General features: G+C 38.5%; 1 protein-coding gene across 2 annotated transcripts; it reads right to left on the bottom strand.

Moving 5' to 3' along the window:
• Positions 1 to 46,192: 46,192 nt before the first annotated feature.
• col1a2 (collagen, type I, alpha 2) lies at positions 46,193 to 95,164 on the bottom strand. 2 transcript variants are annotated; one of them, XM_059972561.1, is made up of 52 exons: positions 94,963 to 95,164; positions 91,477 to 91,490; positions 91,361 to 91,381; positions 89,093 to 89,137; positions 88,768 to 88,845; positions 86,895 to 86,942; positions 84,446 to 84,490; positions 84,068 to 84,121; positions 83,922 to 83,975; positions 81,613 to 81,666; positions 81,409 to 81,462; positions 81,252 to 81,305; positions 78,985 to 79,029; positions 77,941 to 77,994; positions 77,221 to 77,265; positions 76,167 to 76,220; positions 74,266 to 74,364; positions 74,121 to 74,165; positions 73,933 to 74,031; positions 73,785 to 73,838; positions 73,555 to 73,662; positions 72,874 to 72,927; positions 72,624 to 72,722; positions 72,024 to 72,077; positions 70,686 to 70,784; positions 69,644 to 69,697; positions 68,150 to 68,203; positions 67,751 to 67,804; positions 66,720 to 66,773; positions 65,147 to 65,191; positions 64,954 to 65,052; positions 62,385 to 62,492; positions 61,733 to 61,786; positions 61,588 to 61,641; positions 60,103 to 60,156; positions 59,025 to 59,078; positions 58,817 to 58,924; positions 56,724 to 56,777; positions 56,256 to 56,309; positions 54,558 to 54,719; positions 54,361 to 54,468; positions 51,969 to 52,076; positions 51,794 to 51,847; positions 51,585 to 51,692; positions 51,424 to 51,477; positions 50,751 to 50,858; positions 50,587 to 50,640; positions 50,385 to 50,492; positions 49,871 to 50,117; positions 48,648 to 48,835; positions 48,286 to 48,525; positions 46,193 to 47,165 (listed from the first exon to the last, which is right to left on the bottom strand). In XM_059972561.1, exons 1-52 carry the CDS (start codon positions 95,042 to 95,044, stop codon positions 47,019 to 47,021), a joined length of 4,098 nt encoding a protein of 1,365 aa, XP_059828544.1. In that variant the 5' UTR covers positions 95,045 to 95,164; the 3' UTR covers positions 46,193 to 47,018. The 2 variants fall into 2 exon arrangements, with proteins under 2 accessions (XP_059828544.1, XP_059828543.1); XM_059972560.1 differs by lacking the exon at positions 72,024 to 72,077 and adding an exon at positions 71,931 to 71,984.
• Positions 95,165 to 107,516: the final 12,352 nt, after the last annotated feature.

Raw genomic sequence — 107,516 nt, 5'->3', positions numbered from 1 at the left:
AACCTACCAAATCGTACCAAATAACACATAAAACCTAAAATAATATGAATATATAGTAAAAGCAGGAATGATATGATAAATATACAACCTATATAAAGTAGAAATATTGTATGTACAGTGCAGTTTCACTTATATCAGAATTGGGAAGTCAGAGAGCCAAAATCAATTTTGAAAAAAAAAATCAGCACATACACACCTATGCATGTAGATGCATACATACGTACATGCATACGCACGTACACACATGCACACACAACTGCCCTCACAAGGCTTCATGATCATGGTAGTCTTTCTCAGGGTAAACACACATATAAAGCAGGCGTCTTCCTTTTGTAAAAGTGAAAATCCTCTTTGATTAGTAAAAACAAGTATTAATGTTGTTGTAATGCGAACATTTGAAAACGGGAGCCACCTGTACTGTACTTGGAGACAAGTAATAAAATAGGCCACAGTCAGCATGACTTCTTTAAGGGAAATCCTTGCTTGACAGGCCCATTAGAACTCTGAGGAAATAATGAGCAGGATAGTCAAAGAAGAATCAGTGGATGTTGTGTACTTAGATTTTCAGTAGGCCTTTGACAAGGTGCCCCACATGAAGCTGCTTAACAAGATAAGAACCTATTATGGTATTACAGGAAAGATATTAGCATGGAAAGAGCATTGGCTGACTGGCAGGAGGCAAAGAATAGAAATAAAAGGAGCCTTTTTCTGATTGGCTGCTGGTGACTAGTGGTGTTCCCCAAGGGTTAATGTTGGGACTGATACTTTTTACATTATATTTCAATGATTTGGATGACGGGACTGATGGCTTTGTGGCCAAGTTTGCGGACGATACGGAGATAGGTGGAGATGCGGACAGCGTTGAGGAAGCAGGGAGGCAGAAAGACTTTGATAAATTAGGAAAATTGGCAAAGAAGCAGCAAATGGAATACAATGTCAAGAAGTGTACTTCGGCAGAAGGAGAGAAAATTCTAAATGTAGAGAAAATGGAAAAATCTGAGGTGCAAAGGGAATTGGGGGGGCCTAAAGGTTAACACGAAGAAAACTGCAGATGCTGGAAATTCAAACAACACAAAATTCTGGTGGAACACAGCAGGCCAGGCAGCATCTATAAGGAGAAGCACTGTCGACGTTTCAGGCCGAGACCCTTCGTCAGGACTAACTGAAAGGAACCATAGTAAAAGATTTGAAAGTAGTGGGGGTAGGGGATAATGCGAAACGAAAGGAGAAGACCGGAGTGGGTGGGATGAAGCTAAGAGCTAGAAAGGTGATTGGTGAAAGTGATACAGAACTGGAGAAGGGAAAGGATCATGGGACGGGAGGCCTTGGGAGAAAGAAAGTGGGAGGAGGGTAAGCACCAGAGGGAGATGGAGAACAGGCAGAGTGATGGGCAGAGAGAGAGGAAAAAGAACAACTAAATATGTCAGGGATGGGGTAAGAAGGGGAGGAGAGGCATTAACGGAAGTTAGAGAAGTCAATGTTCATGCCATCAGGTTGGAGGCTACCCAGCCAGTATATAAGGTGTTGTTCCTCCAACCTGAGTTTGGATTCATCTTGACAGTAGAGGAGGCCATGGATAGACATATCAGACTGGGAATAGGACGTGTAATTAAAACATGTGGCCACTGGGAGATCCTGCTTTCTCTGGCACACCAAGCGTAGGTGTTCAGCGAAACGGTCTCCCAGTCTACGTCAGGTCTCACCAATATATAAAAGGCCACACCAGGAGCACCGGACGCAGTATACCACACCAGCCGACTCACAGGTGAAGTGTTGCCTCACCTGGAAGGACTGTCTGGGGCCCTGAATGGTGGTGAGGGAGGAAGTGTAAGGGCAGGTGTAGCACTTGTTCCTCTTACAAGGATAAATGCCAGGAGGGAGATCAGTGGGAAGGGATGGTGGGGGGAGTCAATGAGCTCAGCAAGTCTATCCCTCCCCCTCTTTTCCTTTGCTACATCGACGACTGCATTGGCGCTGCCTCCTGCACGCATGCTGAGCTCGTTGACTTCATTAACTTTGCCTCCAACTTTCACCCTGCCCTCAAATTTACCTGGTCCATTCCCGACACCTCCCCCCCCCCCCCCCTTGATCTTTCCGTCTCTATCCCTGGAGACAGCTTGTCTACTGATATCTACTATAAGCCTACAGACTCTCACAGCTACCTGGACTATTCCTCTTCCCACCCTGTCTCTTTCAAAAATGCTATCCCCTTCTCACAATTCCTCCGTCTCCTCCACATCTGCTCTCAGGATGAGGCTTTTCATTCCAAGACGAAGGAGATGTCTTCCTTGTTTAAACAAAGGGGCTTCCCTTCTTCCACCATCAACTCTGCTCTCAAACACATCTCTCCCATTTCCTGCACATCTGCCCTCACCCCATCCGCCCGCAACCCCACTCGGGATAGGGTTCCCCTTGTCCTTACCTACCACCCCACCAGCCTCCAGGTCCAACGTATAATTCTCCGTAACTTCTGCCACCTCCCAGTGGATCCCACTACCAAACACATTTTTCCCTCCCCCCCCCTTTCTGCTTTTCACAGGGATCGCTCCCTACGCGACTCCCTTGTCCACTCGTCCCCCCTATCCCTTCCCACTGATCTCCGTCCTGGCACTTATCCTTGTAAATGGAACAAGTGCTACACCTGCCCTTACACTTCCACCCTCACCACCATTCAGGGCCGCAGACAGTCCTTCCAGGTGAGGCGACACTTCACCTGTGAGTCGGCTGGTGTGGTATACTGCATCTGGTGCTCCCGGTGTGGCCTTTTATATATTGGTGAGACCCGACGCAGACTGGGAGACTGTTTCACTGAACACCTGCGCTCCATCTGCCAGAGAAAGCAAGATCTTCCAGTGGCCATACATTTTAATTCCACGTCCCATTCCCATTCTGATATGTCTATCCATGGCCTCCTCTACTGTCAAGATGAGGCCAAAATCAGGTTGGAGGAACAACACCTTATTTACCGGCTGGGTAGCCTCCAACCTGATGGCATGAACATTGACTTCTCTAACTTCCGTTAATGCCTCTCCTCCCCTTCTTACCCCATCCCTGACATACTTAGTTGTTCTTTTTCCCCCTCTCTGCCCATCACTCTGCCTGTTCTCCATCTCCCTCTGGTGCTTCCCCCTCTCCCACTTTCTTTCTCCCAAGGCCTCCCATCCCATGATCCTTTCCCTTCTCCAGCTCTGTATCACTTTTACCAATCACCTTTCCAGCTCTTAGCTTCATCCCACCCCCTCCAGTCTTCTCCTATCATTTTGCATTTCCCCCTCCCCCCATTACTTTCAAATCTCTTCTAAGTTTCCTTTCAGTTAGCCCTGTGGAAGGGTCTCGGCCCAAATTGTCGACAGTGTTTCTCCTTATAGATGCTGCCTAGCCTGCTGTGCTCCATCAGCATTTTGTGTCTGTTGTTTGAATTCCCCTAAAGGTTAATTTGCAGGGTGTGTCACTGGTGAGGAAGACAAATGCAGTGTTGGCATTTATTGACAAGACTAGAGCATAACAGCAAAAATGTAATGCTGCGGCTTTATAACGCTCCGGGGGGGGGGTCCTCAGTTGGAGTACTGCAAACCGTGTTCTGGGCTCCTAATTGAAAAAAGGATGTGCTGACATTGGAGAGGGTTCAGAGAAGGGTGACAAGAATGATTCTGAAAATGAAAAGCTTTTGGTATGAGGAGTGATTGATGGTTCTGCGCCTTTACGCTGGAATTTTGAAGAATGAGGGGGTGATCTCATTGAAATCTATCAAAAGATGGAAGGCTTAAATACAGTGGGTGTGCAGAGAGTCATTCCTATGGTGGGAGAGTCTAGGACCAGAGGGGACAGCCTCAGAATAGAGGGTCATTCATTTAGAACAGAGATGAGGAGATATTTCTTTAGCCAGAGGGTGGTGAATCTGTGGAATTTGTTGCCACAGGTGGCTGTGGATAGCAGGTGACTGGAAGTACTTAATAGAAGGCTGATAGGTTAATGATTAGTCAGGATGTGAAAGGTTATAGGGAAAAGGCAGCAGAACGGTGTTGAGAGAAAAATGGATCAACCATGATGAAATGGTGGGACAGATTTGATGGGCTGAATGTTCCAATTCTGCCCCTACGTCTTACAGATTAGTAATTTGTGGGCATGCTATGTGGGCACCAAAAGCATGGAAACACCGGTGGGCTGCCCACAGCACATCCTCAAACTGTATTGGTTGTTGAAACAAATGACACATTTCACTGTATGTTTTGATTGATATACTTGTGACAAATTAACTTTAACATAATTTTCCCAAGATAAAAACAAAAGGAAGTTCCTTCAAGCAAATCAATGACTTGCCTTTCAGCCCTTGGGACAGTGATCTCTGAAATGTACAATGTTGGCTTATGCTGAGAACTTGAACTACAGATGAAAGTTCAGAGCCAGGGATGGCATAGAGTACACTGAAATTTCTAGGCAACAGGAGAATGCAGTGTCCATGTAAGCTTAATCAAGGTTTTAGTTTTTTTTAAATTTTATCAGATAAAATTGATGGTAACTACAATCTATATTTTGTTTCAGAAAGAACCTCAGATTTCTAGCTGGGGATCCCTGACTAGTTCCTAAATCATAAGTGTTTTATTGGAGAAGAGCACAGTGAAATAATCAGATGTATTGATATCCAAAATACTTCTAAAATATCCCAAGATGAGAATGGTTTCCGTTTTTGTGCAGATGTTTGCTATTTCCTAAACATTTCAAAGCAGCTTGGCATTTTATACTATGGGGAATGCCATTATCATAGACTAGGAGAAAAGCTCTTTAGCCCACAATGCCCATACCAACCATATAGCAATAGCCTCATTTTCTAGCACTTGGCACATGTGGTCAGCTAGTTACTTAAATGTTATGAAAATCTGTGCCTCCACCAGTCCCTCAGGCTGTGTTCCAGATTCTAACCACCTCTATGTGATGATGATCTTCCTCAGAAGCCTCTGAACCTCTTACCGGTTATCTATACATCTCTGCTATGGGAAAGGTTCATACTATTCAAGACTCTTGTAATTTAATATACTTCAATCATCTTCATTTGTGCTAATGTTACAATCCACACAGAACTTTAAAGAGAAGTAAATCAAAGTCACTTGCCTAATTTTGTATTTGTGCATCATACAGCCATTAGGTTGCCACACATTTTCACCAAGGAATCGGCCACTAGAAAGAAGCCATTCACAACTATCACCACCTAGAGAAAGGAAATCATAAATTCAAAATGATTACATAGCTCGTTCAATAATCCAAAACAAGCTATCACAGGCAAATGCCAATAACAAAATTGGGTAATGATTAAAACAAGCAAAATTGTGAGAAAGCTGGTGATCAATTACTGTGCAAACTTATGCTGCGGAATGGAGAAGATATATTTATTTATTTTGATAGACAAAAATCATTATACAAACACAAAGGATGCAACCACCAGCACAGAAAAACATTCACTCATGACTACAATGTCAAGACAGAAGCCCAACCTTCTCCAACCACAAGCGATAAGATTGACCCTAAAGACTATTCCTACTGTAAGTTTAATATGAAGGGAGTTTGAACTTTCATCTTTATGCCCATGTAACACCAAATGCACTTAATGTTTATTGTTTTTTGATGATAGCATATAAATGCCTTTATAAAACTTTTGGGATTGCCCAATGATCTACATGCTTCTGCATACAGTCGGCCCTCCTTATCCGTGGGGGATTGGTTCTGAGACCCCCCCCCCCCCCCCGAGGATACCAAAAATCACGGATGCTGAAGTCCCTTATTTAACCTGTCTCAGTGCGGTGGTCTTTAGGTCCCAGCGGAACCCCGAACTTTATTTAACATGTTCAGTGCGGTGGACATTCGGACCCGATGCAGCTAAGAATCTGCGGTGTTTCTACTCACGAAAATAATCACGATCGAAAATAAGGTGGAAGTAATAAAGTGATCAGAAAGAGGTGAAACGCCATCAGTCACTGGAAAAGCATTAGGCTACAGTCGGTCAACGATCGGAACAATTTTAATGGAGCAAGTGAAAGGCACCGCCCTGATGAAAGCTACCATTATTACGAAGCAACGCAGTGGTTTATTTATGGAAATACATACGTTTCTTATGTGTTGTATATGCATATAAAGGTAAAATATGTACTACATACCAAGAAAAATATTTGAATAACTGACGCTAATACCGGATGTACCTGTTCCGACCTCTAATCCGACTTAATGACAGACTCAGGAATGGAACTCAGTCATAACCCAGGGCCTATCTGTACTTTTAAGTCATTTCTAGATTACTTATAATAGCTAATACAATGTAAATGCTATGTAAATAATTGTAATACTGTATTGTTTAGGGAATAATGAGAAAAAAATAGTCTGTACATGCTCAAACAATGAGTGCTGGAGAGAGAACTTCCGGGTTTTCTCGATCCGCGGTTGGTTGAATCCACACATGAGGGCCAACTGTACTATCAAGGGTGGTGTTGGTAGATACAGAGGAATTTGAGGCTCCTAGACAGACACATGAATATAAAAAGAATGGAAGATTACGGACCTAGTGCCAGGCATATGGGATAGTATAAGGGATATAAAGGATAGTAACTTCTATAGATGTGCAGTGGAGAGCATACTAACTGGTTGCATCAAAGGAAAAGTTTACAAAAAGTGGTGGATATAGCCCAGTCCATTATGGGTTAAGCCCTCCCCACCACTGAGCACATCTACAAGGAGGAAAGCAGCATCCGACATCAAAGAACCCCCAACATCCAGACCATGCTCTTTTCTCACTGCTGCCATCAGGAAGTAAGTACAACAGCCTCAGGTCCCACACTACTAGGTTCACAAACAGTTATTTCTTCTCAAGCATCAGGCCACTTGAATCAGAGGGGATAACTTCACTCACCTCAAAACTGAACAGATTCGACAACCTACGGACTCACTTTCATGTTCTTGTTTTATTTATTTATTGAGATACACCACCGAGTAGGCCCTTCCGGCCCCTTCAAGCCACGCTGCCCATCAATCCCCCCAGAATTAACCCCCGCCCAATCACAGGACAATTTACAATGACCAATTAACCTAACCACCAGTATGTCTTTGGACTGTGGGAGGAAACCCACATGGTCACATGAAGAACGTTCAAACTCATTACAGGCAGCGGTGGAAATTGAACCCAGGTTGCTGGTACTGCAAAGTGTTGTGCTAGCCACTGCACAAATGTGCCACCTCTTATTTATTATTACTATTTTGTCTTTGTTCCCTCTTTTTGTATTTATATCATTTGTTGTTTTTTGCATACTTGTAAGGATTTTCATTGATTCTATTGTGTTTCCTTGCTTTTATTGTGAATGCCCACAAGAAAGTCAATCTCAGGGTAGTATATGGTGACATATGTGGACTTTGATAATACATTTACTTTGAACTTTAATTAGGCATCGTTAGCTCAACACATCGTGGACTAAAGCGTTGCCTGTTCTTGTACTGTTGTATGTTCTATGAGGAGTTAAAAGCAATGTGGAAAGCAACTGAAGATTTTTTCTTTAACTAACATATTTATGCCATTCACTTGTCAGTGAGATCATCTGAGCAAACTTTACTTTTGGCTAAGATTTGATTATGCATCATATACTACCAAGGTTATCAGTTCTGAAGAAAGTCATAAAACTAAAACATTAATTCTTTAACAGAAGAAATTCTGCAGATGCTGGAATTCCAGTGTAACATAAAATGCTGGAGGAACTCAGGCAGCATCTACGGAGAGAAGTAGAGAGTCAAAGTTTCAGGCTGAGCCCCCTTCATAAGAACATTATTTTTCTCCACAGACTTTGCCTTTTCATTCTTTTGCAGTAAATTCTATAAGAACACAAAATAACTATGCAGAATTAGCACCATATCATCCTTCAAATTTCATCTGTCCTGCAATGTCACCTTAAGACCGTTACTGCGTTCAAGCTCAATTTCCTGAAGATCCATATTGTCACAGGGGTTCAAATTTCTGGTGATTTAAAGTGAACAAACTTAACGACCAACCATCTACAGTTCCCATTAAAGAATTTCAAGGATATACAATATGAAATCTTCCCCACAGCATCTTGGCATGTCTCTTGTCAATCTCCTACAGAACCTCGTGCATCCTTACAAGATCCTTCATCAATTCAGCAAGCTGCAACGGGATCCTAACATTAGCCACAGCTTTCTTACCACCCTCCGCCCTTTCCTGCCTTCTGAGGCTACCAGGTTCGCTCATCTCTCTCCACTCATGCTTACCTGATCCCTAGCACTTCCACTGCACAGGAAGTACAACATTTTTTCTTGCACTGCCAGCCAGAGACCTCATTAACCCTCAGGGTGAGGCAAAGATTCACGTGCACCATTCTCATCTACTGTGTCTATACTCATCCTGTGCTGTGATTTGGCCTCCTCCTTCACATCAGTGAGAGCACGCACAAACTAGGCGACTGATCTTCAGAGCGCCTCACTCTGTCCACAACGGCCAACCCCTGCTCCCGTATACCATCCATTTTAACTCCTCTTCCCATACCAGCTGGCCCATCCTCTCACTTCTCCAGTGCCAGTTTGAGTGAGGCTCAACACTTCATAGTCTGCTCAGCTAGTCTACAATCCAAAGGTGTGAATAATGAATTTTCCAATTTTAGGTAAACTTTAACCGCTGTGTATCCCCCGCTCACCTCCTTCCTTCCAATAACTTACAGTCCTCCCATTTTTTGTTCCTTTTCTCATACCACCCTCAATCCAATTTTGTCTATTCCCCCTACTGGCTCTATCCATTTACTGTCCATACATTTTACCCAAAGATCCCCTTATCAGGCAGTTCCATCTGCCCATCGTCTCTCCCAATAGTTACCATTATCAATTTCCTTACCAATTTCACCAAGTTCAGGAACAGTTATTACTCCTCAACCAGGAGACTCTTGAACCAGTGGGAATAACTTCACTTGTCCCATCACTGAACTGTTCCTATAACCTATGGACTCACTATCAAGTTCTGTTCATCTCAAGTTCTTGATATTTATTGCTTAGTTATTATAATTACTTCTGTATTTGCAGTTTATTGTCTTTTGCACCTGGTTGTTTGTCTGTCCTGTTGAGTCTGATTTGCTTTTGGATTTATTGAGTATGCCCACGAGTACTTTGGTAATTAACTTACTTAGAACTTTGAACACTGGAAAATGTTAAGCCAGACAAGCTGGATAAGCATTTTCATCCAGCTTAATACCCGTCTCTTCCTTCACACTTGGCTCCAGCTACACGATGTTTTTAAACTCTTGCCTGCTTCCACCAATCATCCACCTGCCTGTCACTCAACTCCACCCTTCCACCTTCCCCACCCAGCTCTATCTCCCATCCTTCATTTCTAATTGATTCACCAATCAACTACTTCTCCTTATAATGACTACCTTCCCTCTCATTTCCAAATCCTGATGCAGTATCTATCCAATGTCGAGAATTTCTTTTGTAACAGATCTTGGCCCACTGAGTCCTCTAGCAGTACTTTTTTGGCCATGAGATCACCTCACACATTTCTAAATCCATACAAGTTCAGGCCGATCTTACTTAATCTCACCTTTTCGGAAACAACCTCATATCAAGAGTAAAGTTACATTTGATAAAATATTTGAAAATCAAAATCAGACATTGCACTCTAAATGTAGTTTACGTAAAACTGCAAATTCATAGCTTCAGTACTTGTGTACACAAAGTGTTTTTCACTAAAGGTCAACATGACATTTAGCTTAACCTCAGATTTTCCTTCTGACCTGAAGCTCATCTTGGATTTTTCTGTTTGGTCGGGCACATGTGGAAGCCTGAGACCAGAAATGCAGCATGTAGCTGAGTGTTAGTTGTCAGTCAATGTGAATTAAGTCTGCTAGAATGTGTCAAAATTTAAATGTTGCACAAGCAGGCTAACAGCATATAGATACTGTTGGTTTCAATGATAACAAAACTCTCTCTCATCTGGAAGATGCTGATAAGAGCAAGATTGTAGATGAAGACATGCGGGACAAGGTACAAATGGATCCTGTGGTGATTGCAGAGTAAATGTAGATATTGGTTAAAATAATGTAATGGCCGAACTCATCCATGCTTGAGTGCCTTCATGAGCTAGTCCATTTGTCCACGTGACCAATTTTTCTCTTTAAGACTTCCCATCCACGAATCAGTCCCGATGTCTTTTAAATATTGTAAATTTACCTGCTTCTATCTCTTCCTCTGTATCAATTAGTTCCATATCCCACTACTGTGTGTAAAAACTGCCCCTCCAGTCCTCTTTAAATCTTGCCCTTCTCAATTTAAAATTGTACCCTCTAGCCTTAGACTAGCCTGGGAAATAAAATCTGACTATCTACCTTATCTATGCCCCTCATTCAATAAAACTCTATAGAATTACCCTTCAGTCTATTTCACTCCCAGGAAAACAGTCCTAGCCTATCCAATCTCTCCCTGCAACACAAGCACTCCAGTCCTGTCAACACCTTCTGAATCTTTCTGCGCTGTTTCTAGTTTACTCACATGCTTCCTAAGTTGTACATTGTTAAGAGGATTTGAAATTTTTGACATGCTTCCTACAACAACTAGAATTGCTCAGAATATAAAAGGTAGCAAATAATTTATTTGCAAATCCATTATTTGGGGATCTGCCAAGGCCAGTATAAATTGCCCATCCTCAAATACTCTTAAACTGAGTGACTTACAATGCCTTGAAAAAGTACTCAGCCTCCACAACCATTTTCACATTTTAATGTCTCATCTTCTAAGTTTAAAATATATTGAAGTAGGATTTTTGAGGTTATCTACAAAACATTGTGCATCATGTGACATCAAAAGAAAAATTCCAAAACGTGTCAACAATCTACTAAATATAAAACAGCAAAATAGTGAGGCTGAAAATTGGTAATTCTATGCTAATTTTCCTCAGGTGCAATATACATATTACCTTACCAACTTACCCAATTTGTTGATGTACAAATTTGGAGGATCACCTGCTTTCAATGAATTCATAAGAATAAATACCCCCTTTCTCTCAGGTCCTGCAGTATGATAAATTTTCAACAGACCAAACCAAAATGAAGATTTGAATGAAACATTGAAGACAAGTCAGAAAAATGATAATAGAGAAACACAAATCTGGGGAAGAACAGAAGACCATCAGAAAGGCACCGAACATGCTTTGGAGCTCAGTGCAGCCCATTGTGAAAAAGTGGAAAAAATATGAAACCATAGCCACACTGCCCATGTCTGGCCGCCCCTCTAAACTAAGTCACCAGAGAAGAATGGTACTTGCAAGAGAGGTTACTGTGACATCAACAGTCACTCTGAGTGGGTCAATGGTTGCAACTGGAGACGAAGCTCCACAATCTCCAAGATCTTGCACAAAAAGGGTATTTATGGAAGAATGGCAAGGAAGAAGCCCTGGCTTAAAAAAACACATGCCCATAAAGAACTTGCAAACCATCACTTAGAAGACACCATAAAGATGTAGAAGAAAATCTTGTGGACGAGACTAAAGTTGAACTTTTTGTCCTCAGTGCTAAGCAGTATGTATGGCATAAATCTAATACTGTCCATCAGCTAGGTAGCCCTACCCCTACTGTAAAGTATGGTGAATGTAGCATCATGCTATGGGGATACTTTTCAGCAGCATAGGCTGGAAATCTGGTCAGAAATGATGAAAAGGTGAATGCCACTAAATACATAGAGATTCTGGATTAAAATCTGTTGGACTCCGCCAGAAAGCTTAAATTGAAGAGGAAGTTCATCGTTCAGCAGGACAACAGCCCAAAGCACACTGTCAGAGTAACCATGGAGTGGCTTCAATTGTCATTGAGTGGCCTAGTCAGAGTCCTGACCTTAACTTGATCAAACATCTCTGGCAAGACCTCAAGATTACTGTCCAAGACTGCTCCCCAACTAACCTGGCACAGCTTGAGCAATTTTGCAAAGAGGAATGGGCAAATCTTGCTCCATCACATTGTTCAAAACTAATAGAGACTTACCCAAAAAGATTACTAGCTGTAATAGCTGCAAGAGGTAGTTCAACTAAGTGCTGAGCAAAAGGGGTTGAATACTTTTCATCTGCTGACATTTGAGTTTTTGAATACTTAATTTTTCATGCTTTACAATTTTCCCTGCTTTTTGGGCTCTACTGTGAAAAAAGGAGCAAGTGATTTTCAAATAAAAATTCTCTAGAAATTGAACAAAATCCCTGGTTGTAATATTCATTTAAATGAACAAAGGGTTGGGGGCTGAATACCTTTTCAAGGCACTGTAACAGGTCATTCCAGAGAGCCTTTTAAAAACTACATTAGCAGATCTAAAAATGCACAAGGACAACAGTTTTCCTCTCCTAAAGGACATTAGTGAAGTGGATAGAGTTTCCCAACAATCTAGTGGTTTTGCAATCATCATTATTAATGCTGTGGTGGAACCTTGAACTTAGGATCACTGGTATATGTTTCTGAATTACACATCAGGTAATTTAACCACAATACTTCTCACTAAAATTATTGCTTTGTCTTCAACTAAAAAATGTTGAGGGAAAAAAAGAACAAAAGATACAACATAGCTATAAAATAACAGGTCGAAATATTAAAAGAGAGATGAGAAATAATAAACACTCACAGTTACACAGTATTGTAGGTGTGCCTGAAGAGCATCAATGCATGTGTATACAGGGAGGTGAGATTATGTTGACTATTTATCCTATACTGCATCATGTAAATTTTACGAATCATCTAAAATAAAGACATGTTGATCCAGGACAGTTCAAACCTGCCATTTCTCTTTTGATGATGACCGAAATCTGACTGCAATAGGTATTAAATAATTTGCCTTATTATATTTCTACATGGTCTTTAACTTCATGCACGTTCAATTGCTACTCTATGTTGCAGAATGATCAATCACATCACAAAGAAAATTCGACAGTAAACAACACAAGTCAAATGCCTTTAGATAAATCGTTTAAAATCTATGTATGCATTTATTATCACACCAGATGACAGAGGACCACTCTATGTTTAAGCTTTTCAAAGCAGTAACGGGAAAGAGGGGTTTATAAGGGACAGCCCGCATTTCAGAACGCTGGCTATATCCCACGTACTCCGTTGTATAGGTTGAGGAAGGCACCTCAACCCCAGGAAAACACAAAAGCAGCAGCGAGGACTGACAGACACCGCCAAACTAGGAGCGCACTGACCGCCCCGACGAGCTGCCTGCAACTGCGTGTGTGTGGCTCACAGGTAGTAAGGCTAACAATGACAGTAGCACACTAGCCGGTCCTTTTCGTAGGAACCGCTCCGGGCCCGGCAACGCTGGTCTTCGGCTGCACGAAGACGGCTAGCGCCGAGCTGAGGAGCAGGCAACGGACACTGCTCTCCTCCCCGGACCACCCACCCCTGTTCCGTCCCTTCCCGCAACCTCACCTCGGTAGCTCCGGTTGATCCCGTGGGCAGCAGTTAAGATCAGCACCAAGCCGATAGCGAGCAGCTTGGCGTTCTTGATGTTGAAGTGTTGATTAATCTCCCGCCTGCCCATCGCGTAGGCCTGCGCCGCCATCTTGGCTCCTCCATGACAACCAAGTGCTAGCCGAGCTCTTACAGAAGCTGGAACAAGAGAGCAGAAGAGGCGGGACCTGAGTATATCAGAGGGGAGGAGCAGGGGGGTTACGCTGAACTAAAGGTTTGATAGAAGGGAGGGAGCTGGGGCGGGGACACATTGAATTTAAAGCATGGAGCTGGGTTAGGGGCTTGTCCCTTTCTTATCTGCAACATAAATAACTTGGTCTCTCTCTTTCATAGTTCTGATACCCGAAACGTAAACTTTGTTTAACTTTTCTAAATCATTTTGCCTGATCCACAGAGCTTCCAGCATTTTACTTCTTAAATTTCAGATTTGCAGCACCCCCCCCCCCCAATAATGAGAGGTGGTGCGGGTTCCGAATAGCGAAGAGGCGTGACTCACTATAATAGAGGTGAGGAGAACCCTTAGAAGTGGAAGAATAATCACTACCCAGTCCTTCAAGATTAATTCTCCCCCAAAAAAAACGTCCAATTCTATTTACTAGTGATTGTGGATGCTGGAATTTAAAGTTGGAGGAACATCTGATTCTTCTTTCAAAATTATTTAGATTCCTGACCTGCCACCAATACTAACAGTTCTTGATTTTGTTTTCATCTTGTCTAAGCTTTTGATGGCTTTGAACACATAAAATTATTTCTCTCCCTTGCCTGCTCCAAGAAGGATTGTTTATGCATCTTTAATTCATCAGTTACACCAGGGGTCAGCAACCTTTACCATTGAAAGAGCCACTTGGACCCGTTTCCCACAGAAAAGAAAACACTGGGAGCCGCAAAACCCGTTTGACATTTAAAATGAAATAACACTGCATACAACGTTTTTTTTGCCTTTATGCTATGTATAAACAAACTATAATGTGTTGCATTTATGAAATTGATGAACTCCTGCAGAGAAAACGAAATTACATTTCTGCATGCAACAAAAACATTTTGAACTCCGAAAAAAAGACGTTGGGTTGAAAGTTACTTTTAAGTAAAATACTCAATGTCTATTTGAGTCCTTCTTGTATTTATGAAAAACGCCGAACTTAAATTTTCCGCCAGCAGCAAACCAAAAATAACATCAGCCAGCTGTCAGCCTGAAAAATAAAAGGACTATTTCACTGAACAATGAAAAAATATGAATATACATAAAATAATAGGCAATTAAAATATTTATCATACTTGGTTAATGGGATTTCTGCTCCTGGACCTCAGCGCACAGCGTCTGCACATCAGGGCTGTATGACGTCACCTTCATCTTTACACAGGATCGCAAGCTGTCATCTGTGAGGCGTGCGCGATGTTTGTTTTTAATAAAGTTCATGTTGGAGAACACCTGCTCACATACATATGTGGATCCAAAGATCGACAGGACTCCAAGCGCATACTTTTTCATGTTTACATAAATGTCGGGCATAGCATTCCATGTTTCGAACACAAGTTTGTCCGGTTTTGGAAGGTTTTCAATATCACTCCATTTGTGATTCTGAACAAGAATGGCCTTCTAACGGGCAACATCTTCAAGGTCTGCTGTCAAGCGTCTAAACTTGGACACCCATATGTCTTTGTCGGCTATGTCGGCCAGTTCCATCTCAAGATCAGGTTGACTCACACCTGCCAATGCAGTCGTATTCAGTAGGGAAGGATCGATGCTTAAGGGAGTGACCGGGAAGGATAATGTGTTTTTTTCCTCTCTGAACTCACAGAAGCGTTTCCCAAACGATGTTTGCATTGCGATGATTGCAGAATGTAAATACTCCGAAATTATCATGTCGTGACCTTGTTTGAACTCTCTCAAATTGGGGAAGTGAGACAAAGTGCCTTTCTGTAAATCTCTGGCAAGCACTGTCAACTTGCGCTTGAATGCCAAGACATCCTCCAACATGTGCAGGGCTGTGCGTCCTTTCCCCTGAAGAGCTCTGTTCAGCGTGTTCAGGTGCGCTGTCATGTCTACCATGAAGTGTAGCTTTTCCAGCCACTCTGGCTGTTCCAGCTCAGGAAAGGTGAGCCCTTTGCTGCCCAGGAAAGTTTTCACTTCTTCCAGACACGCGACAAAGCGTTTCAGCACCTTCCATCTGGACAGCCAGCGATAAAAACACGTTGTAGCGGTGTCAGTAAACTGCAGTCAAAGATAGCTTTATTCGAACTAAACAGCCTTGCTTTTAAGCCTCCCTCAACCCAGCCCCCATGGACGCAGATGCTGCAAAAGACGCGTATTCACAAACCCCCGTAGGCTATCTCCCTTAGCCGGAACGGTGGCTAATTGTGAGCCGTTTCGGATGTGGCAGGAAATGTGTCGCCACACTTAGATTGTACAAGATCACCATAATCTTCAAATTTAGAATTACATTTCAAAAGCTAACAAACTAACATAAAATACATTTTAATTAAATACTGACCAATTATTTCCCAAAGCCACAGGGAGCCGCAGCACAGAGGTGAAAGAGCCACAAATGGCTCGGGAGCCGCAGGTTGCCGACCCCCGAGTTACACCGAAGTTTCTCAGTCTTGTGAATTTCTTGCACTTCCTTAATTGGGAATGACAGAGTAGATGCAGGGCCAGTGTTTTCCCTCTGGCTGAGGTGTTTAGAACCATGGGTTAGAATGTCAAGATAAGAGAATGGACTGTGGAGGTTCAGTCTCTAATATATTAAAGATAAAAGTTGAAAGATTCTTGCATACCAAGGTGGTCAAGAAATGTGAGATCTGTACAAAAAATCAAATATGAAATGACAGAGGCAAAAGTTAATATGGCTTTTGCTACTTCTGCTTCTTGTTTCATTCCTATGGTGACCAGAATTAGAAGTATTAGTTTAGACAAAATGTAATCAGTGCTTTATAGATTTTCAAAATAATCACCCTGCTCTATTTCCATTTGTAACATCCAGCATTCAGCACAGTTTTCTAAACAATTACTTTCTCAATCTATCTCCTAGCTCTAAATACTTATAAGAACATAAGAAATAGGAGCAGGAGTAGGCCATCTGGCCCATTGAGCCTGCTCTGCTATTCAGTAAGATCATGGCTGATCTGGCCGTGGACTCATCTCCACCTACCTACCTTTTCCCCATAACCCTTAATTCCCCTGCTATGCATAAATCTATCCAACCTTGTCTTAGATATACTTTCAGAGGTAGCCTCCACTGCTTCATTGGGCAGAGAATTCCACAAATTCACCACTCTGTGGGAAATGCGGCGCATGTGGAAGGGCATCTTGGACATCAGCAATTACAAGACAACGTCACCTGACTGCAGATGATGCCTCCCTCCCAGAGGGGCTGAATAACTTCTACGTCCAGTTTAAGGTGGAAAATGACGTGGCGGCGAGTAAGTCCACCCCTCCTACAAATGACCAGGTGCTGTTTCTCACCTTGGCCGACGTGAGAAGAACCCTGTGTAGGGTCAAAGCACGGAAGGCTGCTGGACCAGACAACATCCTTGGTAAAGTGCCAGAGGATATGCAGACCAGCTAGCAGATGTTCTCACCGACACCTTCAACATCTCCCTAAGCAGCACCACCATCGTCCCCGTGCCAAAGAAGTCTTTAGTGTCCTGTCTAAATGCACTTACATCCATCATCATGAAGTGTTTCGAGAGGCTCGTCATGAGGCATATCAAGAAACTGCTGCCCTCCTCACTGGACCCCCTGCAGTTTGCATAGCTTCCCAACTGCTCAACAGATGACGCCATTGCCACCACCCTCCACCTGGCCCTAACCCACCTGGACAAAAAAGATATGTACGTTCAGATGCTGTTCATAGACTTCAGTTCAGCATTCAACACAATTATCCCTCAGAAACTGATTGGAAAGCTGAGCCTACTGGGCCTGAACACCTCCCTCTGCAACTGGATCCTAGATTTCCTGACTGGGAGACCTCAGTCAGTCCGGATCAGGAGCAGCATCTCCAACACCATCACACTGAGCACAGGAGCTCCCCAGGGTTGCGGCTCAGTCCACTGCTATTCACTCTGCTGACCCACGACTGTGCTGCAACACACAGCTCAAACCATATCATCAAGTTTGCTGATGACATGACCATGTTGGGTCTCATCAGCAAGAATGACGAGTCAGCTTACAGAGAGGAGGTGCAGCAGCTAGTGGACTGGTGCAGAGCCAACAACCTGTCTCTTAATGTGAACAAAACAAAAGAGATGGTTGTTGACTTCAGGAGGGCACGGAGCAACCACTCCCCGCTGAACATCGATGCTCTCATGACCAGACTATGTAACAGTTTCTTCCCCCAAGCTATCAGACTCCTCAATACCACAAGCCTGGACTGACACCTTGACCTACTGTCCTGTTTATTATTTATTGTAAATGCCTGCACTTTTTTGTGCACTTTATGCAGTCCTGTGTAGGTCTGTAGTCTAGTGTAGCTTTCTCTGTGTTGTTTTTTTATTACATAGTTCAGTCTAGTTTTTTTGTACTGTGTCGTGTAACACCATGGTCCTGAAAAACGTTGTCTCATTTTTATTATGCACTGTACCAGCAGTTATGGTCGAAATGACAATAAAAGTGACTTGACTTGAAAAGCAATTCCTCCTCATCTCTGTCCTAAATCTACTCCATCAAATCTTGAGGCTAGTTCTAGTCTCACCTACCAGTGGAAATAACTTTCCTGCCTTTATCTTATCTCCCTTTCATAATTTTTTATGTTTCTTGAATATCTCCTCTCATTTTTCTAAATGAGTACAGTCCCACATGACTCAATCTCTCTTCATAGTCTAACCCCGTTTTCTCTGGAATCAACCTGGTGAACCTCCTCTGCACCACCTCCAAAGCCAGTATATTCTTCCTCAACTAAGGAGACCAGAACTGCATGCAGTACTCCAGGTGTGACCTCACCAGTTCCCTGTACAGTTGTAGCATAACCTCCCTGCTCTTAAATTCAATCCCTCTAGCAGTGAAGAACAACCTTCCATTTGCTTTCTTCATAGCCTGCTGCACCTGCAAACTATGCACAAGCATTCCCAAGTCCCTCTGCACAGCAGTATGTTGCAATGTTTTACCATTTAAGTAATGATCTGATCTTCCTTTTTTTCTTCCAAAGTGGATGACCTCGGAATTACCAACATTATACCCCATCTGCCAGACTCTTGCCCACTCACTCAACCTATCTATATCTCTCTGCAGACTCTCCATATCTTTGGCACAATTTGCTTTTCCACTCAATTTCGTGTCATCAGCAGATTTAGATACATTATGCTCGGTCCCCTCTTCCAGATCGTTAATGTATATCATGAACAGTTGTGTGCCCAGCACTGACCCCTGTGGCACGCTGCACACTTCTGACTACCAACCAGAGTAGCGTCCATGTATCCCAACACTCTGCTTTCTATTAGTTAACCAATCCTCTATCCATGCTAATACATCACCCCAACTCTATACATCCTTATTTCATGGATAAGTCTTTTATGCAACACCTTATCGAACACCTTCTGGAAATACAAGTACATAACATCCGTCTGTTCCCCCTCTATTCACTATGTTTGTTATATTGTATCCTCAAGGAACTCCAGTAAGTTTGTCAAACAGGACCTGCCTTTGTTGAATCCATGCTGCATCTGCCTGATGGATCCATTTCTTTCCAGATACCTCGCTGTTTCTTATTTAGTGATAACTTCAAGATTCAAAAACTTTATTGTCATTCCAACCATACATACATCAGCTCTGCAGGGCAGAATGAGACAGCGTTTCCTAGGGGCAAATGCAATCATAACATAACAAACACAACAATAAATAGTAAAACACAACAGCCACATGTCGGTTAAAATCAAGTTATAAATATCCAGTATAAGTTAAAAGTGTCCACAAGCAGAGTCAGGTAAAGCAGCTACTTAGCAGTCTGACCGCCTGTGGGAGGAAGCTGTTTAGTAGCCTTGTGGTTTTTGTTTTGATGCTCCTGTAATGTTTGCCTGATGACAGAAGAACAAACAGTTTATGTAGAGGGTGTGAGGGGTCTTTAATGAGGTATCGTGTCTTCTGGAGGCATCGACTCTGAGAGAGGTCTTGGACAGAAGGTAGGGAGACCCCAATAACCTTCTCTGCTCCCCTAACCACCCTCTGCAAGGCTTTTTTTGGCAGCACTGCAGCTGGAGTACCAGGTTGTGATGCAAAAGTTCAGCACACTCTCAACCATGCCTCTGTAGAATGTAGTTAAGATGTTAGTGGAGAGTGATGCTTGCTTAAGTTTCTTCAGAAAGTGCAATCTCTGCTGGGCCTGTTTCACAATCCCTGTGGTGTTCCTGGACCAGGTGAGATTGTCCGAGATCTGCACCCCAAGGAACCTGATGTTTTCCACTCTCTCCATTGTGGAGCTGCTAATGCTGAGGGGTATGTGCTCAGGCTGAGACCGTCTGAAATCAAGCATTTTCCCAACTACAGATGTTAAACTAACTGGGCTATAGTTACTTGCCTTTTGCTACATCCCTTTTTGAACAGTAGTGTGACATTTGCCATCTTCCAATCTGCTGGGACCTACCCAGAGTATAGAGAATTTTGGTAAATTATCACCAAAGCCTTGACTATACCTTATGCCATTTCTTTCAATACCCTGGGATGCATTCCATCAGGACCAGGGGACTTGTCTATCTTCAGGCCCACAAGTTTGCTCAGCACTACCTCTCTAGTGATAGCTATTGTATCAAGGTGCTCACCTCCCATCACATCCATGACATCTCTCTTTAGCATGTGAGATGTGTCCTCCATCATGAAGACCGACACAGAATAGTCATTCAAAGCCTCGGCCATTTCCTCATTACCCAATATCAATTCCCCCTTCTCATTCTCCAAGGGACCTACATTCACTTCACCTACCCTTTTCTGCTTTATATAATTATAAAATCTTTTACTATCCATTTTTATATTTTGTGCTAGTTTACATTCAAAATCTATCTTCCCTATATTGCTCACTTAGTGGTTCTTTGTCACTTTTTAAAGTCTTCCCAGTCTTCCAGTTTCTCACTACTCTTGGCAACTTCCTACGCATGAGCTTTTAGTTTAATGCCGTCTTTCATTTCCTTAGTTATCCAAGGCTGGTTCTCCGCACCCTTACTGTCCTTACTTTTAACTGGAATATACTTTTGTTGAGCACCATGAAGAATCTCTTTGAAAGTCTTCTGCTGTTCCTCAACCATCCCACCATATACCCTGTGTTCCCAGTTACAATAACCAAATCCTCCTTCATCCCATTGTAGTCTCAATTGTTTAAGCATAATACACTGGTTTTGATCAAACTATTGCACTCTCCATTTGTATAAGGAAACTCAATCATACTGTGATCACTCTTTCAAAATGTGTGTACATATACATCTGTCTCTACAACCTTTTAGAATTATACTCCTGGTCTCTTTTTTTTTGTTGTTGCACTGTTTTAACATTGTGTTAAATTTCATCTGGCTATTCCAGTAGCCATTTTGTACTTGCATTCCCTTAATCTCCATCGCTATGAGCTACTCTTCCAAGGTTTATATCTTCTATAAAAGGTGTGAAATCCATTTAAATCAAAATCTTCAATATACACCATGAAAAGCACAATATTAATCCTTGGGAAACAATAATACACTTCCTTCTGGCAGCCCATCAACTCAACTCCGATTCCTTTCACTAGTCAGTTTTATATTTGTGTGGTCTCTGTCCTTTTTTGGCCTAAAATTTGCTTTAAGTGTTATTAGTGTAACTTTCTCAAACTTCTTTTAGAGGTGTAAAGACATACTAGCCACAATGCCCTAATCAACCTGTTGCCTCATTTTAAAAAAAAAAGTTTGTCAAGCAAAATTTAGCTCTGACAAGCAAGATTGGCTTTTGTTTAATATTCAGTACTTGTCCAAATGTCTATAGATTGAAGCTCTAGTTCAGCACCCTTAGGACCTGACTGGTGTCAGACCACAGAAATTGCCCTGATCATCCCTGTCTGAGCAAGAGAACAGTTATCGTTAACCCTGGGTCGCTTAAGGGTTCCAAGAAGATCTGGTAATCTGGAGTTTCCTTAAGTAGGAAAAGTTGTTACAAAAGGTGCAACATTGAAGTTAATTATCTACAGATTAGTGCAGAACATACTATTTTTCCATCTTAAGTTGAATTAGTTGATTTGTGCAGATCTGTTCTGCAGATTTAAGTGACCGGATTTGATGGACCACTGAATCCTGAACTGGAGAATTTAATTTGGTAAAATCTTATCTCTGAGCTTAACAGCTTTTCTGTGATCAATGTTGAAGTGACTTGCCCTCAAAGTCAACTTCTAGTTTATTGTTTTATGTCCAAGTACTGTACACATATGTACAACTGCAATGAAAACCTTACTTGGAACAATGTCAAAGCCACATTGAATCAGATAAGCAGAATTCACAAGAAAAATACAAAATAAACAATTTTACACAAGAAGGAATATAATTAGAACAAAAAATGTCCATTTTTGGCAAACTTTCACTGGGAAGTTGGGCAGAGTGGTAGCAGGTGAAATTTAATCCAGAAAACTGTTAGATAACACATTTTGAGACGTTACATTTGAAAGACTCACTACCCCATGAGAGAAGAAATGAGGCACCTCTTTGATTGAAAATAGTCACAACTGTGGCACCTGAGATCTTTTGATGTTCTCTCTTCTTTCCAAAATAGAAATGACATAGAGTTCCAGCACATTTTAGTGTTCATTTGCCCGTTCGACTGAATTGTTGGTCTACTAATATATGCTCTAAAATTGTTAATGAAAATTATTTTAATTAAATAAAGAAATAATTTTATTTTTATTTATTCAAATAGATTTGAATAATTTTATTTTTATTTATTCAAATAGATTTGAATAATTTTTGCAATTATTTGTCACTGTTTTTAATTTGCAGATCACATTTTCTTTCACTGTGCATCATAAATCAGAATTCTTTATCAGACATCCCACCTCTCCCAGAAGTTCCGGGAGTCTCCCGCAAATTGATATCGGCTCCCTGACACCCGCAAATGATATACAATGTCCCGGAAATCGATTTTTGGGAGAGCAACAGCGGGGAGTTTAACAAGCGTCATTTGTTCATTAGCAGAGCTAACATTATTTAAGCTAGCTGACTAGATGCTAAGGAGCTACTCTATTGCAGATATCCCACCTCTCCTGGGAGTCTCCTGCAAATTGATGGCGCTACCTCCCTGAAATGAGTTTTTACAGGATGGGATGTCTGCTTTACAGTTTATGTAATGGCTGGAAACGGGTAGGGGACACTGGAAATGTGATCTGGGAGCCATGGGGATGGTAACCGAAAAATATTTGGGAACCACTGAACTAGAAGATGGGCCACATCAGAGGACAACTTGAAAGTCTGGCCCGGAATAGAGGACTGGTAAACTGCTGTCAGCAGCCAATGTCCCAGTAGAGTTGATGAGCTTAAGAGGAAGAAGAAGAGTTTGGTTAATCCCAATGTTGTGCAGGTTGGTGGGCCAGTGTAAAATGCTCCTAGCATATAGATGAGTGGTAGGGAAGCTGAGAAGGTTAATGAGAGTATGGAGAAAATATTTTTAAAAACATATTAAGGCAGGATTAGAGTAAATGGATGATTGATGGTGGATACATGCTTAAAAGGCCATGACTCTGTGGTTCAGTTGTCTTATTGTGGTGTGATTACAGAGACTGCAGGTGGGATCAACCTGTACTTGGCAGATGGGACTCTAGAGTAGAAATCAAACCAAACAGTACCAGTTTGTTGGTTAACCTAGACCTAGACCAGAAGCAGGTCCACACTGCACCAGGAGGGTAGACTGCCGGAGAGTAGGAATATATTCAACCACATGGAGAATTGTTCCCTTTCAGTGAGAGAAGGATTGAATCAGTGAGATATACAGATATACCAAGAAGATCAGAAAGAGGAATGGAAAAATAGGATGTCATGTAAGTAATTACAACAGGCTAGACTAGAGAAAAGCGGCAGTTTGGAACTCATAATCCATCTCAATCATCAGGGACAAAGCGATCAAAAATCCAGCTAGAAAGAATGCACAGAACCAAACTCATTCTAAAACAAAATATGTTTAAATTTATCTTCCTTTTTAAAAATAACATTACTGGCCATTAATCGTAGAGTATCAAGCTAAACTACTTCAAAACAATCTGTACTATATTTACAATTTAAAACACTCGAAAATGCACTATAGTCAATCTAGAAAATTTTATTTACCTCCCCATGATGGTAATTTCTGTTCTGTTGCTGTACTGCTGGAGTTTGAATCCATTTATCGGAGATTCTGACAAGACTGCAAGAGGTACGAAGCAGCAGGTGTCTACGCAAGTGAATTCAAATGGAAATAAACCTGCCCTTTCACTTTCTGTTCAAGTTACATACCTTCCTGTATAGGTGTGGTCAGGATTCTTTCTACACTCTTAAAGGGACAGTGGCACAATATTGCTGTAGAGGTAACTAACCAGAAAGCTAATATAGCAATGTCACAATCAGGTTTATTATCACCGACATGTGTCGTGAAATTTGTTAACTTAGCAGCACTCTTGATTGGTTTATGCTTGGTGTTTAATTCAGAGTTTTTTTTACACCTGCGCAAGAACACTACACCTGGAGTATGATTTTATTCTGTTCCTGTCAGATCAGTGACACCCCATGTGTCTTATTTGTAATACTGTACTGTCTAAAGATGCCGTGAAGCCATCATGATTGCAGGAATGCTTTCGTAAAAGACATACTGAAAGTCTACTTTTGGTGTTACTCAGTTCCAGAAGATGAAAAAGCATTTGAAAAACTTTGCACACTCAAGTCATTTGCCAAAAAAGCTAAAATGACCTTGAAAGTGGTCTTATTGCTTCCTATAACATTTCCAAAATGATAGCAAAGTGTGGCAATTCTCATACAATTGGTGAAAGATTAATAATGCCTACTGTATCAGAAGTGCTCAGCACGGTTCTCAAAATAGATAGAAGTATCTTGAAATCAATTCTTCTGAATATTAACTCGGTAGCTCATCATATTGATGAAATGAGTGAAAACATTGAGTATCAACTATGCACAGAACTACAAAAAACAGAATTCGGGATATGACTGAAAATGGAAAAGTATACGAAGAGATTCTTTTTGTAAAAAGTTTAAAACAAATTTCAATGGAGAATCAATGTGTGACAGGTCACCAAACTGATTTGAGATCAAAATGTATATTGAAGATAAAGGTGTAGCAATTAGGAATGTAATTTCTTGTGCAACAGATGAAGCACCATATATGACAGGTCACCAAACTGGTTTAGTGATATTTGTAAAAAACAAATTCCAAATCTCTTTGCAATCGATTGTGTAATTCATCATCAACATCTCTAAGGCAAAAACATCTGCCAGTGACTTTTTTCCGGCACTTCTCTTGTAGTATCTGCTAATATTAAAATTAAGGCTCATCCATTAATATTTTGCTAGTTATGCCAAGATAATGATGAAGACTTTGAATGCTTGCTACTTCACATTGAAGTGTGCTGGCTGTCAAAAGGCTGATGCTTAAAATGCTTCTCTGATCTTTGTGCAAGGCATCAGAGCATTGGCCTGAGGTTTTCAGAGCACCTGAATTGGTTAATTGTTGCTTAACGACAGGTATTAATGGTTTCAGAGTTCCTTGTGTTTTTCTCGAGTGACTCGCTCTTTGTAATGTGGTTTCTTGGTGCTTTCTGTTAAGTTTATTTTGATTGGTTCTGGGATTCTGTGTTAGTTTTATTGTTGAAGCAGATGCCTGATTATCTCCAATTGGAGGGTCCTCATTTTGAGAATGATCCATCTCATGGTGTCACTTGGTTGAGCTACCTCTGTAAAAGCTAAAACAACAACACACACAAAATGCTGGTAGAACACAGCAGGCTAGGCAGCATTTATAAGGAGAACAGCTGTCAACGTTTCAGGCTGAGACCCTTCGTCAGGACTAACCGAAAGGAAAGATAGTAAGAGATTTGAAAGTAGTGGGGGAGGGGGAAATGCGAAATGATAGAAGAAGACCGGAGGGGGTGGGATGAAGCTAAGAGCCGGAAAGGTGATTGGTGAAAGTGATACAGAGCTGGAGAAGGGACAGGATCATGGGATGGGAGGCCTCAGGAGAAAGAAAGGGGGGGGGGGAAGCACCAGAGGGAGATGGAGAACAGGCAAACAACTATGTCAGGGATGGGGTAAGAAGGGATCGCACCTCTCCCATTTCCCACACATCTGCCCTCACCCCAACCACCCGTCTCCCCACTCGGGATAGGATTCCCCTTGTCCTTACCTACCACCCCACCAGCCTCCAGGTCCAACGTATAATTCTCCGTAACTTCTGCCACCTCCCAGTGGATCCCACTACCAAACACATTTTTCCCTCCCCCCCCTTTCTGCTTTTCACAGGAATTGCTCCCTACGCGACTCCCTTGTCCACTCGTCCCCCCTATCCCTTCCCACTGATCTCCGTCCTGGCACTTATCCTTGTAAATGGAACAAGTGCTACACCTGCCCTTACACTTCCTCCCTCACCACCATTCAGGGCCGCAGACAGTCCTTCCAGGTGAGGCGACACTTCACCTGTGAATCGGCTGGTGTGGTATACTGCGTCCGGTGCTCCCAGTGTGGCCTTTTATATATTGGTGAGACCCAATGCAGACTGGGAGACCATTTGGCTGAACACCTATGCTCGGTCCGCCAGAAAAAGCAGGATCTCCCAGTGGCCACACATTTTAATTCCATGTCCTTTTCTCATTCTGATATGTCTATCCATGGCCTCCTCTACTGTCAAAATGAATCCAAACTCAGCTTGGAGGAATGACACCTTATTTACCGGCTGGGTAGCCTCCAACCTGATGGCATGAACATTAACTTCTCTAACTTCCGTTAATGCCTCTCCTCCCCTTCTTACCCCATCCCTGACATACTTAGTTGTTTCTTTTCCTCTGTCTCTGCCCATCACTCTGCCTGTTCTCTATCTCCCTCTGGTGCTTCCCCCCCTCCTTTCTTTCTCCTGAGGCCTCCCGTCCCATGATCCTTTCCCTTCTCCAGCTCTGTATCACTTTCATCAATCACCTTTCCAGCTCTTTGCTTCATCCCACCCCCTCCGGTCTTCTCCTATCATTTCGCATTTCCCCCTCCCCCCACTACTGTCAAATCTCTTACTATCTTTCCTTTCGGTTAGTCCTGACGAAGGGTCTCGGCCCAAAACGTCGACAGCGCTTCTCCCTATAGATGCTGCCTAGCCTGCTGTGTTCTACCAGCATTTTGTGTGTGTTGTTGTTTGAATTTCCAGCATCTGCAGATTTCCTCATGTTTGCTCTGTAAAAGCTCTTGTTTCTGTCTCTACATGGAAGTCTTTGGCTCCGATATTGGCAGTGCACACCATGATGCTTGTCTACCAGCATCACTGAATGACGTCTTGGAAAATTCCCTATCGGGGACTTCCAGTGGACAAGGTCTGAGATACCTCAGGGTTTGTACCTAGAGGTTGGGGACGGGCCCTGTCACAACGATGGATTCGGCAGCACAGCAGATTCAGCAATTGCACTTGTGAATATGTGCGTGTCACTAACTATTATTTCATTGTGATAGTATTTGACTCCATTCACTCCATCATAGTATTTTTTGGGACTTGGACACAGCAACACCTTGCTGCCTGTATTCCACCTTGCCTGAGAAATTGGACTGTCAGGTCAGCTGACTCTGAAGAATAGTGGTGTTCATTTTATTCTTCATTGTTCTTTTCATTTACCATTTTACAATTTTAGTTAACAGCCCTGTTTGGCCTAGCATTTATTGTTTACTTTTCCTTTTAACACTGTTCGCATTAAAGTTGGTGAACTTTCGACCTGCTTCAGTGCCTCTCACTCTGCACTTGGGCCATATCCGAACTGGGTGACATCATCCTTCTGAATTCCAGCAAATATGGACCCAGAGCCATCAAACGTTCCTCGTATGATAACCCTTTCCTTCCAGGAATCATCCTTGTGAACCTCCTCTGGAACATCTCCAAAGCCAGCACATCTTTTCTGAGATGAGGGGCTCAAAACTCTTCACAATACTCAAGGTGAGGCCTCACCAGTGCCTTATAAAGCCTCAGCATCACATCCTTGCTCTTGTATTCTAGACCTCTTGAAATGAATGCTAACATGGCATTTGCCTTCCTCACCACAATTCAACCTGCAAGTTAGCCTTCATGGTGTTCTCCAAGTCCCTTTGCATCTCAGATTTTTGGAATTTTTCCCATTTAGAAAATGGTCAGCACATTTGTTTCTACTACAACAGTGCATGACCATGAATTTTCCAACATTGTATTTGCCACTTTTTGGCCTAATCTCCTGGTCTGCCTAAGTCCTTCTGCATTCTACCTGTTTCCTCAACATGACCTGCCCCTTCACCAATCTTTGTATCATCTGCAAACTTGGTAACAAAGCAATGTATTCCATCATCTAAGTCATTTATATACAGCATAATAAGAAGTTATCCCAACATCAACCCCTGTGGAACACCACTAGTCACTGGCAGCCAACCAGAGTAGGATCCGTTTATTCCCACTTGCTGCCTCCTAGGAGCCAGCCGATGCTCTAAACATGTTAGTAACTTTCCTGTAATACCATGGACGCTTAACTTGGTAAGCTGCCTGATGTGTGGCACCTTCTCAAAGGCCTTCTGAAAGTCCAAATATACAACATTCACTATACCCCCTTTACCTATCCTACTTGTAATCTCCTTAAAGAATTCCAACAGGTTTGTCAGACACGAACTTCCCTGCTTACTTTGTCTTATCTTGTCCTGTGTCACCAAGTACTCCAAAACCTCATCCTTAACAATTGACTCTAACTTCTTCCCAACCACAGAGGTCAGGCAAACTGGTCTATAATTTCCTTTCTGATGGAGTAACATTTACAATTTTTCAGTCCTCTGGCACCATGCCAGTTCAATGATTTTTGAAAGGCCATTTCTAATGCCACCACAATTTCTAACGCTACCTCCTTCAGAATCCTAGGGTGCAGTTTCTCCGATCTAGATAACTTGTGTACCTTTAGGTCTTTCCGATTTTTGAGCAGTTTCTCTCTTGTAACTTCCTCACTTCTCTTCCTTTACACACTACAACATCAGGCATACTGCTAGCGTCTTCCACAGAGAAGACAGATGCAAAATACTCATTTAGTTCATCAGACGTCTCCTTGTCCCGCATTATTATTTCTCCTCTCTCAATTTCTAGCTGTCCTATATCCCTTCTTATTTTTAACATGCTTGAAAAAAATTTTACTATCCACTTTGATATCATTTACTAGCTTACTTTCATATTTCATGTTTTCCCTTCTAATGAATTTTTTGTTGGTCTCTGCAGGTTTTTAAAATCTTCCCAATCCTCTATCTTCCAACTAATTTTTGTTTTGTTGTATGCCATTTCTTTTGCTTTTAGAATAGCTTTGACTTCCCTTATCAGCTACAGTTTTACTATTTTACCATTTGAGTATTTCTTCATTTTTGCAATACACATGTCCTGTATTTTCCTAATTTTTCTCAGAAGTGCACACCATTGCTGCTCTGCTGACATCCCTGCCAGCAGTTCTTCCAATTCCTCTCCCATACCACTCTAATTTCCTTACTCCACTGAAATACTGCAATATCAGACTTCACTTTCTCCCTATTAAATTACAAGTTGAACACAATCATATTGTGATAACTGGTTCCTAAGGGTTCTTTTACCTTAAGCTCCCTAATCACCTCTGGTTCATTACATAACACCCAATCCAGTACAACTGATCCCCTAGAAGGCTCGATGACAAACTACTCTAAAAAGCTATCTCTTAGGTATTCAACAAATTCACTCCCTTGAGATCCATTACCAGCCTGATTTTCCCAATCGACCTGCATGTTAAAATCTCCCATGACTACCTATATCCTGCGTTGGAGGCATTAAAAATGGCTGTGCCTGATCTTCACCAGCAGTGTGATTAGCATATTCACACTTCATTGGTGTAGGGAGGGTATCTTTTGATCTTCAGCCCTCTTCCCTGTAATAGAGTGTGAATGATTTGAATGCAGAGAAATGTGAGTTTGCTTTTGTGTGTGTGTGTGTGTGGACTTTGCCCTTAAGAGAATGGAAATATATTGTGATCCACCAAGTTGCTTTTTCCTTCTCGGTCGTCTCTGATAAGTGTGCTGTTTCTCTGTGATAAATTAACTGTCTGTTTTAAGTTTTTGCAGTTCTAAAGTTTAAAAGAAGAGGAGTACAACCTGGTCTTTGTGTTTCTGTTCCAATGTGTTACTTTGTTTCTTGTATTTGTTTAGTCAGTGAATTTGTTTCTTGTTTTTTAAATTTGTTAGTGTGTCTTAATCTGCTACTTTCTTGTTTCCCCATGCATTTGGTTTTAGGGATGACTTATTTCATAAATGCCATATGAAATTTGAGTTGATGGGGCAGCAATTTGGGCAACTTTATATAAGATGCCCACATTTCAGAGATAATGGAGCATTTGGGGAGCAATTCTAGTGGTTGTATTGTTTTGTGTTTTCTAAATATTCAGTGACTAATCAGGAGTGAGTGCATTGGTATTTGAATTTGCATGCTTGACCAATGGGTCAGATTTCTGAATTTGTATGAGGACTCCTTACTACATCACGGAAGGTATGATATTGATCCCTTTGACAAGGCAGAGACTATTGGGAGAAATTGTATGGCTAGTTGTGTTTTGGCAGTCTGGGATAGGGTGGGGATCGTTCTCTGGGACAGGGTGGAGATCGTTCTCTGGGACAGGGTTGAGATCATTCTCTGGGACAGGGTGGAGATCGTTCCCTGGGGCAGTTTCTAGGAAACTGTGATGGGGTAGCCTATTCCAACCAACTTCAACCCAGAGTATGGCAACACCCTTAAGGGACTTGAGCCTTAAAAGGAGTAAGTGCTCTGAGGGCTGATATTTCCCTACAGACCTTTGTTTAATAGAAAGTTCCTGACTCAACGTGTTTTGCCACTTGACTGTGTTGGTGTAGGTGGTAGGTTGAGTACAGGTGCAAGGTGGATGGGAAGCGTGGGCAGGAACAGTAACGTGGGATGGCTGCGTCTATGGCAAATGGTGGGCACTTGCTGGACTCTGAATGGAACTTACTGGATATGCAGTTTCTAAGCCTACCTGTGGTTTCCACAGGGTGGTGCAGTTGATATGTGGTGCCATATGCATACCATCCCAGTACCCTGGATAAGCAACTTGCCCATGCTGGTCAGTAAGAGGACTATTACAAAGGAAGGAAGGTTTTGAATGAAAGCCTTTCTCAGCATGGTACAGCCAGACTATCCTGAGGACTGATTTTGATGGCCTCAGATTATCTGCTCACGAAGAAAGGTGGCACGTGGTCAAGAATGCTGCACCTGGGAGGACGTCACGTGATGACATAGGGTCGAGACGTTGGGATTCCAGCTCCCTCGCAAAAAGTAATGAAATAAGGTTTAAATGAAGAAGAGTTAACAAATATCTACTAGAAACTACTTATAAGCAACTCAGGATTATCTTTTGATATGGCTCCTAAACTGAAACAGAAGAAAGCTACTACTTCGAGGACTGCACAAATCGGCGGGGAAAAAGGCCTAGCCGTCTTGGCGAAGCCTCAGACTCAAGTTGGATCTTCTCCCGACGAAGTGCATGGCACTTCTGATGATGCGGGAAAAGAAGTTACAGCAATGTCGGCGGTCTCTAAGAAGAAACGGCAAGAACAACGCATGTGCGAAAGTATGCATGAACAGATGTTAACAAAACTACAAGCTTCAACTACGGTTGGAAGTGAAATTGAAAGTGAGTCGGAAGTTGAAACAGACTCTTTGGGAAATCCAGAAGAAAAAGAAGAAAAGAAGGAAGAGATTAAAGGAGACATAAAAGATATCCTGATATATATATATATAATGAATGAATTAAAAGTTATAAGAACAGATATGGTGAATGAATTTAAAGCTATAAGAACAGATATAAGAAGCATACAGAATACATTTGATAATGTGGTGGAAGAACAAAAGAAGATGGATAATAAAGTTAAAGAGATGGAAGTAAAAATAGAAGAAAACACAGAAAAAATAGAAAAGATAAAATATGATAAGCTTGCCTGGACAGCAGAAAGAAAACGGATGATGGAAAAAATGGATGTGCTTGAGAACTCTAGTAGACAAAATAATATTAAAATTGTTGGTCTTATGGAAGGTACAGAGGGAGAAAATCCAATAAAATTCTTTCAAGAATGGATTCCGGAAATTTTGGAAATGAAAGAACGAAGTCAAGTAATTGAAATTGACAAAGCACACAGAGCTTTAAGACCATGACCTCAACAAGATCAAAATCCAAGATCAATTTTGATAAAATGTTTGAAGTATCAAGATAAAGAAATGATCTTGAAGGCAGCTACTCCAGGTGCTAAAAAGAGAAATGGGCCATTGATAGTAGAAGGGAAAAGAGTTTTTTTTTTATCGAGACATAAGCTACGATCTGTTGAAGAGGCGGAAGGAATTTAATCCAGTGAAAAAATCTTTATGGGAAAAGGGCTATAAATTTTTATTGAGCTATCCAGCAAAATTGATAATATTCCTGGATAATGGAGGAAGAGGATTCTTCGTTGACTACTGGAAAGCAGAGGAACTTGTACAAGAATTACCTGATGCCCATGAAGAGGACTAAAGAATTACAGAAATGAAATGGACTAATGATGAAGACTGAAACAAGGTTGGACCTGATGGACATTTATAAGGAAAAAAAATGGTTGAGGAGTATTAATTGAGAGTAGAGACATTAATTATCATTTTTTTCTTTTCTTTATTAATATATTTTTCTTTTTTTTTTGCGGGGGAGCTGGGGGAGCTCCTGATCGATAGCTGTGAGTTTCACGTGTACAATCATGGTGATTGCCATGACCCGTAAAATGGGGGGGGGTAATGTTGTGTTCTTTTTATTCGCAACATCAGTGGGGGGGGGTATTTTGTTTTTTTCTTATATATTATCTTTTTTCCTATTTTTCTTCTTCTTTGCCTGGATGATTGGGGAGAGACTCATAGCAACATGGAGAATTTTAAAGAATTCCCAAGGTACTATGAATGATTAATTTACTTAATTTTTTAAGTTTTAATGTTAATGGAATTAATGGACCTGTGAAAAGAAAAAGAGTTTTAACATATATTAAGAAAATGAAAGGAGATATAGCTTTTTTACAAGAAACACATTTAACAGAAACAGAGCATAAGAAATTAAAGAGAGATTGGGTTGGAAATGTCATTGCAGCTTCATTTAATTCAAAATTGAGAGGAGTTGCAATTCTGGTTTATAAATCTTTACCAATTAAAATACAAAATGTAATAATTGATTCTGGGAGGGGGGAGATATGTGATTATACATTGTCAAATTTTTTCAGAATTATGGACTTTTATGAACATTTATGCACCAAATGAAAATGATGCAAAATATATACAAGAAGTTTTTTTGAACTTGGCTGATGCACTTGATAAAATATTAATAGGTGGAGATTTTAATTTTTGTTTAGATCCAGTTCTGGATAGATCAACTAAAGGTGCTATAAAATCAAAAGTAACAAAACTAACTTTATCATTAATGAAAGATTTAAATTTGATTGATATATGGAGAAAAATTAATCCAAGAGAAAGAGATTACTCATTTCATTCAACCAGATATAAAACTTACTCAAGGATTGATTTTTTTTATTATCAAAAATATTCAAGATGGAGTGAAAAGTGTGGAATATGAAGCAAGAATATTGTCAGATCATTCCCCCTTGATAATGACAATGATAATGATGGATAAGGAGGAATCGATTTGTAGATGGAGATTTAATTTAAAATGTCAAGAATTTTGTGATTTTATGAAAAAACAAATTCAATTTTTTTTGGACACAAATCTACATTCAGTTGAGGATAAATTTGTATTATGGGAAGCGATTAAAGCATATTTAAGGGGTCAGATTATAAATTATACATCTAAAATTAAAAAGGAATATGCAGCAGAAATAGATCAATTGGAAAAAGATATCATAAAGTTAGAAAAAGAATCTCAAAGATATATGACAGAAGTAAAACGAAGACAACTTGTTAATAAAAAACTACAATATAATACACTCCAGACATATCGTACAGAAAAAGTAACTATGAGAACTAAACAGAAATATCATGAATTAGGTGAAAGATCACATAAAATTCTTGCTTGGCAGTTGAAAACAGAACAGGTTTCTAAAACAATAAATGCAATTAGAACAAGTGTAAATAAGGTTACTTATAAGCCTTTAGAAATTAATGAAACTTTCAAAAATTTTTATACTGAACTATATAAATCAGAATCGCAAAATAAAACTGCTGAGATAGATAAATTTTTATCACAAATAACCCTTCCAAAATTAAATTTGGAAGAACAGAAAGGATTAGATATGCCCTTTACATTAAAAGTGGTTGAAGAAGCTTTAGGATCACTTCAGAGTAATAAATCCCCAGGAGAAGATGGTTTTCCTCCCGAATTTCATAAAAAATTTAAAGATTTATTAATTCCTGCTTTTATGGAATTAATATACCAAGTGGAAAGAAGGCATAAACTTCTGCAATCTTTTTTCTTTCTTTTTCAATCTTTTTATTGAATTTCATATATAAAAAAAACATAACATAATAATGAATAGGTTATAAATACATTAGACTTGAAGTTAAATTAATAATAGGATAACAATATCCTATTAAAATATCAGCAGAAAAACATAGTACATTATCAATCAAACCTATAATGATTATATGAAAAAAATAAGAATAATCGTCAAAAGAAAAAGAAAAAATTGTGAAAATACAAACGAAAAAATGTATATTGAAAAAAAATACTAAACTAAACTAACATGGGCAATAATAACAGTTTATATGTATATGATAGTGCCAAAAACTCCGGAACTCCATACCTGAACAAGAATAAATAGAGAGAAGGTCTGGAAGAGGTCAAATTAATTCATATGAAAATGTCGAATGAACGGTCCCCAAGTTTCTTCAAATTTAACTGATGAATCAAAAATAGTGCTTCTAATTTTTTCCAAGCTCAAACAAGATGTAGTTTGAGAGAGCCACTGAAACGTGGTAGGAGGATTTACTTCTTTCCAGTTTTGTAATATAGACCTTCTGGCCATTAATGTTACAAAAGCAATCATTCGTCTAATTGAAGGGGAAAACTGAATACCATCCTCATTTGGTATACCAAAAATTGCAGTAATAAAATGAGGTTGTAAATCGATATTCCAAATTGAGGAAATGGTAGCAAATATGTCCTTCCAATAGTTATAAAAGGTGGGACATGACCAAAACATATGGGTCAATGAAGCCACATCTGAATGACGTCTGTCACATTGAGGGTTAATATGAGAGTAGAATCGAGCAAGTTTATCTTTAGACATATGAGCTCTATGTACAACTTTAAATTGTATTAAAGCATGTTTAGCACATATAGAAGAAGAATTAACCATTTGTAAAATTTTTTCCCATTTTTCTATTGATATATTATATTGAAGTTCTTTTTCCCATTCTTTTTTAATTCTACCTGATATTTCTGGCTGTATCTTCATAATCATATTATAAATAAAAGCCACTAATCCTTTCTGATAGGGATTTAAGGTAAAAATCAAACCTAAAAAGTCCATTGAAGTTGAATTGGGAAAGGATGGTAGAATTTTATGTAAAAAATTTCTGATTTGTAGATATCTAAAAAAGTTAGATTTAGGTAACTCAAATTTGTTGGAAAGTTGGTCGAAAGACATCAAACTACCTTCAAAAAAGAGATCACGAAAACATTTTATACCTTTCCTTTTCCATATGCTAAAAGCTTGATCTGTCAAAGAAGGTTTGAAAAAAAAATTAAGTAAAATAGGGCTATCAAGAGCAAAGTTTCTCAGAGTAAAAAACTTACGAAATTGAAACCAAATTCGTAATGTATGTTTGACAACAGGGTTGGATATCTGTTTATTGAATTTTACTAAATTGGCAGAAAGAGAAGAGCCCAAAACGGAGAATAGAGAATATCCCTGTGCCTCATTGCATTCTAAATTTACCCACTGTAGGCACAATGGTGAATCCAAATCTGATTTCCAATAAATTAAGTTACGAATATTATTCGCCCAATAGTAAAATCTAAAGTTAGGTAAAGCTAAACCACCATCTTTTTTAGATTTTTGTAATTGTCTTTTACTTAACCTAGGATTTTTATTTTGCCACACAAATGAGGAAATTTTTGAGTCAATATTAGCAAAAAAAGATTTAGGAATAAAAATTGGTAAAGCTTGAAATAAATATAAAAATTTCGGTAGAATCATCATTTTAATAGCATTAATCCGACCAACTAATGATAAGGATAAGGGAGACCATCTTATAGTAAGTTGTTGAATTTGATGAAGCATAGGTAAAAAATTCAATGTAAATAAATCTTTATATTTCTTGGTAATTTTTATACCTAAATAGATGAAGTTATCATTAACAACTTTAAATGGTATCCTTTCATCCAATAAAGTTTGCGCGTTTAAAGGGAATAAATCACTCTTATCCAAGTTTAGTTTATAACCAGAAAAACTACTAAATTGAGCCAACAAGGATAAAATAGCGGGAATAGACCTGTCAGGATCAGAAATATATAACAACAAGTCATCAGCATAAAGTGATAACTTATATAATTTCTCATTACGGGTAATACCAAAAATATTAGGAGATTCACGAATAGCAATGGCTAAAGGTTCTAATGCAATATTAAACAATAAAGGACTTAAGGGACAACCTTGTCTCGTACCATGAGATAATTGAAAAAAAGAGGATCTATAATTATTTGTAAGAACAGAAGCAACAGGTTTATAATATATTAGTTTGATCCATGATATAAAATTAGGACTAAAATTAAAATATCTCAAAGCATTAAATAAGTATACCCATTCAACTCTATCAAAAGCTTTTTCAGCATCTAATGAAATAACACATTCTGGAGTTGTAGGTGATGAAGTATAAATTATATTAATCAATTTTCTAATATTAAAAAAGGAATACCGATTCTTAATAAAACCAGTTTGGTCTTCTGAAATAATCTGTGATAGTACCTTTTCTAACCTAATAGCTAAAATTTTTGTAAGAATCTTAGAGTCTACATTTAATAGTGATTTAGGGCGATAAGATGCACATAAAGTGGGATCCTTATCTTTTTTAAGAATTAGAGAGATAGTAGCTTCATAAAAAGACTGAGGTAATCTCTTCTTAACAAATGCATCATTAAAGATTTCACATAACCAAGGGGAAAGCAAAGAAGAAAAGGTTTTAAAAAATTCTATAATATAACCATCAGGACCAGGAGCTTTCCCTGAATTCATTGATGAGATAGCCTCTCCTATTTCGGCCAAAGAGATAGGACCGTCAAACAAGCTACGATCTTCATCTGTCAGTTTGGGAATATTCAAATTGTTAAAAAAGTTATCCATCATGGACAGATTGATTGATATAAAGATTTATACCGCAATCTTTTTTAACAGCGATCATAACTGTATTGCCAAAAAAAGATAGAGTCCCTTTAAAACCAACATCATACTGGCCTATTTCTTTGTTGAATACAGATGATAAAATACTAGCAAAAATTTTATCTAATAGAATATCTAAATATTTACCAAAATTAATACATATGGATCAAACAGGTTTTATTAAAAATAGACAATCAATGGATAATATAACTCGGTTACTTAGTATTATTCATCTGGCACAAAAAAGAGAGGAAATGAGTGTGGCAGTTGCTTTAGACGCAGAAAAAGCATTTGATAGATTGGAATGGGATTTTTTATTTAAGGTATTGGAAAAATATGAGTTAGGAAAATCTTTTATACAATGGATTAAAATTTTAAATACTAATCCTCAAGCTAAAGTAGTTACAAATGGTCAGATTTCAACACCATTTTGCTTAACGAGGTCAACTGGACAAGGCTGCCCATTATCACCTGCTTTATTTGTATTGGCAATAGAACCATTAACAGAACAGATTCAGATATTGGGGGCTTTAAAGTTAATCAAGAAGAATATAAGATTAATTTATTTGCTGATGATGTTTTGATTTATTTAATAAACCCATTGCAATCGTTGCAAAGATTATCTTTTAGATTGGAAGAATATGGGAAAGTATCAGGCTATAAAGTAAATTGGGATAAAAGTGAAATTTTACCCCTCACCAAAGGAAATTACAATCAATGTCTATTAGCAACTCAATTTAGATGGTCAATGAATGAGATAAAATATTTAGGTATTAGAGTTGATAATGATGTAAAAAATTTATATAAACAAAATTATTTGCCACTATTAAAAAAAATAAAAGAGGATCTCGATAAATGGATGATGTCACCAATAACATTAATAGGTAAATATTGTAAAAATGAATATATTTCCTAGATTGCAATATTTATTTCAAAATTTACCAATACAATTACCTCAGAAGTTTTTTCAAGAACTGAATAAATATGTAAGGAAATTTCTTTGGAAAGGTAAGATGTCAAGAATATCATTGGAAAAATTGACATGTAAATTTGATCTAGGAGGGTTACAACTTCCAAATTTTAAGAATTATTATAAAGCAAATCAACTTAGATTTATTGCATCTTTTTTTGATGAAGAAATATTGGCATGGATTAAAATAGAATTGGATAATATAGGAGAAAATATACCAGAAGATTTTATATATAAATGGGAATCCAAATGGATACGGGGAAAAAAAGAATCTCCTATATTAAGACACTTGATTGATTTATGAAATAAGGTAAATATGGATGATGAGATAAAGAAATCTTTATTAGCAAAAAGAACTTTAATCCAAAATAGGCTTATTCCTTTTACAATGGACAATAAACTTTTACATAATTGGTTCCAAAAGGGGATTAAATATATAGGTGATTGTTTCGAAGGAGGTATATTGATGTCGTTTGATCAATTAAAAAATAAATATAAAATATCAAATAACACTCTTTTCTGTTATTTTCAATTAAGAGCCTATTTACGAGAAAAGCTGGGACAAACAAAGTTGATGCCAAAACCTAGTGAAATAGAAATATTGATTCAGAAAGGAAGAATTAAAAAATTTACATCTTGTATGTATAATTTGATTCAAAAGCACATAATTAAATTAGGAATTCATAAATCAAGACAAAAATGGGAATCTGATTTGAATGTTAAAATTGCTGGGAAAAATTGGTCAAGATTATGTTTTGATAGTATGAGAAATAAAATAAATGTTCGACTTAGATTAATACAATATAATTTTTTACATCAATTATATATAACATCACAGAAAATAAACAGATTAAATTCAAATATGTCTGACCAATGTTTTCGATGTAATCAAGAAATTGGTACCTTTTTACATTCTACTTGGTCTTGTTTTAAAATTCAACCATTTTGGATAAATTTAAGACTTTTATTGGAATAAGTTACTGCAGTACAACTTCCACATAGTCCACTATTATTTTTATTAGGAGACATTGAAGGGACAATACTGAAACTTAAATTGAACAAGTATCAGAAAAAATTTATAAAAATTGCATTGGCAGTAGCCAAAAAAGTTATCGCAGTTAGTTGGAAATCTGATTTATATTTAACTATGGATCGTTGGAATAATGAAATACATAGTTGTATTCCATTTGAAAAAATTACGTATAATTTAAGAAATGAATATGATATATTTTTGAAAATTTGGCTCCCATACTTACAAAAGATAGGATTAAATACATAGGTCCTTTGAAGATAAAATTATAGTAATTGGGGAAAGTAAAAAAAAATAACAAAATTATTTTGAACTCCATGGAGCATGTGGGGATCCTCCGATATCCAGGCAATCTTTTTCTTCTTTCTATTTTCTTTCTTTAGATAAGGGTTAAGGGGGGAGGGTTAATATTATCTTTCTTACTATTTTACTATTACATTTATTCTTTGTAATTTCTAAAGTTTAATAAATAAATATTAAAAAAAAAGAATGCTGCACCTACATTCTTGATGAGTCAGGTAACGTCACTCACCTGGTTAATTATATCTGTGAGTTAGTGTATAATGTTAAGTGTGGGGAGCAGCTCATTGGCTATTACACTCCAAGGAGTGGCTGATGGCCTTCTGGTGCACAGGGATGCTGGTGTTCCTCTGCAGAATCTTTGTGGGGGGTATTACGGGACTATTAGTTGACAGTACTGAGTATTGTACGTTTGTTTTATGTAACTTAGGGAGATCACAAGAATCATACTAGAAAGGGGTTGGATCATCATGTTTGCAACTTTTGAGAGGTGAGGTGTCCTTTTAGAGTGTGGCTTAGTCTGATTATCAACAATCACTCCCATCATGATTGCTTAGTTTAGAAATTGCATCTGCTTTCCCCAGTGCTTAGTTGCCTGGTGTCCAGTTTCAAATATCCTGTGTATATAGAGAGCATATGTGGAAGGTTTTCTCTTTTCTTTTGCTTAAGGCAAGTGGTGCACATAACCATAGGGAAGCTATGCTCAGCGGGCACTTTTACCTAATTATGTTTGTTGAATGTATGCCTGCTGAATATTCAGCTTTTTAGCTTCCTTTACTTGGGGAACATGAATGTTTGGTTGAATTTTCACTCCTTGTAAATAAATAATTAATGGAATTATTCACAGTGTTCTTTGTCTCACTTTCCAGGCCTGTGAACCTGATTCAACATTACATATTGTAAATATATTGTTTGACTAAACATTCTTGTTTACTTAAATACTTCAGTACAGGTTCTATGTAAAAGTAAGTGAATGGCATATGTCATTATGCCACCACATTAAATGTGCACACCTCACAAAGTAAGAAACGAAGTATACCTGCATTTCATGGCTCCCCGTGCCTCCCTTTCAATTAGTTTTATGTTTTGGAGTAATAAAACATAATAACATCTTTGCTATAACCTGCTAGGAAGCTGGCACTGTCCTGCTTTTGCCTGCAACTTGCAGCTCATTCCATGTTCAATACTTCAAAGTAGATATCAGTCACTATCTTGCCATCACAAAACCAGTGCTTGTATTTAAGTTAAGGATACCAGTACCATGAAAATTAAAATAAGTTCAAGTTTAGTTATCATTCAAGCATACATGGATATAGCCAAACGAACAGTGCTCCTCCAGGGTCAAGGTGCAAAACAAATTGCCAATAGACAACACATAATGCATTAGGCACATATGGTTACAACAGCAGAAAATCATAGTCACACAAGAAGTGTGCCACACAGGTGCCCGAGTGACATGGCCTCTAGATTGGTGGTGCATGGGATGTTGTCCTGTTCAAGCTTGTTCTTCCACCGAATGAACATTGGAGGGCAGCAATGGATGAGGCAAGCCTCCAATCAGTACGTATTCCAGCATGCACTCAGAGACCTCTGCTCTCTCCCACGCTCACTCTAGTGCCTTCTCCGCTAGCCATGAGGGCCTAGTCTGTGCCACAACTGATGCAATGCAGCTCTCCCGCTCAGTCTCATCAGTGAACCAATGTATCAGACTTGCAGTATTCTACGTTACCATTATCCAACAGGGTCTTGCAATTTCAAGAAAAATGTTCAAGACAATCACTCGCACTGTTTGTTGGAGTCAGCATAGAAGGGTATGCAACAAGTCCAGGTGACAACACAAGAACAGTACTGAGTAAATCAAACTCCATCACTATTGAGCAACTTGCTGATTGGGTAGTACTTGATATCTTAGTAACCAGCAGTGTCTTGTAATCGTAAAAAAGATGGAAAGGACAAACAATTTCATCTCTGCTTGGACTCAGAAAGGCCGCTGCCTCTGAGCGTACTGTCATTCTATAAGAGTAATTTTTCATCCCCATATTTCCAAAAGAAATATTTAATGACTTCACATTAATTTAAATAAGCCAGCTACAATTATACTGCAATGTTGCCTGAGAACCACCTTGCATGAATTCTTTCAGCCTCTAGGTGGCAGTAAATTGAGATCTCAGTTGATGGATCACCACGCTGGAAGAACTCAGCAGGTTAGGCAGCATCCATGAGAAAAGAGTAGCCAACGTTTCAGGCCGAGACCCTTCTCTCCCCCTCACCAGCCTATCACCCCCCCGCCTTTCTGGTGCCTCTCCTCCTTCCTTTTCTCCTATGAAATTCCTTCTTCTTCAGCCCTTCACCTTTTCCACATCACGTCCCAGCTTCTCACTTTATCCCCCTTTCTACACCTACCTTAATTCCCCCTCAGTTAGCTTCACCAATCACCTCTAACTTGTACTCCTCCCCCTCCCTATCTTCTTACTTTTCTTCTTTCCCGTCCTTTCCAGTCTTGACTGAGCCTGGCACATCAACTCTTTATTCCTTTTCAGAGATGTTTCGAGACCTGTTGTGTTCCTCCAGTATTTTGTTTGTGTTGCTCTGGATTTCCAGCATCGGCAGAATCCCTTGTGTTTATGGTTTACTGCAACTATCAGGCTTGTTTTGGCCTGAAAATTGTTCCATGTATCAGCTGCTACTTACTACTCTGTTCCTTGACAAGATGGAGCCAGTGAACCATGGTGAAGTTCTGTGGGTGACGTACAATACTTCTAAATATAGCTCTTTTGAATTACTCCCACTGCAATTACAGCATGTAATTTCCCTTTAAGTAGTGCGCTTTTGAATTGAATTAATGAACTACAGATTTCATGGTCTTCTGAGGGACTCGGCAGACTTAATTCTCAAGCAGTCAGGTATAGCACCTTTAAATAGATGGAGGTTCATCACATGGCCAGAAGTGCAGCAAGAGGAGGGAACTCCAAGCCAAGCTGAAACACAGAGGGATGAGGCCCTCTCCACCCAATATCTTGTTGGCAAATGTGCAGTCATTGGAGAACAAAATTGAGGACCTAAAGGGCAAGATTAGTGTACCAAAGGGAAATGAGAAATTGTTGTGTTCGGTGTTTTACCAAGGCATGGCTTACTCAGAGCACATCAGATACAATGAGCAGATCTAAATGCTTCTTGATACACAGGAAGGACCTGTTTCAGAAAAGGCAAAAGGTGGAGGTGGGTGCTTCATGATAAACTCTCTGTAGTGCTCTGATGTGGCAGTTTTGTACCCTTCAACCTTGAACACCTGGTGATGAAATACTGACTGTTCTATTTACCAATAGAGTTCTCCTCCATAATCCTGATTGCTGTTTTCATACCACCATTGGCCTATTGTAATCAAGCTCTCGAGATACTGCATGATGCTGTCACCAAACAGGAAGCAGCCTACCAAACACATTCCATATCATAGGGATTTCAGTCAGGCTTGTTTGAAGAAACCCCTGTCCAATTACCACCAGCATATAAGCTGTGGCACCAGAAGTCCCAACACGCTAGAGCACTACCATTCTACAATATTGAATGCCTACCATTCCATGCCCAGACCGCATTTCAGAAAATCTGATCACTTGGCTGATCACTTGAGTCCTGACGAAGGGTCTCGGCCCGCAACGTTGACTGCTCATTTCAATGGATGCTGCCCGACCTGCTGAGTTCATCCAGCCTTTTTGTGCATCTTGATATGATCACAGCATCTGCAGTGTACTTTGTGTTTAACGAGGTGCTCATGGGAGGCAGAGGAGCAGCCACAGGGTTGCTTTGAGTTGAGGGTCTGGGCCATGTTTAAGGACTCATCTGTGGATCTGAATGAATACACCATGGTTGTCATGTCCTCTACAAGAGCATTTGTAGGTGAGCGTGTCCCCACAAAATTGTTCAACGTATTCCCCAACCTGAAGTTCTGAATGAACCATGAAATCTGGAATCTGCTGAGGGCTACATCAGAAACATTCAGATTTGGGGACCAAGAAAGTTACAAGAGGTCTAGGTACAACCTCTGGAAAGTCATCCACCGGCAAAGTGGCAATTCCAAACCAAACCTGAATCAAAGAAGGATGCTCAAAAGCTGTGGCAGGTCTTGAATGCCATCATCTCTTACAAAGTGCAATCAAGTGACATGAGTGAAATCAAAGCTTCATTCCCAGATGAGCTCAATGCTTTCTATGCTCGCTTTGACAATCAAAACATGGAGGAACCTTCACGATCTCCCACAGCCTCTGATGATCTTGTGATTTTAGTCTCTGAGGCCAATTTGGGAGCATACTTCAGGAAGGTGAACCCACAAAAAGCTTCCTGCCTAGATGGGGTACCGAACAGAGTACTAAAGACCTGTGCTGATCAACAGGCTGGAGTGTTCACTGAGATCTTTAAACTCTCACCTCAGCAGTGTAAGGTTCCCATCTGCTTCAGGCAGTTTTCAATTATACTGGTACTTAAGAAGAACGTGGAAACTGGTCTCAATGACAATTGTCAGTAGCACTTACATTCATTGTGCTGAAGTATTTTGATAAGTTGGTAATGAAATGTACCAACTCCTACCTGAGAAGCAACTTGGATCCATTACAATTTGCCTACTGACACAACAGGTCCACAATGGGTGCTAATCATTTGGCTCTTCACTCAACCCTGGAACATCCGGACAGCAAAGATGTATATATCAGGATGTTCTTTATTATTTACAGCTTGGCATTAAATACTATCATCCTCTCAAAACTAGTAAATAACCTTCAAGACCTTGGCCTCAATACCTCTTTTGCAATTGTATCCTCGATTTCCTCACTTCCAGTCTCTAGTAAATTTGGATTTATGAAAACATCTTCGCCACAATCTCCATCAGCACAGGTGTAACATAAGACTGTATGCTTAGCCCCCTGCTAAGTTTGAAGTTAATAACTCAGTAGTTAATAACTGATGGGGGTGATTGATAAGTTCATGGCCTAAGGTGGAAGGAGATGTTATTAACTTCAAACTTTCTGCATAATCACTCAAGGAGTTGACCTGTATGAGCTTATAACGAGAGCTGTATAACTCATCTCCTTCTACCGTAGGCCATGAACTTATCAATCACCCCTCTCGCGCGCGCGCGTGTGTGTGTTTATATGTATAAATATATATATATATATATAATATAGCTAAGACCTTTGCACAGTACTGTATTTGTCCATGTGGAGCAAAGAGCAAGTTTGTAAATCTGGTGTGAGTAATGGATGCTGAAAATGGCGAGGGTAGAGTGCTGCAGGAGAGGTGTGGGACAGGTGGCAGAGACGGAATGCCAGGGGTCGGGAGTGGCGCAGGTGCAGAAATGTCCAGCCCTGAGACACCAGACAAGGTCATTTAATTCCAAACAATTGGTTTATTGATCATTACAGAATGCCCCTCTGGTGCTTCCCACTCCCTCCCCTCTCCCTTCCCCTTTTCCCAACCATGATTCCCCACTCCCTGCCCCCTTCCCACTCTCAGACCCTAATAGAGACCCCTATCAGAATCAGGTTTATCATTGCTCCCATATGCCATGAAATTTGTTTTCTTTTGCAGCAGCAGTACAGTGCAGTACATAAAGTTACTACAGCACTGTGCAGAAGTCTTATGCACCCTAGCTATATAAATGTACCTTAGATTTTTGCACAGTATTGAATATATTTACTGTCATTCATAGTTTTTATACTATGTATTGCATTGTATTGCTGCTGCAAAGACACCAAATTTCATGACATATGCCAGTGATACTAAACCTGATTCTGATACTTGAATAATGAACATTTGGTAATTAGCTGCGCTGAATATTACTAGAATTCTTCTGCAGCAAGGATTCAAGGCCTTTATAAAAATACAGTCCAACCATGAAAAGAGACAGCTTGTCTGATATTGTTGTTGAAATTCCCCAGATCTTAGCGACTGTGTAACTTTACCTATTTCTCTCAGAATTTCACATAATGCAGTACTTTGAGTAAAGGCCTGCAAAAGGCTGAGGATACTGAAGTTTTAATCCCACCTGAATATGAAAATGCCCGACGCTGGCCTCTCAGGCCTGAGTTGACGTCATCATCATGAATATGAAAAACATGCCCATGATTTTGCTTAGAAACATGATTTTGTTTTTACTTCTCCTCCAGTGAAGGACCATGGTGCACTTTACTATATAATGGAGATAAAAACACGAGTCATGGGAATCTGTAAAGCAGCAGGAAAATTCAAATAGATGGAGGATAAGAGGCATATTCAAATAGAAGGAATTTAAAAGAAAGATAATGAAGCAAATAGCAAAATAGCAAGTGGTGGTAAGAAAAAAAATCAAGAACACACACACTGAAGGTGATATGGAATATTAATAGTCCATTGATCTAAGATCTAAAATACACATAAGGCCACAGAGATGATAACGTTATGATTAACATTTCAAATTATGTTTATTTTCTGAGTTCCAGCAAAGAAGATTCTCATGTTGAAAATAAATATGAACTGAAGTCTTCTGTTCAAGATATACTGTCTATTTATCCAGAGTTGTGAAACATTCAGTTTAACCTTTTCTTTTGGCATTGTACACTGTCATTTTAAAATATGTTTAATGGCACTGATGACCCAATTTATCCCTTCTGTTTAAATTACATTAAACACTACAGTGAGATTATGAATTAATTTGAGTAACTTGCAAGATCACGTAAGTATTCATGATAAAGGACTGTTATTAGTGGTTATTTAATAACAAACAAATTTAGATTTCCATGTGAGAAAGGTGGCGACATCTTGAACTCCTCTCTATTTGGAAGATTGGGGGTTGGGGCTGTGGTGAGTTAATTCTCTTTTAAGAAGTTGTAACATGAACTAGAGTCATGAAATAAGTTACCTTAGAACATTTTCATGCTTTATTTCACAATTATTAAAACATCTCACTTGTCACATATACAAAATAGGAACATTTTTAGTTGTCATTGTTTTGATTTTAGAATTGTCGCCTCCTTTTTCCATTCAGCTGGAGTGAAAGTGCATGGCTGAAAGCATGATCACCTGAAGTAATGAGATGGAAATGGCAAGGAAGTTATCCACATGTTTAATTTGGGAATAGACAAGAGGATTCCAAGGCAATATTCAATGGAATTTACTGAGAAATAAAAACCACTGTACATCTTAATACAGCACTGGAAATAAGGTCTCACATAGTGACAGAGTCAGTGAAGGCACGGGACATTCAGTTAGCACCACAGTCAGTACTTCAAGTACGGCATCTGCACAGTCCAATACCACTTAGCACCTTTACAAAATGATGTGAACCCCAAGTACCACAGTTAATTTTGAGAAAGAAATTATGTGTTTAATACAAGTATATGAGGTAGTTTAAACCTTGGGAAGCTATGGTTTTAAACTTCCTCTTTGAAAAATATTCAAAGACTACAAATAACACTCTTTTTCACGTTCCTTTATTTACTTTCCATTGTTTTGATTTTAACCTTCAGGGCAAGGTTTTACCTGCAATAATTTCTTCAATTTTTTAAGTTGTCAGGGACTGCATTAGAACTGCATGAAGAAAACAATTTTCCTTTTCCTGGATTTCCTACTTCTCTTTAAGCCCAGAACTTAAGCAAGTGGATGAGCAGAAGACATGGAATGAGTCAGCAATGTAAAAAATAAAAGAAAAAATGCAGAGTATTCTAATTTAGCTCAAGTTCATTTATTTGTAACAGACTGGGCCAATGTCCAAACCAAATTCTTGTTCTGGGCCACCAATATCCATAGGTGCAATGTCCATAAATGGCAAGCGAGTTGTTTTCTGTGATCTGAATTCAAAGACTGTCTTACTCCATTCACCGGTGTGTCTCTGTTAAAGACAAAGCAAAATAATACATAAATTTGGTAAGAACCATAGCATGAAATCTAATCATGATTGGAACAAAAAGATTTTTATTCCAAAGAGGACACAAAAAATCATTTTTAATGATTCATTCAAGACTCTGGATTTGCCATTAGCTAAATGCTGCTTCCTGCACAAGTAACTGGTCAAGAACATGTTGACAACATTTGGGATCTAAAATTGGATTACAGTCTCCTGGCTCATTTCTTACCCGATTTTAATCCAGTGTTACCAATAAGCACACAAAACAACTTTTTCTTTAGATAGAATTCCACTTATAAGTTGCTTTAAATCATAGGGTCCCCAATTCAATATTTACAAGGAAATGTAAGATTTTCTACTTAAAATGCTCTTGCAGAAATTACTGAGGATTACCTATGCATTGCAGATCTAGAAAATATATGAACATGTGTGTGGAAATTCTTAAAATGTTCTTGTACTTGAAGGAAGCAGTACCTAGTTAAAAGTTTCACAAATCTGTTTGTTTTAAATTTTGCTTCACAGGCAAGATCACCAACAATATAGAATATATCGTATGTCCCTTCTCATTTAACTCTACTGGTGAAGCACTGAGAGCAGTTATTGTTTTTATAGGACAAAAAAGATAGTGATGGAAGTGAAATTTATAAGATAGATTTGACTGTAAGTAAACAATTTAATGTCAGTATGAATACTTAGGAACACAAGTAGAAGATAGATATGTTATAAAATGTTGAATATGGTTGAGATCAATTAAGGAATTATTGTGCCATTTTGGGCTAAAGGTCTTCTGGATAATTAAAACTCTAACAGAAAAATATATGAAAAGAAACATAAAAGGTACATTATGGCAGAATAAAAGAGTGGTACATTTTGAGAAAATTTTACAAGGATTAAGATTGGAGTACTGAAGAAATACCAGCTGTTAACAAAGAACAGATCAGAATTTAAAATTTTCCTCAGTGGATTTCAGAAGATTCACTATTTTGCCTACAGTCTAAATGACATGTGCTAGGAAATCATCCATTTGATAACCGCTAGGTTTTCTAATAATGCACAATTATTACACTTCGGCATGGTTAGCTTTGAACAAAATCCCATAACCTACCGTGCAGCCATCTTCCAGAACGCTGTAAGTGAACCTGCTGTTACCTTCAGCTCGGAGCTCAATATCATTGGAACCAAGAAGGATAACTGACTTTTTCAGACTTCCAGTCTCATCCATGTATGCTACACTGTTCTTACAATGGTAGGTGATATTCTGGGAAGCTTCATTCGAGAGAAGCTGCAGGAAGGTCAGTTGGGTCCCCATGACAAATGGAGTAATGTGTTCATCATTGTAAGTGAACTAGATTAAAGAAATTCAGAGTAAGATATTTGTTTTGAAGTTTTTAAGTATATTTTGTTCTGTGTGAACTTCACGGCAAAGCTGTAAAATAATCTGCAACGTGCTACGTCTGTGTTAGTTACCTGCACACCATCTTTGATAGTTTCACCAAACCAGATGTGTTTTTGTTCTTGGTTATTGCTATTCCACCAGTTCCTACGTTCAATGATGTCTGGGTTAGCATGTACACAAGTCTCTTTAGATACAAAGTCGCAGTAAACTCTGATGGCATCCATGATGCATCCTTGGTTGGGATCAATCCAGTAGTAACCTAAAGCAAACAATAAATTTATAGCATTAAGTCAAATGTTCTCATTGCTGCAGCCACTTAGATCAGAGCAATCTCTATACAAACAAAAAGTGACTATAAATCTGATCACAAATCAGAGTTATAGTTCGGACATTAAATTTGGTTAGCAATCCAAACGCATCATTTAATAACATTGCTTTTTATGAAATCTGTCTGTGTTCATGCAATGTGTGAAAATGTTCTTTGTATTAATCAGGAATAAACACATAAATCCTTGACCTAGATGCTGGGTCATGCAGCATCCATTTCTTGAATGTCATGTGATCAAGGTACAACCATACTGCACATGGTTTTAAGGTGAATTTTCCTCAGAATGATTTTAGGGGCCGTCTCCTACTGCTCTGTAGTCTCCAAGGAAGCCAGAGAATATGTTGCTACTGGGTGCCTGCAGAGGGAATGTGGTGTGCCTCTCTCTGAATGTCGCAGTGTTGGAAGCTGTACAAAAGATCCACAGGGTATGGTGCAGATCCTGATTTAGTGCTTGTTTCAGGATATAAGCCAAGCTTACACCAATTCATATTGGACTTCATCTGAATTTGCCGTTTCTGTGTACTTTTGCACTAAGCAAAGATGTGCATAGGCATACCAAACAATGGACACGATCCAACTTCTATACTGTATTATTCAAGTTCCATAAGCGACGTTAACAGTGGTGTAAATGGTAATTTTTCTGTTCTTAATTGCTTATTTCAATTTCTAGGTATTGGCAGACTCTTGATACTTTGCTTTACTGACTGACTTTTATGTGAGATCTACACAATGATTGCTATCTAAGCTAGAGGATAACAATGCACTTAATCAGGGGTCTCTATCTGTTCACTGGACAGGAGCTGCAATATTGAGCAACTTTTCTTTTTTTCCATTCTCCACAATGGTTCACTCAGAGGGATCAGTAATTGAGCTTCATGGCCTGCGTCAGACAACCTACATGGTATCTTCAGTGCTTTTGATCTTAAAGAAAACTGACAATAGTAATTTCTTTCTGCAGAGGCATACCTGAAATCCAGTCAGGATGGCTGAGGCTCAGGTCACGGCATGAGCGGGCAGGGTTTTTCTTTGAGCCTTCAGGGCTGCGGATGTTCTCTATCTGCCTGGTCAAAACTTTCAGTTTGGCATCAACTTCGAGATCCTTCTCTCTTGCAGCTGGTTGATCAGCTCTGTAATATTCATGGTCATAGCTCACTTCGTAGTGACCGCCAGCAACACCAGCAAATCCAGCAGGGCCAGGAAGACCTGGAGGACCCTGAGAAAGGGGAAGGTTCAGAAATTATTTGTCCGTTTTCTGCCAACTCATATCATGGTGCATATTATTCCATGATTTTAATTGTATAGGGAAATGCTTGTAGAAAGCTGGCCCCTCTTTTACATTGCGGTTGTGACTACACTTCATAAGTAATTTTTTTAACTGCGGACCATTTTGGTAAATCAAGAATTTGTGAAAGGCAACATTAGTATTCAAATACTTTCCTGTGTATGAAAAATATTGTCTAAGTTCTAAACATCAACTTACTTGGGCACCACGTTCACCATCTCTACCACGAGGACCAACAGGACCCATTGGACCATTATGTCCAGGGGAACCGTCTTTGCCAGGAGGACCAGAAGGACCGGATGGACCCTGGAAGCAACAAGTAGAGCAGATTATTCTTTGGATAGTGTATTTATTCAAACAACAGATTAGCAGAATTATGAAACAATAGTTCTTTACTTACTCTTGGGCCAGAAGGTCCAGCAGGGCCATGACCACCAGGTTCACCAGAAATTCCCTGTTAAGAAAAGGAAATCAATGAGGAACTTCTGTTGTCTAGAACAATGGGGAAAAGAGTTGGGGGGAAGAGGGGAAAACAAAGAATCAAAATTCATTATGGTTACTTACAGCAACACCAGGGAGCCCTTGTAGGCCACCAGGTCCTCTTAATCCTTTCAGACCTCTGGAACCAGGGTTACCGGTTTCACCTTTTTCTCCACGTGGACCTTGTGGACCCTACAAATTGACCAATAAATATTTTTAAATTGATTATATCATGTAAGAAAGGGACAAATTAAATTACAATGAGAAACTAATTGGCTGGCAAAGCTGATAGGCTTGCGGGCTTTGGTCTAGAAGTCTTCCAATTGCTATAGGAACAAAGCAGTAGGGACAGTTGGAGGCACAGCCCAATGTCCCTACAAATTAAAGAAAACTTCTCTTTTGATACTTCTTTACCAGGAGATTCTTTACCTCAGACGCTTTGGTCTAAGTGAGATTCAGGAATGAGAGCAGGTAGCAGGGTGTTTGGATATAACTATAGGTGGCTATATCTTGAAGATTATCAAAAGAGTGGAGGAGAAAGAGCTGAAACTGCTTTTACTCACATCAGCACAGGGGCTAGAAAGAACCCAGGCCTCAACCTAGATGCAAGCTTGGGGAAGGTCCAGAGATCCCCAAGTGCTATAACGGATTCCCTAACCCTTTCAGATGAAATAACTGCTCCTTGGGCATTTGAGGAGATGCTGAAGTCCAAGTCAGCCTAATAATGGCTAAATATGAATGTTAAAGATGTACTCACAGCAAGACCTCTGGGACCTGATCGACCAGTAACACCGACTGCACCAGATGGACCCTAAGGTAAAGGGAACAAAGAATTACTTTCCTGTGCATTTGATAAAATGAAAAATTAAATTAATTAACAAATGATTCCATTATTTAAGAACTGAACTGCAAACGTACAGCCTCACCACGGTTGCCAGCCTTGCCAGCTGGACCTACGTGACCGGGAGCACCAGGTGCACCAAGTGACCCAGGATTACCAGACCTGCCAGGTTCACCACGCTCACCCTGAATATTGGAGAAAGAAAAATTATCCAGTTATACTATCAAAGAAACATTGTGGTAGGAGGTAAAGGCTTTCTGAGAGTAGTCATCAGGACTGCACTTACCTTGGGCCCAGGGAATCCAGCACGACCAGGAGCACCATCACTACCAGGATTTCCCTGGTAAGCAAAACATGAAGAAAGAAAAAAAGATGACATGATGTGCAGGAAATTGTCTACTGTTTTGTGTTATAAGATACGTAATGCAGCACAAGTAATAGTGAGTTAGTCATGTACTTACATCGCGGCCAGCTTCACCTGGTTGACCAACCAGACCAACTGGACCAACAGGACCAGCTTTACCACGAAGACCTGCAGCACCTGCAGGACCAGTTGGGCCAGGACTACCCTGGAAATAAATAACAAAGAAGAAAGGTTAAATCCCAAAGGAATGTATGGGTTACAGCAAACTGATCATTTCAAAAGCATAGAAGGGTTCCACAGGAATTCAGTTGAGGTGACACCATTCCTTCACCAAGTAACTGGAACCAGCAAAATACAACATGCTGCTGTAAAGATGTGTTTATGGCAATTCTCTGAGGGCTCTGCCAATTTGCATGTCGAGTTACAGTTGGTGATCAGTCATTCCTCTCTGAAATTTCAGTACCATTATTTTTTGAAGGGGAGATTTTTAATTTTCTCATTCAGGGACTGTGTACATCACTAGCAACACTGACATTTGTTGTCCACACTAATTGGCTCTTTTAAATTTCCAGATTAATTTTAGTAGTTGAACTTAAATTTCCAGCTAGCTTTCTGGGCTCAAACAGATCTCTGGATCAATACTGTAAGCTTCTGGAATTTAGGCCAATAACAACCAATGTACCTCTATACCCCTTATAAATAGCTGCAAAATGTCATTATCTCCTGGGAAATATACTCTTGCACTAAAAGCTTCCTTCATTTGATAAATTATGGAGTATAATTACAACTTCAAACATTACCAGATAGGGAATATCCCTAAATATCAGCTGCTGACCTTATTCCTTTTACCAATAATACCTACTACCCTAAGTAATCCATACATGGCTTGAGGGTCTTGCTGTCCAACAGTCCATCTGTCTGTCTCAGTCTTCAATAATAGCCAACAAGTGAGTGTCTATTGTGATGGATATTCACTATCCTTTCTAACACAGCAGCTGACCCTTCCAGGGGTCAAATAGTTGTTTTTGAGTAAGCTAAACTTTCAACAAATGTTTGTTGCTCAGCCTCTTGTCCTAAACAAATGAACTATAGGGTCGTTGTTGGCCTATTACTTAATCAAGAGAAAACAATAGGGGCCACTTTAGCTTAACTAAACAATGCATTCACCTGGCCTGATGAATGTAACTTAAAGTTGTCAGTTATCAAGTAGTAAAAAACAGTACAAATGTTTGAGAGCTGTCAGGCTCGTTAGGAATTGTCAAAGAATGACAAGAAGAATGACAGAAAAAACTGGACGACTGGAATCCATTCCTCTGCTTTTGACTTCTGTGGCAGAGGACTTGTTTGTATGCAATTCATTGGTATGCCTTTTTAGCTTATAGGAATTGTACTTGTGCTTTAGAAATCATTTGTAATTTGGAAATCTTTTATGAGGTAGAAAACCTTTGAGTTTTAAATGAGTTTTATATAAATTTAAATATGTATCACTAAAAATAAATTAACTGTGTTTATACTATTACATTAGTTGGAAGTATCACAACCTTGGTAGGGAGGGGGCTGCTCAAGTAGTGGGGACTGCAGCTAATCTCACCGTGGAGGATAAACTGGGAAGTAATATAGCCTTTGAAGAGCGGGTGGCTACAGTATAACCTCCCTTTAGCCAACGTACCTGCAGCTATCTATATCAGATAGGGCTTAAGATCTTTGATTACAGCACTTCATGGACAACAAGCCCAATACCATCACATTACTACCCTGGCATGGGAATTTTGATGAGTTACAATCTCAGATGAAAAGAAGATTTCATCAGCTCAGTTCTAAATGTTTGGTGGCTTATCATTAGATAATGTCCAAAGTTTTAGACTCCTCTGATTAAAGGAATAAACTCTCCATTTTCCCTTAACTCCCACTAAAAATCGAATATTTCAACAGGATTTCCTTTGGACTTTTAAATGTGAATGAGCATTGATCTCCTATATAGATTTCTCATCATAGGTCTCCTTCATCCTGGAATCAATCTAATGATTCTTTGGTTTACTCTGATTGCTACAGAGACTAAATTTGCACTCAGTTGCTGTGAGATGTTGCCATATACACCTTGTAGAGTCACAACGAGATTTCATAGAACATAGAACGTAACAGCACAGTACAGATCCTTCGGCCCATGATGTTGTATGGAACTTTTAACTTTCTCTAACATCATTCTAACTCTTCTTTCCTACATATCTCTTCATTTATCTTTTATTCATGTGCCTAATAGAATCCTTCCTCTTCTAATTTAATCCTTGCAGAATAATGAACTGTGTGCTATTTGCCTTCCAAATCATTTCCTATGTCTGAATGTTAATTAAATTCTCACAATCAAAACCATATTTTGCTATTCTGACTAGTAAAGTGAATAATCTTTTACTTCTCCACATTATACACTGCCCTCTAACACAACCTGTTCCCCGTATTTGTTAACGGCTTGATAAAAGCATTACACTTACGTTTGGACCTGTGATACCTAGGGGACCTGCTTCACCTCTTATTCCCGGTAGACCAATTATACCAATGTGACCAAGTAAACCTTGAGGACCTTGACCTCCTGGAATTCCCTGCAAAGAAGGATGAGCAGAATAGATAAATCAAATGTTATAGTCCTAAAAAAAAAATAGTATTTTGAAACAATTTTAAAGATACTTACAACAGCCCCTGTGTCACCAGTTGCACCCCTTTCTCCAGGGTAACCACGTAGACCTGTAGGACCTGTTGATCCTGAGATGCCTTGTGGGCCAGCATCACCTCTTGCACCTTGTGGGCCTGTATTACCAGCTGCACCAACAGACCCCACTGGACCTTGAGGACCCTAAAAAAAGCACAAAAGAATTAACAGTATACAATGATATTCTTAAGCACAATTTTGATGCTTATTTATTTCCACATTAATAGAAAATTTATAAGAAATGTACACTTAACATATGTTTCAAAAAAAGCAATATTTCATAAACTGAGATTGATCAATATCTACAGGTATACAAAATTATGAGGAGTATATATAGCATAATGCAAGCAGCCTTTTTTCACTGAGGTTGTGTGGAACTACAACTAGATATCATAAGTTAAAGGTGAAAGCTGAAAAAGTTTTAGGGAACATGAGGGGAAACTTCATCACTCAGAGGGTCATGAGAGTGTGGAATGAGCTGTCAGCACAAGTGGTGCATCTAAGCTTGATTTCAATGTTTAAGAGAAGTTTGAATAGGTACATTGATGAAGGAGTACGGAGGGCTATGGTCCCTGTGCAGGTCGATGGGAGTAGGCAGCTTAAATGGTTGGGCACAGACTAAATGGGCCAAAAGGCCTGTTCCTATGCTGTACCTTTCAATGATTCTGATATCTATTCTAGAAAACACACAGATGCCTCCTCTGCTATTGTACATATTTTGGCAGGATGCATTTGTACTGATGTCTCCAAGGATATAATAACTTTAGAAGGTATTTATCAAAGATTTTTACTTTGATTTTGTTTGCCTTGCAAATGAAAAAAAAACAGTTCATGGGCAACAAACTTGAAATAATAACTGCAGATGCGTGAAGCATCCACCCCATCATATGCTACGTGGAAGAAGGAATGTTTTAGGTTTCTGACATTTTGATAATGTTTAGAAAAATGTCATGAAATTGAAACATTGGATTGTTTGAACTTGCCTATAAGTTCATTCTTAGTATTTTCTGCTTTAATACAGGTTTCCGTAGAGTTTTGCTTTTTGTCAAAAAGAACTGGATAGGGCATCCTTCTCTGCATCCAGTTCCTCACTTTTTATTCCCCCTTTCACTTAATAGTGAGTTTCCTACTTGATTACAATTAAGCCAGCAGTTTAAGCTATGGTTGATACATTTTTCAGGGCCAACCTGTAAAGTACATACTGTTTATTATTTGCAAATATTTTCTGGGTTGTGGTTCGAGGAACTGTGATTCTGCTTGCCCGCTGGAGCTGAATACCAGAATGATATTAATTTTCACCCATTTGTTTGGGAATTGAGAAAACAACGAATGGAGTAAACACAAAGATGAGCTTTTGCTGAAGGCAGCTGAGAATTACAGGTCAACCAGAATAAAGAAATGAAGTGAAAGAATCCATCCAATTATATTTCTAATTATCATTAATCCAATCTTTGGTAATTAAATGTAACAATAAATTATCTGTGATTTAGGAAATGTTAACATCAATACTGAAATTTGGTTTGGATTTGCTAACCATCGCACTGACTCTATGTAAAACCACATTGCTCTACGTACAGGTAAGGGAGCTATTACTTCTAACATTGACACTAAGCACCTGAATACTGAATACCAGATTTATCAAACTGTTGAAGTTAATCATTAAGCATAAATATTACTTACAGCTGGGCCTACAGCACCAACTAAGCCAGCAGGACCTGGGAAGCCAGTCATACCCTAGAAATAGTAAAACAGTTTTTGAAACTATCTATTTGTAAATAAACTAACATTATTCAAGCATAATAGAGGTAGCAGAAAAATTGGGTTATCCAAGCATTGAAATGGTTCTGCAATTCACTGAGATCATAGCTGTAGACTACTTCCTTGCCCCATCTTTAGAACTTTATATTTCCCTTGTGTACAAGCTTTAGCTTAAATACACCCACTAACTGAACATTCACAACCATGTCCGTCCTAAACATTTCGATTAAGACACGTTCTCAATAATTCAGTCATAATAGCATCCATTCTGACAAATTCTTTCAGTTATTAATAACCTTTACTGAGATAAACCACATCCTTCTTAACTGCATGCAATATAAACCTTTTAACTCAATTGAATACTTGCAGTGCAATTAATATTGAACTTACTGGTGCACCACTTGAACCCATAGCTCCTTGTAGACCAGGTTCTCCAGCAGCACCCTAAAGAGAGACAGGCAAATAATTATAAACATGGAAAAGTCTCTTGCAATCACTGTTAATGTAAATATCTGTAGTCAGTGACCTACCAGGACAACCACATTCATGTATTCAGTGCAGGGCCTTCAGCCCCCAATGTTATGCCGACTCTTTAACCTATTCCAAGTTCAATCTAACCTTTCCCTCCTACACGGCCCACCATTCTTATTTCATCGATGTGCCTGAGTCTTTTAAAAGTCCCTACTGTATGGTCTCTACCACCACCCTTGGGAGTGCGTTCAATGAGTAAAAAACAATCCTACCTCTGACATCCCCCCGATACTTTGCTCAAAACACTTTAAAGTTATCCCCTCTTATATTAGCCACTTCTGCCTTTGGAAAAAATCACTGGCTATCTATACTCTATATATGCCTTTTAGCATCTTGTACACCTCTATTAACTCACCCTTATCCACCTATCCACAGAGAAAAGCACTGGCCTGCTAAACCTACCTAATGTCCTCTGCCCACCGGCAATTTTATTCCTTTCTTGTTTCCAACCATTTCCAACAATGGTGTTGGAGTCAATACAGTGCACAATTGAACACTATACATCCTTTTTTTCCTGAATAGATCTGCAGCTGGCAAGACATCACCAATGCAGAAATTTACCAGAAAATGGTCTTTTCTCAGGCTAGTCACAAAATACATATAGGTTAAGCCAGTTCACTGTAATGCTAATGTTTGAAGAATGCTGTAGATTCCTCTTAAATCAATATTGCTCATGACACTGTTCTAACAGCCATAGCCACAGACATAAGGTGACACGAGTTGCTTTGTTATGAGAAAGAACTGCCATTTATAAGGAACACAATGTGTGGTGGGCTGCAATGTAGCTTACTCTAGAATTCAAGATACTTTGACAAAGATTTAGGTGTAACTTTCAATGGCTGGAAAACTTACAGCCCATCTGTACAGGAATATATTCTTTGTGCTGGATGCTATCCATTTGTTCACTAATTTCTTGCAACAGGGTAATTGATGAATCCAATGGAATAATTCAGAAAACTGCTGCAGTCAGATGACAGATGTAATTTTTATAGCTGTAACTGGGTACTTAGGATTTTACACAGAAGCTGGACAGAAAATGCCGCTAATTTTCCATTAGTACCTTGATGAGTGTTCTGCACTGTTTAATGCACTAAACAATGCTAAAACAGCGTACATCTAATTCTTCTTCAACGCCAAGAGTGTTACTGTCAAGATCATATCACAAAATCTTTAGTGCAGCACAGGTTGAACCTTTTGCTTTATAATATTGTGCAGAACTAATTAAACCAATTACTCCTAATTAATCTAATCCCTTGTCTCCACACATCAACAATATCCTTCCCTTCTCTGCATGTTCATGTGTCCAAGACTCTCTTAAATGCTCCTATGCTTTGTGCCTCTACCACAACTCCTCACAATTGCTTTTCAAGCCCCCAAATTCTCTGAATACAAAATCAATCCTCACTCATCTGTATAGATTCCCCCTCTCACCTCACTGTTTCGATCCTGGGGAAGAAGATACTAGTCTGTTCTATCTATGCCATGCATGGATGTCTAACAATGACCAGGTAAGATCTGTGGATAGTGTGTTGAGGCATGCATAAAACTTAAATGTTTGTTGGAATATCATCTTTCATTATTTGATAAACAGATATGAAGTCACATGGATAACTTTGCCTTTCCTCATCTCAACAATTTATCTCAATGTAAATTAATGCAGGGAAACTCAGATTCTGGTAGTCATTCAATCTCAGAACCGTAGGCATCACATCAGTGACAAGAGGATGGGAATGCTTTCCCATTTTATCATAGTTTTAGTAACTGCAACAGAAGTTGCTAGCTACAGAAAACTGGATCTGAAAGCATCAAACCACATCATTGCCCATTTTTTTTAGAACAAATGTTAATCATTTGAAATAATCATCTGCATGTAAGAAGAGGTAGTCCATAATTGGCAATTAATAAGGTTAGGATTTCCCTACAGTCAAATAACTTTGTGTTTGGAGGCTTACCGCAGGACCAGCATTACCAGCAGGACCCATAGCACCAGGAGAACCGCCATCTCCTTTGGCACCAGTAGAACCTTTCTCTCCTTTAGCTCCAGAGTGTCCATCTGCACCCTATACAGTAGAAAGAAAAAATAAAATTTAAAATGTGGGAGTCTGGTTTTAAAAGAAGCAAACATAAATAAATAAGTTAGAGAAAAGTTTTCAGACATACAGGAGGTCCAACAAATCCGGTGGGACCAGCACGTCCAGCTTCTCCACGTTCACCCTGGGCAGAGGAAGAGCAAAACAGTGTTATTATTATTGCCACCTCAAAGAGCAGCATGAATAAAACGTTGCTAATTACTAATGTTGCTAATTACAATCCAGTTACATTTTTTACACTTGCATCATTTGGATAAAAACTTATAACTGGAACTTTGTGGTCTACATGATCTATTTTAAAAAAAAGAAAATCAAGTGCATAATGTACGAACCATGAAATATATAATGTATATTCAGAGTTTTCTCTTGCTTCAAACAAGTGGTGTCTAAAGCATCTTGGGTGTCCAAAGGCAGGCAACATATGCTTAGGTACTACCTCAGGAATTTTAATTCACGTTGAAGATACCTTTGCAGAAACAGGCTTCCAACACTCTGCCAGACCTGTGCCTGCTTTCAGAAAAGTAATCCTCAATGTGAAGCTTCTATTTGTGGTTTGGAATCCAAAGTTACCAGTTCTCCTTTTGGATCTCACCAACTCTATCAATTATACCTATTCCTCAAATCCCTCCCAATTTTATGTCCTATGTGACCCAATCCACACTCATTAATGTCTACTGATCACGGATCATCTAACCCTTCACACTGATGCAGCCCAAGGACTACAAATCATCCCAATGCACAAATTACCCAACTAGGAACTGTTTGCTGCAACATCACACCCACCAATCATTCAGCTAAAATGCTTTCCCACCCATTTAGACAGTCTTCCTAAACACAGGCATCTTTCCAGCCACCATTAGTTATCATCAGTAGCCAGTTATCTCGAGTCCTCCTTGTGATCCAAGACCTCACCCAACTCTGGGCCTCTCAGCCCATGCTTATCAGCATCAGTCAAGGCATCAGACCTGCCTGACTGCCTTTGTGTGTTCTGCTCCAGCCCAGGTTGCAAAGGAAAGCACAAGCCTTGGGTGCACCTGACCCAGTCATTTAATTTGCCCCAAGGAAGCTCTAAGCCACAGCACTAAACACAGAGTAATACAAGAACTCAGTCTACATTATTTTCACCACTCATTCTGTTATTTACTTACGGGAGCACCACGTTCACCAGGTAAGCCAGCTAGGCCAGAAGCACCAGCTTCACCCTGAAGAACATAAAAACAGAAGTCAGTTGATCACTGTAGTAAATGGTTACAGAAAGAAAACTATCATGCATGGGAAATCTTGACTACAGCTCAAATGAAGAGTGATATTTATGTCAGCAGTTACGGAAGAACCATCAGTTGAATAATAATATAAATTTAAGAAATTAGAAGAAAGCCATTAAGCTCACTGTGTTCATTCTGCCTAATAAAAGAAGCCTTTAGGTCACTCTTTCTTTTATGGTTTATAAGGGCGCAAGTAAATATTGCACTATTCCAGAGGTTCATCGCTGATCTGGTCTTGCTGTCCATATTCCTATAGGTTCCACAGACTCCTTGATCTACTAAAACTTAATATTATGTCTCCATTCATTTAATAAATTAGATCTCTGGGTTAGTAAATTTTGGAGATTCATAATCCCCCTGACTTTCTCCCCACCACACTTACAAGAAGTAATTTCTAGACACCTGCTACACTAGGTGAAAGAAACTTTCTCAAAATACTGACAAATTTTTTCACTAGGGAAATTACATCTATGTTTTTGATCTTTCTGCTCATCATGTATTGGAATTCACCTGTCTAGAAATCTCCATAATTTTATATCTCTCACTTAAACCTCTTGGTTTAGGCAATTTTAGTCATAGCGAACATTCCCTAGCCATTGGTCTATACTGGCTCCCAACAGTTCCATTCCCCTTTCAATTTTCCCTTCAGCTTATTCTCTCTCTCATATCAACTTCCCATTAGTGTTTTGCCATGGTAAGCATTGTATTTACAACAGTCAATTAACCTACTAGCTCATCTTTGGGATGTAGGGAGAAACCTCAAAACCTGGCGGAAACCCCGGTTGTCAAAAGGAGAATATGCAAACAATCACACAGACAGCACCCAGGTCAATTCTGAACCCATGTCCCTGCAGCTGAGAGGTAGTGCTGTACCACGTAAGGTATTGCTATACTGCTGTACTATTCTTGATTGGCCACTATGTGTATCTTCTGTGTTATCTCTAATATATTGATCAGATCTGTATAGAGTACTCTAATTGTAGACAATTAGTATGTTGTAGAGTTCTATTATGCCCTTCCTATTTTTGTATTCTATACCCTGACATATTAAGGCAAGTATCTCTTTTGCCATCTTAATCGCCTTATTCACCTGCCTTGTTACTTGCAGGGGCCTGCAGACCAGCCCTCAATAATGTCAGTTCTCAATCCATCTTAATTTATTTTTCATTTATAATCCACCATACATATTTCTTGGACATATTAAATAAATCTCACAAAATAAAGTGCAGTTTCCCAAATTAAATTTAGGTTTGTCAGGGTATGCCTGACAAATTTTTGCAAATATTTGCAAAGTTATATGAGAGCTTGTCAAGAGAAACGGGTACAGTAAAGATTATCAGCAATGAATAACTTTTTTCAGAAACTTACCCTGTCACCAGGGGGTCCAGCGGGACCAGGAGCACCAGCAGAACCAGGAGCACCCTATAAAATAGGACAGTGAATAAGCCATAGGAGTGATATGAAAAACAAAAAGAAACAAACTTATGGCAAAGAATTGTCGACTACCACATACCCGTGGGCCATCCATGCCTGGATTTCCTTGTGCACCTCTTGGACCAAGCTCACCCTAAAAATAAATGCATGATGAGTTAGGCTGAACATAGGATAATACAGAAATAAGAAATGACAACACACATTATTGCATTTTACTATCTATGATTTTTTTAATAATTTGCTTTCAAGAATGCGAATAGTTCTGCATAGTTTTGGACAATATAAATTAGCCATAAGCTACACTTGTCTGGATTTACATGTCCATCTTAGAAAATATTTTAAAATCTTAAAGAAAAACAAAACTATATGTCAGAACTGTATCTAGACAAAATAATCCATCTCTGGTTGGTAATGCTATAGAGAAACAGCAGTGCTTGTGCCCTGCCTTTGAAACTTGCCTCTTTTAAAGCTAGTAGAATGGAATTTCAGATGTGAAGTACAACGTGTTGCCAACACAATATGGACAGCTTGGTATTATTGATTTTTTAATCTGCCTATTGAATGAGGCATAGTCACAAAACAAACAATAGCAAGCATAGAAGAGGTTGCAAGAATTATCATTCAGAATAGTGAATAACATGCTGTGTTCTATAGCCAGGAAGAAATAAAAGAAATGAAGAACATTATAAAGTTTTAGGAAAAAAAAACTTCAAATATGGAAAAAGAATTACCTTTTCACCTTTAACACCAGGAGTTCCACCAGCACCTCTCTCACCTGGCATACCCATAGAACCTTGCGGACCTGGAGCACCAGCATGACCAGCAGCACCAACTTCACCCTAATCAGAAACAAGAAACCAATTTTGCTGAGCATTAGTTGGTATCTTGTACTCCAATCACTACAGCCCACTTTCTTCTTCTCACAAAGGTATTTGAAATGCAAATTAGGTATTTGAAAAGCTATTAGTGTTCTGGCTGATTAAAAATTAGTCCAATCAGTATGATCAAGTCAGACAAAACTTAATACAATTTGCACACGGAAGACTGAAGCATGGGCCCTAGCCTTGCAGAGAATAATGAGCCTGCTACATTTTCTGCTATCCAGTGATCAAGTCCACACATACTTTTGTCGATCTTTTGCTGGAAGATGCAGTTTCCCACTTCAGTGGTGAGGCCGTACCTTCTGCACAGGTGTCAGATCACTCAGGGTGAGAGTGGAGGGCAAAGCCAGTTTCAGAATTACTGACTAAAACAGTAATAGGCAGCAAAGATATGCCCTGAACTTATCTGACTGTCAAAGTAATCAAAAGCTATGAATCTTGCTGGTGTTTAAGAACTACGTATTTGAAAACATTAATTGTTAAAAAGGATAGTGGTTAGTACAACAATTACAGTATGAGCAACCCGGGTTCAATTCCCACTGCTGCCTGCAGCAAGTTTGTATGTTCTCTCTGTGACCACGCGAGCTTCCTCCGGGTGCTCCGGTTTCCTTCCACAGTCTAAAGATATACTGGTTGGTAGGTTAATTGCTCATTGAAATTGTGGCGAGATTAGGCAAGGATTAACTTGGTGGATTGCTGAGTGGTACAGCTCGAATTGCCAGAAGGACCTGTTCCATTCTGTATCTCAATAAGTAAATAAATAAAAACAAAACCATTTCATAATTATATTAACATTAAATGAATTAAAATTAAAAATTGAAGCCATTTCAAACTCTCAGTGAAGTATTAAACAGTTAGTTGGCATGTGGCTCAGCTAGTAGAATCTGTTTCAGTCATGATCTCTGTGTTGAATCTACACGGTCTCCCTGTGACTGCATATGGATTTTCCCCAGGTGCTTATGTATATGCATAAGTTATTTGGTCTCTACAAATTGCCCCCACAATTTGGGTGAGTGGTAGAATCTGTCAGTGGGGATGAGTGATGAAAAAAATGGAATTAATTTTAAATTGGTGGTTGATGGTTAGCCCACTACATCAAAGGGCTTGTATCCATATTGTATGACGTTCCCCCCAACCCCACCCCAAAGTTGAAAAAATATAATTAAATATTTGAATAAATTAAAAATGATAAATTATAAATAATCAAATTATTTAAAACAATTAAAGAGGTCTTAAGTATATATACATTGCTTATCCCCTTGAAGACATCCTACTGCACTGATTTAATGTCCTGCACCACATATAATCACTACAACTTTGAACCTCATCAGTAAACTCAGTTCTAGACTCTCAGGAGAAGAGCAGAGAGAGGTTTGGGAATTCTGCATTTGTGATCACATATCTTGGGCTTGCCATGATTTCCCCACAAGGTCTGGACAATGAAAGCCAGAGAAACTGAAAGATGTGAACATTCTCTCCCTTTGATAAAGTGTGTATAAAATATGGGAAAAACTTTTTTTTGAGAAAATATTAAAATTAACCTGCAGGTATTTTTCATAAGCACAATGTTTATATTCTAACTTTCCCTGGCAGTAAAGGGTGTTAAGTTATGAGCTCATTGGAATGTATTTGACTTCATACAGATATGCTGGGAATGCAGCTTCAATTCCATGAGGGGTGGCATAACCCCTAAAAACAAAGGCGAGAGTGATGAGTTTGTCAGTCTTCATTTGGGAGCCAGTTTTTTTTTTGTTTGATGCATGATTTAATCAAGTTATACATGATTTATACATGTGTTTGCTGAAACTGAATTTGCAATGAATATAAATTATTTTTCTTTCAATATTTTCCATATATTTAAGGTTATGCTTCCTTGATCAAATTAGTCTGATATGATATTAATAGAAGGAATATCACTCAACTAAATTGACAAGTGCCTTAAATATCAGGGCTTTTCAAAATGCAGTAATCTCTGATTGGATGTAAGTATAATGTTCTGCTAAGTAGTTCTCTTCTGTTATGCAGATATGTATTTACTCAAGTAACTTTTTCAACTTTCTGTAAATTACTATGTTAAATATATTTATCATGATTCTTAGACTGAAGGAAAAAAGCTTCAAATTATGATGGCCTAATATTGATCCATACTACGGATTTAGATTAACTAAACATTGTATCAAATTGCAGTTGAACCTTCATCAAAATGAACTAACAATGAAACTATCAAATTGCGAAAATTCTTTAAAAATAATTTAGCAACTAAAATCACTAATTAGCTGTTTTGTGGATTTGTCTCACATCATATGAATAGTTGTGATATCCATGTTTAGATTTCATAACACAAAATGTAAAATCTCTCATGTTATTCAGAATCTTTCAGAAAACAGGCAACAGTGGAATTGTTTCACTTTCAACATACCTTTGTACCATCATTGCCAGGGGAACCTGGGGCACCACGAGGCCCAGCAACACCTGCAGCACCCTGATGGCCTCGTTCACCCGGAGCACCTCGCTCACCCTAAAAAAGGGAAATATGAAGTATGCACTTAAGTCATGATTTGTAATCTTAGCTAAACTCAAGGCTCGAAATCACAGAAGAGAGTTCAACTTACCCTTGAGCCAGAAGTGCCTTGACTCCCAGGATCACCTCGGATACCCTGTGATGAAACAAAAAGGGGAGAAAATGTATGAATTTTTTAAAGTATCACCTTACATGGTAAAATTCAATTTCATATTAAAAAATAAACAAACTCGTCCATTACAATGTTTTTCCTCTTGAATTACTACGAGCAATTTAAATTTATGAGAGGTGGTTCGAGAAGGAAACCATACCCTTAAAAGTGAAGAATATTATAGAGAGTGGTCAGTCTTTGCTGTGAACATCACAAATATAAAAGGCAAATTTTAACTTCGAGAGTTTGAATTGGAATCCAGCAGAGCATATAGAGTGTAGATTATGCAAAGCATCTGAATTTCAATCTATTGACATTAAAGCACTGAAAATTAGACAAGTTCTATTCTGTTCTATTGAATCACATGGAGAGTGATCATGAAAATCTAAACTAAATTTCTTTATCAGAATTTACTTTGTATAATTTTAAGTAGTGTTATAGTGCATTGACTGTAAATGAGTGGTAAAAGGCTAACAGGAAAGGTTAATTGATACATGATTGGTAGTTAGATGTAATAGGATAAATTCTGTCTTCAATATTTTTGCATATGAAATTAATCTTAATGAGATCAGAACCTCAGATTTATAAACTGACATTTGCTCTATTGGAACTTTGTGTACCATTACAGCCTTATTAGCACTTAGGGGCCCTACAGCATACTTGGAGCAAATGCACTCTGAATTCTACAGTTGGTGATGAAGTTGCTATGCAACCGCTCCCAGGGGAACTTTCTATAAACTGGTCAGTCCGCTAAGCTTTTATGATATTACTGTTGAGCACACTTACAAAGAGATCTTCCACAAGAAAGCAGCATCTATCTTCAAGCCATTCAGGCCATGCCATTGGGAAGGAGGTATAAAAGTCACAACCACCAGGTTCAGAAACAGTCATTACTTTAGAAATATCAGGTTCCTGAGTAACTTCACTCGCTTCATTTCCAAAATGATTTCACAACCTACAGACACACTTTCAAGCACTCTACAATTCATGTGCTCAGTATTATTTATATATGCAAATAATGTGCAAAATATATCTACAAATATGTCTTCTTTTGCACATTGGGTAATTGTCAGTTTTACATATCTATAGTCTTTGACAAATTTTATTATATTTCTTTATTTTCCTGTAAAGGCCTGTAAAAATGAATCTTGTGTAGTATATTGTGATATGAGTACTTACAATAATTTACTTTGACTTTAGAGATGCTTAAAAAATTATACTGACTACATTTGCTTAACTTAGATTGTGAGGACCAAGTGAATAAATCTGTAGGTAGTTTACCAATAATATTTTAAAGGCGGCTACCTGTGAATTTTCAAATATTTCTTCTCAGGATTTGGGTGCCTGGTCCAATAATAAGTGTGGTGAATGCTTGTTGCTTGATTTTGTGCGGTATTTGTCAAAGTTCATTACTTTAGTACTTTTGTACCCTCTTTCAAATCATTCAGCTTCAAATAATAAGTCATTTCTTATATTTGTGTTTCATAGATTAGTCAGTTAGTTGTTTCCTTACCCTATCACCGGGTTTACCAGGTTCTCCAGCTGCACCAGAAGGACCAGGGAGACCCTAAAGTGAAAGAGGAAATAAAAACTAGACATTAATATTTGCTGAGATTAACTCCAAATACTAAAGATTTTAATATTTAAAAATCATTTAGTAGTCTACATTTATAAAATATTTTAACTTACTTTTCATTTAAGAATTGAAAAATGAGAAATTGCCTCATGTCAGATCTTTCTAAAAAGCTGTACTAAATTTTGAAGGCTGTAAATTATCAGAAATATAGCTAAAGATGAAAATACATAAGTTATGGAATCAGATCCATCTCTCTAAAACTGTCAGTGGAACAAAGAGGAAACTGAGCATGATACAATGATATTATTGAGCATGCAGCCAATCATTAGTATTAATCAATGCAGATATTCTTCATCTTTGTCACCAGTCATTTGCCCTTCAGCTATATTTAACATTTTGTAAATATTTAATCTCAAATATTCCTTCTTGTCATTTCAAGAACTAATTAATTCATTAATGCTGTTTTTCAGGAATATCTGTTTCATTTAAAAACCTATTGTATTCTAATGAAATGAAGATTTAGTTAATATATTTTAGGTGGAATCCAAGTGGGTAGCAGAGGTTATACCTTTGGCTAACTACAGCCTGCAACTAGCTGAGTAGATTCAGACTTGGTAATCATTTGTTTACCTATTTGGAACTTGCAGTTTCAGAATTTACAAAATTATATTATAATTTACAGTATTAATCTAATGTCTACTACAAAGCAAAACAAAAGAACTAGGAAAATGATTCAAATAGTGTTGTTGCATTTGCTACAGAAAATCAAGCCGTGTTCAGTTAGGAACACACATCATCATCTATTGCCTTTTACTTGGGCAAAAACCTACAAGTCTTTATTTTCAGTTAAATACATCTATGATAAAATCTTTTTGCCTATTCTATGCTCATTATATGAAAGTGTTATTTATAACAAGATTCTATCTTTACCCTTGTCAGTAGGAAGAAATCCATATTCAGAAACAAACCTGGAATCCAGCACTGCCTGAGGGTCCTTGTTCACCTCTAGAACCAGTAGGACCCTAAGGGTAGCAACAATAAAACCGTTTGCATTACAAAGTTGTTAAGTATTGGCTAAATTTTTATTGTGACATCTATATATACATGTAATAAGTTAAAAATTAAATGAATCAATTTTGTAATTATGTTGTCATTAACAAAATGTCATTTTGTTGTAATTAAAAATCAACATCAAATTTGATGTTCATTAACTATCAATGTCTATTTGCTTGAATATATATATTAAATAAACATAATGTGCAACTAAAAAACAAATCTTAAAACAACATCTTTCATGCTCTATGATTTCAATGTTTACATTCCACCTAAAATCAGGACCATTTTCAGATCAGTAATGATTTACTTACTACAGCACCAGCAGCACCTTGGGCTCCAGTCTCACCATCTTTGCCAGGAGCACCCTGAAGCACAAAGTAACCAGAGGAAAATGTTATTAGTGCAATTATTATATCACTAAACATTCTTTATTGTCACTCCTTATTGTATATATGTTTAGTGCTGCTGTTTAAATGTCAGAATGAATTGGTGAAATTAATGTTGTCACTGTTGGAAATCTCCCTGCTACTATATTCTATGACTGACCTTCCTGAGGTATAACTGATTAACGTTCTTTTCTGCATTTTTGTAAATGTACTTTCAGTCTTTTTTTATTCTTTGGTTTAAGAGCTTCAGCAACTTTATTTTTAAGAACAATTTTTTATGATAATGGGAATGATTTTCCTTTCTCCTACACTTTGGAGACAATTTTCAATCATTGTCCATTGCCTTGAAGGATTGTGGCACAGTATTTCTTCCCCTAAGTAAATAGAGTTTATTTATATCTGTAAATTAGAGATTTAGGAGGATGATAGCTATGTTGAATAAAATATGAATGGAGTATGCCCCAGATATGACAAGGATTAGGCAGCTTAATCTATTTGCACAGAGAGACTTGTAATAAATACATTTTCAGTTCTGAGGTTCTTATGATGTTTGGGGGGGGGGGGGTGGGGGTGTTCATTCACCTCTTTACATTTAGGACCAAGATCCTTCATCAGTACTCATGGAAAGTCCTGAAGAAGGGTGTTGAACCAAAATTCTGACTGTTCATTTCCCTTCATAGATGCTGCCTTGTCTGCTGTGTTCCTCCAGCACTTAGTGTGTGTTGTGTTGCTCAATGGTTCCAGCGTCTGCAGAACCCCTTCTGAGCAGCAAAGATCAAATAAGGTGCAAAGCTGGAAATAATAGGTGCTTAGTGACTGAGGGAGGCAGCAGCTGCAACCTCAATGCACGAAATGGAAATTACTCCCTATGCTTCCAAGGAATTATCACTTTTTTGGGAAAATAAGAAAGTCACTTGATTTATGCCATGAAATAATGACATATAAATCCTGATTCACATGACTGAAAGTCTATCCTCTCCTACTTTGATGGTCAATTTTATTTCTGTAGAAGTCGATATGTTGCATTTCCGGGAAATGTGATTAAATTCTTTTAAAGTAAAAACATAAATTCTGGAGAAATTTGTGAAGTTGTCTAAATATTTCAAACTTTAATGGTCAAAAGTCACTTGTATCGATCTTGTCAATAACTATGCTAATAAATAAATGTCCATCTAATTAAAATTTGTTAATATTCTGCTTTATATAGAGACTGAGAAACATAAGAGAAAATAAATGCATTTAGTATCAGAAATGCTTATATCCTTATATGCTACTACACTTAAAGTAGATAAACAGGAACAATGACATTTGACTGTATTGTGTATAAGCTTTACACAGTGCATGTATTAAACAATGTGTTTTAGTTTATGCATTGTTCATGCAACTAATCATCAGAGGTATTTATGTCATTAAACATACCCTTTCACCAGGAGGACCAACAGCTCCTCTGTCACCAGGTTTACCAGGTGCTCCCTGGATAATAAGACAAATTGTTTTCATTAATCTTTGGCTCTTTCAAAAGCAAACTTCTAACAATTATTCTGACTCTCTAATTATCTGACATAACTAACAAGATTTGTTTCTGAATGAAAATTCACAATTTAATTCTGAGACATTTGATGGTCACAGAGCAGGTGACGATCAATAAGTGTTTTTAACATCCAGCACTTCTGTAATTCAGCTGAACTAAATAGGACAGGGACCACAATGCCAGAGAAAAGCCCACAGGCCATGTTAGGTTATGGTCAACACTAAGCCTGGTTGGTAAACACACATATACACACACACACACACACACACACACACACAGAAAAACACTACATACGAACACATTCCCTCACAAACAAGCATTACACACACATACGCACACACACATGCATGAACAAATATGCACACATACAACGGAAACATATACACACTCAAACACAAATGTAGACACACACATACACAACAGAAACATACACAGACGCAAATACTCAAACACACTCACATTTACATACACACACTCACATTCACACACACAGACATGTAGTACAGACACATATGGATTATATTATTACTTTTACACACACACGCACACACAGATGACATTGTTAAAAATGTCTGAAATATCAATGCATATATTTGGATCAACAAGCTGGTTTTTATGATGTAAATACAAAAGGCTATACTGAGCACTACTTAATTCTGATTATAACAGTTGATATATATATATATAAATAGAAATAATCACCAATCATTGTTTATTGATCCTAAATATCAAGCTGTCTTTCCTGCATTATAGTTATAACCAATTTTATGCAGTATATATTTGGACATTAAGGTAAGCAGTAACATTGAAAAATTCGGATTTGGAAAGGACTTATTAGTAGCACAATTGTAAAAACCACTCAGAAAACGTCATGATAAGATGTTTGACAATCAGTATACTTGCTGATAGATTAATGATTTTATTACTTACAGATGCTCCTTTTGGACCGGGGAAGCCCATCGCACCAGTCTGACCTTTTGAGCCAGCAGGTCCAATGGGACCAGTGCGACCTTCCTCACCAACGGCACCCTGAAACATACAATCTTAGACGATGAAACAATGCTCTTCACAAGTCTTTATGAATTTTTCTTGCAATGGTTTTATTAATTATAATGTTTATGGTTTTACTTCCATGCATGTTATTGCTAAATGCAAAGGTATTTGAATAAAAACTCTCTATTTGTTATTAATTTGTAATTACGTAGTAGTTGGTATTGTAGTACAAGGTAAAATGCATAAACCAAAAACATTAGTAGGCTTTAGTATTCTGAGAGCCAAATTATATGTTGTATGAAAATATAATTTAGTCAACAAAACATGAAAATCAATTTAGGAAGCTATCCACATTAATTATCTATTGATATTCCCTGCAATTATATATAAATGTCAGCAGATTTGTATTTTAATCTATAAAGTATATTGGACTGAAACAGAGGGGTCTGGTTTGGGTTACTGTGATGATAATAGTACCTTAATTATGACCAGACAGAAATGCACATAAGCATTGTGACTGAATCAAAGAAAATGAGATGGCTAATAGCAATCATTGTGACTTTAAATTCCTTGTGTTTGCAGCATAATTAGGATCTAATCGCCAAAATGGCAAAACATTCTTAAAAAGACTTTTCTAAAGCTTTGCCTTAGGTATTTCTGAAATTTGATTGTCTTGTTTACTGCCAGTCGTAGATAATTTCTTGCTGTGCTGTTGAAAACATTTTAAAAGATCATCTACAAATCTAGATATTTATGATTTGCATGTTCTTAATATTTTGTAAAATTACTGATACAATACAGTCACCTTTTTGACTTAATTAAGAATTGTAATTGTGCTGAACAATGGTTAAATTGTTTCAAGTTACAGGGGCTTAGTTTGGTTAAGTAGTGATGAGTATACAATGTTATTGTATTATAAATAAGTAATCGTTAGTAGAACTAAATGGCACAGAAGTTGCCGTTACTGCACCAAAACTAAATTATGTTATTCAAATGGAATTTTTATAAAATAATGTTACATTAAAGGTTAGCAAAACCTAATAATTGATGCCCAATTATTATTTAAATGTTTGGGAATAATTCGAGTGTAATATTCCCATGCAATTTGCCATGCTTTATTCAAATCTATTAGATTGAATAAGCTGTCAAGAATGGGGAGCATAAAACCTAAAACCAACTTACAGCAGGACCTGATTTGCCTGGAGCACCTATATTGCCAGTACTACCTACGAGACCCTGAAAAATAACACATTACTGTAAGGTGAGAAAACTTACTGGAACACCTGGATTTCCCATACTACCAGTTCTACCAGCTTGTCCCATACGACCCTATAAATAGTGAGGAAAGGCAAAGATCTTTTATATCTCATTCCATCACATATACAATTAAGATATATTATTTTAAGTTTTCATTGAATTTATCTGTTCATTTAAAAAAACTATGAAAATCCTTCAAGAGTTAAATTCAATTTAGAATGAAGATAACCCATCAGCAAAAACAGAAGTTGGATACTCCAAAGACTGTTTAAGATATAAAAATGTAAAACACAATTGAATACCTATCCAAGATAAGAAATAGATAATTATGCAGAAAAAATTATAACACGAGTTAAAACATCTAAATTATAAAACAGATTTTAATAGAAATACTTTCCTGTTCTTCTTTTCAGTAGAAATTTGAAAGTGGCTACAAACATGCTGTCATCAATTTAAGATATTATAAACTACAATCATATCAAAGGAAGACTTTTTTATATTAAGTATATAACTAAAAGGAAATATTATTCCATAATCTTTTAGTTCTATTGATTTCTACTGAGCCTCCTAATACTGTAGTTGCTTAGTAAAGTATTAACGGATCTAGTTGATTCCTACCCGTAGACCAGGCAGACCACTTTCACCAGGACGACCCTGGTCACCAGGAGGCCCTCTGACACCAGCAGGACCAGTTTCACCACGTCTGCCAGCCGCACCCTAGAAATGACAAAGAAGAATGGAATTATTCTGAATGCCTTTTGTAAATGTACCTATCTAATTATTTAATAAGAAGAAAGAAGTATCACTTTGTAGAAAATACATTTCTCATTTTTACTTGATTTGTTAGTATTAACAAAGCAAAGTTTACCATGGAACCAGCTGCTCCATCACGACCTGAAGGACCACGGCTACCAGCGGCACCCTGAAAATAAAATTCAAAGCGAGAATGAAAATCTACTTAACCAGCAAACACGAGGAAATCTGCAGATGCTGGAAATTCAAACAACAACACACACAAAATGCTGGTGGAACACAGCAGGCCAGGCAGCATTTTTTGTGTGTTGTTATCTACTTAACCATATCTCTTTTTGAACTTTACAAGTGTTAATTTACTCGGAAGTTGCCAATAAACAGCAATAATCCAGAAATATTTTCCCATTTACTTTAATTTTTTTTAGTTATAGCGCGTGAAATCATTACAAGTTGCTTAGCTTCATGTTGGGCAGGCAAAAATTACAACACATTCTGTGATCAGCATAAACAAAGCCCTTCAGTCTTTCTTAAAGAGTCCCGTGAAGAGTTAAAAATTAAAACAATCAATAGTATTAAGAAAATTAAAAATACTTCTGTGAGAATTCTGAAATTCTTAACAATGCTAGGTTCAATAGGTCAGAAACATTTTGCTCACTGAAAACAGAAAATAGAAGCTCAACTATATTGTTACATAACTAAAACTATTGAATTACAGTATCAAACTGTTGATTAGTTTATAAAATTAAAGATCTGAATATATTATAGTTTAGTCTTTAAAGTTTAAAGTGAACTGTACCCTTTCGCCGGGAATTCCTGGTAGTCCCCGAAGACCAACTTCACCACGGATACCCAGCTTGCCTTGTTCACCAGATGGACCAGGGTGACCTGCAGGTCCAGCTTCACCCTGATTTTCACAGAAAAGTGCAGACGTTACTGGCAGTCGGCAGGGAATTTCAAGGCAATGAAAATTACAGAATAAAATATCCAACTATATGAGAATGAACACATAAGACAAAAACTGCTTACAGGCTCGCCTTTATTACCAGTCACACCCTTGATACCTTGAGGACCGGGATCACCCTAAGGAGAATAAAATAAAAGGGTTATTACAAATACAGTTATTGCCTCCAATTGGGTGAAGTACTTATACAGTTACTTTGCATATTTTACTTACAGGGAGCCCTCTGAGACCTGCGGGACCAATAGCACCAGCAGGGCCGGTCAGACCACGGGCTCCTGGAAAGCCGGGAGCACCTGCGATACCTGGAGCACCCTATGTGAAAAGAAAACACAAGAACAATATTGCATACATGAGAAAGCAATTGAAGAGTCATTGAAGATGTGTGTCCAATGTAAACCTACCATTGCACCCTTTGATCCAGCGAGACCGTTGGTACCTGCATTGCCCTAGGATTAAAAAAAAATGAATATAGCAAGAGGAATGATTTCATTTGCATCAAGTCAAGTCTCAAAACGCAATAATGGTATTGCAATGACAAGTACTTACGGGAAGACCCATTGGGCCAACAGGACCTGCAATACCAGGTTCACCTCTCATCCCCTGAGCACCAGATGGACCAGTTGGACCTACCGGGCCAACCTCACCCTATATTACACAGAAATAAAAGCAAGTCAGATTGTGAATTCATTGTAGATTGTAATCACAGGTATAAAGTATTTATTAACTGCTAATTCACAAAGTACTTGGCTTGTCTGCTATACAATAAGCTCCTCTATCTGTTATATAACTTCTGAACACTACTCACCATTTCTGCTTTCCAAAGGGCATTACTATTTCCTATCGTGTTTACTCAATTTGTTTTTATTAAAACTCCAAAGCAACTAGAATGATAAATACAGTGGATCTCATGTAATAAAAATATAAATCAGTACATAACACTTATTTCACCAGCATCCAGAAAATGGCCTAAAATATAAAATGTTTTACAGCTGGAATAAATTATATTGTTACTGTTAGTCTTTTTAGCCACCAAACTGCAAGTTTCAAAACATTAGAAGAACATTTAATCCAATTCATTAAAGGTGTCCCTCTGGTTTTATTTAGCAATCCGAATTATTTGAAACCTAATTATCAGGGCAATGACATAGAATTATACATTTATGTTGCTCAAGTTCAATAATTTAATTTATTAATGTATAAAGTCTCCTTTCCTTGGTTTATATATGGACAATCATATATGAATCCTTCACATTATTGACTAATTGTGGTTCTGAGTATTGAAAAAAGTCAAATCTGTAGTAGTAGAAAATTAAATCTGTAACTTCTACAGCGACTAGCTGAGAAACACAACAATTTTATGGAGAGCTAGCCTTGATAATTCACAACATGAAATAAGCTATAGCAGTCTGGCAGTCCTGACGAAGGGTCTCAGCCCGAAACGTCGACAGCACTTCTCCCTGTAGATGCTGCCTGGCCTGCTGTGTTCTACCAGCATTTTGTGTGTATAGCAGTAGTAATTTTTTTGGTCAATTTCTACATGAACATGATAACTAATTTCATTTTGAATACCCACACCAAGAAATAATCACTTTTTGTTTTGTTGTTTCAACAAGTTTTCCCAAGAATGTTAATAAAATTGTGAGATTTGCATTATTAATATCTATTTCCTAACATATTGTAACAGTCACCAATTGGTCATGACTTAACAATTTATAAGAGTCTATCTTACACACGTTAACTTACAATTATGACACTAAAATGGCGTGTCTGCGTATATAGTGATGCACCAGTGATGCAAAGCAGCTATGTAACCTCAGAATCATCGAAAAGGGAAGCACAGAAAGAACACTTGGTGCAGCTGAGAGACCTAATCAATAAACAGAGGCCACATTACAGCTACTGAGTATTGCTCCTCGGATTGTAGTGGTTCCACGTCATATTGGTTCCCATGTGGCTAGCCGAAAATTAAACTCAAATAATTATTCTTGTTTGCACTAGCCTTTCTAGAAAGCGTTCTTGAGATAAAATGTTCATAATTACTTTACTTAAGGAATTTACAACTTAGTATTGTACTTTATGTACCTTAGCACAATATTGAATGCAACAACTTTTACATTTGTGTGGTAAAAAGTTAAACGTTTGGTCTGTGTAACATTCTATTCGAGTAATAGAATCAGTTACTGTGATTTATTAAGAACCATCTGCTTTACAACAGTACTGTGTGAACTCTAATCAAGATATGATTTAAAGAATGTTTAAAAGACATACTATTTTATAGTGGTGACTAATAGATTTGTAAATAACTTATTTAAGATATGGTTTCTAATATTTATATATAAAGATTTAACCTATCCCTCAATCATTATAATTATGTACCATTAAATTCCACTTTCAAATAACATCACTCAGAAATTCACAATTTGTGAGAATATAAAATATTGAATTACCTTGAGACCAGCAATGCCTGGGAAACCTGGAGGACCAGTTAAACCAATGGGTCCCTAGAAACCAACAACAAAACACATTTACCTTCTAATCATTTTACAAATGCAATATGCCAAGCAACTCATTATTTCTCAAATATCTTCCTGAGCAAAGTTGCTAAAGACTGTTACAATGGAGAAGATAGTTAAATCCATTTAAGGTCAGAAATTCAGATCAGATGTATGTGCCTAGAGAGATAATATTCCAGAGACAGTCCTTCTCCTATCTCAAATTATGCCATCAATCATTTAATGGATGACCATGAATAATAATTTAAATCAAAGTTATTTATCAGCTAACATCATTTGATATTATACTTTTATGTTAATAGTGTGCAACCTGTTGCAGTAATGCTTCAGTGTGAGGATAGGAGACAGTTACAACCATCTCCCTCCATTTCACTCTATAGAAAACAAAAATTGAATGTATAAGAGGTGAGTATAAACGACAGTAGGTAAGCACAAACACTATGCTTAACACTTAAGGCTATTTTTTTCCCTCCCATATACCATATCTTTAACTGAATATCAGGGTTTCCTGTTATTCTTGTGGGTACAGGGAAGTATATGAACCACAATCACATTCCAGTTGAAGAAGTTCCACTTGTTATAGTTTATGTTAGCTGAAACAATTGTAGCTTGGTCTTTCCAAACTGAACTCTCAAAGAGAATAGCTCTCCACAGGAGCCACTGAACTGCAGAATTCTTACATAATTTTCCACTTAAAGATATCGGCATAATGTTAAATACATGATAACCCAAAGATCAGTGTAAGGTACAGCTGGCTACATAGCCCCAGAGTCTCAGATTCATTCTGGATCTCGGGCACCATCGGCATGGAGTTTATATATTCTCTGGTGTCTGTGGAGGAGTTGATGGGAATATGGGGAGAATAAGAAATGCATAGAATTAAAGTAGGATTTGTGCAATTGGGTAGTTAATGGTCCACATGGGCTCAGTAGGGTGAAAGGCTGGTTTTTATGCTCTCTCTCTCTGACTGTGCAAGATGCATACTTACAGGAGGGCCTGCAGGTCCTGCCATTCCATCACTTCCTCTACTCCCCTTCAATAAAGCACAAAAACCTTTGTTAATAAATGTACCAAAACCCGAGGTTGTACAACATCAAACGAGAGATCATTATGAGGTATCAGTTATATTAAAGCACTGACATAGATTCTTCCATAAAAGTAATAAAATGGAACACTATAGCACAACACTACAGAAACGAATCACTTGTGTGCGTTACTGACTCCTCTAAAGGAAAATTAACAATCGGATTTAAAGCCTCATTTTCATTTAGTACAAATATATGATGAAGATTTGTTACAGGGCCTCAATTACTGGGAAGGAAGATTTTCAAACAGTAATTGGAAAATCTTCCAATTGGATCGGATGACTGTCCACCAGACCCAATGAATAAGGCTCTCCACCAAGAGTAATAATACAGGAGATTCTAAAGATGAACTCCTGATCTCTGTTTATCTCGTCATGGCTTTTGCACTTTATTTACAAAAAATAGTACAAGATATTTGTCTACTTGCTTTGCAAATTGTCTTGTAACTGCAACCGTAACAACATTGTTTCTGGTGTTTTCTTTTTCCCTTTGTACTGCCTTGATGTGCTTATGGAATGGATTGCATGCAAATAAAAGTATTTCACTGTATCTTGGTTCAGGTGACAAAAATAAACCGATTACCAATGATCAAACGGAAAGAGTGTCACAAAATGGAAACTCACAGTTGCACCAGGAAGTCCAGGACTACCTCTTTCACCTGTTGAACCACGAAGACCCTGTATACGAAGGAGAAAATGTGAGCTTATTTTCGCTAAGAGTGCTTTTTTTTCCCTGTAATCACAAATGCAAGAAACATACTGGTTTGTGAACAGCTCACGTTTAATTTGCTTTCGATGCTTATACATCGGAATGTGGAAAGCAGGGAGTAGTAGGATGTCAACTGCCAGGTTGTCTGATTATCCACTGTTGCTGGAATCAGCACTGGGAGCACTTCAAATCCAGCTCCTAATCTTAACACCAGTCATGGGCAACACACCCAACACATCATTTAAGCCATGATTGGACAGTTAAGCACACACAGGTAAACAGATCATTTCTCATTATTCTAAATTGTAAAATAACAGTACATATAGTACTGTGCTCAGTTCTGGTCACCTCACTACAGGAAGGATGTGGAAACAATAGAAAGGGTGCAGAGGAGATTTACAAGGATGTTGCCTGGATTGGGGAGCATGCCTTATGAGAATAGGTTGAGTAAACTCGGGCTTTTCTCCTTGGAGCAACGGAGGATGAGAGGTGACCTGATAGAGAGTATAAGATGATGAGAGGCATTGATTGTGTGGCTGAAATGGCTAACATGAGAGGGCACAGTTTTAAGGTGCTTGGAAGTAAGTACAGAGGAGATGTCAGGGGCAAGTTTATTATGCAGAAAGTGGTAAATGCGTGGAATGGGCTGCCGGTACGGTGGTGGAGATGGATACGATAGGGTCTTTGAAGAGACTCCTGGATAGGTACATGGAGCTTAGAAAAATAGAGGGCTATGGGTAAGCCTAGTAATTTCTAAGGTGGGGACATGTTTGGCACAACTTTATGGGCTGTAGGTTTGCTATGTTTATATTTCCTTTTTTTTTGATTTCTTGCAATTTGAGATATTGCAAGCGAATTTTTTAAAACTTTTTTTAATAATCTATAATTTGTAAAACTAAGCGGTCATGACATACAAAACAAAATAAAACCATTCCTCATTTAGAACAGATGATACGTACCATGAGTCCAGGGCTGCCATTTGCTCCTGGGTTGCCTGTTTCACCCTGGGATAAAAGAAAACAATGTGAAGTTTAATATATGCTTCCCATAGCATGTATAACAGTACATAATCTGCGACAATTCTACTTAACCTTATAACAAAGATCTCACAGCTTAATGAGTGCCAATGAGTTTTTGCAACCAAAGTACTACTTTCAATACCAATAGAAATAGAATCATCAGATAATTTGAGATGAACAATTAAAAGAAAAGAAAAATAATGACTTGGCTGAAATGTGCATGGATTATTTCTTGTGAACACAACAAACTGGACACATGTGGTTAAGCTTTTGTACTGATTCTTATTTAATCAGGAGCATCACAAACAAATGACAGAATTACAATAAAAAACCTTACAAAAGTTAGTTACATAATTAAAATGCTCTCCTAATTTTGCACTAAATTTCAAAATCTGAAGCTGTGAAAACATGTGCCAGCCTATTTCAAGGTGCATTTTGTGGTAGCTATGTTTTTTTTTCATATTATCAAGTGTTTTAAGTGATTAACTTATGGATTGCAGACAACAACAAACCTCAAAATGAAAGCTCAAACTCAGAGTCTAATGATATCTAACAAATACTCTTGAATTCACCCTGTATAATAAAGTAATAGAAATCAGCAATGTCTATAAGGAAGTGATTTAAATGTCAAAAGCATGCAGTTATAAAAGGCTGTTAAATTTTCTGCGATAACGTTCAGTTAATGTTTGCCAAACATTTCTGTAATGAACAATTCAAGATAATATAATAATTATTTTTGGAGTTTGGGTGTAGGATTATGGGTGACACTAGACAGTTTTGTAGAAATATTGTAGACTTAGGTTGGAGACTATTTCAAAATAACTATGTTCTAATCATTGTTAGAAGTTAATTTCTCAATTCATTCATACTGAATAGTCATTAGAGAAAGAGACTGGAAACTTGACAGAAGGTCTTGACAGCCCTCTCTTAGAGTGGAAGGACAGTAGGGAACTGTGGATGTGGTGGAAGATGGGGAAGAGAAATAGATCTGTTTTTACCAAAGAGATTTAAGTGGATGTAGAGATTTTTGTGTGGTTGATATTAGGAAATATGATCTGCCACTATCTTTGATAAAGTTGTGTTGTCTTTGGACTTTTCAATGGAGCTACATTATTTATCCTTCATATGTTTACAATAGAAAATGCAAGTTTTTTTCTTGTGAGATACAGTTGTGTCTATAAAACTGAAATGGTTAAATTAAAAAATGTAAACCGTTTCATTTGTACTCAGAACCAATATCTGACATGTCTGCTTGAGAAGTTGTTTTAGTGCAATAGTTCCCAACCTGGAATTCATGGACCCCTTACTTTATGGCATTGGTCTGTTGAATAAAAAAGTTTGGGAAGCCCTAGCTCTGTCTTAGTGGTTTATGATGAACTTCAATATTTATTTAAGATATGCTGGGGCTAATTTTGACAAGGCAACACATACAAAATGTTGGAGGAACTCAGAAGGCCTCCATCAGGACTCAGCCCAAAATGCCCAGTGTTTACTCTTTACCATCGATGCTGCCTGGCCTGCTGAGCTCCTCCAGCATTTTGTTAGTGTTGTTTTGGATTTCCAGCATCTGTTGTTTTCTCATGTTCATTAGTTTTGAGAAAGTTCTTACGTTTAACTATTCAGTGCAACTTCAAAAATCGCAAGGCAACTTACCTTTCCTAGACGGTATGATGAAGCAGCTAACAGATAATTTGTATAAATGGGTTGTATTCTGTCATAGAAACAATTATTGGACCTAAAATTATAAATCTGCTACTAATTTCAGTACTAGGTCACATATGACTATGAAGCCTAATTGAGTTTTCATTGACAGAGTGAATCATGACTCATAAAATGGTCACATTTTACATCTGGTTTGTACATACATTTCACAAATCACTGCATAATTAAGGCATGTATGCAAGCAACAGAACTTTTGGTGCTATATTTTGATTTTTCCATGAATTTTATTGATGAACAGCTTCTCCTGTATACCCATTGTGCATAAAATTTCAAAACAGGCCCAAATTTGTTAGCAGTATATATGTTATCAAGAATCCATAATTAGTTTTCATTATTTAATGTATGACTGAAGAAAATGGACCAGAGACAAATGTCAGAAATGTAATGGAAAGCTCAGGGAAGACGTGAGGTAAAAACTAATATTCCTAGTAGGAAAAGAATATTAGTTTCAACTGACTTAACTGTGATCATTGCTAAGGGCTTACCTTTAAACCCATAGCTCCTGGCTCTCCCTTAACTCCATCCAAACCATTGAAACCCTGTATGCCAATGAAAAGTATTATAAAATGAATGTCAGTTACTCAGAATGATGCTAATTACTTACTGCAATAAAGAATATGAAAAAGATAATATTCAACTTACGCGGTGTCCTTTTCTGCCAGGAAGACCAGGAGTTCCTGGGAAGCCACGAGCTCCCTGAAAGGGAATACAACAAAATTATCAATGTGAAAAGACATTGTAATGGCTTTCTATTAAGGAAAGCAAAAGGTAAATAATTGCACTCGATTGATGGCCCCGTGTCTTCATAGCCAATAGTGATAAACTTCATGCAGTAGTATGACTTACCTGAGATCCAATATTACCACGATCACCTGGTTTGCCAGGCTTGCCATTTCCACCCTGCAAAGAAAGATGATATCTCGGTATTAGTACAATGCCACTGAAAGAAGCATTTTACAATAAACTGTTATAATGTAATAGGAAACATTAGAACTATTGCCTGGCAGATGGATTCAGAACAGCTTCACAGACACCTCTGCTACCATCCATGCCTATTTGCAGAGACATGGAGAAGAACTAACGTTAGCTCCCTCATTGAGAGGATGACTCTGCTTCTCTAATAGTTTAATGGGAAACTTTGATTCTCATACATTCCCAATTTCCTTGTTTGGACTTTGGAGTACATAGTTCAGGAAGGAGGCTGAAGGTCAGAGACCGGTTCATATGAGCTTCTAATCCAACTCTGCACTCAACAACAATTCCAGGATGGAATTAGCTGTGCCCAGCTGAGGAGCCATTTACAAACTTTAATCCAGCCATGTCTAGCATGTGTGGCACAACTTCATTAATTTAACTGAGGTCACTGACCTGGATAGCAAGTGCAAATAATTTGATTATTTTTATTGCACTTACTATCAACATTTTAATTAATTTATATTACTTTAAAGGAATTCAAAATACATTTTTTTCATTTTAATAATAATAATTTTTAAAAACTTATTTAAATATACTCTGGTTCCCTGGTTATAAATAGTTTTGATTAGCCAATGTTTAAAAGTAGCAGGAAAGAATTTTGAAAGCACATTCAGGTACTCTGGGGCCGAGTCTCAGATCTATCAGCTGAGGCCTGGTCACTGCTTATGGACTACTCTGCTTCGAGGGATACCCACTGCACCAAGGCCCGACTTGACTCCCAGGGCTGGAAAGTTTTGCACTGTAAAGGAGATGCTGGATATTTAACCTTCTACTAATGAAAGTTCTCTAGTAGGAATCTAATACACAACTAGACAATAAATGGAAGATATTCTAATTGAAACAGATTCTTAATTGTGTGCATTTTAGAAGGGCATACTATTCTGGTAATGTGTTATTGTTTTTTAGTGCACAGTTGCATATTTACATTACTATTTTTTAAATGCACAGGAGTCAAATAAAGAATGCACATGGCTTGGCATATGCAATCCATGAAGAATTTTAACGTAATTAACCGTAATTTAAAAAAACACTAGCACTTTTAAAGTATGTAGACAATTGTTTCAGAAAGGATAGGACTGTGGAGCACTGAAGTGAAAAATCTGGTATGATTTTGTTGAGCAGCAGATCAAGGAAGAGGACATAAATGGCCTACAGCTGCTTCTGTTCTTTACAAAAAGCACTGGACTAACTCAGCAGATCAGATAGCATCTGTAGAGGGATACTGATAGTTGACATTTTGAGATAAGACCCTTCACGCTGAATTCTTCCAGTGGCTTTTGTGTCAATATTCTATCATATTACAAAATCAGATGCTTGCTGAAAAGGACTTTAATCTCATAGGTGCAATATTATCTTTGTGTTGACAATATTGTTACTCCATCTTAATGTCATTTTGACCCCTAAAATCCGTGAACATTTTTCTTAAGTGAAAAGCTACAACACCAAGGCAATAAAAACTAGGTAATTCTAACTTAGTTCCACACAATATCAATCTAAGACTACATACACAGTATTTAAAAATATTTTCCCCTTTCACAGTAGTGACCTCAGTTTTGGACCAGAGATTCTGAAATGTTTCAGACAAGGTAAGACTGCAGGACATTCCAAGTTTGCAGTTAAAGGTAAACATGAAAAAGGTGTTTCAGAAAGGAAAGTTGAGCAGGTTGTGTCTCATTGGCATTTAGACAAATGAGAGGTGATATAATTGGAAAATAAGGGATCTGAGAGGACTTAACTGGGTGGTTGCTAAGGATCCTTAAGGAGGAAACTAGATCAAGGGTTTGTGGTTTCGGAATTAGGAGACAACCACTTAAACGAGATGAAGCAGAACTACTTCACTAATGGGGTGTGAATCTTTAGAATTCTCCACCCAAGGGAGCTCTGGATGTTGAGTTCCTGGCTGAGACAGACAAATTGTTGGTCACAAGAGAACCAAACGTTATGAGGAATAGAGAGGAAAGTGGGAACAATACAAAGGTCAGATCAGTCATGACTATTAAAATTTTCAGCAGAATCCCTAATACAAAACTGAGATGGCTATCTATGAAGGGTCAACAGGTTACATTGTCTTCTCCTGTTTCTTTTCCTTATCATATCAGCCAAATGTTTGCAGTTGAGAAGTGATCACTTTAAGGATGATATCATGATTCACATTTTCTGCATTCATGATGAATACTTACATCTTCACCAGGCTTGCCAGCTACACCTTGAGGACCACGAGGGCCAGATGGACCCTAGAGAATAAAGACAATCAAAATTAATACTAAATAAAGGATCCATTACTTAATTTAGACTAAAGAAAAATTTGGCTTTGAAGTGCACTTACAGAAGAACCGGCTTCACCTGGAATGCCTGGAAGACCTGGAGAGCCAGGGGAACCCTGCAAGAGAAGGCACGTTTTTGATTATAACTGTTCTAGCATGAACCTGGAGAGCCAGGGGAACCCTGCAAGAGAAGGCACGTTTTTGATTATAACTCTTCTAGCATGTTCTAGCATGTTCTAGCATGAACTGTTCTAGCATGAACCTGGAGAGCCAGGGGAACCCTGCAAGAGAAGGCACGTTTTTGATTATAACTCTTCTAGCATGAACTATTCAAAAGTAACTTTAAACATGAAAAAGTCAAAAGGAGGTAGTACAAGGTGTTGCATAGTTTCAGCTATAAATTGATAAAGATTAAAATACCAACAGTATGTTACACTTACAGGAGCTCCAGGGGCTCCCTGTGGGCCTTTCATTCCCATTGGGCCCTGAAAAATATACAATATGCCTATATTAGTACACAATACATAATCATGATTAAAAGTGCATATTTAATTAAATAAACACTGTAGAGAAGGACAATTCTGCAGAGAAGGCTAGAGTGATTATTGAAATAATAGATAGTATGGTGTTACCTTTTTATCTGTCTATAGGTTTAGCACTTAAAAGCAGGTGGCCCCTATTTAAAATCTCAGCCATCAAACAGTAAATCACTAATGATTATAAGCTGACAAATAAAAGTTAATGAAAGAACCTTAACTGGTAATATTTCATTCAACATAATCAATGTTTGCACATTGTATTTTCTCACAACTAAAGATAAATATAAATGTTTTATTTAATTCAGGGACTTTATCATGTTTCACAAGTTCAAACCTTGCCAGAAATTGGAGATCAGCAAGATTTTTACATTGATAAGAATTGCACCCAATTATCTTCCCCAAGTAATGCAATAGAATGAATGACTAGTTAATCTGTAATAAAACAGAACATTCTGGAAATGCTCAGTTTGCCTGGCAGAGAAAGAAACAGAGTTTGAGAAGTTCTTGAGTTCTGATGAGAGATCCTGACCTGAAATGTTAACTCTGTCTCTTTCTTGAGAGCTGCTGTATGATCTGCTGAGTATTTTAGGATTTAAAAAAAAATTTGCTTTCCAGTGTTTGCAATATTTGCTTTTGGACCAGTTAATTGTTTTTGATATTGTAGGTTGAAGGAAAGACCAGCCAGAACATTGATAGAGCTCTCTGTTCAAGATAAACAATACCTAGAACTTTTGCCCTGAGAGAAGGAAACTGATAGCTGGGTCCCACCAGATGCACAGCATCTCTAACACACTCCTGAGAACTGCATGAAGGGTGAGGTTAGATACTTTGAGGAAGTCCTGCAAGTGCAGCTCAAATCCTCTGAGGGGAAAGCTACCTGCCAAGCTATGTTTTCCATAACAAATATATGTTGAGGAGGCTTAAAACAGAGCAAAACAATTTGCTGTGAAGTTAGAGTGACCAAAATTTCTTCCGTTGTTCCAATGAGTCTCAATGAAAATAGAATCAGATTTTCTGGTAATAGAGAGGTTACACATGAGACTTTCATTGTTAGTCATATTTTTAGTTGCGTTTGAATTATAAATTTAATTTAAATTATGCATTCTACTAGCCATACTTTTTTTTGTGTGTCGCACCAGACAGTCAGCCATTCTTGTCTGGCACGTAGTGTCAGGATTGGTCTCCTTTTCGGATTAACCAGGTCACGATATGAATGTTCCAGACTCAACCCTTGTGTTTTTTACGAGGCCGAGTGGCTAGCTCAACGCTCAACCCGGCACAGATGGAAAGCGTGCTCAGGGGGTGGCCCAACTTGGATTCGAACTCGGAAGCCTTCACTCTGGAGTCTGGTGCTGATGCCATTATGCCACCAGCCAGCCAACTAACCATACTATGAAAATTAAGCATTCTATTGGGCAACTTTTATTGGACATTATTGCTTAACGTTTATTTGGAAAGGGACTGATAGGATATGGACTAATGGGAAAGATTATTAATACTTGGACAGAGTCAGCACAAGGATGCATTTTGGATTCTACTTGCATTTGCTTGCTCAAGTACCACATTGAATCAGCATCCAGTCTGGTTCATGTTTCAGAATTCTTCTTTACATGGGTTGTTAATCTTTGAGGTGACTGTAATCTATTTCACTGAACTGGTTACATTGAGTGAGAGTTAGAATATATGGAGAACTAATCAGCAGAAATGCGTCCAAGGATAACACAGTGACAAAACAAGGATTTTATGTAAATTGAAGGACATTTCTGTAAGTCTTGAACCTACATAGCTGGGGAATACTGAATATGTTCTCAATATAGTCATTTTTAGGACGCTATTTTAAAGTGACTTGACTACGTGGAACATCTGCTACAGCAGCAATAATGTTTCTGTATAACACATGGGTTATTTATCACTTCTAAAATAATAAGGTACGGGAATAGCTTTAGAGCTTTAAAATCACATGCTCTGGTATAGTCTGGCAGTTCACCGATTCAAGTTGTATTGTAAACATTTCTTACAATAGTTAATTCTCTGGGAGCTTTGTTTCTGCTGAAAAGCTATGAATGATTTCACTTTTAGCAAGAAAGCCTTAAAACAATATTCATTTCAGGACATTAAAGTGAACACATGCAGAAACTGAGTGATGTGAAGGCTTGATCTACAAGATCACAATCTATCAGGGTAACCACACCTACAGGACCTTTGATTTGAATAATCATAACAATGAACTTGGGTCTTTTTTCTGGGCCTCACATTTTATGTCATTGTGCTTCTCTGCTGGGAGAATTGGATCTTCAAAGTTGGCATAAAGTTTTTTATACTGATTATAGAAGAGGTTGTAAGTGCGTACCATTATTCCTGGGGTTTGGTCATCACGCTTATATTGAGCAGCAAAGCTCTGAAAAGAAAACAGAAATATGTTACTACCTGAAAGCCTCAATATTATGAGTTTAAGTCTCAGGAATATGTGCCATCTTAAGAACATAGTAGCTACATTGTTGCAGAATGCTTCAAACACATGCACATATAGACATATACATTTAGAATTAACAGTTAAAATATAAATATAAAATATTCTTACATACAAAGCAAAACTAACATTCCCACTAACCAGATTCTTGAAGGTATAGAATAGGGGGCAGGGTATTAGTTAAAGAGAGAAATAATCTCTTCTTGTTTTCATGAGGGTCAATTTCAAGATAATCAATAACTATCAAACAAAATAAAAAAATGTAGTTAACTAAACATTCATCCTTAGGTTTAAATTGGTGGAGCCAAAAATTAATTGCTTGCTTGGTAAAGAACTAACGTACAATAGGATGGAATCAGTGTGATCAATTCCCATCTCTGCATTGAATATCTGGAGACATACAGTATGTAATTTCCTTTCATGGACATATAGAGTTGTTCAGCACAGAAACGGGCTCTTTAGGCCATTGCATCTATGCTGACCCTTTTGCGCATTTATAGTAAACCTATTTGGCGGCTTTAGACCTGATCCTTCTATACCTTGTCTGAATGTGTTTTTTTAAATGAAGCAATTGCATCTGATTCTACCACCTCCTCTAGTATTGAGTTCCAGATATCAACCACCCTGTGTTAAATGAATACCCTTCACATCCCTTAAACCTCTACACTCTTACCTTAAACTTATGGCCTCAGGTTTCTGATAACCCTAACGTAGGAAAAAAATTCGATAAATTACCCTATCAATGTCTTTTATAATCTTATATACTCTATCAGGTCACCCGCAGTCTCCTTCACTCCAGGGATGCAGGCCTACCCAATCTCTCCGATAACTAATGGCCTCCAACCAGGTAACATCCTGGTGAATCTCCTCTGCCCCCTTTCAAGTGCAATCGTATCTAACTGCACTGGGCTTATCAGAATGCAACACAATGTTTCAAGTCATAAACACAAGAGACTCTGCAGATGCTGGAAATCCAGAGTTACGCATACAGAGTAATGCTGGAGGAAGTCAATGGGTCGGGCGGTATCTATCGAAAGGAAAGTATCACGCTGAGACCTTTCATCAGGTCCTGATGATGGGTCTTGATCTGAAGCATCTCTTTCCATGGGTGCTGCCTGGCTTGCTGTGTTCCTCCAGCATTTTGTATATTTTGCAATACTCCAGGTGCAGCCTAACCAGTGTTTCATGAAGTTGCAATGTAATGTCTCAACTCCTGTATTCCATGCCTTCTCTATTTCAGGCAATGACAAGGTGTGGCTTGGCTGGGATAGTTCTACTTTCCACCAGTCATTGGCTAAGGGAGGAATTTGTCCTCAGTCACTAGCTCTAAATGCTCAATATAGTAGCATCAAACATTGCACTCCACTTCCAAACTTTGTCTCCATTCAGTTCAGTGAAATGGGATTTTGAAAGTACAGTACAATGCACAAATGCCCAATATTGTAAATGGTTTAGGAGACTTTTTACCCTATAATTTACCCCATAACTTGGGAGGATTGATCTCTGAATATGGCTTGGACAATAATAAACACACTTCATTTCTTTTGATAACTCTTGATTTATACCATTACAATGTACAGAGAAAACAAAAGTGAAGTATTTAGCTCACTTTGTTGACCCTTTTCAGTAATAAGGTAGTAGAAATTGCTTGGCATTACTTGATTCCATATATAACTTCAGCTTACTGAATTGCCCAACAATCGATTGTAATTCAAAATCATCACCATATTGAATTTAATCAGTAGTAACTTACTAAGCCAGGCGGTCCAGGTGGTCCAGGAAGGCCCGGCTTGCCTGGGAGTCCATCATTACCGTCTGGTCCTCGTGGACCCTATGATAGACAAAGTGTAGACTGTGATTATTCACTGGGAGGCCTAATAAATACAACATGAGTGTTGAGGATAAATAATTTCATTAACATGGTACACAACATGGTGTTGAATGGATGCCAAATGTTAACTAAATGAAGAAGAGTCAAATAATGTTCTACAGCAGAAAGGTTTACTCAAAACCAAGTTCAATTAAGTTTAATTACAAAAAAAATGAAGAAAATAAAACTGATCAGAATATAAACATACCCTGTCTCCAGATGGACCTTGGTTGCCAGGGGGTCCTTGTGGTCCCTAAAGAAGAAAACGTTTGGATCAGGTTAAGCATATAAAATTGCAGCATAATTCATACTGTTCTGGAATGTTATTCATTCACATAATTACCACTTTGATTTATTACAGTTCTGCTGTTCATATGTTTACTAAATCAACATTCTGAATGAGAAAGGTAGAATGTAAAACCAGCACTTATATAACATTTTTTTCAAATCTGCAGGATATCCTAGAACTCTTTACAGTCACATGTGGACTTTAGAAGGCTCAGTAAGTAGCTCTCTCATCTCTGAGTCAGCAAGTTCTGGTTTCAACACACCAGTCTCAACTGGAACTGTCAGAAATTCAGGCAAGATGTTAAGTCAAGGCCCATCCAGTTTCTTAGGCAGGTTTATAAGATGTCATACCACATTTTCCAAGAATCATGGGAAACCTAATCTTGTTCTTACCTGACCAAAACCTATCTATCAGTCAATATATATAAGTCAAGCATTTCAACTTCTGAAGTAAATTTGTACAGCCTGAAAAGAACACGAAAGGCACTATATAAATGGTTTCCATATCAGGAAACAAGCAGTTATTTTGTTCCGAGATGGGTTTTGTAAACAACTATGATAAAAAGATTCTCCACCTTAGTTTTGGTGCTGCTTGTTGAGAGCAGGACAATTGAGAAACTTCTCTGAACATATCTGAATAATAAAATTGGATCTTTTACATTTATATGAGGGTAGATGGGTCTCAGTTTATGATAATTCAAACTTAAACTCTTCTGACAGTTCAATACTCCCTTGAAATGCACTGAAATGTCAGTGTAAATCATACTATCAAGTCAGTGGATTGAGGTTTGGGCCATTCACTGGATCAGAGATAGCAGTGTTATTACAGTGTCTTAACGAGCATGAGAAGCTGAAGAATTTTACAAAGGCTATCCTCAGAGAAGCTCAGAGAAAGAATATTAATGTAAACTAACTGTGAAGTCAAAAGTAGATAATTATTTTACATTGAAACAGGTGCATACAGACATGTTGAAAGGCATTCACAGGCATTTTTTGCAATGTTTATTGTTTCACATAAAATAGAAATAGTGTGTTTAAAATAAAGAGATCTAAAGGAGCATAAATAGACTAACAAATTGTTTCTGATGTCCCGTATTGTTCATTGTCTCTAACTTACATTGTGAAGAAATAATGTGATTAGCAGCAAAAAATAAAACTTCCCAAATATTAGGATAAGTAATAGAACAAACTGGGTAAGTGTGATAATATACTGTAATTCATTACACCATCACTTCTTAATTGCCCAGCAAATACTTGACTGAGGAGGTTCAATACCAGAGTCTGTTCTTGTACCAGAACATAAATCCATAAGGTATGATTCAGTGTATGTCAGAAAAGGCAGAGGCCTATCCCTGTATGAGGACTTTTGTTTTACAGAAATAGGAAAACAAAATGATCTCATCCAATGGGTCTCCTGTCTCTGGAAGACACCATCCACAAGGCTATAATGCAGACAGTCTTGCAATCCAGGCCAGAGAAGATACGTGAGAGAGGAGAGTCACATGAAGGAGGCAGAAGCAAAAACAGACAACGGAAAACATGGAGATTCATGTTTTACATTGCTGTAATTACTGGAGGGAATTCCAGTGCTTTTGACACTATGAGCAAACCCTCAAATAGTGTACTAGGTATGTTCTAAGGGGAAAACAGCTTATTCTTGTTATTTAGTCTTTTTAACTTACTTTTTTCTGCTTTTTTGTTTATAACAAACTGGCAAAACACACTATATAGATGGCAGAGCATAGGAATCTGTGGCTTATTATTTATCTGACTTCAATGAAATGCATGAAATTGATACGATTCACTATTGTGACAAGACAAGCGTCAATCATTTCTCATGGATCAACATATGCTTTCCATTAAAAGGATGAGTTTTAAAATAAAACACTTAAAGGTCTCTAAAGGAGCATAGTAGTCCTTAGCAGACAAAAGTACACAGTGCACCTGATCGCAAATAATGGAGATACTCCTTTGAACTTCCAAGAAATTGACTTGACAGTAACCATAATCTTACGAAAACAAACTGGAACTGATGTGTGGAATTATGTTTAAGTGGGGGAAGGTATGGAGTTAGCTTGATTGGACCATATATAGTGAATGATATAAACAAGGTGAGAATAGTCATGTTTGCATTTGGTATGATATATAGAGCACAATATTAATAATATGATTATATCATTATACATACCATTAATTCATCTTGGTAATCCTGCAATAAGAAAGAATAAATAAATTTAATTACCTTACCTTGTCAAAACATAATTGAATTTCAGAGAATTAAAATGTAATCATTTCACCACTTACATCACTTCCATTGTCTGAAGAAAAAGAACAAAAAAAACATTAATTAGGACTTTGCTCCATTAAAAATCTGCATACTTAATAATACATTGTGTACACACAACATACCAGATTTTAAAAAATACTCATGACCTGTTGTGAACCCTTTTGATTTATTCAGTAGAATTTACACAGTGGATGTTGCTATGTGATTATATGGAAAATACACCCTTGATTTACTTGATTTAAAATTTTGAGAAATTTGTTGTGATCCTTTTCAAATACATAAAAACGTAGCTAAACTTTCAAGCTCAGTAAATAAACAAAAAAAATCATTCTTACTGTTATATTGGTGAGGAAATGTCTGAATTTAGCCAAAATTTGATAATGAATAATTGAACTATAATTTGGACAAAGGCTAAACTAACTGCTTGACAATGGAACAACTGTAGGAAGCAACTTTTGGAATCCCAAGTACTGTATGTTATTAAAAAATATATTTTTGGTGAATTTAGAGAAGAATAAAATATTTCCTCCTTTCTGGCACCTACATTGAGTTCTCAGAGATCAAGTTTGTTACAGGTGAAGACAGACTTTATTCGATATGACTGAATTCCACACATAGATCCTTCTCATAACTAATTGTGCTTTCGATATCAACGCAGTTTGTCGATAAGACTTGACGATTGTGTTATCTGCATCCAAATTGGAAGTATTTAAATTTAATTACCATAGTGTTCTTACTGACAATGGGGCCAAGAGAATATCAAAGACAATATAGTTGAAAGGAAATGAACTTTGCTAGTTCTTTTGACTATTATGAACTCATTTCATGAAAGTTGAATGCAGGGACCTAAAGTACCTCTAAAGCAGACTATGGTAAAACAGATACTCTTTTAGATTCTATTATAACTAAGATTTGGATCAACCATGAATTTGGATAAACAATATCATATATAAGATAAATTCATTTTTAACTGAAGCTGATGTCATCATTACTATCAAATTAGTGAAAGAGCAAATACATTTTCAACCTAATTATCTGAACGTTCTGAGAAATCAATTAAATATTTATTTATTTTTGATTGTATTATTTGATACAAGTTAACAGATGGTGTATATATATCTTGATTTGAAACTATATGAGTCCAAATAAAGTTAATTTTTAAATACAATATAAATTTAATTTTTACTGACCATCCTCTTTCTTGAGTTCATTTTTTGAAAAGCAAGGCCAACCATTTTCTTCAGAATTCATTTCAAAAGTTGCAATTACAGGAAACAACTTACATTAGCCAATGGACTTTAATTCTTGTATGGTTATTGTAAGACCATAAAGAGCATTTAAATGGGCACCAAATCTTCCACATTTTCATTGAATTAGATTTGTTCATATTTAGTAGTATTTAAACTAAATGCAAACAATTAAATTTGAGTAGCAAATTATTTTAACAATTAAGTACATTTAGCTTAGAGTCAGCTTAAATGTTGACATTAATTATTTAATAAATGGGAGAAGGACTATCAATGTATTGTTTGGAACATGAACCAAAACTTGAGCTGCTGGGTGGCAGTTCTGCCCCCTGATTCTGGCAGTGACCTTGCTGACTCAACAATGCTGTTGCCTGGAGGTTTGCTGACAGGCAAACACAGTCAACCAAGCTGAGGCTTACACACCTCCTTGCCTTTAATTTCCTGCACTTTGATTCACCCTACACCATTCCTAGGTCTGCCCTGCAACAGGACGACAATGGCAAAAGGCCACAAACCACCTGTATATATATATACACACACAAACAATTTCGATGGACTAATACCAAGTTAATTCTAAAAAGGCTTAACAGTAGACAAATATTTGCTGCTTAACAGGATATACCTACTTGGTTAGTGGTCGGAATGATTTTAACTGTTCAACCACATACTCGCAACTATGCCAAATAATGGTTTAAAGAGTTTCTGTGCCAAGTTCATTGAAATAGATGTCTCATGAAAGATTTACTCATACAGGAACATGAGCTGAGCTTACTCTGCTAATCTGGTTTTGAATATGTGGATCGGCTTTGCACTGATATAAGTAAATGGCACTTCAAGATGCACTAAACAGCATGGACACATTGCACACCAGAAGGTTATGACTAGTAATAATATTAAAGATTGGACTTAACAATTAGATTAATTTTAGAAATAAATAGAAATAAATTTCTTGGATTGTAAAAATGTGGCACAAAATATATTTAAAAATGGGGTAGTATCCCAATCTGGTTAAAATAGAAAAAATATGATTCCTATGAAAACGTCAAAAATTGTAATGTTATATCTTCTTAGCTAATTTGTCCAATTCACAATCGTGAAGATTCCTTTTTCCCACCACTTTTGCAAAATTCATCTTCAACAAGGGCCAACGAGGCAACTACTTCAAACCACCAGCAGGAGGCTCCAAAGTGTTGACTTTTAGATCTTTGCATCGTGCCAAGGTGCGTACAAAGGTACAAGTATACGTTGACAGTCAAAATTAGTTCCATTGTACTATACTTTGTATATTAAGGCATTATCTGCCGACTATATTCAATCGAAGAAAAAGTCACCACACGTTTTGCATCTAAACAGTTTAGGGAAATGTTGAAGTGGATCTGAGATTCTCCAGATGTTCCCTCATTCTCTCTACCAATCGCCCCAGTTGTCACTAATTCCTCCACGCAGAGGCCACGCCTTCTTAAGATTTACAAAAGTACTGCTCGAAACTAACTATTCAAAAGTCGTGACCGGACACATCGCAGGTCGCTCTGCAATAATTCCAAGGGGCAATGTAGCCACATCATATGAGCGGAATCAAAGAAATGAAAACCCACCCGCGCGAAACACTGCTTGGCCGCTTTGCGTTGCTGAAACCTCTGAAATTCGACCGCGACGGGGAACACATTACATCGAGGTGGCGCTGTCCGCAAACTACTCGCTCCCTCTGCCCAACTCAACGTTGTGATGGAAAAAACATTTCTTACATCTGTTGTCATTTAATTTCTCCCTTCCACCCAGCCCAGAACAGATCCTTTTCAAAGCCCGACTTATTTTTCTGTCTGAAGTTAACTTCATAATTTTCTAATCACTTGGGTTCAATGCAGCAGCAAAAGTACCATCCGCAAAGCTCATTCAATGGATTTCCAAAATCTATCTCACCCGCTTCTGAGTACTTCGTTACGAACTACATTTTACACATATAGTTCCGAACTTTTAAAAAGAAAAAAAAAGTATGTCCGAAGTAAGCAAGGTGCGGATGCGTTTGACGAATACATTGCAATTGTATTGGTTACTTGTCCAAGAGAGATTGTTCGTTGCAAATTACAGGATTTATAACGGGATTTAAAACTTTTTATTATTCTTGTTTCAAGGCTATACGCTTTGATTAGTTTGATCTTAGGGTTTCTGAAAGAATCTGGCATGCTTTATCTTACTGGGCTGAAGCCTCCAAACAAATATATACATTACATTGTCAGATTTAAAAGGGGCACTTACATTCGTCTCCAAATTGGCCTCTTGTTACGAACGTCGTTACTGCAAGCAGCAACAAAATCCGTGTATCCACAAAGCTGAGCATGTCTAAATGATAGACATGCAGACTCCTTGTGAAAAATAGCCCAGACTTTTACCCAGCAAGCATAAAACAGAGGCGATGATAACTCCAGACTTTACAGACCCCTCCTGTCGAATCTCAAGCGTGATGCACCCTTCTTATAGTACAGGAGGATCTCTGTCTGCGTGTCAGGACATCCCCCTAACCAATAGAAACCCAATGGCCCAGCACTTTCAACCCCAACAAATCGACTGGAGGAGAACGTTCCAATGCGTACTGCCTGCCAGAAGATTACTGGCACAGCATCATTGGATTGACGATTCCAGAAACACTTAATTGAATCCAGTCCTCAGTATTGCCATTTCGGGCTTCACTTCGCTAGGGGGCTGTGGTGGGGTATTTAATACTTGTCCCATTTTCTAAAGAGGGAGACCATGTCAACAAAGTGCCGGGACTTGCAGTATCCGAGCAAGACTAGAAATCAGGGGCATCTTCTCGTGTGAACCCGAGGAACTAAGAGTTCCATTGTTCGCTCTGTGTGCATGTTAGTTATGTTCATCGGCGTCTCGACAACAACCTGCATCGGAAAGAGCGGGTGTTTGTGGGAGCGGCTTGCCAGTCTCTAAATTCCAGCGGATTTGGTCGAAGCTTCGACTTATTAGTGGGGAGAAAGAACAACGGCTTCAGACGATGCCAAACATAGACTCACGCCCTTATCTCAAGAGTTCCGGCGGCTCCTTGAACTTTTTAATTCTTACATTGTATTAATTGCATATCTATAGATGTTGAATGGCAGGTGCCCACAGCTAACATTACAAACCAGCACGATACAGGAACGGATTCTGTACAGAACAGTTGACAAAGATTTATATGGGTGCATTGTAAAAGGACATTATCGTTCTCTCTCGCAGTCTCCAAATCGGCAACAAATGATCTGCAGCCTGGAGCGGATTCGATATTAAGTGTATCTTAAAACAAAAGGAGGCAAAACCTACATATAATCACAAGAAATATACACACGCAGTTAATTTTGAATCTCCTTTTTAATTTACACCATTATCGTTTTGATACATCCTGATTGCAATACTACACAGGACTATAACCAACAAAATCCTTTCATCAGTCTCGATGAGATGAGAAACATTTCGTCCTTCTATCAAAATGTCGACAACATTAATTAATCCAAAGTTCTGTCGATTTTCTCGGAAAACAACTAGATTCTTTCAGTGTGGTTAACGCACATAGTCTCCTGAACAGCTCACACATTTCTCTTTAAAAGTAATGTTGCTGCTAAAATTGTCCGGCTGCACTTATAATTGAAAAACCAGCGGCTCTTGGTGTTGCCCTCGTTTTGATGGTGTGGCAAGTGTTATCTTTTAAACTGCATTCGTAAAAGGTAACCCTTTCGCGCCCGTCAGACAGACTGCATCCAAACTGTACTCGTGGCTTGGCGGAAGTGCATTTAATTGTTAGGAACACGAGCAAAGTGCTGGAGCAATTTATCAGGTCAGGTGGGGTCTATGGAGAGGAATTAACAGTCGACGCTTCGGGCCGAGACCCTTCATCGGAAATCCTTCATGGACGTCTGCCGAATTTCTTGTGTTTATCATTTAATTCTCAGCATTTTAAATAAAGTTATCGAGTTGTGACTACAGACCTAAATTCAAGTTACACCACATGAACCCAATTATATTTGTGTGCGGGAGGGAGTGCCGCGTTGTGGAGGTTTGGCTGTAACTTCCAAAGGGAAATGTCCAAAATGTTTTAAAATCCAATGCAGCCTGTCCTCCGCGTAGGGATTTTACTAGCAGCAAATTCGTTTGGAGTATATATTATTATGAGAGAACCAGTAATTCTAAGCTGTGACATGTCTGGATTTGCAATATATATTTATTATGATATATATATATATATATATATATATATATAGATAGATAGATAGATAGATAGATAGATAGATAGATTACGGCGTTTTCCGCACCCGTGTCTCAGATATCAATACGGCTCCTTAACGGGACCTGAAGGCTACAGACATTTCTGTCTATCGAGGTATCAGATACAACATCAATATCACACATTGATGTATTTGTAATATTTTGTTCGTTTTGCATGTCTTAGTTGAAAATCACCCTGAAGTGAGTTTTCTAGTTAAAAACGCAGCCGTGTTTAACATCGGCAGTTTTGCGGTTCTCTGAGGCAAGTCTACAGCCTGGCTTTCTCCTGATCCTCCGTTTTATCTGCGAATTCTTCACATGGGACCTGAGCCTAGTGGAAACAACGACCAGAGATCTATTTTACTTAAACAAGAGAGAAAGCGGGCAAGAAAAATCATGTCCGGACAAGTAGATAAAGCAACAGAAACCGCCCGGCATCCGCTCCTTGTTGCAAGCTAGATTTCTTCTCGTTCCTGAAGATTAAAGTACAGATGTAGGGTTGAGTCACTTTCACTGATGGCAAGGCATGGGTTCCAGCAATAATTAGTATTGAGGTGCTGTTAATTGTAATTAGTTTTCAACCAGATGGCGGGTTTTTGATTGGCCAGGGCATCAAAGGGTAAGGGGAGAAGGCAGGGGAGTGGGGATGACTGGAAGAATTGGATCAGCCTATGATTGAATAGTGGAGCAGACTCGACGGGCCGAACGGCCTCTATATCTTATGATAGATTCCGAAGCCGGACACAATGGGAACAGTCGTCGTTTTTTTTTTCTCAGTCCCTGCTCGAGTCAGCATTTCTTTCTTTTTATACATGTGGATATGATTTCAGAATGACATCGACCTACAGGGAAAGATCATCCACCACTTATATCTTGCTGCTCTTCCAAATAAAGCTTAAAAAGGAATTCTTTAAAGGGCAACTTTTACTTTGAGAATTATTCTTTTCTCCATAAAGAGCGAGTTGTTGTAGTTGATGGCTATATTATGTGAAATCTTTTCAAACTTATAATAGACCTTGACTGGAACTATAGGAAATCTATTTTAATATAAGCTAATGCTTATAAGAATGGCACTGCATTAAGAACTGTAAATGCTAAGCTGGCATTTGAATTTTAGTGCATGTTAATGTAATGTATCTCACCAGGCAGGAAAGACCCAAGCAAAAATGTAGTTGAAGCAATGCAAAAAGAAAGAAGCATTTCTATTCAATATAACATTAGTGTGTACAGACTGTTGCTAAACCTTCTAGTAATGTCACAAATCAATAATATTACAGTGATATTTAAGGTCACAATCAAATTATTATTTCTTCCTTCATTACAACGTGAGCAATAAGACACTCTGGGAAGGAACCTTTTACAAATTCTCCCTCTGCCTTGATGCTGCAGAAGTTACTAACCCTCCAGGAAGCATTTTGCAAAAGCTTCATAGTGCTGTGAGAAGTTTAATGATCTCAAGAATGTATGTAGTCAAGATGGTCCATCTGCACTTCCCACATCGTTATTGCAAGTCCATCATGGTGACCACCCTCACTACCCCCGAGGACGAGAGGAGGTATGGGCGCCTGAAGACACACATTCAAGATTTTAGGAATAGCTTCTTTCAACCCCCCCATCAGATTCCTGAACAGACAATGAACCCACAAAGAGTGCCTCATTATTTTTGCTCTATTTTTGCATTACCTGTTTAATTTTTAATACATTTCTTATGCTCTGATTTCCTCCCACATCACAGTAACACGGGGGTTGGTAAGTAAAGCAGCCAACGTAAATTGCTTTAGTGAGTGGAAGGTGCGAGAAATTATTGAGAATATTGGGTATAAGATAGAAAACCGTAAGATGCTTGATGGTTGGAGCACATTATTGGCCCAGAGAAACTCTGTAGGATTGATTCTAGGTGTTGGGGTTCGAAAGCAGATGCAGGATACTATAGAGAGAGTGCAGAGGAGATTTACAAGGATGTTGCCTGCATTGGAAGGTGTACCTTAAGAGAATAGTTTGAGTGAACTTGACCTTTTCTCCTTGAAGTGACGGAGCATGAGAGGTGACCCGATGAGGTATATAAGGTTGTGCCAGAGGTTACATAAGGATAGACAGGTTTTTTTTTCTCAGGGCTGAAATGGCTAGCATGAGGGGGCATAGTTTTAAGGGGTAAGTTTTTCACACAGAGAGTGTTGGGTAGATGAAATGCACTGCCAGCAGCGGTGGTGGGAGCAGATACAATAGAATCTTTTAAGAGACTCTTAGATAGATACATGGAGCTTAGAAAAATAGAGGGATATGCACTAGGGAAATTCTAGGCAGTTTCTAGAATAGGTTACATGGTCGGCACCACATTGTGGGCTGAATGGCCTGTAATGTGCAGCAAATTTCTATGTTCTACGTTCTATATCTACTGGGAGAAAGGATTCAAGCTGTAGATTAAAGTGATTTGCAAATTATCAAATGGACACAAAGGAGATCTTACTAAAGTGGCTATTGGTTAAGATCTGAATTTCACTAGCTCAAAGCCTGGTGGAAGTGTATTTAATTGTAGATTTCAAAAGGGAGTTGGATACATGAAGTAAAACATTTAATGGAAATCGGCGAGTAAGAGAAAAAGGAATGTGACTTTACCAAGTTGTCCATATGACGTATTTTACTTTGGTGGAGTCTCATTGAAATATACAATTCTTACATGAATTGAAAATCAACAGCAAAAAGTACTACATATTGGACATTGAAGAATAGGAAGAACTAGAAACCTTCAGCGGATCAGGTGGCATCTATGGAAAGTGCAACAGAACTTTTCAGGTCCCTGGTCCCTCATCATTCTGTCCTCAAACTGATATGTTTACTCTATTTCCCTTCTCACAGATGCTTCCAGCATTGTCTGTTTTTAATGACAATATTAATGCAGAAACAAATCTTCACCTGGAGGAGATATCTAGAACCAAAGGTCACAACCTCAAATTAAGAGGTTGGCCATTCAGGATTGAGATGAGAAAAGGTTTCTTTACCCAGAGGGTAGTGAGCTTTTGGAATTCTCTGTCCAAGACGGTTAATGAGGCTCAGTCACTGAGCATTCATCATAGAAATAATACATTTTTGAATATTAGGAGGTGGATCTTGTTTCAGAGGTACTTTTGCCCATTGAAGTTATTTTTCACCAATCCTAGCCAGGCAATGTCTAAGGATCCTTCCATTCCAACTACTGACGATGACATCAGGGCAACACCCTCACCCCCTCCATCATTAGGAACGAAAGTTCACACCATCATGTAACAATGTTCCTTCCATAAATCTAAAAAAGGTTGCCGAATTAGCTTCAGTCTCCAAAATGATATTGAACCTGATGAACAGTTTCCAGTCAGTGTAAGGCCTGTGTAGAGACAATCACGAACTTTGGGCTTCTGAATGAATTGCATTTTCCAGTAGCTCCCCATTGACTGCAGGAACACAGGAAGTTAGTGCAGGGAGTCAGCGTGAAACAATTGACTATCTCATTGCCTCCATCAATGCTGCATAATTCAGTGACTTCCTCCAGCATTTGTTTCTTTTGGGGTTTATTTTCAACATTGGATTTTCAGAACACCTGAGTGTTGTTGTGGCTGATGGCTGAGCTCTATGCTATAGAATTGTGGTTTTAGAAAGTCTTGTGATTAACCCTACTGCTCAGAACCCTTGTTCCTTCTCTCTTTCCTCTTCCTATCACTCATACTGCAGGCAATCAAGCTCCCATCTCTAAATGTAGTTACAGAAGATAATAAGGAAGTCAAACAAGTATGCTGGGTATAATAGTATGAGGATTTGAGAATCTGATCAAAGATTTAAAGTACTTAGTCATATCCTGAGAGAGGAGGAGCAAGAGGGACAACCATAATAGGCTTTCTGCAAACACTACTCTATAGTGGTAGAGCAATGATTCAGGAGATTTTGCCAATCCAAGGGGGTGCTTACGAATAGATGGCACTTGCTGTTGTCACATTTGCACTTGTGCAACAGGACCAAAACCAATCAGCTGATGCAGTGAAAGAAATTGCACAGTGCTTTTGTTCTGGTCATACTGGTACTGCAGGCATGGTCGCTGGTTGCTTAGGGAGGATATGGTGGACCTCTGCTTGAGGAGATTTGATAACATTCTCCTTGGGGGAAGAATAAGTGAGAAAGATTTCCAGTGCTGTAAGGATTCATACATTGCATCCTCATTGCTGTGAAAGTTCTACATAAAATTGACAAGAAGCATAGGAACCAAAAGGAATAATATTGCTTCAAAAATCAGCTTATCAGTGTTAATGGCCAGGGGATAGTAATGATCAATTCCAAAATAATTATGGAACTGAACAGGAAATGGTGATGGAAGGTATGCCAGAGCCTCCTTCTCACGTTATACATGCCAGGTATTCTCCTATATGAACTCTCATCATTAGATAGAGTGGAGATCTCAGGGGAAGAGTCTTGGGATTGGAAACATTGGGATAGGGGTGATTAGGAAGCTGACAGATGGGAAATGCTGTGATTGGGAGAGATGAGCAGGAAAGAAATGATTAACAGTGTCAATCAATTAGATGTTGAATTGTGGAATGCTTGACAATATGGGTTGATGATTATTTAGAGGACTGGAAGTTGATTATGAGAGGAGGGGGCACTAAAAATAAATGGAGAGGTCAGGAAACATCAGCAGGGAAGCAGGGAAGGGCAATTACTAACTTTGAAAAGTTAAAAACCTACTTAGAGGAAGATCCATTCTATGGGTTCCCCACCAAGGGTCAGGTATAGCTAGGTCCTTTAACTAAAAATGAAGCAAGTCTCAGAAAACTTCTTCATTATTCAAGGCCTGCAGCATCTGTGGGCTTCATAAGCTGGAGAGAACTTTATAGAAGTGACATTGAAATGAGCATTCATGGCAGTTAATGTTACAGTGCATACCCATCACACACACACAGTACCTGATCCACATGTCTACAAGTGGTCTCTCAGGGTAGTAAGTATTCAACCAGGACGGCATCATGGATAAAGATGTGATGGAAGGCAGCAGAATATCTGTGCCTTTCACTGTCTCATTTCCTGTTAAGAATTCTCCACTCTTCATTGGGTATTTCCCTGTTCATGTCACCAGACTGCAGGTTTCTCAAGTGGATAACGAGGTGGTCTTCCTTATAGTTCCTCAGAGGTAACTCAATTCTCCTTCCTCATGAGAAGGAGAATTAAAATGGCTGAACTAAATTGTAGTTTCTTCTGGTTTATGCCTTTTAAAGGGCACATACTTCATGTCTCATGCATTTCACATTATACAAATCTCATCATACCTACATTATTAAAACTTAATTGGACTGCAGGGTGTTAAGTTTTGTAACTCCAGAAGCTAATTGAAAGAAAAACACAGAAGTCGGGGAAAAGTGACTAATTAGTTTTTATTTTCCTTTCGTTTAGTAAGGTGCTCACTTGAGACGTGGTGGAGTAATGACGTAGATCATTCATGTACGTCTTACATATAACCCATCATGAATTATGCAACAAAGAATTCTTAATGAGACAATATATTTACAATATTACTCAAATATTACTGACATATTTAATCCACTACCTTCTTCCCTGCTTAGTTATAGTCACTAACTTAATATATAAAGCATCTCAACTCACATATGTAACTTATTGCTTTCTAGACATCTTATATATATTTATTTGCAACTGCTATAGACATCCATGGCACAGTAAATTTTAAACTGTCCCATTCAGGCCTAAAGACTTAATCGCTGTGGAGGATTTCTTACTCTTGTGGGATAGCATCTTTCCTGACAAGGGATACCACGCTGCTTGTCACGCGAGATTGCGGCCATGAAACAATCTCAGATTCTGGGGCCTCCTCCATCGTGTTTGTAGGAGTTGACTCTAGAACTGCAGGAAGTGGTCCTGATTGCTCTGGCTGCCTTTCTTCTCTAACATTTGACTTCGCTCTCCTCAACTGGTTGGTGTGTCATTGCCAGATGACATTAGAGATAATCTCCACTGTATAGGAGAGTGGTCCAGTTTTGTCCCTAATCTTGCCTGTCCAGGAGTGAAACTTCAAATGCTTTTGTTTGAGAAGACCTCAATTTGTCTCAGCTGTTGGTCCTGGATACTTCTTCTGAGGCTGGGTTTTAGGGGATACAAGCGTGGGTGCAAGGAATGACCCAGGAACAGCATCATTGGCAAGTTGCTTGATGTGGATTGTGCTGCACCGTGATATGCAAAGAGGAAATTGGTAAGCTACTATAGTGTGCCCTGCTGACATCACTCACAGTGCATTCTTTAGACTCTGGATGAAACTTTCCACCAAGCTATTTGGAGCTGGATGGTACAAACTGTGGTCCATTGTCACTGACTAATTGTTCTGGAACACCAGCCCTTGAGAAGAGGTTTCTCAACTCACCAACTGTGTGCGAGGTTGTAGTGGAAGCCACTGAGAACACTTCTGGTGTAAGCCATATTGCTTGTCTCTTGTTACTTTTCACAATGTAAATCTGAAGGCTACTCAATCCTGTATCACTCTCATTATATCAGAAATTTTATCAACTGCATGCAGATTAGTGTTCATTTTGAAACTGCAACTTGACTTATTATTTTTATCTCTTCCCTGTGCAGTACATTCATTTTTGTCTGTCCAACATACTCTTTGTATGTGTCCCACTTCTTGCATTTTCTGTGAATTTTGCCTTTAAAGCTGCATTATTCTGGTGTATATGGGGCCCTGCCACAATGGTAGCACAATTTGTTTGGCCAGGCAGGTTTCTGCAACTTTGTTCATGTTCACTTTCATTCCTGAGAGCAACTCAGTTGTATCTCTGTTTGCTACATAGAAACATAGAAAACAGGTGCAGGAGTAGGCCATTCGGCCCTTTGAGCCTGCACCACCATTAGGTATGATCATGGTTGATCATCCAACTCAGAACCCTGTACCTGCTTTCCCTCCATACCCCCGATCCCTTTAGCCACAAGGGCCATATCTAACTTCCTCTTAAATATAGCCAATGAATCGGCCTCAACTGTTTCCTGTGGCAGAGAATTCCACAGATTCACCACTCTCTGTGTGAAGAACTTTTTCCTCATCTCGGTCCAAAAAGGCTTCCCTTTTATCCTTAAACTGTGACCCCTCGTTCTGGACTTCCCCAACATCGGAAACAATCTTCCTGCATCTAGCCTGTCCAAGCCCTTTAGAATTTTATACGTTTCAATAAATATCCCTCCTCAATCTTCTAAATTCCAGTGAGTATAAGCCTAGTCGATCCAGTCTTTCTTCATATGAAAGTCCTGCCATCCCAGGAATCAATCTGGTGAACCTTCAAGGTACTCCCTCTATGGCAAGAATGTCTTTCCTCAGATTAGGGGACAAAAACTGCACACAATACTCTAGGTGCGGTCTCACCAAGGCCTTGTACAACTGCAGTAGAACCTCCCTGCTCCTGTACTCAAATTCTTTTGCTATGGGTGCCAACATACCATTTTCCTTTTTCACCACCTGCTGTACCTGCATACCCACCTTCAATGACTGGTGTACAATGACACCCAGGTCTCTTTGCACCTCCCCTTTTCCTAATCAGCCACCATTCAGATAATAATCTGTTTTCCTGTTCTTGCGACCAAAGTGGATAACCTCACATTAATCCTCATTAAATTGCATCTGCCATGAATTTGCCCACTCACCTAACCTATCCAAGTCGCCCTGCATCCTCTTAGCATCCTCCTCACAGCTAACATTGACGCCCAACTTCATGTCATCCACAAACTTGGAGATGTTGCATTTAACTCCCTCGTCTATATCGTTAATATATATTATAAACAACTGGGTTCCCAGCACTGAGCCTTGCGGTACCCCACTAGTCACTGCCTGCCATTCTGAAAAGGTCCCGTTTACTCCCACCCTTTGCTTCCTGTCTGCCAACCAATTCTCTATCCACATCAATACCATACCCCCAATACCGTGTGCTTTAAGTTTGCACACTAATCTCCTGTATGGGACCTTGTCAAAAGCCTTTTGCAAATCTAAATATACCACATCCACTGGCTCTCCCCTATCCACTCTACTAGTTACATCTTCAAAAAATTCTATAAGATTCGTCAGACATGATTTTCCTTTCACAAATCCACTGCTGACTTTGTCCAATGATTTCACCTCTTTCCAAATGTGCTGTTATCACATCTTAGATAACCGACTATAGCATTTTCCCCACCACCAATGTCAGACTCACGGGTCTATAATTCCCCAGTTTTTCTCTCCCTCCTTTTTTAAAAAGTGGGGTTACACTAGCCACCCTCCAATCCTCAGGAACTAATCCAGAATCTAAGGAGTTTTGAAAAATTATCACTAATGCATCCACTATTTCTTGAGCTACTTCCTTAAGCACTCTGGGATGCAGACCATCTGGCCCTAGGGATTTATATGCCTTTAATCCCTTCAATTTACCTAACACCATTTCCCTACTAACATGTATTTCCTTCAGTTCCTCCATCTCACTAGACCCTCGGTCCCCTACTATTTCCAGAAGTTTATTTATGTCCTCCTTAGTGAAGACAGAACCAAAATAGTTATTCAATTGATCTGCCATGTTCTTGTTCCCTATGGTCAATTCACCTGTTTCTGACTGTAAGGGACCTACATTTGTCTTGACCAATCTTTTTCTTTTCACATCTTTATAAAAGCTTTTACAGTCAGTTTTTATGTTCCTGCCAGCTTTCTCCCATAATCTTTTTTCCCTTTCCTAATTAAGCGCTTTGTCCTCCTCTGCTGGTCTCTGAATTTCTCCCAGTCCTCAGGTGTGCCGCTTTTTCTTTGCTAATTTATATGTTCCTTCTTCTGACTTGATACTAACCCCAATTTCCCTTGTCAGCCACGGGTGCACTACCTTCCCTGGTTTATTCTTTTGCCAAACTGGGATGAACAATTGTTGAAGTTCATCCATGCAATCTTTAAATGTTTGCCACTGCATGTTCACCGTCAACCCTTTAAGTATCATTTGCCAGTCTATCTTAGCTAATTCACATCTCATACCTTCAAAGTTAATATGTCACTATCCATCTTAATGAAGAATTCCACCATATTATGGTCACTCTTACCCAAGGGGCCTCGCATGACAAGATTGCTAACTAACCCTTCCTTATTGCTCAATACCCAATCTAGAATGGCCTGCTCTCTAGTTGGTTCCTCGACATGTTGGTTCAGAAAACCATCCCGCATACATTCCAAGAAATCCTGTTCCTCAGCACCCTTACCAATTTGGTTCACCCAATCTATATGTAGATTGAAGTCACCCATCATAACTACTGTTCCTTTATTGCACACATTTCTAATTTCCTGTTTAATGCCATCCCCAACCTCACTACTACTGTTAGGTGGTCTGTACACAACTCCCACCAGCGTTTTCTGCCCCTTAGTGTTATGCAGCTCTACCCATATCGATTCCACATCCTCCTAGCTAATGTCCTTCCTTTCTATTGCATTAATCTCCTCTCTAACCAGCAATGCTACCCCACCTCCTTTTCTTTCCTGTCTATCCCTCCTGAATATTGAGTATCCCTGGATGTTGAGCTCCCATCCTTGGTCACCCTGGAGCCATGTCTCTGTGATCCCAACTATATCATATTCATTAATGACTATCTGCACATTCAATTCATCCACCTTGTTACGAATGTTCCTCGCATTGACACACAAAGCCTTCAGGCTTGTTTTTACAACACCCTTAGCCCTTATACAATTATGTTGAAAAGTGGCTCTTTTTGCTTTTTGCCCTGGATTTGCCTGCCTGCCTCTTTTACTTTTCACCTTACTACCTTTTGCTTCTACCCTCATTTTACACCCCTCTGCCTCTCTGCACTTGTTCCCATCCCCCTGCCACATTAGTTTAAAGCCTCCTGATCAGCAGTAGCAAATGCTCCCCCTAGGACATTGGTTCCAGTCCAGCCCAGGTGCAGACTGCCCTGTTTATACCAGTCCCACCTCCCCCAAAACTAGTTCCAATGTCCCAGAAATTTGAATCCCTCCCCCTTGCACCATTTTTCAAACCACGTATTCATCTGAAATAACCTCCTATTTCTACTCTGACTAGCACGTGGCACTGGTAGTAATCCAGAGATTATTACCTTTGTGGTCCTACTTTTTAGTTTATCTCCTAACTCCCTAAATTCACCTTGTATAACCTCATCACATTTTTTACCTATATCGTTGGTACCTATGTGCACCATGACCACTGGCTGTTCACCCTCCCATTCCAGAATGTCCTGCAGCTGCTCAGAGACATCCTTGACCCTTGCACCAGGGAGGCAACATACCATCCTGGAGTCTCATTTGTGACCACAGAAATGCCTATCTATTCCCCTTACAATCGAATCCCCTACAAAGCTCTCCCACTCCTTTTCCTTCCCTCCTGTGCCACAGAGCCACCCATGGTGCAATGAACTCAGCTGCTGCTGCCTTCCCCTGATGAGACATTTCCCCCAACAGTATCCAAAACAGTATATCTGTTTAGGACGGAGATGACCTGCTGTTTCCATTGATACAGCAATTTCAACTGCTCTTTTAAACATGAGTTGTGCTTCAGTTAGAAGCC

The sequence above is a fragment of the Hypanus sabinus genome, chromosome 6 (genome assembly GCF_030144855.1).
Source record: "Hypanus sabinus isolate sHypSab1 chromosome 6, sHypSab1.hap1, whole genome shotgun sequence".
In the NCBI taxonomy this organism is placed as follows: domain Eukaryota; kingdom Metazoa; phylum Chordata; class Chondrichthyes; order Myliobatiformes; family Dasyatidae; genus Hypanus; species Hypanus sabinus.
This window is presented reverse-complemented; position numbering and strand designations above follow the sequence as displayed.

What these genes read in the sequence shown, in the direction of transcription:
- col1a2 (XM_059972561.1), bottom strand. Translation starts at nt 95,044, where the DNA reads ATGCTCAGCTTTGTGGATACACGGATTTTGTTGCTGCTTGCAGTAACG. An exon ending in CAGGAATTCCCGGCGAAAGG is followed by an intron (nt 72,928 to 73,554) that starts GTACAGTTCACT and finishes TTTTATTTTCAG; the next exon opens with GGTGCCGCTGGTAGCCGTGG. An exon ending in AAGGCACTTCTGGCTCAAGG is followed by an intron (nt 65,053 to 65,146) that starts GTAAGTTGAACT and finishes TCCCTTTTTTAG; the next exon opens with GGTGAGCGAGGTGCTCCGGG.